Raw genomic sequence first — 112348 nt, forward strand, 5'->3', positions numbered from 1 at the left:
ATAAATGAAGCATTTGAGCAAAAAAGTTACTGCACGACTGCTTTCTTAGATGTGAGTCAAGCTTTTGATAAGGTTTGGCATAATGGACTACTATTTAAATTAAAAAAATCACTCCCCCACACACTGTACATTATTATGAATCCTACCTAAAAGAAAGATATTTTACTGTAAGGTACGGACAGACAACATCAGAAATCACATTGATAAAGGCAGGGGTACCACAGGGCAGTGTTCTTGGTCCACTTCTCTATCGTATGTACACAGCTGATCTTCCAGTAAGCAACCAAACAATCACAGCTTCCTTTGCAGATGATAAAGCGATAATGGTCAAACACAAAGACCCAGTCATAGCCGCAAGAATTCTCCAACAACATCTAGTGAAAATACAGGACTGGACAAGAAACTGGAGAATCAAAGTCAATGAAGTAAAATCAGTGCAGGTTACATTTACCAAATGCAGAGGTACAGTGCCACCTGTTACACTAAATGGACAAGATCTGCCTCAATCTGACAGCGTTAAGTATTTAGGGATGCACTTGGATAAAGGACTGACCTGGAGAAAGCACATTTTTAACAAACGAAAACAACTTGGCTTAAAACTCAGCAAATACTACTGGCTATTGGGCTTAGTTTAAAAAACAAATTATTGGTGTATAAAGTAGACTTAAAACCAATATGGACATATGGTGTACAACTATGGGGTACGGCTGCAAACTCAAACATAGAGATATTTTTTTTTTTTTTTTTTTTTTTTGGGAGGTGAGAATCTTCTAAAGACTTCTGGGAAGGTGTCCCAGGTGTGTTGGATTCAACTCTCTACGCCTAACCGTAGCAAGCCGCCTACCAACTAAACTCACCTCCTCTTTCTCCAACCGGCGGGCCAGGAACCGACCTTAGCGGGCATAGCTCTGACCCACCAGCTTTGCTCGTCACCCCATCTAGCACTCTCTGCGTGCGCTCTGTGACTGTCATGACAACCCGGTTTCGCCACCCCATCCACGCATGCAGCCAGCCAGGGTCCGTAAGGCAACCGACCTATCTGCATGATAATGGGTGAGGAGGCGCGACCACGCTATCATCCCATCCACCGTAAACTGGCAAAGAATTACTAAACAGCCAGTGAGAACAACTAAACTTTCATTCCCCACCCCCTGTAGGAGTGGCCCATTCATCTATACACTCACAACATAAGATATAAACACATGAAAAACAAAACATCTAACATTTACTAACACTAGGATTAAAAATCCTTTTATTTTAAAGGACACTGCCCCGGCAGAAGTGGGAGTTGTATATTGACTGCCCACCCCGGTCGGTGCAAAACGACACATGTTCAAAAGAAATACAAACAGATTATCTTTGTTGGAGTCTCCTCTCTCTTTCTTCCTTATGCTTCATCGTTTCAGTGACAAATCCAATGATCAAGTCAAACATTTTTTCATTCATAATGGCTTTATGCATTAATTCTTGGGGCTCACCCAGAGGGGACCCCATCCTCAGCTGCAGCGAGGTTCGCCCTGCATGATATACAGGGCATACGAATATCACGTGGTACGCGTCATCTACCACTCCACACTCGGTACACAGATCGTCCTCAGTCTTTCTTATACGATATGTATATGCCCGAAAGGATCCATGGCCCGTCAAAAATTGTGTGAAATAATAGTTAACGCGCCTGTGTCTGCATTCATACCACCTCACTACATCAGGGATAAGGGTCCTCGTCCAGGCGGCTTTGCCTGTTTCTCTTGACCACTGATCCTGCCAACTTTCCAGGCTTCTTCTTCTTTCTTCTGGTCCTGAACTTATAGCTCCGTTACCCCTTCGATGCATTCGTACCCTCTCCTCTGTCAGAATGTGCACCGGCACAGCTCCGGCCACTACCTGTAGAGCAACGGTTGATACGGTTCTGTACGCGCTGCACACTCTGATCAGGGGTTTTCTTTGTGCTCTGAGAAGCATGTCTCTGTATTTGGCTTTATTTACAACTTCATGCCATACTGGAGCCCCGTATAATATTATTGACATAATGGATTGTAGCATTACTGCCCGTTTGTGTGATCCAGGGCCTCCTATATTCGGCATTAATTTTTGTAGGACTGAGGTCCTTGCCTCCGCTTTCCGACATGCTTCATGTATATGTGGGCCGAATGACCTTCTGTCGTCGAAGATTATTCCCAAATACTTAACTGTTTTCTGGGGTTTTAGTTCGGAGCCTCTGAACCGAAAATTAATGTCTTTTCGATCCCGCCGTCCCCTCAAGATAATTATCTCAGTCTTTTCTACTGCCAATTTTAAATCGTTGTTCTCTATCCATTTCGCGGTTTTTTCTATTGCTGTGTTTACTTTATGTATGATGCCCCGATTCGTGTCGTCCTCGATTAGTAGGGCTAGGTCGTCTGCGTATGCTATTGCCCTTACTCCTAGTGTTCTATTTACCTCTAGTACCCCATTGTATAATATGTTCCATAATGTGGGTCCCAGGACTGACCCTTGGGGTACTCCAGCAGTCATATTCATCTTATTTTTCTTCGTTATGCATACGCTTCTTTCCGATAGGTAGTCCTTTATTATATTGGACATGTAATCCGGGGCCCCCAGCTCGACAATCCTGTCGATGATGAGGCCCCAGTTCGCCGAGTTGAAGGCATTTTTAATGTCCAATAGAACAAGTACCACCCACCTCTTTCTACTTATTTGTGCCGCGTCTCTAATCCAGATCGCTGCGTCTACTGCTGATCGACCTTTTCGAAATCCGAATTGTTGACTGGATAGAGCTCTCTCACTTGCCAATACCCCTTCCAGCCTCTTCTTCACAAGAATTTCATAAAACTTGCCAAGACAGTCTAGAAGGCATATCGGCCTGTAGGAGGATGCCGAGTCGGGGGGTTTCCCAGGCTTGAGTAGCAATACCAGATTTGCTTCCTTTAATTCCCTGGGAAACTCTTGATTCCGCAGTAGATTGTTAAATACTCTTCTGATCAAACCTGGTTTCTCTGTTGCTATTATCTTCAGTGCCTCGGGTGGCAGACCATCGGGGCCGGGAGCTTTACCCGATTTGATTTCCTGACCAGCGGCTTTTATTTCTTCCTCCGTAAACTCCTCCACTACCGTGGGGAAAATCTTCAAGAAAGCTTGCTCCTCCTTGGCAGGAAAGAGAAGTTCCGCGGATTCACGCCGCTGGTCTTCGTCTAGTCTGTATGGGGCGATCATTTTGAGAGACTTCATTGTTATTTTGTATGCGTCTCCCCATATGTCATTTTCTAGCGCGTCTATCAGATTCTGCCACCTTTCCTTTTTCTCTTTCTTTATTTTGTTGTTTAGATTCCTCTTCGCTGTTTTATATATCTCATTGAGCTCGGGGTTGCCCTGGCTTCTTGTGTAATTCCTCCGAGCTCGGAGGCACACTTCCCGTAGTTCTCTTATCTCATCCGTCCACCAATAGGGGGTTCTTTCGTTATTTTTTGTCTTTTCTGTGGCCAACTCAACGGCATTAGCGAGTGTCTTCCTAAGTTGGCCGAGATCTGTAATTGCATCTTCGTCGATTTTTTTAATCTCCGACAGGTACCTGTTTTTGTTTAATATTTTCTCTCTTCGACCTATCGGTTTTCTTAGAACCCTCCCTTTAACCATCACCTCGTACGTTATGTAACAGTGGTAGGTGAATAACTGTTCGTCGAGGACATCCCAATTTTTTATGCGTCTGGATAGCCTTTCGGTTGCAATGGTTACATCAATATGTGATTTGCTAGCCCCTCTTACGAATGTGGGTTTGTTGTTGTTGAGTACATGGAGGCTAGCCTGGGCTATCCATTCATTCCAGAACTCTCCCTTCTCATCATTCATGGGAGAGCCCCATGACCTAGATTTTGCGTTGATGTCCCCGACAATCATTATTTGCTTCTCTCTTGTAGCGATGCTCATTATTTCATCTACTTTTTGTTTGTAGTCTCTGATGGGTATGTTTGGAGATATGTAGCATGCCAGGAGACAAAAATCCTTCATCTTAATGAGAATATAATTTCCGCCCCTGACTATGCCACGCACGCCAAGATCTTTATTTCTGAAGAGCACCGCCACGTTTTTGTTTGTATCCTGCACCCAGCCACCGTCCGACGTTATTTTTTTGTTAGGTTCCGGGACGATGAGTAAGTCTATTTTTAGCGTGCAGGCTTTCGCGTGGACGAGATCGTGTGCCCGTTTTGCGCGGCCCACGTTCACCTGCATTATCCTTATACCAGGTTGATCCTTGAGGTTCATTTTTGGTTCAGTTCCCTAGAGAGTTGACCCGTATCCGTTTGTATATATTGAACACAATAAATATAAATAAAATAAAGGTGTAAATATAAAATGAATAAATAGGTAAATAAATAAATAAAAGATTAAAATGGTATACTGGACAATACACAACACACTAAGATTTTTAAAATTATATGTGAAATTAAATTTTATATAAATAAAATTTATATAAATAAAATGTGTATAGATAAAATTTTCAAATAAATTAAATAAATAAATAAAAATATGTATGATTAAAATCGATAAATTTACCCTATAAAAGGTGATTTCCTGTTTCACTGGTGGGCTGTATACGGACCCACCTCCGTTCATCAGGAAACCACTTCTCACCCTTTCGCTTTTGTTTCTTTTAATGTTTTATGTGTTCCCTTTCCCCTCCCCTGCCGTACACCCACGCCCTATAGGCTGGGCATGTCATGCGGTCCATTCTATGACCCTCTTCCTTACAAGTTAAGCAGTACGCAGTGCTGCTACACTGCACCGCTGTATGCCCGTTTTTAAAGCAGTTGTAGCAGCATGCTACCCTGCTCTCCCCTGTGCACTCATAGGTGCTGTGACCATAATGGAGGCACTTATAACACCTTACTGGCGTATGGCGTTCCATTATGGGGCATATAACCCAACCTATTACTATCGTTCTATACCTCCGTAGCTCTTCTGCTTTTGAGGGGCGTACGGCTATGGTCGCCACCTGTTCCCCATGCCTATTTATACGTAGCGTTTTGACATCTATTTCGTCCTCGGGGATACCGGTATATGTTGTTATCGCGCTTATTAGCTGTTCTTCTGTAAACCCAGGGTCTATTGCCGTGATGGAAAAATAATTTTCTTTCTTCCGAACAGCCATGCTCATTCCCGTTATTTTACTGTCCATCTCCTTCTTCAGTTTCTCCGCTGCTCCCTTCCCCTTTAGTTTTACGAGGATGTCTCCCCCTTCTGTTTTTTTTAGCCTATTTACTTTTAAGCCAATCTTCCCTATATCAATTTTCTGATTCATCTCTTTTAATACATCAGTGTATGATTTCCCCCCCGTTTTGATTAGGAGCGCTTCTTCCTGCTCATGCCTCTCCCCTTTATCCATCTCCTTCCCTCTGATAACTATTTCCCATACTATATTTTCTTTTCTCCCCACAAATTCGAGAGCTTTTCGCACATCTTCCTTATTTATCTCGTTGTTAACGATGACTCTAACGGTTTCCGGGGGCTTCTCCCTTTTTTTTATTATATTTATGGCCTTTACAGCCATTTCATACATTCCCTGTTCTCCCACTTTGGTTACATATGTGTACCACTGCCTCCTTTGGTTGGCCATAGAGCTTTTCTTTACATTTTCTATGTACTCTATGTCGCCCACTTTGCATTCCTCAATGATTTCTGCTACTTCTTCCCTGAGCGTTCTTATGACGCCCTCTACCCCTCCGTCTTTTATTTCGTTTTTAGTTATTATTATGCATTCTTTTTTTTCAATTGTCTCTTGCAGTCCCCCATGTTCCCACTTCGTTTTTTCAAACACCTTGTCCTCCCATTTCTTCTCGTGGATTTGACTAAAGGTGTCTATGTCTCCTCCCTTGTTTACAATTCCTATTATTTTTTCTGTTTCTTTTCTTTGTCTCTCTTGCTCGATCTTAATTTTACATTGTTCGCATCTTATATTTTTCTCCTCCCCTTGTGTTGTTTGATTTGGGCTAATTTTTCTGTTTTGCATAGAGTTAATTTCCCCTATGAGTTTTTTCATTCTTATTCTTTCGTCCTCTATTGGGCCTTCTGTATTAAGTATATCGAGTATTTGTTTCATTTTCCGTTGGACCTTTTCCCTGTCGGTTTCTTCTGGATATTTTTTGCTTTCTTCAAGTTTTTCTTTTTTGAATTTTTCATTTATCTCAAGGCTGTCCCCTTTTCTTTTTTTCATTTGCTGCATTTCTCTTCTGTCCTCTTCGTCGAACAAGAAGGCTGTTAAAACACTCTCCTCTATATCTTCCCAAGTTCCTCCCCTTTCTTCTTCCGTTTTTTCATCGTGACTTTCTGTGAAGGCTTTCGCTTCCAGGATTTTCACCGAGGGATCTTCCTCTTCTTTCTCTTCCTCCTCTTTTTCTTCTTCTTCTCTTGTATTAATTTCTTCCCCTACAAGTGTCGAGTGCTTTATGGCACCCGACCTGTTTAGTTTAGGCTGTTGATCGTGCCGTTGTAGCAATTCCCTTTCAAACTTTCTCAGCTCATCTTCATCTATTGTGCCGTCTTGCGACTGTTCTTCCCTATTCTCAATTTTACTAATTAATGCGTCGTCATTGTCCTTTTGCCTTTGGTCGTCGTTATTTTTTCCTTTAGGTTTTTTTGAGTTGGTTTTATTCATATGAATTCCCACGAGTCGGGACGTGCTACGCGTCCGACGTGGCAGTGCGCCCTTACCACGTTAAGGCTAGGTTCTTCGGGAGGTCGCCAGGTATCCCGAAGGGATCGTTTGTGATGCTCTAACCCTCGCATCTCTCATATCTTTGGCACGATGCCTTCCACCGTGATAGTGGGGATTATTTTATTGAGGTTTACTCCTCTAGGCTTTTTTATCACGGTTGCCTCCGGACGCAGTAGCAGCCTGTATTCACAGGCTACCTGGAATTTCCGCGTAACTGCTGCCTCCACTGTTACGCGGGATTGGGAGTGGATGTGTGTTGGGAAAGGTACTTTGGCGGGGTAAGACATGGCGGCTACTCGTTATGGGTATGTCGAAAAAGATTTCGAATAGAGATTTGTGATCGGAGTTCGACGGCAGAGCCCCCGCATGGTGCGTGGGGCTCCACCATCGACCCCCGGCCACAACGCTGGAGTGGGCGAGATTAACTTTAGGAATTAGAGTAGTCGCAGGGAAGTTGGAGGGTGAAATACGACTGCTGAAGGCGAAGGCGTCGCAACTGCTCGCCTCAGTTGCGCCGCCTTTTAGCGTCCAGCGGCGGTGTCCGGCGACCACCCGGTGCACAGTCGCTGGACGCTGGAACTGTTCTTGGTTTCATCGGTCGTGCTCCCCTCACAATTTTTTAGGGACCACGACCGGTTACTCGGCCCTCCCACCGTCGTCGAGGTAGAATTACAGTCCCAGGGAGAGCATAGAGATATTGGAACGCTTTCAGTCGAAGGTACTACGGACGATAACAAATGCACCTTGGTTTATACCTAACAGAGAAATCAGAGACGATCTTCAAGTAGCCACAGTAAAGGAGACAGTGAGTGAATACAGCAGCCGCTATTTGGTAAAATTAGAAAACCACCCTAATAATCTTGCACTAAACCTGCTGGATAATAGTGAGCAGACTCGGAGACTGAGGAGGCACAAACCACTGGAGCTACCACATAGGTTCTAAGCAGCAGTGAAGTGAAGTGTCGTGCAGTGCAGTGCAGTGAACTACTTACCCTTTCAGGGCACAGTTCAATAATTTAAGAGGCTAGTGGAATCTTTGTTATCATTGGATGACAAATCCAAATTTATACTTACACCCCTTTGAACAAACAACTAACATGCTTATAATTTTTTTGTTTATTGATTGCATGTAGTGAATAACCTATAATAAAAAAAAACTATATACACCGGTGTTTCGGCCTATTTGGGCTTCGTCAGTATAGTGTAGCAAGTTAAAAAAGTTGTTTGTTAACTTGTAAAAGGATTACTACAGGAGCAAGGTTACCATTTTTGGTCAGATTGTTAGAAGACCCGCAGTCGCAAGGCTACAACTAACATTGCCAAGGAGGTAAGGCTACCTGAGGAAATGAAAAGCCATAACATTATTAAATAAACTGATGTTGGATAATCGAGTACAAATATAAAATACTAAATTCACATTCACTTTACGAGTATTAGCCAATGATTTTGCTTATTTATTTTTATATTTGTACTCGATTATCCAACATCAGTTTATATATACATAGCTCGATCAAAGAACACAAAACTTTACGAAAACCTCAAAAAAATAAAGGAAGGATGAAAATTTGGGAATAGGTAGTTGAAACTGTCTATTATTATACAAGAAAAAGTTTACGATTCTACATCCCCTCCATTTTACAAAAATGGAGAGGAATACCCCTTCTCGGGGGTGAAAAATATACATTCAAAATAAGTCCGGAATGGGATAAAATGACTAATTCTAAGCAACTAAGTCAGTACTTTTCGAGTTATTTGCGAGTGAATATGTTCATTTTTAACAAAGAAAAACATGTTTTGGACGGTTTTTCGTACATAACTCAAAAAGTAAGTATTTCATCGAAAAAAATGTACTTAATAGCAAAAATATAGCTAATAAAAAAGTGAAAAAAATGCTGTATGCATGAAGTCTGTAGACCCAGTAGAAGCAGAGCTATAGCTAACGAAAGGTAGGTTCTTTTTCGTCAAATTCCAAATCGATTATTTCAACGTGAAATAACCAAAAAACGGAGCACTTTTCGGGGAAAACATTTCAACTTTTTTAAAGTGATTAAACAAAGGTTAACTTTTGTTTTTCAAAAAAACTTCTAACATTAAAAGTGAGCTACGCTCAAAATATTTGGTAAAAAGAATCGCGAAAATCTCCCCTAATTAGCATCCCAAATAAAATTAATCGTTACCGCTTCACAAGGTACTTTCCTTATGTATTCTTTATATGATCTGTAAGTTTCATTGGTTCAAAGTGCTTCTTTTTGAAAAGGCTGTAGTTAAAATGGCTTGAACCAGTCACTAATCACGAGTGTAGGGGAAGAGTGGGCATTAGGGTGGATCGAAAAATCGAAGTTTCGAAAACTGTTTTGGAATAGTGCGCAAAAGTTGAAAATTGGTATTATAAACCTAATCTTTATTTGCAATTTTTCAAAAAAATTTCATCTTCTGCCCTCTACCGGGGGTTGAAAAAATAAAAAAAGATAAAAAATACGAACTTATGATTTTAATTGAAAAGTTAAGTAATAAGTACATATTATTATAAAAATGATTTCCAACTGAAATATTTTTGAAATACCTATGTCATATTTATTCTTCCACCCACTCCATACCCTCCCCCTTAATTTTGATTATTTACTGTTTGGAGTCTTTTTTGGACTCAAATTTTTGCCTTGATAAAACTGTCTCTTTTTTGTGACCCAATAACCGATGAATATGCTTCAGTTACGAGAATCACGATTCTCTCTACAGATTGGGTGTCACAGGGAAATGCAGCGATATCAATGATTTTCAAAGGAGATCCGGAAATAATACTTTTCAAATCCTCTACTTTCAAACCTTGAGGCAATGGAGGACAAGTTATTTTATTGTTTTGCCAATCAATAAGATCAACATAGTCATCTGCGTCAAAATTAATTTGTGGAATAATAAAAGGTCGGATGTTAGATGAATCATTATTGGCCTTAGTTTTTGCATTGAGAATGCACGAAGTGCAAGCTCTCTTATATGCGGACGAGTGTTTTGCAGCATACATAGCAGAAGTTTTTCCGGATGTACAAAGTAGGCATTTATTTGAATTTCAGGGTCTATAACACTTTTCAAATTTTGCTCTAGGTATCGACTACGCTTTATTGTTTGTAAAACATGCTTTGCACCATTCAGACATGATGAATTGCATTTGATCTGAAAGCATAAACCGTGACAATAAATTTGGTCAGTTCCTTTAATTCTGATGTTGGATTTTCAGTACTAACATAAAGACGTAGAATGCGATTCGCCAACGGGAGCCATCGAGAATGACTCAACTTTACAGGCCTTCGGTTTAATAAATCGACAGAAAATTCCCCTGTAGAAATTGCGACACAAATTTGAAACAAATATCGGCACTTAAGTCAATTAAATCTGCACTATTTGATTTCCTATAGTTCCTACAAAAGCTCTTGGTCCTTGAGTTTGACCGTCAAGCTTTTGGAAAAGATGCCTTAAAGACAATTCATTAGAGTGAAGCTGTCAGTCAAATCTTTGTAAAGGGCGGCCTAACTTTAACTCTACTTGAGAAATTACACCATTTTTTCTTCCCGTATTTACCACAGTTCCGTCACATCCTACTACCACTAGTTCTTCTACATTAAACCTATAGCTCTCTAAAAAGTTCACAATACTTCGACAAATGCTTAGAGTCGATTCAGAAAGGGACTAAAAATATGGAGCCTGGCTCTTGAACTAATGAAACATGCTCTTCGATTGCGGGTTTTCTGTGGTACTTGCCTTCAATATTTTCGATAACGAAAGTTTTATCTTTCCTTCCGTCAAAATATATGGTCTTCAAAGTTCGGGGAAGTTTTGTATAAAACCTTTTCTTTATTGGTCTCTGGCTCTTCTCAGTTTGTTTCTTTCTATTATATTTTTCGTGTTAGCAATGATAACAATTCAAAGGTCTTATAGCGCTGCCGTTGCCAGAGCTACTGCAGATCTGTCCGATAGCCCAGTGGTCACAAACTTTGGCCAAGGCAGGAAGTTTAAAATAATTTTGTGAACATTGAAACGGTAGAATTAATAAACATTACTGAAAGTCCAAAGGCGCAGCACCCCCGCACCCCTAAGATTGGACTAGACTAAACAAACCAGGACCGCCAGGACCGGGCTTCTGTTAATAATGCCAATTTTTTTTTCGTTTTTCAAAAGCCTGTAGAGGGCAGAAGATGTATATTTATCCAAAAGTCCTAATAATACTTTCTTATTGTCGTTACTAAAGGTAAATTTTGGTGGGTATTCCAATTCAATTTGTCAATTTTTTTTTATTTTGTGATTATTACTCCAACATTTTTTTTTTCGATTTTCAAAGGTCGGTAGAGGGCAGAATATGTCATTTTATCAAAAAGTTGTAATAATACTTTTTTATTGTCGTTACTAAAGGTAACTTTTGGTGGGTATTCCAAATCCATGTGTCAATTTTTTAAAAATTTTGCGATAATCGATCCACCCTAGTGGGTATAGTGGCCACTACTTGTTACTGCGCAGTACGGTGTTGCTATACAGCGACGCACGCGTCAACTATTCCATTGGTTAGTCGTCTTATATGTGTTGAAGGTGGAAGCTGTTCTGATCACCTGTTTAAAAGTTATTGAAAATTTTCGTATTTTTCAACGTCCTGATATAAGGTACGTGTATTTAATTAATTAATAGGGGAACAGTGGGCAAAGTGGCCATGATAAGGAATATTTTTTTTATCTTGAAGAAAATAAATAAGAAATAAACTATATATTAACATAAGATACCCTATATACTTAGCTACATAAGGCAATTTTTATTTTGACTTTATCACAGTAAATTTTCTAGATATATATTTTTTACTCAAACCCTACCAAATGGCCACTTTGCCCTTCGGGTTAGGGCAAAGTGGCCATGAGGTGGCCACTAGTATACAAATGAATCTGTATACTACATAAAAGTGTATTTTAGAACAAAAAAGTTTCACACAGAGTTTATTTACAAACGTCACAAATAAAGTCATTGTCTTCTTCTTCACACCCGGCACAAGCCTCATGTGCCCATCGTAAACAGTCGGAACACCTTATCCATCCTTCATTTCCATTGACTTGGAATATAAGTCCTCGCAGAAAAGGCAATCAGTATCAGTATCACTCACGTCACTTTCAGAGTCATTAAATAAAGCACGCTTCACTGATTTTGATTTCATTTTCTGCTTTCCTTTACTTTTTTTCTTTGTTTCCTTCATTCCGCTTGTTAACCTGTTTTCCTTTTTTCAATTCCAGCTTTATTTTCTTAGGCCTTTCCTTTTCTTCTTTTTCTGCTTTTGTGGCTACTAGTTCCATCTTGAAAGGACTTGAGGTCAAAACTGCAGCTGTTCCTTTTTTTCGTTTATTTTCTCGTTTGAGAATATTTGCTTTAGGGATTGGAACAATTTCCTGTGGGCTTATAGCAAAAGTATAGTGCCTCTTGGCCTTGGAGATGCTGCTTATATCACATGAAGTACTGCAATGAGGCAGTGGGCTAGGCTGGAACGTTGAAGTACTTGGCTTTGGCGAATCTTGGGCTTGGGAGATTAAAACGAATGTATAATTTGGATCTCCGGATCCTACAGTGACATTTTGGGTGTGATCATTGGAAAACATAGGAACTGCAGCGTTGGATGCCGAGGTAACTGGTCGGAAATCTACCTCTTCAGAAGGCGGATTCTCTGTACTTTCAAGTGGTGTCTCTTGACGTCGAGGAATATTTTGTTGCAAATCTGCAATATCTTTTCCTGGTACCATAGTAGAAGTTTCCTCTTGGTCTTCAACAGCTAATTCTTGATTTTCAGCTTCTTGAAGAGAGGTAGAACCTTGCACGGAGATTTCTGTGGTCATAACTGCAGCCAAATACATGTCAGTAAACTTCTGTCTGTTTATATGAACTATGCCACATTTTCCAAACCCCTTTAACGCTATTGTTGGAGTAGCTGCAAGTGGAAATGCCTCTCCAAGAAGTTTAGACACCTGATACTGTGTCACTAGCCTACCAGGATTATTACGCATGAATCTTTCGATTGCTTAGATATAGTAAGTATTAAAAGGCTCCATGAAAGAAACGTCGAGTGGCTGCAGCTTATGACTACAGTGGGGAGGAATGCAAACTACAGTTGTATGATTTTCTCTAGCCCTTTCAATGAAATCTAGATTTTTTGTATGGGTCGAATGTCCATCAAGTATCAGCAAAACTGGGTCGTCTTCGGATGGCTTCGCAAACTTCAAGAAATGGTCAAACCATTGTGTGAAAATTTCAGTTTGCATCCACCCTGAAGGATGACAAACAAAAGCTGTTCCAGGTGGAGCGCCGTGTTGAAGTTCCACTTTCATCCGCTGTCTAGGGAAGATGATAAAAGGAGAAATAAAAACTCCCCCAGCTGACATTGAAATTACAAATGTGGTGAGAACACCTCTCTCTGCAGATGTAAGAGAGTCAACTTGCCGTCGCCCTTTTAGAGCAAAAACCTTTAAAGACTTTGACTGAACAGTCGTAAGTCCAGTTTCATCAACATTGTAGACCCTATAAGGAGGATACAAATGATTTTTTTGAACATCCTCCAAAATGTCAAAAAACCTATTTACATTTGTTTTGTTAAATGATTGCGCCCTTGCTGCTGAAGTCGCCTCAGGTTTTCTTAACACAAGCTCAGGATGGCGCTTTCTGAACCCAGTTACCCAATCTTTTCCTGCAAATTTCGTTTCTTTATTGAAACTGTGAGGGATGTTATTTCGTTCAGCCAGTTGGTAAGCAAGGCTGCGCAAGTCAGCTACATTGATTCCAAAAAAACGCACCTCCATCTCCAAGAGATAATTTACCAACTGCTATTCTTGCTCTTCGTTGAAAATAGCTCGAAAATTTCCTAATATTTTCTTGTTGTCAGTGGCGTCTTGATTTTTATCTAGTACTCGACGTTTTAGTGTGTTCCTAGACACATTAGGTGCGTTCGCGGGTACAGTTGACAAATTGTCGCCGACAATTTCTAACCTCACTTAATAAAAATAATACCGTTAATAGATAAATATACAAGGTATATTTACTTTTAATTAATATTAATAACTAATTATTAAATTATAATAGGTAAATATACCTTGTATATTTATCTATTAACGATATTATTTATATCATTTTAAAGTGCGCATGCGTTTTGCTGCTAATTTGTCGCCGACAGGCACCCGCGAACGCACTTATTGTAAGCTTTAGCAGCCCTTTGATAAGGCATTCCGTCATTCTTCACGGCATCGATTGCTCTTTGCATCGCTGCGGGGTCCCATGACTTACTCTTCCTCTGATATTTAGCCACCATCGCTACAACTGAAAAAAAAAACAATGCTTTAGAATTACATGTTACATAGAATTAAAATATGAAAGTATCACGGTGTTTTCACCTTAAATAAAGCTACAATAATCGGATACATTACTTGCTAAAATAGTTCTGTGGCAGGTAAAAACCCTATACCAGGCTTTAATTCGTAAGAATTCAAATAACAAACACGTTATTATGCTTTTTCAAATGCTCAATAGTTGTGTAAACAACATACAATACTATTATTTTTCAATAAAAATACATTTTACTTTATGTCGGGCATAGTGGCCACAGACGTGGCTACTTTGCCTTCTTCGTCGCAGCTAAACGAATCGAGCCAGGCGTTACACAGACACATCATTTTCTAGCCTAAACACACCTCTTTTAAGACGGTACTATCATCTGCCTGTATTATGAATGAAAGTTTACTTATACCTATGTAAAATTTGAACAGCCATAGCGTAACCAATTTTTGTCTAACAGGAAAACAAGAAATCCAAAATATTTAGAAAAGCAAAACGTACATTTTATTACTCTTTTAGATATTTGGTATTACTAATAATTTTTAAGGTATTTTGAAAAAAATTGGAATTTTTCTAAAAATTAAAAATAAAATTTATTTTCAAATCAATTTTTTCAAAAATGAGCACTTTGAACCAATGAAACTTATAACCAACGAATATAATATACTCTGATAGAAAGGTACGGCCCTGTAAGGTTTTAGCATAGGATTTTGCGTTCCAACTGAGTAGGTGCCATGGAAGTGCATAGCTGTTTCGACAGAGTGCCTTTCTCAAGTGATTTAGTTTACTATGGGTTTGCCTTTTTAAAGTCTTTAACTGAAGATGTTGAGGAGTAGGGAGCTGTTTGTCTCGAGTTGGTCATTCAGAATTATATCTGTATTTTTTAATTTATTAATTTCCATAGATTCTAATAAAGATAGCTTAAGGCCTTTATTTTGAATATGCAGAATTTGAAACCCTTCATTAAAAGAATGATTATGATCTAGAAGGTGAAGTGTGTATGTAGAAGTGTCCGTTTTCTATTGTTGAAAGCCCTTTTGTGTTCTGCTATCCGTTTGTCAAAGGTTCTGCCAGTTTGACCGATGTAAGTTTTCGGACAGTCACCACAAGTTAGTTTGTAGACACCACTCTGTAGTTGTTCTCTCTTTCGGCTCTTATTGTTCTTAATATATGTATTTGCTTAAGTTGTTTTTCTTTGTTAAAAATGAACATATTCACTAGCAAATAACTCAAAAAGTATTGACAGTGAAAAAACTCTATAGAACAAAAGTTGCTTAGAATTAGTTATTTTATCCAGTTCCGGACTTATTTTGAGTGTATATTTTTCACCCCCGAGAACGAGGTATTCCCCTCTATTTTTGTAAAATGGGGGGCTGTAGAATTGTAAACTTTTTCTTATATAATAATAGACAATTTCAACTACCTATTCCCAAATTTTCATCCTTCCTTTATTTTTTTTTGGGTCAGATTGTTCTTTGATCGAACTAATCGGCGAGTTCGACAATCAACAATTTTTTTAAATTACAATCGTAATCTTACTTAAAGCAAGAGTACCTTTTTGTACTAGAATACCTCACAATTTAATAATCAGTGTAAAAAATGCTTAAAAGTTAAAGACAAAAATATTATGCGATAAAATAACCGTTGCCCACCCAAAACGGACGCCTATGACCGGTACCAGAAATTCGATTTCCAGAAGGCGTACCAGTTTTCGATTTTCTGAATAGAAGCATTCTGGATATATTAAAAAAAACTAATTACAAGATGCCATGTTAAAAGAGCTCTCTCTATCTCCTTTAGGAAGCATTTTCGGACTGGGTGAATTGGATTAATTTGTCATAAAATTATCAGTAGTAATTGCACAAGAGCTCTAAAATTCTATATTAATTTTAGAGATCGAGTGCAATTTGTTGCGATTATTTCATGAATAAAACTGTTCAAAACCAAAATTTTATTGTAATTTATTTATGTAAGTACGAATTAGTTACAATTAAACACACAGTTGTCATAAATATTTTTGACGGTTGAAAGTCATCACTTTTATAATTTTTAAAACATTAATTGTCATTAATGTCACTGAATGTATTTTTTCGTAGCAACGAAGGGCATCTGACGTAATATACTTGACGACGGGAAATTATCAAAAATTATCAGTTTAATTTAGATTTCTGTATCTTTCTATTGGTCAGAATCTCCTATGAATGAAATAATCAAAAATTATCGGGTATAATATCACAAGAGAGTGAGAATAAATTGAAAATAATGCGACAGTTTTTCGAAAATTTGTTGTCTGGCAATAGACACGAGAGCCCGCAGGGCTCGAGTGGCTATTGCCCAATGACAACAAATTTGAGTAAAAATGAAGCATTATTTTCTTATTTATTCTTACTGTCGTGTGATATTGGTAAGATTATTTTTTAATACGTATATTATGGATATTTTCTTAAATGTGACAGTTGTCAAAACTAGGAAACTGCCATTAAACAGAAACAATCTACTTAAAAAAATTCTATCGGTAATTTTCTACAGTAGATAATTCTCAGTATAATTTTAATCTGATTGGACAGAATTAAACACGTGATCAAATATCTTACTATACGATTGGAAGTTAAAATCAGCAAAAAATAATCAGTTTAATTTTTATTTCTGTAGCTTTCTATTGGTCAGAATCTCCTATGAATGAAATAATCAGTAGTAATTGCACGAGAGTTCTAAAATCATCGAGTTGTTTCCCGAGTGACACTTTGACAGTTTTAATTTCACGAACCGAAGGGGATTGAAATTATGTCGAAATGTCACGAGGGCAACAAATCGATAATAATTTTAGAGATCGAGTGTAATTCGCTAAGATTATTTCATAAATAAAACTGTCCTTTAAATCATTTCATCAACTAATATTTTATTGATATCTCCACCTCAATATTTGCTAAACCTGTTTCTTGGTGTTCTCTGTAACAAGTTGTAAAACATTAATTGTCATTAATGTCACTGAATGTTCATTTTTGCGTAGTAACGAAGGGCATCTGACGTAATGCTTGCCGACGAGATATCAAAAAATTATCGGCATTAATATCACAAGAGAGTGAGAATAAATTGACAATAATGCAACAATTTTTCGAAAACTTGTTGCCTGGCAATAGACAGGAGAGCCCGCCCGCAGGGCTCGAGTGGCTATTGCCCAATGACAACAAGTTTGAGAAACAGTGGAGCATTATTTTCTTATTTATTCTTACTGTCGTGTGATATTCGTAAGGTTATTTTTTAATGCTTACATAAAAAATTCAAGTCTTTGTATAAAAACATTGAGTGACATTGATTCCAATTCATGTGACACACATTTTTCAACTTGTCAAAGTGAACAGCACAGTTTAGCAAATATTTAGACGAAGATATTAATAAAATATTAAAATTAAAACTATTTATAAATACAGTTTTATTCATGAAATAATCTTACCGAAGTAAATTTGAGTGCCTAAATTTGCCGATTTGTGTTCTCCTTGTGACAATTTGATATTAGATGCAGAACTAAAAGTTTATTATGGATATTTTCTTAAATGTGACAGTTGTCAAAACTATGAAACTGGTTGCAGTTAAACAGAAACAATCTACTTAAAAAATACCCACCAAAGATGTAATAATAATCTTATTGGACAGAATTAAACATGTGATGAAAAATCTGACTACACGATTGGAAAAGTTAAAATCATTAAAAAAATAATCGCTATAATTTTTATTTCTGTAGCTTTCTATTGGTCAGAATCTCCTATGAATGAAATAAGCTGAGGAATCTCTGTCTTCGTTTGTCAGGAAAGTTTCTGGACACTCTGTATAATTTAGAACAATATTCTGGCAAAGGAATAATGTAAATAAAAAACATTATTTATTTTAGTCGTATCTTTAATAAAAACTTAATTTAAAAATAAATTTTATTTTGGTTTTTGATACTTTGCTTGTATCCAAACTCTGTACATTTTTAAGAGTTTTCCTCGATTAACTTGTAGTCTTCTATCTGCCCGGTTTTCCACTTCTTGAAATCCACTGCCTTCAAACATCTGTTTAATTTCATCTACAAAAGATATCAAATCTGTACTGATATGACTGATAAGTAAAAAGGTCTAAGTCAAACATATCGACTTTGACTAAGTTTTTTAGTACGTTAAAAAATCGATAAAAAGCTAAATAAAAATAATAATTAGCTTAAATTAATAATAAGCTAATAAAAAAAGTAATAAAAATTGACTAATTTTCATCTCTATCCATCTATTCATCAAAAAATGCGTTCATCAAAAAATGAATTCAATCGCTTTTCCTAGCTTTTTATTGATTTTTTAACGTACTAAAAATCTTAAAGTCAAAATTATTGCCTTAAATTTTTTTTATCAGTACAGAAATTATAAATCGAAAGAATAAACAACACTCCTTATGGAAAAGTGGTCCAGGTCAAATTTAACGAAACTTTGGTCAATGATAGTTCTCAGTGAGTAGATTAAAAAAGTCCGTGGCACCTAGGTCTGAAAAACTATTCTTCTCGAGCTACAGCCTTCTGAAGTTCTTAAATTCAGGTACTGGCCGGGTTTACGTTAAGTGCACTAATTAACGATCAAGTGAATGAAGGGAGACTCATTTTCTTCATGCATATTTGCGTGTTGCATATGAATTCGTGGTTAAAATAGATGCATCGTATTTTAGTCTTCAAAAAACCTCCGAAAAGTACTGAGAAAGCTGAAAAAGCGCGATAGAAAATGTGTTGCTACAGCCACATAAGAATTATCATGTTTTCATGAATGGTTCAGACTTATCCAATAACAGCATATCTGCAGTCCCGCCTTATCTTTAGAAAACTACTGAACAGCGGCGATCTAGAGGGAATAGGGTAATTCACCCCGTAACACGGTCCAGAATTAAAGAAAAAATTGTTGAAATATGAAAATATATTAGCTGACCTGAAACTTACTACAGACAGACAAACTCAACCCAATTAACTCCACAGTTAGGAAAATTAAGGGAACTTATTGTAAATGTTATTATCTATGTCTTGTAGTTTGGGTTTGTCTATTTTATGTAGTAAGGGATTGGTGTTTTATTGGAAGTCGTCCTCTCTCCCAAGACAAATATTCTGCCACTGCTATTGAAGCGCCTTCAGAAAATTGAGGAACAACCACAATAAGTGCTGCTAGAGCAAAACAAGGCATCTTACGTTTTCACGCACGCAGAATAGAGTGCATCTAAAAATCATTAGATATGTCCACGAAGCAGTAGTTTTTGCAAACAGCTTAGATGATTTGCAAAGAATAATCTCTAGCATATCAGATATGAGTAAATTAAATAGACTTGATCTCAATACGAAAAGGAAAAACAGAGTACATACATGGTAGTAGGTAAACGCGAAATATTAATTACAATCTTCTATGGAAAAATCGGGTTTATGTCATCTTCGACTATCTGTATATTAAGATTTTGCTGATTTTGGTTAGATGCATCATATGTCGTGTTAACTAACGACCTATCAGGATACTTCAGTAGCACTGGCGGATCATTTGCCTTGGTGGAAGGGGGCGACTTCCAATAAAACACCAACCCCAAAATATATAAAATAGATAAACCCAAACTACATAAAAGACATAGGTATAGGTAATAACATGTGCAATAAGTTCCCTGTATTTTCCTAACTGTCGAGTTAATTGGGTTGAATTTGTCAGTCTGTAGTAAGTTGCATGTATATATATCAACGTGTAATAATCACGTTTCAACAATTTTTTCTTTAATTTTTCACTTCTTCAGTTTTCTGAAGACTTTTCGGAGGTTTTCTCAAGACTCAAATACGATGCATCTATCTTTGACCACGAATTCATATGCAGCTCGCAAATATGCATAAAGAAAATAAGTCTGTCTTTTTTCAGTAATAGATATTTTCATTCACTAGACCGTGAATTAGTGCAATTAACGTAAACAGAGTACCTGAATTTAAGAACTTCAGAAGGCTGTGGCTCAAGAAAAATAGTTTTTCAGACCTAGGTGCCATGAACTTTTTTAATCTACTCACTGAGGACTATCATTGACCAAAGTTTCGTTAAATTTGACCGGGACCACTTTTCCATAAGGAGTGTTGAGGGGTTCTTTACAGTTGAAACATTATCAAAAGAAAGTGTTTATGCTTTGGGTATAGAATAATAAATAATATACTACAATGCTTACCTTGTGTGAAAAAATACACTCTAGTACCATCACCTCTAGCATAAAAATTATCTCCTAGGCTTCTCCCGGGTTTAAATCTTAATTGTGCCATATCATATCTACCATAATCTCTAAAGAGTACTAAGCCCCCAGGTTTTAGGAATTTATAAATATTTTTTAAAACTTGCTCAAATCTAAAAAGGTGAAAAAATAAAATACCCATTTTTTGTAAACAGGCAACTGTTGCATTGTTAGATGAATCTGTTCTAATGTATTTCACGTTATTGGGGAAGATCTGTTATTCTAATAATTCCATTCTATTTTTCTTGTAAGAATAAGACCGAAAGGCATTATTCTTACAGAGGAATAAAACAGAAAGAAAATCTAACTGATTCTGATGCAAACATCATCTTCGAAAAACAGAGTAAAATAGAAAATGGAAAGAATACTGACAGAAACTGTTTGAAGGCCAAATATATGGAAGAGGAGGTGAATGATGGATCAAGAATATTGCAGCAAGTTTATTCTGCAATTACATACCGAAAGGGAGGTAAAGCAACCTTAATAAGATACAACAGAATTACTCAAACTAATGTACAACGAATCAATAGCAATAATCACAAAAAAAACTCAACAACATATACAACTCTGGGGAATCACCAACAGAATGGCTGAAGTCTGAGTTTGGCACTTAAAAAAAACTAGAAGCCAAAAAATGTGAAAAGTAAGTCCCGGCGCCAATTGATCCTAAGCGCATCCTACTATCAGTGCATCCGTTCGCAAGTCTCGCTTGGCAACGTTTGTCATCGGCGTACAGTTTTCTTGGGCCGTGGGACGCGTGACTCACCACCAGATGTTTTTTTTACTTGTTTTTGTTTGCGAGATGGACGTATCTGAAATGAATACGGATGGTACCTAAGTACAATTTATTATGATAAATAAAAATATTAGCATAGTCAACACCCCGAGTGAAAACTGCGTTGTCTTTGTCATTAAATTCTGAAACTTTTGGTAGACTAAATAAGCGGCGATACGAAATTAATAATCAAAGTTATGCCTTTACCAAAACAAATTATTAGCAAAATAAGGTGAAAAATGATTCATGTTACTTAAAACCGTGATCGATAAAAATATCGTATTACCCTCAAATTCAACTTGTCGGCATATTACATTTTTGTTTATTACATATTACATTTTTGTTTATGTTTAAAAATTAAAAACGAAATATGCAGATAGTGTTATTTTTTATGACCGATCAGTAGCGGAGGGATTATGAATTATGACTTGCAGTAATTGTAAATGATTGCGATCCTGCAGTAATTGTAAATGATTGTGATCCGAGCAGTAAATTGAGGAATAGGAGTTATGATCGGTAGGGAAGAGATTATTTTAAATATGTAGGTATTATGTGCAGAAATAAAATACTCAGTGTAAGATATCTTTTTATGCACCCGCTTATCATCAAATTCGATGTTTTCGAAAGTCATACCGCTACAACTACTAGGGACGTGTAAGATATTTTTAAAACGTTACTAGTTACAAGTACGGAAATACCGATTTTAAGTTGCCTACTCAATTCAGTACAAGGGTCAGATACCGTAAAATGAGGCTACTTTGTGACACTTTTTTAGTTTTTGTGATGATATAGTAGGTACATACATTTTCGGTTTATTATAATTTTAAAAATACCACCTGAAAGCTCAATCTCTCCTCTATGTTCAGTGAAAACTATAATGCGCTATATGTTATAGAAATCAAGACAATGTCAAAAAAGTTGTCACAAAGTCGCCCCATGGGTGGGGGTTTCTTTGTGACACGTAAATTTTTCTGCGATGTTTATATGGAATTCTAACTGTGGCACAAAGAAACACCCGCACATTATGTACAGCCATTTTAATATTAAATGGAGGTAACATATTTTGTTAAAATATAAATTTACTTTGGTAGAAATATCTTCTAAAAATTCTTCTAGGTAAGTCAAAGTTTGTGCACCAAACTAAAATCACCTGTTTTGGCATTGATCAAATCAGCTGTGGCATGACGTGCGAAGTTGCACATGAACTTTGGTTATTATTGCCCCCTAGATATCGCACATACTCTACTACTGAAATAAAACATTTTAATTATTCCAGCATTTCTAATGGCTCAGCCAAGTTATAAGTTTAACTTTAGAGGCGACTGTTACAAAGTAACCACATGTGTCACAAAGTAACCTCACTTTACGGTTCATCAGTATTTTGTAATCAATATTTGTACTCAGTACCACTGAGAACCGGTATCAAAAGTAACCGTTACATGTCCGCACTGATTTTACCCGTCTCTATTCGCCACGTCGATAGCCAACAGTTGGGTTGGGTGTGTTGGTTCAGTATGCGGCGCGCTAGAAAAATAAATGCACGGGTCACCCGTCCCGCCGGCGCAGGTTGTGTTTCGCTTGCTGTGAGAAAGTCAAACTTCCTCCAACTAGTTCGGGTTTATATAAATGCTGTTGGTACGAAAGAGGCTTTGTTCTCAGTACAAGTATTATACCAGAGATGTAAAGAAGTCAATTGTGACATAATGTATGCATGTCTGGTTAATTACAAGAATGCGTTTGATCGAGTAAGCCAAGATAATGCAAATACTGAAAGAGGAAGGAATTAACAACCAAGACCTGAAAATAATTAGAAACCTTCACTGGAATGAGACTGCAAATCTCAGAATTGAAGGTGAACATACTGAATACGATAAAATCATGCATGAAGTGAGACAAGGCTGTATTTTGTCTCCTTTAATCGTCAATCTCTATTTTGAAAGAATATTCAATAATAGTCTTTGCACGAAACTGAAACGAGCATTCTACTAAACTGGTACCGGCTAAACAACATAAAATTATGCAGATGACACTATAGTATTTGCGGATAACCTAGAAGACCTACCAGTCCTTATGAACAAAATCACACCTTACAGTTAACAACATGGACTCAATATAAACGCAAAGACAAAGATCATGATAATTAGCAAAAAAAAAAGAATCATAAAGTCAACCAAATCCCAGTAGAAAAAATGACGCACTACAACTATACCCTATTCCACGAATATACGTTTGTTTTGGATTATTTCGACAACGAATATTTTATTGTGCAAAATATGAAGAACGAAAATAAATTGCAAATTACATTGCTGTTTATTGGAATAATTATTAAAGCCATTTACTTTCGTACTTCTTATGTTGCACACTGAAATATTCGTTGTCGCGATAATCCAAAACAGACGTATGTTGGTGGAATGAACCATACCTCGGCACCATATTAAATGAAGAATGAAGCAACAACCAGGGGATCACCAAAAAGCTAGAACTCCAGTTAAAGAATCTCAGAACCTGGTTCAACACAACATCTGTGCAGCTTTTTCATTCTGCTGCAGACAAGGTAAAAATTGCCATGATGATCGCCATTATTCGTTACGGAAAGGCACATCAAGAAGTAGAAGAGGATAAAAAATTAGATTAAAAATATCTATAGATAAATTATAATTTTAAATATTTAATATGGCAATAAACAGTAAAATCGACTTACTTATCAGGATTGATAGCAGATAGTACAAATATCAGTACTATCACATCCATGCTATTTTCATCAAAAGGTACTTTCCATATTTGTTCAGTAGCATCCAATTCAAACGCAATACATCTCTCTGTATCATATTCTGGAGATTCTTTCAAAATTTGGATGGCTTTTGAAGAAAAATCTGATCCATACACCTAAAAAAACACATTTATTAATTAAATATGACAGGATCTGAATAACAAATATATTTCTCTCTATGTACATATATTATTCTTTTATATTTATGTAAGTTCTAAACTATTATGTGCCTTCTATCTAATGTTTATTAACATCAATTTCACATAAAAATATATTTATTTTGACATTTCCATTCTTCAATAAATCGTCAGTTTGTAAGAAAAAATTTTTTTTTTTATTTAGCTAATGCCTCGACAACTAATGGCCATTGGCATGGTAGGTACGGTAATTTTGAACAGTTAGGTACCTAGTGTCATGTGTAGTGTGTGTTGAGTAAGTGTCTTGTTACTTTGCAAAGTCGACGTCATTGTCTTTGCAAAGAGACGCTAATTGTATCCGAACGTCTGCGGTCCCTCCGGTGAGTACCGATCCCACAAGGACAGAAACTATATTCATTTATTAATTTATAATAAATGAAAAATTTCTGACCGTGGTGAGATTCGAACCCACAACCTTTCGGATTTTTTCGATCCAAAGGCAGGCGCTCTTACTACTAAGAAAAAATTAAACATCCCGTATTTCGGAAACAAAGCATTTGCGGACGTATGTTTATAAAGCAAATGGTCATTATTACTTCATGCAGAATTACCCCTTGTCGCACCCCAAGTTTGTCGCACTTATTTAGAAACACCCTGTAGTGATGAAGAACATGGCTAATTGTTAAAGTACCTAACTTTTGTATTATTCAACATAAGCGAATGAATCAAAAAACAGAATGTTGAGAAAACCTAAGGCTATAGTTGGGTTTTAATTTCAGTATTTTATAAATGCTAGAATATTCCACAGGGTGTTGCGAACTTTGAGAAAAAGACACAGTTTGATTCGTACACCCGGTATACAATGAAAATTTACCTTTTTAGCAACAATATTATTACTGCGATATTGTTAAAGAATATGGCTATAAGATGTTAAAAAATTACTTAAATCGGACAACAGGTTTAGGAGATATGAGACATCAAAAATGACTAATTTTTTGGGGTGCCCGTTTTCTCTGACGCGCAGTGTATTTACTAATTCTTCAAATAAATTGACAAATTAAAATCTCGCTTTAAATATCTATAACAAAGAAAGTTCGCCAGTTCAATTTTAAATTATCAAAATTGTATTGAAACACAATACAAATATAATCGACTTTTGGCTAAAATTAGCGTCTCTTTGCAAAGAAAATGACATCGACTTTGCAAAGTAACAAGACACTTACTCAACACACACACACACACACTACACATTACTCCTTTGAGTTAGTGATAAGTTATAGTCTAAAAAATCATTATGAAATTGACTGGCCAGTTGGTTGTGAAAACCAGTGCCAATAAAACAGAAAACACACACAATTAATTTTATCTGACAAATAACTATTCGTTGATTATTTGTTATTATTGAAACTGGCTCTAAATGGAGGAAAATTTTGCAATGGTTGAAAGTTCGTTAGCCGTTATATTGAGGGTTATTGCATAAAGGTTACACTGTACAATTTCTTACTTTTAAGTTTTTATTTGTAGAGTACTGTAAAATTGGGAATATAGTGTTGCCAACTCCACATCCGATTTCAAATATTTTTTTCTCCTCTGAACTATTATCATTCAATTCAGGAAATTCCGTAAATAACCAATGTCTGTCTTTGAAAAACCTATTTGTATGAATATCATAGAATGCATTCCAGTATTTATCAGCTTCACTCTCATATTTGTGAATATCGTCCTGTGTGAATTTTATAACACTATTTGCATTCACTTTATTTTGAGCTTCTTTTTCTTGATTTTCATCCCATTCAACATCATCCCTTAAAATAAAATTAGATTTTTTAGCTAAAATATATATTTCATATCACTGTGAAAAGTTGAGTAATTTAACAGTGTGAGTGTAATATATTCAAGGTTTTATTTCAGAAACAAGATGATTAAATGTCTGTAGTATAGTTGCCTCTAAATTTCTATCGCCCATTGAAAAAAGTAGTGGTATAAATGTTTAAGAAATTCAAGTAGCCGCTGCCCAGAAACGTATCACAATATTGGTTGTTTCACTGACACAAATTTATTGATATAATAATAATAATATAATGTAATAAAGGTCTTTATTTTTTCTTCAAGTACATACACTCAGTACACAAAACATACAAAATATACAGTGAGCACGTAAAGGTTGGAATAAATTCATTTTCTCGAGAATGGAGGATTTTGGAAAAAAATCCCAAAAGAGGTCAATTTTTATTTTTAAATTACGACTTTTTGGCATATATATCATACTAGTGACGTCACCCATCTGGGCGCGATGACGTCATCGATGATCTTTTTAAATGAGAGTAGGGGTCGTGTGATAGCTCATTTGAAAGGTAATTCAATTCTCTATTCAGTAATATAAACATTAACATAATATTTTATACAGGGTGTCCAAAAAAAAATTTTTTGGATTAAATTTATTGACATAAAAAGAAGAATGTATGTAATTTATTTAATTCAAAATACATTTTACTGCCCTCAGAAAGCAGAAAAAAATGTTTATTTGAAAAATAATCATGGCTTTTCGCTTAAATTAAATGTTTAAACTGTCACGGGGCTAGTGGGTGGCTGCTTTAATATTGAATTTAAGCAAAAAACAATATTTATTTGCCAAATAAAATTTTTTTCCTGTTTTCTGATAGCAGTTAAATGAATTTTGAAGTAAATAAATTACACACATTCTTCTTTTTATGTCAATAAATTTAATTCAAAAAAATTTTTTTTGGACACCCTGTATAAAATATTATGTTAATGTTTATATTACTGAATAGAGAATTGAAGTACCTTTCAAATGAGCTATCACACGACTCCTACTCTCATTTAAAAAAAAAACATCGATGGTGTCATCACGCCCAGATGGGTGACGTCACTAGTATGATATATATGCTAAAAAGTCGTAATTTAAAAATAAAAATTGACCTCTTTTGGGATTTTTTTCCAAAATCCTCCATTCTCCAGAAAATGAATTTATTCCAACCTTTACGTGCTCACTGTATATGCATAATATAATAACAAGAAAGAAAAAATGCCGAAGATCAGTTGGTACTGATTTCAAGAAATCAGCACCTCTGCTTTTCATCTTAAGCAAGAAAAAAAAATGATATTTTTTCCCATGTTCTGTAACAAATCAAAAACCGTGACTAATAGGAACATTTTGTAATTAAATATTGTCCAAAAAACTATCACATAGTCTATACATGCTACATAACAGGTCATTAACTATGGTACATATGTGTTACTCGCTTAGCAATTTAGTTTTAAGAGATTTCTTAAAAGATACAATCGACTTTAATTTTAATTCTTTAGCTAATCCATTATATATTTTTGATATTTGATATGTAAATGAGTCTTTGAATTGTTCTGTACGATGTGGTGAAGCTGTAATTGTATTTTTATATCTTGTATTGACATTATGTATGTCAGTTCTATATATAACTTTTTTAAAAAGATATGCTGGTAATAATGAGTTTTTGATGATTTTGTGGAATAGACAAGCAGCATGTAGATATCTTCTTTTTTCTATGCTCAACCATTTTACGCGTTTTAATTTGTGAGAAATAGGCTGTCTTACACCACAGATCAGACGAAGACACGAATTTTGAACTACCTGAATTCTTCTCCTGTCATCAGAACTAATACAAGGCCCGTACACAACATCACCATAGTTAAATTTAGATAAAACTAAATTTTCGCACAGTATTCTTTTTATCTTGTAAGATAGATAGCGGCGATTATGATAAATTATTATTAAACTGAGAAATGCTTTACTCACACAGGTGTTAATATGTTTTGTAAATTTTAGGTGATTATCTAAAGTTAAATGTAGATTTTTTGCACTGGGGTTGAACTGTGCAAACTGGGGTTATATTATACAAAAAATGGAAGCCGCCAATATTTCAGAATACCTAATAAACATTGTTAAAAGCTACCTCACAGATAGGTATGTAACTGTGGAGAAAAATATAGATATAAAGCTAACGGCCGGGGTACCTCAAGCCTCGGTAGTCGGACCAACTTTATGGAATATTCTATATAATGGAGTGCTAGAGATCCCATATGGCAGAGATAGTGTAGCCGTGGCCTACGCCGATGACTTGGCCATTCTTACGACTAGTGACATGTATCGGGTGCTAGTTGAGACCGTAGAGGATTGATACAAGAAAGTGAATGATTGGATGACCGACAACGACCTTGAACTTGCAGATGGCAAGACAGAGGTCGCCATCCTAAAAGCCCCGAGAAATGGGCCAGACCTGTTGTTCCGCTTAGGAAATAACAACGTCCAGGAGAGGCGCTGCGCTAAATATCTGGGTATAGACCTCGACAAAGGACTCAGATTCACTAAACACCTGAAAAGAGTGGTGAAGAAGGCGGAAGTGCAGACGACGGCCCTCCAAAAAATTACACCTAATATTGGAGGTCCGAGCAGTTCCAGGAGAAGGCTATACCTACATATAGTTCAGTCTACCCTTCTTTACGGAATCCCAGTCTGGTTCGGGGTACTAAGATACCAAAAGTACAGGGATATGATAACAATAAGGGCCCAGCGTAAACCTCTGTTGAAAGTCACTATGGTTTATTTTTTAACCAGGAGGAGTAAACTAAAAAGACAGATTCACACCCAAGAAAGTCACTAGAATAATAACCAAATACATCTTCTTTTTTCGTTGATCTAGTCGGCTCTCGACTGTAATCCATAAATATTATATTAAATTAATATGTAGCCAAAGAGTTCCAAAAACAACTGCTTTTTATATAAAAGCAGACTAAAAATCTAAAAATCAAAGGAATAACACAGAAAACACAAAAATCGCCGATATAACTTAATTAACACTATGAAATGTCACTAGTGTCCAAATTTGATAAATGTCATTAGTGTCAAAATTTAATAACAGTGGAGTAAACTTGCCTGCGGTTGGACTATTTACAAACAAGCAATACAGCGCGGTAATTTTTTTTTTATTTAGCTAATGCCTCGACAACTAATGGCCATTGGCATGGTAGGTACGGTAATTTTGAACAGTTAGGTACCTAGTGTCATGTGTAGTGTGTGTGTTGAGTAAGTGTCTTGTTACTTTGCAAAGTCGACGTCATTGTCTTTGCAAAGAGACGCTAATTGTATCCGAACGTCTCCGGTCCCTCCGGTGAGTACCGATCCCACAAGGACAGAAACTATATTCATTTATTAATTTATAATAAATGAAAAATCCCTGACCCTGGTGAGATTCGAACCCACAACCTTTCGGATTTTTTCGATCCAAAGGCAGGCGCTCTTACCACTGAGCCACGGAGGGGGTCGCGGTAAATTTGAATCACTCCTCTTGGCATTGATTAATAAACACATAGATACCTCACCTTAAGGTAAAACCGAATTCAGTGTTAAACTCCGCCCACTTACACCTCTTTGCCCCTCAAGTCTAAGTACTACCTGACTGGACGGTGGCGACATTTATTGAAATTTTTGCCAAGATTGAAAAATAAATTTGAGGTGCTTGGCTGGCGTAATAGACAACGATATAAGGGTAGTATTCAGCATTTTCACAAATAATTTTAACGCGCTTGTAATCTCTATTTTGGAATTCCTATTTTACTTCAGATAAAACGCTAAATATTGATTAATAAAAATAGTGAAGAGGTTTCCTAAAAATGATTTAATTATTAATACACTACAAAAAAAACAACAAAATAGAAAATACATAATAAAATTAGCAGTAATAATTCACATGTAAATTATTTTTTGCAATTTGTAAAAGAGATTAATTTTCAGAACTAATGCGAAATAAAATATTTGAAGTTGGTATACATAATTTCTTTCCAGATCTAACCTTTTCACTCAAATTAAAATATTGCAAAACCTCCGAATTTTAAAGAATCCATTTTATTGGCATGAAATTTGGTATACACATAGCTAAAATATCAAAGAAAAAAGTGATATTGTGCCACTGTGTGCTCTTGCACTGGGGTTAAGTATCACTCCTTCTCGGGAGTGAAAAAATATAGGGTAAAGTCGGGGAATGCCGGCCCTGAGGGTAATGCCGGCCATCAAATTTTTCGATAGTGAACAACATTTTAGCTGATGTAACATGCTGCGCCATCTACCAGAATAAGTTCAAATGTGGCCCTGGTTTGGTGTGACTGTAATCTGCTTTAGTAATGTGACAGATGCTGAAATATATTTTAACGTGTTTTCGTATAGTGTAAATGAATTCTAAAAGGTATGTTATCACTAATATTTTTAAGTACATAATTGGAATAAAATTAGTTACATGATGTACATGTTATGTAGTATACGCTAGTTTAATACATTTTGTCATAATTATTGATTATTAAGGATGCCGAGAGAAATCAAATTTTAGGTTAAGTTCGGGTAATCGCGGCCAGCGTAATGATTGTAATGGCGGCCGGCCGCCATTCCCTTCGCACTAAGAATATTTGCAATCTAGAAATCTAGACAATAGCATAGGTAATATTCGTTTTATTAAAACAAATATTTTAATTACAGATAGGTACCCACTAAATATCACAGAAAAACCACAAAAGCTATGTGGTTTTCAGACCAAATGGAAGCGGCGTTAAATGCGGTTCGTTATGGTAGAAGTACCAGGGAGGTTTCTAGGACATTTGGTATTCTTAGGGTTGGTTTCTCATACCTGCGTTAATCTATGGTTCAGTTGAACCGGGTTCACGGGTGATCTCCGGTTCTGTTTGGAATGCATTTCTCATTGCGCGTTCATGTCAGTGCTCGTTCTACAGCTTTCGAGAAATGCCAATAGATGGCAAAAGGTAAAAAACTGTCGCCATTTTGAACTAACTTTTTTATGCTGTTTTTGAATAAAGTTAAATTTAAGTATTTATAGTCAAATAGTCATTTTAATAATTATAAATAAATATTATAAAAACACAAATAATGTTATCGTTTATCGTTAGGCTTAATATAATAAAATAGGATATATTTATATTATGACAGCGTTTCGTGTTAATACAACGCATGCGTAGTCCATGAAATCATCTGAACTGAATTCTGAAATCTTTGAACGGCCGAATTCCACCGTTCAAGCATCGTTCAAGTTTAAACTGCCATCGGTTGAACGCGAATTGAGAAAGACGATTTTGACTTTAAACTGACGTTTACTAGAAGTTCAGGTTAAACTGGAGTTGAACTCGATATGAGAAATTGGCCCTTAGAAGAACTCTTCAAGACAGACTTAGAAATTAATGGTAATGCTGTTTCGGGGCCTAATATGGGACGTCATCCTGTATTCACCACAGAGGACGAAAAGCTATTGGCAAGTCAAGTTGTCAAAGTTTCAAAATTATTTTACGGTATAACACCAGTGGAGATTAAACGATGTGCATTTACTTATGCAAAAAAATGATATTAAAAATTCGTTTTCCAAAAATAATAACTCTGCTGGTAAAGCTTGGCTCAAGCTGTTGATACCAATGAACCTCTTCAAGATAAAATTGAAGTAACACCAGAAGTTCCTGAGGAGAATGAAAATCATAAATCAGCTGATGGAGTTTCATTTTCTGATTTGATACCATTACCTGGACCATCAGGAAAACAGACAGCAAAAAAGCAGCAACGCAACAGGAAACAACATGCAGAGATCTTTACATCTACTCCAATGCATTATTAGATGAAAAAATGAAAAAAAACTACAGAATATGATGAAAAAAAAAATGCAAAAAATAAAGGTACTAAACGTAAGCTAACAGATGATAATGCACCCGATCAAACACAAATCACAACTACTACAATCAGAGCAATCCCTAAACGCAACTGCAAAGAGACATGGGCGAGAACTATCATAGATATTTTTGAAGAAGAAGGTGAATCCGATGATGACTCACTGGAAAAGGTTATGAAGGTTATGAAAAGTTAATGAAGATATTTGTGTCATATGCGGCGATACGGGAAAACACCGGGAGATGTGGTTGCGTTGCGTAATGTGTGGGCACATGCGGCTTGTGTAGACACTGAACGTAAAAAGATTTATTATTATTAAATTAATAATAATAAATAAGTTTATGTGTGATTTTTGCCTTTAAATAGTAAATTATATTCTAGTAACGGGCAATGGCGGCCCAGGCCGCCATTACCTTACCGTGGAAGGTAATGACGGCCAATGGATATGTTTAAGAATTCCTTTGTATATTTTTTAGTTTTGTTCTTTCTTTATTTTGGTAATATACATTTGATTTCTTTGTTTTCTATCTTACATTTGACAATTTTTTAGAATTTTTGTGTTATCAATAAAGATGATATTCACAAAATAGCTTAGGGGGCCGGCATTCCCCGACTGTACCCTACGTTCAAGATATGTCCAGAATTGGATAAACTGATTAATACTAACAACTTTTGGTCCACAAAGTTTTTTCAATAAGTCAATACTTTTCGAGTTATTTTCGGGTAAATATGATTTTCGCAAATTACTCAAAAAGTAAGTATTTAATCGAAAAAAGGTATATGTAGCAGAAATACCTATAGTTTTTAAAAAAGTAAAAAAGTGGTATACGTATGAAGTCTGTAGATCCAGCAGAAACAGAGTAGTAGGTAATGAAAAGTGGGTCCTTATTCGTCAAATTCCAAATCGAATATTTCAACGTGAAATAACCAAAAAATGAAGAACTTTTCGGGAAAAACTACAACTTTTTTTAGTGTTTAAAAAAAAGTTTATCTTTATTTTTGTTTAAGTTTCTAGCATCGAAGTAAGCAAGATATGGTCAAAATAAATTTGGCCCCTATTTTTATTTTTGGTACAAAAGTCGTGAAAATCACCCCCTAATTAGCATCCGAAATTAAATGAATCGAAACGGCCTTACAATTTACTTAACTTGTTTATTTTTTTATATTGTCTGTAAGTTCCATCTAATCAAAGCGCCTATTTTTGAAAAAATTGGTTTTAAAGTAAAAAACAATTTTTTGAAATTCTGAAAAAAACATATAAAGGGGGGTTGTGCTTTTCTGAATATTTTATATTTTTTGCTTTTTTTAAGACAAAATAGGTTAAAATATGGCTGTTAAAATTTTTCCAAAACTTACAGATCATACAAACACTACATACGTAAAGTAATTTATCAAGCGGTGACGATTAATTTAATTTTAGACGCTAATTATGGGGTGATTTTTATGATCTTTTTTTACAAAAAAAAAAGGAACCATTTTATTCTCAGCGTAACTTACTTACTTTTGATGTTAGTAACTTAAAAAAGAAACAAAAATAAAGCTTTTTTTAAACATTTTAAAAAAGATACTGAGTTTTCTCCAAAAGTGCTTAATTTTTTAATTATTCCACGTTTAAATATTCGATTTGGAATTTGACGAATTAGAACCCACTCTTCCTGAACTACAACTCTGTTTCTACTGGGTCTACAAACTTCATACGTTTATTATATATAACTTCATACTATTCTGCACTTTTTTTATAAGATAGGTATTATTTTTGTTAACAATATTTAATTTTTCGATCAAATATTTACCTACATTTTGAGTTATTTGCGAAAATCCGTGTAAAAAGGTGTTTTTTTTTTGTTGAAAAGTGAATATGTTCACTTGCAAATTATTCGAAAATTCTTGACTTAGTGAAAAAAACTCTATAGAATAAAAGTTGCTTAGCATTACTCATTTTAATACCGGACTTACTTTGAACGTATATAAATTAGGGGCAAAACCCGTGAGTAAATGGAATAATTACTCCTACATATTTTGTGATGGCTCGAAATGTCACATAAAAGTAACGTCATCGTTCAGAAAAAGTTCAGTTATGTTATAAAACTAAACAATAATACTAGAATATGTACTAGGTATATTAGAGGTAGGTACTCAAATACCTGCATTTTTAATTTACCGGAAATAAAAATTAGCTATATATTTTTTTCTGAGAGTACCTAACATTGTATTACAAAAAATTGACAATTTGTCTAGAAATGGTAAAATAGAAGTCAATTATATTCTGTACAAAATAAGAAATAGTATAGAGGTGAAATGAAATCGATAGGATCTACTGTTCGATCGCATACTTTTTACATTTAACAGAACAGAGCTACTAGGTCTGGATTCCGCGTATGAAAAAAAAAGTTGATTAATAGCAAGCTGAAAATTTGTTAATAGCTTAAGGGTGTCTAGTCGGATAAATTTTGATATATGGGAACACTGGAACAGGGCAGTTTTAATTGTGGAACAGGTTAAAAATTTGGAACGGTCAGACAACGAAAACGGCACATTTATTTTGTCCGACAGAATAGACTTAACTCTCCGAACAGAGATTAAACTCTCATGCAAAAATCAGACTACTATTTATCACCTGTCATAATTCCTGTCATTTGACAAATTCTACATGTTCCACTCATTAAAACGCCCATTTGGTGATAAATAGCAGTCTGATTTTTGCATGAGAGTTTAATCTCTGTTCGGAGAGTTTAAGTCTGTTCTGTCGGACAAAATACATGTGCCGTTTTCGTGGTCTGACCGTTCCAAATTTTTAACCTGTTCCACAATTAAAACTTCCCTTGTTCCAGTGTTCCCATATATCAAAGATTGTCCAACTAAACACCCTTAAGCTATTAACAAATTTTCAGCTTGCTATTATTCAACTTTTTTTTCATATGTGGGATCCAGACATATAGGCTCTGAGCTTCGCTGGTGTCGCTCCTAGCGGACTACCAATTCAACTTTCACCGGTAATTTTTAAATTTATTATTTAATTGTTATCGCTTAATATTTACAACGCAAAAAAGTAATTAAATTGTAATCGATTTTTTTAAGATTTTGCTAATCATTTTGACGTTCTATTGATAAAATATGAATTTCTTACTTCGGATACTTTCACATTTATCGTGTAGATGGCGCTAAGATTAATTGATTAATTTATAATTACATATTAGGGAACATTAAAAAAACTTAAATTCAGTATTTAAAACGTAAGTATATTTAAGGTAGAAATATATACCACAGCTTTGACCAACTAATATTTGTTATAATTAATGTTTTTAACTTTAATTTTAAATTAATCACTTTGACATTTATGTCAAATTTCCGGTAAAGGTTTACAGACTTGTCACTACTGGCGCTCGCGAATTTGTAAATATCCCCTCTACGTACGAGCTCACAGCGTATACGGCCGGTGAACGGCATGATCACTGGCATCATACGCCAGAGCACGCGGGTTCAATCCCTGCAAACGACAAGCAATTTTTCATTTCTAAAAATGATAAGAGCCGTTTCACCGTACCTCGGAGAGCACGTTAAGCCGTCGGTCCCCCTGGGCTAGTGTACATCGACAATAGTTACTTGAAACAGGTTAAAGATGTAAATGGCGCCGGAACAATCCAAAAGGATCTCTCCTGCAAAAATGCCCTACGATATTACTATTATTTCATTTAACAATTTCTGAGGACTTTTCTGATGGAATTACTTCAAAGAGGTTATTAAAAGCAGATAGTGATGTGTACCAAATACAATGGATTATATTTTTCTTTGACAAAACACCACAAGTTGTCAAAGTTTAAATGAATAATATTGATAAAATGACAGGGAATTTCCAAAATATAAATAGCCGAGGACATCTAATTCTTTCATTTTGAGTTTTAAAATATGCAGGTTTTTATTAAGAATGCATTTTTTCCCTAAATTTTATAAAAAAGTCTTCAATAATCGCTCACCCGGAAGAAAAGTAACACAACTCAAAAAATGCATAATTCCAGATCTTGTTAAATTGACTATTTATTGTATTATATTCATGTTTGTTTAACTTTACTTTTATCGAAAATAAGTAATTTTCTGTTTTTTGTTTGCTTTCATTAATGTTATACCACTGACAAGTTTTTAAGAGTTTGATTTTCACCAAGAATTTTATATTTTTTCTTTTATGGTCTTTACAGTTTTCAAGCCAATTTTTAGTTAATAAAATATGCTTAGCCAAATAGGTTTCAATATTGTCAAAAAGTGCATTACCTACTTTAAATGAATTAAAGGCCCCGTGAAACTTTTTCTAACATTATTGTAGTAATAGTAACAAACAAATCTGATTATCTCTGAAGAATCTTTATTCATGTGCACCATATTCTCTAAGAAGTAAAATTAATTCGCATTTCTGTAATAGAGTTTTAGTGTCTTGCAAATCTTCATGACATTTAATCCAATTCAAATTTTTTATAATCTTATAGTAAATATAACCAGTAACATGCACATGTAACAGCACACGTTTCTAAATTTGTGGTTGTTGTCTTAAATTCCGCTTTAACTTATCACAGCACAATACGCAGCTAATAGAAGGTAATACACCTATAGGGTAAGTTCGGCTCTGACGCCACTGTTAACTACTCGCAAGTCAGACAGCGACTGAGAAATCTCGATACGGTTTTCGAGTAGCGCCATCTAGTTGCCGATACGTCTTTCGGTTACCAGGAGGTGAGCTATCTATGGGTAAGTTTATAATCAATGCTCTTGGTTAAAAAACAAACCATAGTGCATATAAAACTACTTCTACCAAGGCCCTGCAGGTGATAGCGGGCGCGCCCCCCATTCACCTATTAGCCAAGGAATGCCAATTATTATACGAAAACGGCAATGGTCACGTACCAGAAGTAAGGTCGATCGCCCTCGAGCGGATCATAGAAGACTGGTAAAGGGAATGGGAGGCAGAGCACACGAAAGCCCAGTGGACTAAGAGACTGATCCCAGATGTTGGGACGTGGTACGACTGCAAGTTTAAGCGTGTCAATTATAATTTTACACAATTTCTAACAGGACATGGATCCTTCAGATCATTCACTTTCGCAATCGGGAAATCAAACGATGACACGTGTCAAACCTGCCACGTGAGGGAGGATGCGGAAGATTGTATTTTTAGATGCAATGTTTTCGCCCGTGAGCAGGGCACCCTGCAAAATAGGCTGGGCAACATTAGACCTGACAATTTTCTGCGAATAGCGACTAGCAGCAAGAGCAACTTCGAAACCATTATTGATATTATAACAAAAATACTGAAGCGTAAGTCCCTAATGGAAAGGCTGGAGCAAAATGGCTGAGGTGGGTCACTCCAGGCAATTACAAAAGGTATAAAAATGTAAAAATATATATGTATATGTGTGTGTATGTATCTATGTATGTGTATGTATATATGTGTATATGAAATATATATATATATAAAAAATATATATAAAAAAAATTATTATGGTGGTCCAATACAGATTTACAACACCTTAATTCTCTTTTCTAAAGACAATTTTTTCTCCCTCTTGAGAGGAATCCCTGATCCAGGACCATAGATACGATAACACTTCTAGCTACGTTTCTCCGCTGCTCTGGTGTAACTTTTGAGCCAGGACCTATTCCACAAGCGTTTGCTGCTTTTAGGCAGGTGCTTTGGGTTCAGTTATTCAAACTTCCTGCCGCTTCTAGGCAAGCATAATAGGATTTTTTAACACGTAAGATATCTTCAGATATCCTTTTTAGACTGTGTGGAATATCCCCATGTTTCGTTCATCCACTGAACACGTTCAGGGATATTCCGGATCGGAAGAGGGGGTGGTTTTAGTTGGTAGGCGGCTGGTTATGGGGGCACGCGGGACGCATGGACCAGACTTTGGTCTCTGTGCCCTGGCGTGTTCTCCTCTCCTGTCCAAGTCCAACAGTACTAGGGACATCTTCCCTAAGAGCGTTCCACCTCAGTCCAAAAAAAAGAGAAAAAAAAAAAGATTTCTTGCACTAGTTACAGGTTTAATGATTTCATTATCAACAACTATTTCAATGGTGTTACTCATCTCCAGACATACCCGGCTACGACCACAAACCACCAGATTAGTTTAGAATTTATATTTAATGCATGATTTCTTGCCCAATCAACCAATGATTTAATATCCTGATTAACAGTCTCAATAGCACTTGCTCTGTCAACCGGGTAAAATGAATGGTAAACTTGTGTATCGTCTGCATATAGATGAAATTTACAGGTACATATTCAGGGAAGTCCCAATATTGGTGGTGTATAAAGTAAATAAGATTGGACCTAAGATTGAGCCCTGAGGCACCCCTGACAAAATGTTTACAAAATCAGAGCTCCTGTAGTCTACTTTGACGCTCTGTTTCCTATGTCGCAAGTAAGACTCAACCATATTCAATGCATCCATGGAAAAGCCTATTGACTTCAAAATTGCGCAAAGTAGCGAATGATTAAGAGTGTCAAATGCCTTAGAGAAATCGATCAAAACTAAAATGGTAACTTTACCCACATCCCTTTCTCTCAAAATGTCATCAGTTATTTTAAGGAGTGCTGTTTCACAGTTGTGAAATGGCCTAAACCCGGACTGAAAATCAGTTAAGATAGTATTATTAGAAATATAATCACGAAGCTGCATTTCCATAATGCGTTCTAACACTTTTGATAGAGTTGGCAAAATACTAATAGGTTGTAGATCCTTATATTTGGTTGGATTGTTACATTTAGGTATGGGTCTAATTAATTGCTTTTTTCCATTCATCTGGAAAATAGTTATTAGAGAGGCAACAGTTCATTATATGTGTTATATAAGGAATGATTAATGGGCAACATTGAAGTAACATTTTTAAGTTTAAACCGTCTGAGCCTAAAGCATTAAATTTTGTAGTATATAACAATTTTTGCAGCAAATCACAGGATACTGGAGTAAAGGAGAAAAGTTCTCGATTAGGTACAGTATTTAAGTAATTGTCAATTGTATTTTGATTAATTGGTAGATGTGGGATGCATGATGTGTAATACTGATTAATCTCATAGGGTTCTTTTAAATTTTCTGGAATTGTGTGTTCATTCTTCCCAATATTAAGGAGTTGTAAAATTTTCCAAGCATTTTTTATTCCACCCATTCTCATATGCTAATGTTGTATAATTTCTAATCATTTTGTAGTAGTTAAGGTGAGCTGGTTTCTTAGTTTTCTGCCACTTTTTTTGAGCATTATCTCTTAGTGACATAAGAAGTCTCACATTATCTTTTAGCCAAGGATTATATAAGTATTAAATCATAAAATAACAATGTGTAATCAGTGTATAGTCAAAGGGCAGAGAAATCTGATTTTGAAAAAAAAACAAAACGTTTATTTCTTTGTTTTTCAAATGTTTAATGTGAATGTCAAAAAATTATCAAATTGCCACCCTGTTAGAAAAAAAATATTAGGTAATACATCAGAATCTTCTATTAGCATTTAGGATGATGTCACACAAATAAAACTGCAGAAGAGTATTTCACATTTAAAAAACTGATATTGTTTTAAACAAAAGTTAACAATTTATACTGAAAAATTGAATACATTGTCTAAAATATTTCTTCTGCAGATGAGCTCTCATCATCTTTATTATCCAACAGATCAATAATAAATTGTCCACTGTTTGAAGTTAATTGGCCTTTCTGTATTCATTTTCTATATTAGCTAAATGGTTCACCGCTTTTTTCCAGTGGGCCCTTGTGATCTCTGAAGGTTCATATTGAATTAAAATCAGTTTTGGGTCAAATTTTAGAAAAATATTTTTCCTCCGAATCCGTTTTTTTACTTGTCCCCAAATAAGTTCTAAGGGATTGAAAATGCAAAAATACGGTGATAATCTCAAAACAGTATCACCATTTTTTGTTACAGTTGAGCACAGTATATATTATTTGTCATAAATTCTTATGCCAGCTTTTAGCTGGCACCTAAGTGAACCATCAGTCCAACCATTGCTAGTGGTATCATGCGTGTCATACGATGTCTTGTCTAAATTATAAATTGGTGTATCTACTTTCCATAATAGCCACTAACTTATCAAAGATTTTGTATTTCAATTCAAGTTTTTTCAGTTGTCTGTATAAAGGTGGTTGATATGTTATTTTATGGTAGGTTCTTTCTATCGCATCAACAAGCTTGGTTTTAATTGTTAATATTACATTCTTTTCATATTCTTCATAAACCAAATTCCTTAACCACTTAATGCACACATTAATTTCAAAGTTATTGTAAAAAAAGTTGTTTATTTAATAATTCCATTATGCATGTAAAATAATTAATTTGTCTGTACTAAAGGTGATATTTGTTTGAATTTGCCGAAGGAGGATAGATAGAGGCAAATATACCTTATTTTAGACAGTAATTGACTAATATACGTAACCCGTTCACTACCAAGGGGACATTAAAGTTTCATCCTCATAGACCATAGCCATTTAAATTGCCATTCTGTGCGACCCTCAGCTCACGGGTGAGACGCTGGTCTATTAAATAATACGATGTGGCTCCCATATGAGTCCCTTGGTAGCGAACGTGTTAATTTAAAAAATAGAAAATAACACTCCACATTGGGATTTACATACCACGCGTTGAAGCTAAAGATATCTGATTTGTCAGTTAAATAGCGTGATCCATATTTGGGTTTCTTTCGATATCTTGTAGAACAGAAACGAGAAAATGAAACTAACTTATACAGTAAACTAATTTTGTTCATACCATGCATTGTGCTCAAAAACATTCTCAGCATCAGTTAAAAAGCGATTCCCAAATTGAGGCCTCTTTTCATCATCCATCGTTCATAGATGTTAAAAAAATTATATATTTACAAGTTACGACGAATTATTCTCACGTTATTAAATATTAATTAATTCTATCCACATTTTTGAGGTTATAACTTTGTTATGAAACTTAAATGTCAATGTCATACATTTGAACTAATAACGAAACAAACACACACGAATATTTTTTTAGGACCTTTAGGTACTGTTGCCAAATTTCAATGTTCTGGGCGTGCGTTACGACTTGGGGGGCTACGGTGCTTTAAAATAATAAATAAAATTTGATCTTATTAAAACGCTTAAATTGTATCAAAATTATTTAAATGTCTCGATTGATTTGATATATATATTTTTATATAAAATGTCGATATTTTATTCACGTTACTTGTGTAAAAATTAACCAGACTATTCAACCTAATCATACAACCAAAATTAGAAGTTTAAAAATGGATTTGTGACGTAAGTCCTTTATAACTTCCTCTAATAATAATCAAGACTGAAAATCTGAATCCTGAATGTCAAAATCATAGGTTGTAAAAAGGTGTACCCAGCCCAGTGTGTTATGATATGAATTATTTTGATAAATCAAAATAATAAACACGCTTCACAACAAAACAAAGGCTAGAACAATGAATGTGGATATAGACAAAAGTAGTGTGGTTCAATGGTTCGATGGTCAAGAGAAACATCGTTGTGGATATTGTAAACACAGTGATACTAGCATTACACATGGTAAATATATTATTTGTTAAATAATTTTCCTGTAATTCTTCTCCAAACTCTTCCTATGTCTTTGCTTTTGACTGTGATATGATGTTTTTCGCTAATCGTCTCAGTCTTTTGAATTAATCTTTATCTTCTTCCAGCTCGGTTCTAATGCATTTTTTCCCTGCTATTTTCTTTTCCTACACTACTGTCTTAACTTCATTGTTCCACCACCTTGTCCTTTTATGGTGTTATGTTTTCTGATTCCACATATTTCTATTGCTGTAGACTTTATGACTACTTTAAAGGCATTCCATCTTTCCTCCAGTGTCCATGCCTCTTTTTGGTTTTCTAGTTGTCTTAATCTTCTGTTTGTTTTTTTTTGTAATGTTTTCGCACCTGTTCTAATTTGAGCTTATTTACTTTTACTCTTTCGTAATCTTTTCTTTCCCCCTCCTTTATTTTTTCATCCTCGAGTTTTGCAGTTCTTGTCCTGTTTATCTAGTCCAGGTTACTTTTCTGTTAAGACGATATGTATTTTATCTTCTAGGTTTTTCGTATAAACTATGTAATCTATCAAACTTTTCACCCTTCTCTCTTTTGCCACGAACATATATTTGTCTTCCATATTTTGATTTGTAAATGTGTTTCCTATTAGTAGATCATTTGCTTGGCACAATTCTAGCATTTTGATACCATTCCTGTTCAACCATTCCTCTCCGTATTTTCCAATGCATCCTAATATCAGATCCTTATCTGATTTTGGGTGTGTTATAGTAAAAATACATTGTAGAAATTAATTCCTAACAACAACTCCAAAGTCTATGCTAGAAATTGACAATGCTCCTTAACATAGTACATATTCAAAAAAGATAAAGCAACATAGTTGTAAAGTTGTAAATTGTAAATTGCAGTTGTAATTATGTGAATTATCATAAATAAATCCTCCTTTGGTATTCCACAGCAGTTAACAGTGATAATCCTCTACAAGTAGGTACCTGCCTAATACTACCTTCCACGACTGCTGCTGTGAAGAGCGGCAACATTGTCAAGAAAATTTTCACTTAGTGTACATTAGCCCTAGCCTTCGTACACTGAATCGCATGTCTGAAATACGCTGTAGATGCCTCTTACCTTATTAAAATGATTAAAAATATTATTATAAGCCCACTCACTAAACTAATAAATCTATGCTTTAAAGAAAATAAATTTCCATCAGTCCTTAAAAAAGCAATTGTTACACCAATTTATAAAAAAGGGGACGTTAAGAATCCAGAAAACTATAGACCTGTTTCACTGCTTGCAATAGTCTCTAAAATTGTTGAAAAAGCTATGGCAGTACAAATAACCACATTTTTTGAAAATAATAACTATTTCTCAGACTCTCAGTTCGGTTTTAGAAAGGACAAATCCACAGTACTTGGTATACTGGACTTGGTCTCACATATTGTAGACTCCTTTCATAGGTTGCAGTTTAATACTGTTCTGTTTTGTGACTTGAGCAAGGCATTTGACTGTGTAGATCATGGAATGCTCTTGCAAAAACTCAAAAAATACAACTTCTGTCCTTACAGTGTAAAACTAGTTCAATCTTACTTAGAAAACAGAACACAGGTTGTGAGGGTCTCTGGGGTGTTATCGGGAAAGAGTGTTGTTAATATTGGGGTTCCCCAGGGCTCTGTTCTGGGACCCATTCTCTTTCTAATTTATATTAATGACCTTACGAGCAATAACACAAATGCAAAGTACACACTCTTCGCCAATGACACCACAGTGTCTTTTACAACTGATACACTTGGGGAGTCGCTTGAGTGTTCTATGTCTGCACAGTCAGTGACCAATGAATGGTTTTGCGTAAACCGATTACTGCTCAATGCAGCAAAAACCAACAGAGTTGTTTTTTCTCTCAGAGACACACAGAATGTAAATGATGGTATGAGCAGTGTCAGATTTCTGGGTGTATTATTAGATCCCAAGCTTCAATGGGGTGAACATATCAACAGTCTAAGTAAAAAGCTAGCAAAAAATCTGTTTGTACTCAGGAATCTGGCATCTAATGTTTCACATAAAGTCTTAATAACAGCGTACCATGCAATTTTTCAGTCTCATCTAGCCTATGCCATTTTAGTCTGGGGTCATTCAGCAGAAATGTTGACAGTCTTTGGTTGGCAGCGTAAGGCAGTTAGAGTTCTTGCTGGTCTTTGGTATAGGGATGATTGTAGGCAAGCATATAGGTCCCTAAGAATTCTCACTGTTCCATCTCTATATATACTTGAGAACCTAATGTTTATCAAGAGGGGAGGGGCGCACGTTGAAACCCATGAGAACATACACCAACATGACACCCGATATAAACACCATCTCGTGCCAGCCTACTGGAGATTGAGGAGGTGTCAAACTGGGCCAGGATACTGGGCTATTAAATTTTTCAACAAACTTCCAGATAGTTTAAAGTGTCTCCCATTAAATCAATTTAAGAGTACAATTAAAGATATTTTGTTAGAAAATGTTTTTTATAGTAATGAGGAATTTCTTGCATTTAAATTTTAGGATTTTATGACTTTAAGCAATGTCCATTGTTAATGTAATCAAATTTAATGTGATTTTAATGTTAGTATTTAATGTTATTAATACTCTTAGTCGTATTGTGCATCTTTTTAATTTGTATTGCGTCCAAATCTTTGTGTAATTTTATTTGACATGTGTTAAACACTTGTGTTATTGACATGAATAAACGAATCTGAATCTGAATCTGAATCTCTATGTTAGGTTTATAATATCTTATCAGAGATATTCGATATAATATCAAAATATTGTTATGAGTCACAATTGTGTAATTGCCATCCTGGGATAGGAGTAATTCTAGAAGCCCTATTAGTCTGTCTATAGGATTCAATAACAGATATTTTGATATTTGAGATGTTGCACCAGCCTTTGAAGGTTTAGTTTCAATTTTAATATGATCAGCAAGGTGTTTATTTTGTAAAGGAATATACAGGGTGTCCCGAAAAGATTGGTCATAAATTATACCACAAATTCTGGGGTCAAAAATAGGTTGATTGAACCTCAATTATTTATATACAATAGTGCACACAAAAAAAGTTACAGCCCTTTGAAGTTACAAAATGAAAATCGATTTTTTTCAATACAGTAATACCCCGACTTACGCAAACCCAGAGTTACGCGATTTTCAAATCTTGTCGATTTGTTATTTGATATGCGATTTTAAAATCTTGTCGATTTGTTATTTGATATGCGATTTTAAAATCTTGTCGATTCATTATTTAAGCGCCACATAATCGTTTAGTTATCGACGAGATAGAATTACCACCCACACACTATTGTTCATCCAATGTATTATACATGTTTGGACTTTTCACACGGAATCAGCGATTTTATTTTGTATTAGGTATTTCTTATCTACAGTTTTGTCTAATGGGTGGGTGTTTGTTACTTTTATAAAGGGATTTTTTGATTTATATCTAAGAAAACTTGAAAGAGTAATAATGTCATCAAACATACATATATACGAAATTATACCCTGACTTACGCGAATTTAACTTAGGCGATTATCTCTTGGTCCCACCTATCGCAAAAGTTCGGGGTATTACTGTATGTATATCGAAAACTATTAGAGATTTTTTATTGAAAATAGACATGTGGCATTCTTATGGCAGCAGCATCTTAAAAAAAAATTAAAGTGAAATTTGAGCACCCCATAAAAATTTTATGGGGGCTTTGTTCCCTTAAACCCCCCAAAACTTTTGTGTATGTTCTAATTAAATTATTATTGTGGCACCATTAGTTAAACACAATGATTTTAAAACTTTTTTGCCTCTCAATACTTTTTCGATAAGCCAGTATTTATCGAGATATTTTGAATATTTGTTGAATCCACCACATATTTTGTATATGGTTAAGTACCATTATAGAGACCAGTTGATAATTTGAAAATTTATTTATAATTACATTTTTAGATCTTAGAAAAGAAGCCACATCTCGATAAAAGGTAACATCAAAAAAAGACTAAGAGGCTAAAAGTTTTAAGAACACCGTGTTTAACTAACGGTACCACAACAATAGTTTAATTGGAACGTACACAAACATTTGGGGGGTTTAAAGGAACAAAACCCCCATACAATTTTTATGTAAATATATTAAAAAAGAAGCTGCATCTCGATAACAACTCGCTTATCGAAAAAATACTAAGAGGCAAAAAAGTTTTAAAAATGTTGTTTTTAACTAATGGTACTGCAATAATGAATTAATTGGAACGTAGACAAAAGTTTGGGGGCTGTAAGGGAAAAAACCCCATAAAATTTTTATGGTGTGGACAAATCTCACTATAATTTTGTTTTAAAATGCTCTTGCCATAAGATGAAAAAAATCGATTTTCATTTTGTAACTTCAAAGGGCTGTAACTTTTTTATGAGCATATTTGTACTAAGGTAAGATAGGTTCAATCGAACTCTCTTTGACTCCAGAATGTGTGGTATAATTTATGACCAATCTTTTCGGGACACCCTGTATAATAATTGTTGAGATATTTGTTATTTAGTGAGTTATTGCTGTTCTGAGTTAAATAAAGTTAGTTAAACCACGTTTGGTTCACTTAATCCCTGAACCCACTGAAATCGCAACAATATATATATATTCATTTGAAAATTGTCAGTCTTCAGATTGTTTGTAATTTTTTTCCTATTAATTGTGCAACTTCTTCCACATCATCAATCCATCATGTAGATGTGGAAGAAGACTTAAAGATTCTATGGGTCAGAAGATAAAGGGAAGTTGCCAGGAGTTGACAGGAGTGGCGACTTTTTTTGCAAGCAGGCCAAGATCCACAACGGATTGTTGAGCCACTTATGATGATGAATTATGCAACTAAAAATATGTTACAAGCACCACTCACCCATTCATCATTTAAAATTATTATATAGGATATAGTCCTCTCGCCAGGCAGGGTACATCAGCCTCCTTTATTCAGATGGACTTACCCAAGTTTTTTTTATGTATTTTGACCCGTAGAACACTAATTTTTTGGGTAACGGTTGATCCGGATGTCATAAGATTATTATAAAGAAAGAACTTGAGGAATTACATAACAGCGATTTTTCTCAAAACAACACATTTTTTTGTATTTTTTGGGTCAATCGAAGCAAAAACTGTTCCTACAAGTTTTTTTGTAGGATGCATAGTTTTCGAGATAAACACAGTTGAACTTTCAAACATCCAAAAAATTGCAATTTTTGAATCCGAATAACTTTTGATTAAAAAATAAAATACCAATTCTGCTTACCGCATTTGAAAGTTCAAGTCAAATTATACCGGTTTTGATTGTTTACATTGCTAAAAATTCATTTTTTTATTTTCAAACAAAGCTATAAACAAATAGTGTTTCCCGTGCCTAATGCATGCCTTTTAATGCATGCTACGTATAAATCGCCTGTTTGTAGATGTGCCTACTCGTTCGATTTTAAATGGGAAATGCATTGAAAACATCACTCAAGCACTATGTGTTTATAGCTTTGTTTAACAATAAAAAAATTAATTTTTAGCAATGCAAATAATTAAAACCGATAGAATTTGACTTGAACCTTCAAATGCGGTAAGCAGAATTGCTATTTTATTTTTTAATCGAGAGTTAGTCAGGTTCAAAAATTGAAATTTTTCGATTTTTTGAAAGTTTAACCGCGTTTATCTCGAAAACTATGCATCCTACGAAAAAACTTGTAAGAACATTTTTTGCTTAGAATGACCCAAAAAATACAAACAATGTTTACAAAAATGTAATAACATTGTAACAATCTTATCGACATCCGGATCAACTGTTACCCAAAAAATTTATGTTTTACGGGTCAAAATACATAAAAACAACTTAGGTAAGTACCCTGCCTGGCGACAGGACTAATATAATAAGTGGAATAACATATGTTTATTTCCTTTATAGTTTCTTCAGGTCATGTGTTAGAGTGTTTTTCAGTCAGTTGGTGTCTATGGGATTAGTGTTGGAAAATTCTCGAGAATGAAAAATCAGAGAATATTCTCGAGAATATTCTCGATATGGAGAATTTTTTTAGAATGAACCCCATGACTCACTTAAGAATATTGTTGAAGAAGAAAAATAGGGTTTTAAAAATCATAATCTTATATCCGAAACAACAGTATTCTTTGTATATAAAAAATGCAAAATCAACAGAAAACACAAAATTTCTTTGATAAAAAATGAAATTTTCTTCTTAACAGCAAATAATCGATGTGGTATGACAGAAGATGAGTCTATTCAGAATCTATTTTTATCATTAGCTCATCCTAGTCATCTATAAGCATTTCAATGTACTGATGAGTTGTGGGATTTTGTTTTTCACGAGTGGCCAGCTCAGTCATGGATTGGTCTACGTCTAACAATTTTAAATTGTGAGCAATAAAAGTTACCTTACGAGCCCGTTCAGCAGTGAGTCGGTTTCTTTTAGAGGAGTGGATAAAAAAACCATAAGTACTGAAACTTCTTTCAGTCGCTGCACTGGATGAAGGCCTGCTTAATATATCAACTACTATTTTAGTTAATTTTGTTCCAAAACATGTAGGTACCTTTTCACCATATGATTAAGTCTAGTTTTTCAATTGATTTTAAACCTATGGTTTTCCAAAAAATCCCTCCTTAGACCGATAAAGTGCCAAATCTGCCATTATTTCAGCCGACTCATCACCATATTTTAAAGTTGCTAAATTATGTACAAACTCATTTTCCTCAACTTGTTCTTCTCTGCTTAAATGAACACCATTCTAAATATTTGCACGTTAATATTGCACCAAAACAATAAATATTGACACTGTAAACACCCTTGGTAGTGGTTCATGGGATTGACAAAAACAATATACCTACATATTTTTTAAATTATAATAATTTGACCCATATATAGTTTTTATTTTTGTTTCGGTTTTTGAAAATATAGAAAATTTTTGGCGAGAATATTCTCGAGAGAATTTTCTGGCCGAGAATATTCTCTTGAGAATATTCTCTTCTAACATCACTATATGGGATAGATGAATATAACAATCTGATATTAGAATTATTTTTCTTTTAATTAAGAACAAAATTCTTACTATTAATATCATCAAATATATTTAAAAGTTTAATTCTCTATACTTAACTATAATTTGCTATAAGAAACTAAGTCAAGGTAGATGGTAATCAATCTTTTTTCTTTTTCTTCTTTCTTTATGTAAGCAATTTTGCTAGTTCATTGGCAGATTGTTGCCTCTATGGAAGATTGTCACTACATCTCTTGCACAGTTGGTTGATACTTCTTCTACCACGTGTTTATACTGTATGTTACATTTTGTTCTAATCTTGTTACTTCTTATTCAGTCTCTCAGTGTGTTTCCTGTAATTATTCTTAGTTGTTTTCTGCTGTTTCTAGCATCCTCTGTATTTTGGCTATGTTGCGTCATGTTTCTGATGTATATGTTACAGTTCAAGTTGATTCTCAGTTAGAGTCGACTCCGACTAGTTGGAGTCAACTCCAACTGAAACGAGCAGTAAAAGTTGATTTTAAAAATTTAAATCAACTTGTACTAGTTGGAGTTGACTCTTCCTGGATCGATTCAGTAAATGTTGATTATACGAGAATCTCAAGTGCATTTTTGATGAGTGTGCGTTTCTTTGTCTTGACCGTTTTAACTACGTATTAGTAGAGTCTGTAACGTCGTCCCCGTTAGGTTAATTATTCTGATTCGATTTTTTGTACAAACTTACTCAAAGAAATACATCCGTATAACAATCCTTATAACAAATACACAGGGTGTCTCGCGGTACCGCGGTCGAAAAATTGTTTAACCAATTTTTGTTAAATTCACAAAAATAATTTTTATCTACTTTATCTCATATTATGTAAGTAAAGGTTTTATTGTGTGAAAATTGTAAATATAGATAGCAGTACATGAAGGGCTTAAAGTGTGTCTGAAGTAACAATGTATTTTAAATGGTTTTTAATTATTCGCACTGTTTTTTATGGATATGGATTATCAATAAACATCAAGATAACTAAATTTATGAGGATATCAAAAACCCAAAATAATGATGAAAGCCTGACAATTAAAGGTAAAACTTTAGAACAAGTAGAAAACTATAACTATCTTGGTACAATAATTAATCACACAAACGGTTACTCCAAAGAAATCAAAGTTCGAATAGAGAAAGCAAGAACAAACTTCAATAAAATGAGAAAGGTACTTTGTGCAAGAGAACTGAAATTAGACTTGAGAGTTAGGCTGACAAGGTGTTACATTTTTTCGACTCTGCTTTACGGGATAGAAGCATAGACTCTTAACGCATCGACTACTAAAAAGTTGGAAGCATTTGAACTGTGGGTGTATAGAAGAGTCCTGAAGATATCATGGACCGAGCATATAACAAACAACAAAGTCATGAAAAGAGTCAACAAAAGACTGGAAATATTGGAAACCAGCAAGACACGAAAGCTGCAGTACCTGGGGCATGTTATGCGTAATGAGAGATACAACGTACTTCAGTTGATTATACAGGGGAAAATCCAGGGCAAGAGAAGTGTAGGAAGGAGACGAATTTCGTGGTTGCGTAACTTGAGGGAATGGTACGGATGCACATCAACCGAACTGTTTAGAGCAGCAGCATCTAAGATCAGAATAGCCATGCTGATTGCCAACCTCCGTCGCGGAGATGGCACGTGAAGAAGAAGAAGAAGAAGACTGTTTTTTAGCACACTTTCATATAATTAAACATCTTTAACTTTCGCCTTAGGGAGGAAATCAGACTCGCCCTTGCAACGGCAACTGAAATGCTCACAAAACAGCGACCACGGAAGCAAAGATGGATGACAGAGGAAATATTGGATTTAATGGATAAAAGAAGAAAATTCAAACAGCACAAAGCAATGTACAAAGCATTAAATAGAACCATTAAACAAAAAAATAAAAATTGCAAAAGAAAAATGGATAACAGAACAATGTGAAGAAATCGAAAACTTATATAAAAAACATGATGACTTCCATCTGTATAAGAAACTCAGGAATTCACAGGCACGACATATTCACAAGGAATAAATAATCTAATCAACGCAGAAGGCAAACTGATTTCAAGCCCTGAAGAACAAATAAACATGTGGGAAGACTATATAAAGGAACTCTTCTATCACATCAGAGAACCTCCTACATTAAATACCGAAAACGACGAAGGTCTTCCAATACTGAAGTCCGAACTGGAATATGCTCTACGTCAACTAAAAAACAACAAATCTGTAGGAAAAGATGAAAAACCAGCTGAGCTGTTGAAGTTAATCAACGAGAAAACTTAGACCTTCTTCTTGGACTATTTAATAATGTTTACAATACAGGGACTATCCCTAAAATATGGCTTGAATCAGTCTTCATACCACTACCTACAAAGAAGAATGCCAAATTATGCCAGGACTTCCGCCTTATAAGTCTATTAAATAACATTCTAAAGCTTTTCTTGCGTATCATACAGAACAGAATATACAGTAGAGTCTCGGTTATCCGCCCTTCATTTATCCGCCGTTCCGTTTTATCCGCCGCTCCATTTAAGTAATATTTTTTTTTCAAATTTATATAACTTTGAAAATATTAAAGAATGAGTAAAAATTTTTTAATATGAGATAAAATAAGCCGAGCATTCCGAGCAACAAGAAGAAAGAGCTGTCGATATTATGATGCTACAAGATGGCGAGTATTGGCAGCAACAAAACGAGATACATCAGCAAGGCAGATGAAAATCGCTAGTTTTCTTCGTTCATCCTAAATCATTCTATCTACAATGTCCAATGTCAGTCAAAATTAAACTGAATCTCTTCTTCTTCTTGTGCCACTCCTATCGGAGACTGGAAATCATCAAGGGCTCAACTTGTGTTTCATTTAACGCTCCCTATTATCCGCCATTTTTGCTTATTCGCCCTTCCGTCGGCCTGGTTATGGCGGATAACCGAGATTCTACTGTATTATAAAAAATGTGATGAGGTCACCGGTCAAGAACAATTTGGCTTCAGGAAAGGTATGGGGACACGAGAAGCAATATTCTGTCTTCAAACTCTGGCACAAAGATACAAAGGTCAGCAAGCAGACCTTTTAATCTGTTTCATAGATTTTGAAAAAGCGTTCGATAGGGTGACGCACAAGACCTTAATAGAAAGATTGAACAACATTGGAGTCGACAAAAGAGATTCTAAAATTATAGAGGCTATTTATTGGAACCAGGCAGCAATCGTAAAGACCAATGGTAATACGTCAAAGCCAATTGAAATACAACGAGGTGTTAGACAGGGTTGTGTGCTATCACCCATACTTTTAACGTCTACTCTTAGGTAATATTTGCGAATTCTTTATCGCACTCTTCAGAAGAAATCAGGATAAACGGTCAGAGAGTAAATAACATCCGCTATGCAGATGACACAGTATTAATGACTGATTCGGACCATAGTCTGCAGATACTGTTGGATAGGGATACTGAGAGTTGTGAAAAAATGGGGATGAAGATCAATACTGCGAAAACCAAAGTTATAAAAATATCAAGGAACAAAAATGTACCTCTTCCAATAAATATGTGAAACACCAACAGCTTGAATACGTAAGCCGGTACAAATATCTTGGTTGCTGGTTCAACAATCAACTTGATTATAAACAAGAAGTCAAGAGCGAAAATACAGGTAGCCCGACAGGGGTTTATCAAAATGAAAAGCTTATTTTGTAACAGTAGCATTAATATCAGCCTTAGATGTCGTTTTCTGCATTGCTATGTGTGGTCAATACTTTTGTATGGAACGGAGGCCTGGACACAACACAATACTGATGAACAAGCCTTTGAACTCTGGCTTTATAGCAGTGACTTGAAAATACCTTTGACAACCCACACCACCAACGAATATGTTCTGAGGAGAATAGGTACAGGTAGGGAACTGCTAAAAATCATTAAAGTCAGAAAAGTTAGCTACCTGGGACACATAATGAGAAACGAAAAGTACCGCCTTACGCAACTGATCATCCAGGGTAAGATTGAAGGAAAACGGGGTCCCGGTAGGCGCCAGATTTCATGGCTTAGAAATATCAGAGACTGGACCGGCCTTGATTCAACATCTTTGTTTAGAGCCGCATTGGACAGATACAGATTTGCCAGTGTAGTCGCTAACCTCCACTAAAGGAGAAAGCACCACAAGAAGAAGAACTTTCGCCTTGTCATGGTGATGACATGTGAGCAATAAATTACAAAAAAAGTGTTTTTGTGGTTTGACAGAAATTTGAATTTTTAAATGTCAAAATGGTGCAATGGTGCATCTCACTCGCACTCACATTGATAGCTGCGTCAATACGCTCCTAGCGCTCATTGTTAATAACTAAAAATAACCGCTTAGTAATAAAATAATAACAAAAATTTCTTCAGTATCTTGTAGGGGGGTCGTTAAAATTTTATTTGGTGACTTTCGGACTTTCTCGTGACTTTCGGTGACTTTCTCGTCACTTTCGGTGACTAATATAATTTTTAACTGAGTTATTAAGCCTTGAAAATGGTCATTTTCGTATTTTGCAAATTTTAAATCGCGTATAACTCAAGAACAATAAATTTTACAGAAAAATCACAAAAGACCTCTTTTGACCTTGCTCCGAATGACCCAAATGATGTAAAGAAAATTGTCCTAAATGAATTTTTTTGTGAGTTTGTTTAAAAAAGTTGTTTAAACAATTTTTCGACCACAGTACCATCTGACACCCTGTGGATTCGTTATAGGACCTCTTTTTGAGTAAGTTTGTGCAAAAAAATCGAACCGGAATAATTTACCTATCGGAGGCGACGATATAGCCTAGAATATAAATATCACAATTTGAACATAATTATTTCCAGTAACATTTAATTTCTAGAATCGGTTGTTTGCGTGAATCAACTTTTACTAAATGGCATTGGGAAGAGTATACTTTAACTAGTTGGAGTCTACTTTTTGGTTTTGCTTAAACAATTATGAACCAAAATTTAGTAAAGATGACTCAAAATTAGTAAAATCGTATACCAATCGACGCAAAGTTAAACGAAGAATTTAAATATTGACTTCCAGTTCTACTTTAGATGACACTTTGGGTGAAAATCTAGGACTTACGAAGTCCAACTTGTTAATTAAATTTATGTCAAAAACTGAAATTCTGTAGTGTTTTTCAATTATATTCATATAAACTAAGTAAATACTTTAAAGATTTAGTAATTAGTTATTCAATATTGATAATTATCGATTAAACATCGAAACCGGCCGTCATGCAAAAGTCATCTGTCATTACTGTCACCCAAAATTTTTATTTCGTCTGAAATAAAAAGAAATCTTAAATTGCATAATGTTTTTTACGATTGGCGATAAAATTTTGTATGCACCACGTCAGTAAAGACTCTTTATCGAACTCGTCTGTTACTCGCCTCGCTCGCTTAGCTCCCTCTGCTCGTAATATCAGACTCGTTCGATAAAAAGTCACTGTACAGGGCCTCCATTTTTAACCCTTCGCTTCGTTATCGAACGTATTCGCTTCGTATCTGTTTAGTATACGAAGCGAATACGTTCGATGACGAAGCGAAGGGTCAAAAATCGAGGCCCTGACTTGTTACATAAATAACTATTTTACGAGTTATTAAGCCTTGAAAATGGTCATTTTCGCATTTTTCAAATTTTAAATCGCGTATAACTCGACAACATTCAATTTTATAGAAAAATCACAAAATACCTTTTTTTGCTCAGAATAACTCAAATGATCTAAAAGAAAATTGTTCGAAGTGAAAAAATTATTTTTGTGGATTTGTCTGAAAAAAATTGTTTAAACAATTTATCGCCTGGCACCCAGTAGATTTGTTATAAGGACCTCTTTTTGAGTAAGTTTGTGCAAAAAATTCGAATCGGAGTAATTTCACTAACGGGGACGACGATACAGCCTAGACTAATTTGAACATATTCAATAACATTAATTTAATTTCTAGAATCGGCTGTTTGTGTGAATCAGAATCAACTTTTACTAAATGGCATTGGTAAGAGTATACTTTTCCTAGTTGGAGTCTACTTTTACTAGTAAATGTTGAATATAAATCTTCATTTTATATTTATAATCAACTTTTACTGAAACCAGCCGTTAGAGTCGACTCCAACTAGTTGGAGTCAACTCCAACTGGATAATCAACTTGAACTGTAACATATATATGTCATTACTGTCAGAAAAATTTTATAACTTCTCAGGATATAATTGTTTTCGACACCCCTGATCGCCCTGATGGGTACGGAGGCACAGCAATTTTAATTAAAAATAAAATAATTACAGAAGAGATAAATTTATTGGATAATTATAATTTTACTTATAATTGCATAGCTGTTAAAATTTCGTGTATCAAGAAACCTATACATATAATATCCGTATATAAAGAACCAGATATTAGAGTAACGGTTGAAGAATGGGTCAATTTTTTTCAACACATTCCTTCTCCATTCATCATTGGTGGAGACTTCAATGCTCACAACATGGCATGGGGTTGCGAAAATAATGATACTCACGGTAAAGTTTTATTAGAGGCGATAGAACAATGTAATCTATTATACTTAAATGATGGTTCTCCAACTCTTGCACTAACTTCCAGCCCATCAGCAATCGATATAACAATATGTACCCAGGACATTGTATCTAAATTAACGTGGTCTGTTATTCAAGATCCACATGGTTCTGATCATCTACCCTTGATCATCGCCTTGGAAAACTCGGAACAAGCAATACAACCTGGTGACAGTACACACAAAAAATGTAATTTACATAAAGCAGATTGGAATTTGTATTCATCGAACTTTTATTCGGGAAAACAACCACAAACTTATGAAGAATTAGTTACCGAAATAAACCGATGCGCAACCATTTCAATTCCAAAATCATACAACAATAACAAATATCCTACAAACAAGCTACCAAAACCATGGTGGGATAATAACTGCGAATCAGCTGCAAATAACCGCAAAACAGCATATAGACGTTATAAAACAAATCCTAATCTTCACAATCTAATTGAATACAAAAAATTAGATGCCTTAGCAAAGAAAACTTTTAAAATTAGAAAAAAACAAACTTGGATAAATTACTGCGAAAGCTTAAACTCCAACACTCCAATCAGCGACGTCTGGAAGAAAGTAAATCGCTACAAAAACCGAAAGCAGTCCAATCAACTTCCGATAAACACCGAAGCTGCATGGATAGAAGAGTTCCATTTCAAGATTTCACTTCCTTGGGTTCCAAGTCAAATAAATGAAGCTACAGTTACCGTACCCAGAGAAAACTTCAATCTAGAGAAACCATTTGAATTATGGGAATTAAATCATGGACTCAAGCAAAATAATAGTTCATCTCCAGGGATGGACTGTATATCGTATTCTATGCTATATTTTCTACCTACAGAATACAAACTATTATTACTACAAATTTTTAACACTATATGGCAAAACAAAAATTAAATTCCCAAAGTATGGAAGGACTATATTGTATTACCTATAAAAAAACCAGGAAAGCCAGATAACAAAGTTGAATCTTACAGACCTATATCTTTAAGTTCCGGTATACTAAAAACTCTAGAGAGATTAATCAAAAATCGGCTTGAATACTGGCTTGAGTCCGAAGATATCCTTCCCAAATCTCAGTACGGCTTTCGAAAATCCAGGTCTACACAAGATGCTCTCACTTCCCTAGTCTCTTCTTTACAGGTCAATTTTACAAATCAGGCGTCGACAGCTGCAGCATTTATATATGTAACTTCAGCGTTTGATAACATCAATTTAGACATTCTTTATAAAAAATTAGTAGATCTTGGAATGCCAGTTAAAATTTCAAATTTGATTGTATCCTTGTACAAGAATAGATGGACTTACTTAAAAATAAACGAGAACCTTTTACCACCAAGGTTAACGAGTATAGGTATACCACAGGGTAGTATTTTAAGTCCACTTCTCTTTTCATTGTACAATATAGATTTAGAACACATAGTACCTCCACACTCTAATATTTTACAATTTGCAGATGATGTTGTGTTTTACACCTCCCATTCTTCTCTAGACATTTGTAGACGTCAACTTGAATTTACATTAGATTGTGTAAAAAATGATTACCATTCTCTAGGTTTATCCATATCAACGACAAAGACTGAAATTTGTTTTTTCTCCAAAAAACGCCAAATTAATTGCTCAAGGCACCTTCAAATTAGGTACAATAGAATTTCCGATAAAAAATTGTGTTAAATATCTTGGGACGTATTTGGATCGTAAATTGTTATGGAAGGATCAAATTCATTATATTATAAAGAAATCAGAAAATTCTATGAATATCCTTAGAGCTTTTTGTAGAACCGGTTGGGGAGCTGACCCGAATATTGCATTGCTATTCTATCGCTCAATGATTCGACCAATTTTCGACTATAGTTGTCATTTATATGGGTCTGCGTCAACAGGATATCTTAATAAAGTTGAAATCCAAAGGAATAAATGTTTGAGACTCTGTCTCGGTTACTTAAAATCTACTCCTATTACTATTATTGAGATTAAAGCTAAGGAACCACCACTTACTCTACGTAGACAGTTTTGTACAGATAAGTTTGTAGCTAGAGCTATCACAAAAAACGTCAGCTACTTAAGGACTATTCGTAACTTGAATATATTAGATTTAAGCCACAAATATTGGTGTACTAAAAAAACCCCCATATACGTTGAAAGCTATAGGAAATTGACTAATGTATGAACACCTAATGTACAAAAATAAAATACCTCCAATTTACACTAAACCTCCTGAAACTCTCTTTTCCAAGATAATACAAACAAATTACATGGATTCAAACCTTCCAGGCAGTATTATCAACAAAATAATTAAAGACAGGTGGCCTATGTTTCAATATATTTTTACTGACGGCTCCAAAATTCAAAATAAAACCGGAAGTGCAATATATCACTGGAATTCTGAATACAAAGAATCATGCCGATTGCCTAATGAAGCTTCAATATATACTGCCGAATTATCAGCTTTATTACTTGCGTTAAAATATATAGCCTCTGTTGGTATGGACAATTATATCATTTTCACCGATTGTAGAAGTATTGTGGACAAACTTACTTCTATCCAATCGACAAAAAATCTAAACCACATTGAGATAGAAATTAAGAGTCTATATTATGATATTACTTCCTCGGGCAGTTCAGTTATTATTTGTTGGGTTAGAGAACATTCTGGAATATTTGGAAATGAAGAAGTCGACAAATTAGCTAAATCTGCAGCTTTAACTAAACGAAACATAAACAACATACTTCTACCAGTAACCGATATAGATAATGTCAGTCAAAACCATTGCAAACAAAATTGGCAACGTGTATATAACCAAAGTACAACGGGAATAAATTTTAGAAATTGCCAACCACTAATTCCCAATGAGAGATGGTTTAAACAAGAATCAAAAATAGGCTATTTATAAAAACAATAAACAGAATGAGGTCAAATCACGCACTAACCCCAGCATACAAACACAGCATAGGTATCAGTGATAACCCATATTGCGCCTGTGGTGGAATGGGAGATCTACAGCACCTCATATTGGAGTGTGGACAGTACAGACAAAATATTAAAGTAATGTATGAAAAGTTAATTGATCTAAATTGTCCTTTACCTGTCAATTTAAACGAAATTCTTTTTCCAAAAAATAAGCAGACGTTACAATGTCTTTACGAATATGTAACGTCCTGTAAATTTAAATTTTAAATAGGCTTAGATAATAAAATTAAAAATTGTAAAAATATCACACAAAATTGAAAAATGTATCCATTAATATATTATAACACCCTGTAAATTTAGATAATAAGTAGGCTTAGATATTAACTTAAAATTGTTATTGTAATACCATACAAAAAAAAAACAAATAGTCTGGCTAATTGACTATGTCAAAGCCATTAATAAAAAAAAATAAAAATAAAAAAAAGTCATTACTGGCTTTATAAAATCAATTAGGTATGTATATAAAAAATTAATCTATTGATTTTGCAGGAATGTGGGCTGAAAGTCTTACTGTTGATGACTATCAAAACCTCATAGACAGAGGTTGGAGAAGATCAGGAAAGTATTGTTATAAGTCAATCATGGATCAAACTTGTTGCCCTCTATATACTATCAGGTAAATTGTTGATTGTAAATAGGGAACTTGCACTTTTTGTTTTATTACATAATAATGTTCAGTTTTGTTTAAAAATAAGATTTCCAAAATTTCACGCCCCAAAAACTCATAAGTTAGAAGTACAAATTTAAAATCTTCTGTGTATTTAAATCATTTCAAACGATCGTAAAAGCACGGGAACACTTGTAACCTCATATCATAATATTTTGTAATGCCATTTCTCCTGTCTCATACAAAACGATATACAGTTTTGTTTATATTGGAGTTTGATACAGTTTTTGAAGAGATAGTATTGAATTGTGTGTGTGTGTTGACTATGAAAAATAAAAGTAAAGACCATAAGTGTTGTTTATTTATTTATTTATTTATACTGCACATTTACAGCAATGGTGCCAATTACAAATGCACAGTTGGTCAATACAAAGAAATAAGAACATACAATAATTTATACAATACAATAAAATAAATACACTTTAAAACAATAAATAAGAGTATCACAGTTTATGTAACAGAGTACTGTTTTTCATATTATGTAGGTCAAGGTCCTCACTCACAATAAAATCTTTCATTGCCATTAAGCAGTTTGACATGGGGGAGTTTGCGTATTCTGGAATTATTTTAAATAAAGTGTGTCTACATCTAAGTCTTTGGTCTGGTAATAAATGAAAGAATTGTAGGAGAATCTATGATTTGATAAACTATATTAAATATGAAAATGATTTCGGCATTTCTACGACTTTCGCTCAATAACACCAGTGTCAAAAAGCATTCTCTGCAAATTATAGCAAACCTTAAAAGGATAAATCCCAAATTTCTTTAGATATAAAGACCTTAAAAATTTCTTCTGAATCCTCTCTATCATATCACTATGTGATATGGTGGAGGGACTCCATATGGTACAACAATAGTCGAGTTTTGACCCCACATATGCATTAAAAAGCTTAATTGTAGTGTCACAATAAAATTCTTTACTGGATCTTAGGATAAAGCCTAACTGTCTATAACAATCATTAGTTAGTTTGAGAATATGCTCATTAAAGGAGAATGTGTTAGTGAGTAACACTAGATCTCTGATTTTTGTTAACCTTTCAAGTTTTACTTCATTAATAAAATAATCTGTTCTTATTATTTCTCGCTTTCTAGAAAAAGTCAATAGTTTACATTTTGATTCATTTAAGTTCAAATCATTATTTTTACAGAATGTGGATATACCTTGAATATCTTGTTGTAAATTAATACAGTCATGTTCGTTTTTTATCGTATTTAATAATTTTAAATCGTCTGCAAATAGAAGAAACTTGGCAAATTTTACATAATCAGTGATGTCATTTATGAACATAACAAAAAGTAAAGGCCCAAGAATGGAACCTTGCGGTACACCTGACCCAGTTATAAAACTGTCTGAGTAGCAGTTCCCAAATTTGACTACATTCGTACGGTTGGTAAGGTAAGATTCAAAGAATTTTATAAGTTTGTCAGAGAGTGCATATGACCTCAGTTTTTTTAATAGTACTGAATGATTTACTCTATCAAAGGCTTTTGCTAAATCAGTAAAGATAACATCAACTTGAGAATTATTTATGGATGAAGCAGTATAGTAACTGAAAATGCACAGATTTGTTTGAGTTGATTTTTTGTTTATGAAACCATGCTGTTCTTCCATGAAAGTTTTTGAAACATGAGTATACAGTCTATTGTAGGTACATAATTTTTTCCAAGATTTTTGAAAGGGAAGGCAATACTATAGGACGATGCTTTAGTATTTCCAGATTTGTGGATATGAGTTATTCTACCTGCCTTAAGCGCATCCGGAAACGTGCTTGTCCCCAAACATTTATTAAATATCATTTGTAGGGGATGTAACAGGACTTCTGAATACGCCTTAAACAGGTAAAAACGAATCCCATCCACACCTATAGCTGCACTACTTTGTAAAGACTTAATTGCAATATTGATTTCTTCTAGAGTTATACAATCAACACATAATTGTTCAAGTCCATATTCCTTGTAGGAGTCTGTTATTATTGGATTAGTGTTGGAATTTAATCATATAATCATATGGTATAATCATATGGTCCTGGTTACTGGATAATTGTCAAGGCCATAGTCCAAAAAAAATAATAAGAAGAAAATATAAGATTTCGGTTATGTTATTAAAACGTAAACAATTGTATGTAGTAAATAAAATTAGTTATTAAAATGCAGTACTGCAAGCAAAATACAATTAATTAAATTTACCTTTATATAATAATTGCATGTCATATCAATATTGTGAAGCAATATATAATTTTTCTTCTTAAATGACAATAGGTATGAAATGTACGTCAATTTGACAATTTCAATTGACAATATGAATTATTTAAGAAAGTTGCAATATTTCTCCGCTATTCGCGCACGATCGTTTCGCGTATCCCTTCCGAGTACTTGCACACCGCGAATATGATAAAGAGTATTATAAAATTGATTGACACATATTTCTGGATTATTTGAATTTGAATTGATACGTTCTTGCCAATTAGTGTTGTATATCAAATAATGCAGTTGAATATAGTTACCTTTTTTGAAATTATAATATGTTGGTGGTGGTGCAAAGTTTGTGTCATTTACAATAGTTTGATTTGGCGTTTTGAAACTAATGTCAATTTCTAAAGGAGGATGATAACGATCAACATTCACAAGTGATGTATCTGACTCGATAACATTTGTTTCAGTTAAATTTGTTAAAATTAAATCTAACGTAGAATTCAGATGATTTTTAACATTATTAATTGAGTATAAATCATATTCATTGATTAGTGATTCAATAATTTTACCTTTGGGTGTTGCATTTAAGAAATCAAAAGTACTTCCATTTATTTTATGAAGGTTGAAATCACCAATTATGTACATATTTTCCAAGAGAAACTTATCACCTTCCTCCAGGCTTTCTAATAATGATTGAAGTACAACCATTAAAACCCCAAATAAAATATTTATTAGATTAACTACCAGTTGATAAGAAACGCCGTTTAATAAAGTGTTTACATGCATGTTGAAAGGACATTAAAGACATTTTAGTTCATTCTCAAGGTCTTCATGTATGTGAAGTTAATTTCAATGTAAGTACATATTTAATATCTGTTGTCTAATAGTTTTTTTTTTAATAAGTCAAGTGTATTTTGCGCAAATATATTTTGGTAGATGTACATTACAGATTGAATATTTATAAATATTTTTCTCGAACTGTTTTTACTATAAAATTAAAATAAACTAATCACAATAAAGTTTTATGTTCATAATGGGTAAGTTATCAGACTGCCCTTTAAAAAAACCCTCTTCCGTCATTTTCAAAAAATTGTCTTAGCAAAAACACTCAAATATTATGAAATATATAGTTCACAGCAACTATTTAAAGATTTATAAAATGATTACAAGTAAACGAATATCAAATGTAATGAATTAATGGCACGGACCTTGAACATTTTTAACTTTATGACGTCATAACCAATGAGGGTGCCTTTTGGACTGGCTGCTATAATTTGAATTTTCTTTCGATTTTAATCGTTTTTTGGGGTAAAATGAAAAACAAAACAACTTTTTTTCCTTGATGTTTTATTTTAATTGTTCTGTTCTATTTAAATGTTCTCTTGTGATTTATAGGATTTTTTTTTCGAATTTAAAATTTTATGTAAGTTCCCTATTGTTGATATATTTATGTTTGCTATATTCTTAGTATAATTCCATATTTTTTTAATCAAATATGTTTATTAAACTATATTTAAAAGTTAAAAAACCTGATATTTGGCAAATTCTTTATCATAAGAAACTCTTGATATTTGATGACAATTGTTACACATTTTACAGCAGCCGTTCTGCTGGAGTCTCTTATATGCTTCATTGTTTGTTGGTTAATAGAGATCTACATTCTTCATCGAACGAGTCTCTGTTTTTTTCTGGACTTGTTAGATTTTAAAACGTCTTCAGCTGCTGTTTGCATAGCTTCTTTACATATAGTCTAGTGCTAGTGTTCTTCTATCCTTAGATTTTCTTCGATTTTTGATAATGCTTCATTTAAAATTTGCAAGTCACTAATGGTAATAAATCAAACAAATGGATTAGAGAGAAAACAAAAGTAAAAAATGTAACTGAACATATAACAGGGTTAAAATGGAGATTTGCGGGCCACAATGCGAGACAGGAAGATAAAAGATGGAATGCTGAAATACAAAACTGGAGACCGCGGACAGGAAGAAGAGGAAGAGGAAGACCTCAGATGCGATGGAAGGACGATATTGTTAAAGCTGCAGGAACTAACTGGAAAAGCGCAGCCAAGGACAGACGGAAATGGGAAGATTTGTGGAAGGCCTATGTCCAAAGTTGGATAGAAATGTGCTAAAGAAGAATGGTAATAATGAAAACCGAAAAGATGGCAACTAGTAAAAAGAGTATTGTAATACTGCTTTAGGCCCTTGGCATATCATGCAGAGTTTATAAATAATTTATAAACAGATAATTATTTTTATTTATGTGTGTACACCAATGAATTTAAATCTATTTTTCTTTAGGTGTGATGTAGTAAATTTCAATATAAGCAAATCCCAAAAGAAAAATATTAAAAAAATTAACAAGTATTTGAAAGACGGAATAATTAACAAAGAAACTACAGAAGCAGTAGATTCCATTGAATCTGAAAGTCATTTACATATACCCAAAGATCATCCTGCCTTTGACTTGACTAACATCAATACAAATAATGTTGATAATGTACTGAGTGGCTACAGTAACGACAATCAAAAACCATCTACGTCAAAGAAAGAGGTACATAAAAAGGACAAATGCGAAAGACTGGAAAGGCCGATAGATCAATCTTGTGGTAAGTTAAATTTAGTCAGATTTTTACCCGTTTTGCAGACATACATCTTATGGCAGTTGTTTAATAGTAATTTTTTTAATGTTTCATTTTTTTAAGTTCATGCGTGACCATTGTGGGGGTACATGAAACGATACCAGCGTTGGTAGCAGCGAAATATGACAAATTTGGCGATTCTTTGTAATATCAGTGTCATTGTTGTATTGGGACCGTGCAAGTTCGGCAAAGCGACAACTATTTCTACGCTCTTCAACTTTATTCACACTTTTAATTATATTGGCCAATTATATTAGTCCTGGTTACTGGATAATTGTCAAGGCCATAGTCCAAAAAAATAATAAGAAAAAATAAGATTAAGGTTATGTTATTAAAACGTAAACAATTGTATGTAGTACTGCAAGTAAAATACAATTAATTAAATTTACCTTTATATAATAATTGCATATCATATCAATATTGTGGAGCAACATATAATTTTTCTTCTTCAATGACAGTAGATATGAACTGTACGTCAATTTGACAATTTCAATTGACAATATGAATTATTTAAGAAAGTTGCAATATTTCTCCGCTATTTGCGCACGATCGTTTCTCAATTCCCTTCCAAGTACTTGCACACCGCGAATTACAAATCTGATCAAAAATGGTAAATATGTAAATGTTACGTAAGTATTTAATGGTGCTAATAATAGCCAAAATAGTAAGTGTAATTTCTACAGATCTCCAAAATGACAAATAGATTAGAGCAGCGGTTCTCAATCTGTGGTACATGTACCACTGGTGGTACATAATAGCATTTGAGGTGGTACACAAAACGCAAAAACAGACAAAATCAGCACCACTATTGTAGCGTTGATTCAGTTGAGATATTAATTGGTTTATATGGATTATAGTTAATTAGATCAACTAGCTAGAGGGGTATTTCAGTTAGGTGGTACCAAAAATAATATTAAGTATTTGGTGGTACATGACTCAAAAAGAGAACCGCTGGATTAGAGAAAAGGTCCCTTTTTGTAATTGGTCCCACCGTAGGCATGAAATTATGAAATTATAAAATATAAATATAAAAAATCCCACTCCACTAAATTATGAAATTTTGACACTATTGACATTCATGAAATCTTGATAGTAATGTCATTTAAAATTAATAAGTTAATTAAGTTATATATATATTAAGTTAAATAATTATTTACACACTTTGACGTACTACATTTTTTACATATTACATTTTTTATTTCCTTTATAATAAATATATTTACTAAAAACACTCCTCCTTTTCACAGCTTTTCTTGCACTGATATATTTAGACATAACTAGAAAGATTTAGCAACTGAACGCCATACGGTCTGCGTGCGCATGCGCGCAGTATTATGAAATTTTACTCTCAATCGCGGCTAAAGAAGTATAACTTCAAAAACAGTTGTTTTTAGAACTCTTTAGCGACGTATTACTATATTATAATATTTACCGATTACCGTCGAAGGCCGACATGATTAACCAAAAAAGAAGATGTATTCGGTGATTTTTCTAGTGACCTTCTTGGGTGTGAATCTTTCTTTTTAGTTTACACTCCTCCTGGTATAAAAACAAAACATAAAAATCTGGTAATTAAAGGAATAATGCAGAAAACACAAAAAATCGCCGATATAGCTTAATAGGGCTTTTCAACGATTCTCATTTGTTTTGAGCTTCTGTCATATGTTGTAGGGGAGACCGGGGCAGAACGGGATACTTAAGAAAGAAAAAATCATAGAAAGAAAACTAAACTGTGTATTAAAAAATAACAAAGTCAGACAGGATCACTTGCTATTAAGCTTCATAGAAATGACTTTATTTATAATCCAAATTGCTTAGTTATTTGCTTATAAAGAACTTAACTTATCAGTGCGAAATTTCCGTTTTGCCCCGGTTACGGAAAATTTCATGCATGTCAATAGTGTCAAAATTTCATAATTTAGTGGAGTAAGCTTGCCTACGGTTGGACCAATTACAAACGGCGTGGTATTACGGCGCGGTAAATTTGAATTACTCCTCATAATTATTGGGTGTGAATCTGTCGTTTGAGTTTACCCCTTCTATTTAAAAAATGAACCATAGGAGCAGTAAACTCAAAAGACTGATTCACACCAAATAACTTCACTATAAAAATCACCATATTTATCTTCTTTTTTGGTTCACCATGTAGGCCTTCGCCGGTGATCCAGTAATCAGTATCGGACAACTTATAAGACTAATAACAATTCGCTAGAGTTCTAAAATCAACACTTTTTTTTTTATATAAAGGACCAGGCAACACTCCTTATGGAAAAGTGGTCCCGGTCAAATTTGATGAAAGTTTGGTCAATGATACTTCTTGATGTGTAGATTAAAAAAGTCCATGGCACCTGGGTCTGAATAACTACTATTTTCGAGTTACAGCCTTCTGAAGTTATTGGATTCGAGTGCTCGGTTTACGTTAAGTGCACTAATTTACGGTCAAGTGAACGAAAATATTTATTATTAGAAGAAGAGAAACTCATGTTCTTCATACATACTTGCGTGTTGTATATGAATTCGTAGTCAAAAATAGTTGGATCGTATTTTAGTGTTCAGAAAACCTCCGAAAATTCTTCAGAAAACTAAAGAAGTGCGGTATAAAAGGTGCTGCTAGATCGATATAAGCATTATCATGTTTTCATGAATGCTTCTCAGTTATGGAATACCAGCAAAACTACAGTTCCGCCTTATCTTTAGAAAACTACTGAACAGTGGCGGATTTAGGGGGATGGGGGTAATTCCACTCGTAACATGTTCCAGAATAATTAAAGAAAAAATTGTTGAAACATAAAAAAATACATTAGTTGACATGAAACTTGTGCCGCATATCAGATATAAGACAGGTAGAGAACATGGACTTGATTTCAATACAAAAAAAAATAAAGTAAGTGGTAGTTTGTAAATGCTAAATACTAATTACAATTGTCTATGGAAAAATCGGGTTTAAATCATCTTCGACTATTCGTATGTTAACATTTTGCTGATTTAGGTTAGATGCATCATACGTCGTGTTAACTAACGACCTATCAGGATACTTAACATTGGGTTGATGTCTTGCAAAGCTTAAAAACCACAACACACTGGTGATATGAGCACAAGTACCTACAGTTCTCGCACCAGATTGACAGGTACAATAGTACCCGTTAATCGGTTCTTCTACAGGCTCATCTTCATCATTATCTTCATCAACCGTATAGGAAATGAATACTTGGTGTTTTGTAGCTTGCCGAAACCTAGAAAATATTCGAACTCTTATGAATCCCGGTTCATCCATATTCTTATCAATTTGAAACTCTTCGTCATTTTTTATTATTTTATCTTGTATGTAAGATGGTGCCAGTTTAATTTGATATATCCCAATCGTAAGGTCTTTTAGGTAGTCTAAGTCGAAAACAGGAAAGTTAGCAAAATCATGATTATGAAGCCTTCTCCATTGACCATTTCTTCTATATGATTATACCTAAGTATGAATATCATAGTTGTTATAAAAATAACCCTACAAAATTTTTCTCCATAATATTTTGTATTAAAAAGCTCATCATCATTAGCTGTAGAACCCCTGGTGGACCTCGGTCTGTTCGAGAATCCGCTTCCATTCCATTCTATCCTCCGCCTTGGTATTCCAATTTCGTACTCTTAACACCCGTAACTCATCTTCTCTGGTCCTTAAATCGTACTCTGGGCCATGCGCGCCCATACCCATGGGCAGGGGGGGGGGCGTGACCTCCCTGGCTTTACGGGGGCTTTGAATTATATATGATTATTTAAAATATACAAAATATAATCTGCAACATTTTCACGTTTGCCACCCCCCTAAAAAGTTTTTTATGGGCGCCCGTGCTCTGGGCTTACGTCTTTGCGTCACACTATCCGCTATTTGGTTATAAATGTGTTTTGATGGCTCCATCTCGTTCATTTTCGTTAAATCAAGTTATTTCATTAATTCTGGAACATGTTACCGGTGGAATTACCCCTATCCCCCCTAGATCCGCCACTGTTCAGTAGTTTTGTAAAGATAAAGCCGAACTGCGGTTTTGCTGGTATTGCATAACTGAGAAACATTCATGAAAACATGATAATGCTTATATCGATCTAGCAGCACATTTTATACCGCACTTCTTTAGTTTTCTGAAGACTTTTCGGAGGTTTTCTGAAGACTAAAATACGATTCAACTATTTTTGACCACAAATTCATATACAACACGCAAGTATGTATGAAGAACATGAGTTTCTCTTCTTCTAATAATAAATATTTTCGTTCACTTGACCGTAAATTAGTGCACTTAACGTAAACCGAGCACCCGAATCCAATAACTTCAGAAGGCTGTAACTCGAGAATAGTAGTTATTCAGACCCAGGTGTCATGGACTTTTTTAATCTACACATCAAGAAGTATCATTGACCAAAATTTCATCAAATTTGACCAGGACCACTTTTCCATAAGGAGTGTTGCCTGGTCCTTTAGACTAAAAATCTAAAAATTAAAGGAATAACTCAGAAAACAAAAGAAACCGTCGATATAACTTTTTAATTAATGTATGAATTTTAAATGTCAATAGTGTCAAAATTTTATAAATGTTAATAGTGTCGAAATTTCATAATTTTTTAAACTTGCCTGCGGTTGGAACAATTAAAAACAAGCATTACATCGCGGTAAATTTGAATTACTCCTCCTAGTTTAAAAACGAAGATTTTCCCTTTCTGTTCCGTTTGGGGTTGAAGAAATAAGTTGTGATGAATTTTTAGAAACCCAGTTATTACCCAGTTACTACATCCATTTTATACTATAAATTGGGTCGATTGGACGGCCAAGTTGGCTGAGGCGCAGTCGATCGACAAGTTTAGTGGATTTGCGATCGTGGTTCGAGTCCCAGCACGGTCATTTGAAATTAATAAAAAGCCCAACGTCGTAGTATAAAATTCAATAGAATCTACGACTTGGTCTGGCATAAACTGGGGTGGGATAAGGGCTTGCGGCTTGGTGATACTTCTCCATAGATCCCTACCGAAGGGCGTTGACGCCTAATAACGGTGTATACATATACTATAAATTAGAAAAACATCGTTAAAAAACGAATTATTATTAATTTGCGACTTTACAATATGTATTTATCATAAATATGTTTAACTTCAAATTGTGGTTGCCAAAAATGTCAGGTGACGACGCTAGGTGTCGTGTCGTCAGTCATGCACGGAGCGAATTAGTGCAATCATTGAAGCGTAAAATAGGTTTTTACCTCCGAAATTTTTTACTATGAACCGATTTACATGAGATTTTGGAATTAGGCTTATCTTACCCTTAACTTCAAAAGTGATATTGACCCGAACTCCGTTTTCACCCTGGGAATGGTTGCCACCCCTTTTCGGTGTTGGAATTTTTTTTTCAAAGTAACTTAAGATATCGATAGAAGACCTAATATTAAGCAAAAAATGTTGTAGTATGGTATAACTAGACCCAAACCCAGACATCCAAAGTGAAAGTTATCCTCCAACACCAAATTGTTCTATATGGTCCACATTATGTTCAGAAAAATTACACTTTTATAAAAAGGAACTTTTTATAATAAAACCTTTTTATTATTTATAGGAAAGAATATAAAATAATTTAACGATAAACGATTTAACGATAAAATGCTTAAAAATCCAAAAATTACACTCTAATAAAAAGTACTTTTTATAATATCACGGTTTTGTTATTGTTCATGTACATATGTAGGACACAACATGTTTGGAAATAATAATTAACTTATAAAATATGAATTTTTAGTAGGTGTATTAACTGTTATTTATAACTATGATTCCAAAAACTAAACTAGTATAAAATACCACGGTTGTTTAAAATGGTATATATATAATTTTAAGTATATAAACTTTTAATTATTTATTAAAACAATTAAAAAAAGATACGCAACAGCCGGGTTCCAACTGGGGACCTCTCGATCTGCAGTCTAATGCCACTGAGGCACCATCAATTTGTAGATATCGATTTATTAACGTACTTTAAAATATCATTGCATTAGTCACATTTTTAAAATATGTAGTTTGAAATTAAAAAAAAATCGATTTATCCATACAGTGTGATTGGTCAGTGGGGTAAAGCTTTGTAGATCTGTTATAAGTAATAGGTAGTAATGAAAGTTGATTACAAAGATTGTAGTCAACTTTGATTACAGATTGATACAGTAATCGTAAATTGTAAGTTTAAGGGCCGGTTGTTCGAACGCTAATCAAAAATGATCATTATCAAATATTTAATTACTGTCACAACTGTCAATGTCAACTTTGATTGGGTTGCTGAAAACATAATTATTGATTACAATTATGAAATTAGTTAATCAATTATGTTAATAATTGTTATGTTAATTGATTAACTAACCTCATAATTATAAACAATTATGTTTTCAGCAACCCAACCAAAGTTGACATTGACAGTTGGTGACAGTAATTAAATATTTGATAGTAATTATTGTTGATTAGCGTTCGAACAACCGGCCCTTAGACAATTATTCAGCCATGGCTAACTTAAAATTTGGAAAGATTTAGACCGGTAATTATTAATAATTTTGCTCTGAAAAATGAAAATATCTCGAAAACTAATAAATTTACACATAGGGAATGTTATACAAAAATTATAGTATGGTAATGGTAATTTTCGATAATGATATAAAATACAGGGTGTTCTATTTAAAATTATTGAGAAAATAATGTACTTGCGTTTTGACTCACCCTGTATTCAATATAAAGAAAATTAGCAAAACAAACATTTACGAAAATTTTGACAATAAATAAAAAAATATGACGTCAATAAACTATTGACCTTGTGCTTGCTTTTATTTATACAGGTAGTTAAACTTGTTACGATTTTCATATAAAATTGGTTATAACTTTGTAAATACCCCGTATAACATACCAAACCTTAATATTTTTGTAATCGAAAAGTTACGAAGATTTCGAATATAAAATAAAATACAGGGTGTTCTATTTAAAAAAACATAAGTTTGGTCTGCCACTATGTTATCGAACACCCTGTAACATGCTAACTAATTTTGTAATATGAAGCTCAAAGTGCGCTACAATTTTTGTCATTAAGTTTTATCGCTATACATTACTATAACGGATCTACGGAGCTTCACCCCACTATATAATTAATCACCCTGTATAATAGCAGTTAAATATTGCATTGTCAGCTAGTTCTAAGCTATCCTGAAAATTTCAGGTGTCTAGGTAGCCTAGAACTATTTTTAAAATGGATTACAAAATTTGCGGAGTCCGTGACACCAACCAAGCCAAGTATATAAAAAGGTTTTAAAAAGTCACACCATTTTGAGCGTCGGGTTTGGGGGGAGAGGGGGGAGAAATCGGTAAATTCGTAGTTTTTTACGTTTTTCGTCAATATTTCGAAAACTATGCGGTTTAGCATATAACCTTCTATACAAAAATGTTCTACATTAAATTTGAAATAAGAAAGGTCCTCTGCATAATCCTTCTAAAATGAACGGTTCAAAAGTTACGGAGGTAGTATAGTATAATTGGTCCAAAAAAAGGCCTAACCCAGACATCCAAAGTAAAAGTTTTCTTTCAATACCAAATTGTTCTATATGGTCCACATACTGTTCAATAAAAAGTTACACCATTTTGAGCGTCCAGTTTGGGGGGGGGGGGGAAAGTCGGTAAATTAGTAGTTTTTTTTACGTTTTTCGTCAATATTTCTAAAACTATGTTTTAGCAAAAACAATGTTCTACGTGAAATTTAAAACAAAAAAGGTCCTATACATAATTGTTATAAAATCAACGGTTCCAGAGTTACGGAGGGTAAAAAGTGGAGGTTTTCGATACATTTTATATTCTTTGGGCAATTTATAGAAATTTTCTTTAACAGGATTGTGTTTTGTAAATAAAATTTGCTATTTCAGTGGCCGATGATATGTTAGTGATAAACCCCTGAAGAAACGTCAACCTCACCACCCAAAATCATCATCAATTGACCAGATAATATAAAAAGTATCGAAAACCTCCACTTTTCACCCTCCGTAACTCTGGAACCGTTGATTTTATAACAGTTATGTATAGAACCTTTTTTGTTTTAAATTTTATGTATAACATTTTTGTATACCATTGTTTGTTTGTAGACCATTGTTTACGCTAAAACATAGTTTTAGAAATATTGACGAAAAACGTAAAAAAAACTACTAATTTACCGACTTCTCCCCCATCTCCCCCCCCCCCCAAACCGGACGCTCAAAATGGTGTAACTTTTTACTGAACAATATGTGGACCATATAGAACAATTTGGTGTTGGAGGAAAACTTTTACTTTAGAATCAAGTATATTCAAATGGGAAATAAGCCACAATTTTACCTAAAAATGATTTTATTAACGTTTCGACGCCCAAGTCGGGTGTCGTTGTCAAAATACAAAATAATATTAAATAAACAAAAATGTTGTTGCTTAGTAAAAAATTCTTCTAATAATTTATTTAATCTGACTCATTTATATCGGCAATTCAGACACGTATTATACATTTTAAAGTAGACGACTTTAAAAATGATATTGCCAATATTGATGAGTTGCGTTCCTGGGACGACTTTACTAAAAGATAGTTCATTCGATTACATGAAATCAATCCCAACTCAAGAATAGCCGCCACAAAAAATCATAGCATGTGATCTGTCTTTAAAAAGACAACCAAATGCAACGGTGGTACTGAAATTCTCGCGTTAGAGATTCCATAGTAAATCACGAGGGAAAACCAGGAAAAACCTCGTGATACTATCCCGACATCGCAAGTATTTGGGTTTACATTTAGTTTACTCTCAAAACTAATACCAAATTCTGACTTGATATTTTAAATTTTAAATAATACTAAAATACTAAATATGTACTCGATATGTTACTGATATGTAAAATTGTGGCTTATTTCCCATTTGAATATACTTGATTATAAAAATGCCACAAGAAAATAGCTTCAGAACAACATTTTACTTTAGATGTCTGGGTTAGGCCTTTTTTGGACCAAGTATACTATACTACCTCCGTAACTTTGGAACCGTTCATTTTAGAAGGATTATGCATAGGACCTTTTTTATTGCAAATTTAATGTAGAACATTTTTGTATAGAAGGTTGTTCATGCTAAACCGAATAGTTTTAGAAATATTGACGAAAAACTTAAAAAACTACGAATTTACCGATTTCTCCCCTCTCTCCCCCACAAACCCAACGCTCAAAATGGTGTGACTTTTTTCTGAACATTATGTGGACCATATATAACAATTTGGTGTTGGAGGATAACTTTCACTTTGGATGTCGGGGTTATGCCATTATTTGGATCAATTATATTATACTTTTGTATAAAGTTATCAAAAACCCAATACTTTTCAAGTTATTAGCAATTGAAAATTCGGAATTTTCTCACGATTTTCAACAGTTTTTTGCAAATATCTCCAAAAATATGCATTTTAACTACAGTCGGAAAAATGAAAGAATACCCATAAATGATCACATCAATCACTTATTTTGTATTTGCTATCTTTTTCTATAAATAACAAACATTTGTTATAGAAAAAGACAGCAAATACAAAATAAGTGATTGATATGATCGTTCATGGGTATTCTTTCATTTTTCCGATTGTATAATATTATACCGAACAAAATTGTAGCAGGTAAAAAATGAGCAAATTGGTTTTTTAAAGAGTGTTCTAAGTGCAATATTAAGCGAGATATTGAAGATCAAAGCCGTTTTTTATTTTGTGTGAAATTTAATCGATGTATTCAATGCCATCTAGCGGAGAGCGAATAAATTTTATGCATGCTAATGAGAAAGGATTTTATAGTGCTTAAAATAAGCTGTAAAGTGAGCACTGTTAAAAGTCTTTTGTACGTAAAATGAGTGAGCTGTAGTGAAAAAAAAAAGAGGAACACCTAATGTTTTTTTTAAATCAATGGATTTCATAAGTGCCGTTTCCACCAAAATTAAAATTAATCGTATTTCGTCTAGAATCAACATCATTCCTACAACTTTTTTCATTATAATATGTAGTAAAAAACCTTTTATTTTGAAACGGTGAAGGGTCAAAGGGCTCGAGAGAGACTGTGGTTGCGCTACCGCGCGCTCTTTAATCAATCATATCTTTGTCAATTTTTGGGCGGTAGGAAAAACAAACAAATCAAAATTTTTGTCAAAAAACCTATTTTTTTTATTATTACACTTTTTTACGTCTCTTTCATCATTTTTGAAATATTATGAAAAGAAGGTGGTTTTTCTTAAATTCGAAATTTGTTTTTCTTAAAATCGTGATTTTTTCAAAAAATATGTGTTCTAAGGTGTAAACGGAGTTCGGGTCGATATCACTTTTGAAGTTAATGGTAGGATAAGCCTAATTCCAAAATTTCATGTAAATCGGTTTGTAAAAAATTTCTGAGCTAAAAAGCTTCAATGACTGTACTAAATATACTTTTTCACATTTTCAAAAATTAGTTTCCATCATTTTGGGGCAAGGCTCGATAAAACGATGTAAAGAAAGTAGATCTGTTTTTTTTTTCATGCTGTTACAAACATTTTAAAATATTTACTTCTTTTTTTTTAATGCCTTATCCTCCATGATCTTTACTTCATAATTCATGAACTACTCCATGCACTTTATAATTCTAATTATATACCATTTCGTAGATACAGAAAATACTTCTAGTCAAAAGTTAATTACAAAAACATTATGTAAAGAAGGACTTGGTGCAGATCCAAATAAACCTCCCTGTAAAAAAGCCAAGCTTTTAAGGATAGAAAGGAAAAAAGCAAAAGGGGCATCTGTTCAAAAAAACTCTACTCCTGTTCAACGAAAGACCCTAGAAGAGTTTTTGGAAGAAATATCAGTTGATAATAAAAATAAATTAAGGGTGAGTACTCTGTCTTAAGCAAATTAGTAATTTTTGTTCTACATAGATAATGATCCTATAAAAATGAATTGTCATATCAGCTCGAAATACATCTAGTCCAATCAACAGCCATTTTCTCGTGGAATTTTGAGAATCAAGGTCGATTTCCTTGAAAATTTGGATTTAGGTAGTATTTATAACCTTTGTCAAAATCTATCCTACGCCGAAGCGGGCTTTTGCCTTGGGATGAAAACAATCCCATCTAGGGGATGTACATTTTTTCAATCAAAATAACTATGGAAGTCGATAGATTTACCAATTCTGAGTAAATTTTGTTCTATAAATTTTTTTGCAAAGTTGATACTTTCCAAGTTATTAGCAATTGAAACAATCGAATACAAAAATAATTATTTGCTTCGACTATATGTAAGGACTCTGATGAAGGCATATAATACAGACTAAATCCCTAAAAATTTTGTAACTACCTTTCGAATAGCAACACTTTTTTTCAGTAGTCAGTTTATGGGTTTATTCATTCTTGAGTTCATTATGTACTTACTTATAGATGTTATATTTCTTCTCTATGTTTTTTTTATATTTGTTTTTATATATATTTCTCATTTTTCATTGAAAAACTCACGTTTTATAACCGTTTTTCATGAATAATTTTTTATAGAAAAAATCATTAACAAAATTGTAGCTAATAAAAAAACAAAGAGATTCGCATCGGAAAGACCTATGTTAACCCAAAAACGACTGAGTTATTGCTCTTTGAAGGATGGTTATTTTCGAAGAACCTCGAAATGGAGAACCTTCAATCTCAAATAACTCGAATGAGGTGCAATTTTTTAGGAAAACTTAAGAGACATATTTTAGAGTTCATTAAAAAACCTTTCAAATGAGCTCTTATAAAAGTTTTTTGCATAAGAACTGACTGACTTATGACGAAAATAAAGTCGCTCCCTGCTTTTTTTTTGAAATGTTACAATTAAACCCTCGTCATTACAATCCTAATAGAAATGAACTGCTTCCCACTTGAAACTAACTTTATTTAGGTATAATTGATACGATCCATGTGAGTTGACCGGTTTGGAATGCTTAGTTTAGAAAAAATAGTTGGTTAAATCGAAAATGACATTTTTATAATTAAAAGAAAGTGCATTTTTCTTAAATAAACCTAAAAGTATTCATGATACAAAAACAAAACAAAAATTTTCAGTAAAAAAATCCTACAATAATATTTGAAACATTTTTTCATATTATGAATACTTTTAGATTTATTTAAGAAAAATGCACTTTTTTAATTATAAAAATGTTATTTTCGGTTTAATCAACTATTTTTTCTAAACTAAGCATTCCAAACTGGTAAAATCACATGGATCATGGATCGTATCAATTATACCCAAATAAAGTTAATTTCAAGTGGGAAGCTATTCACTTCTATTAGGATTGTAATATTGTTTAATTGTTACAGTTCAAAAAAAAAAAACAAAAGCAGGAAGCGACCTTATTTTCGTCATAAGTCAGTGAGTTCGTATGCAAAAAACTTTTATCAGAGCTTATTTGAAAGGTTTTTTAATGAACTTTAAAATATGTCTTTTCATTTTTCCCAAAAAATTGCACCACATTTATTTCTTTGTGGTCAATGTATACAAAGAATGTACCAAACCTACTGTTACGTTTCAACCCTCTATTATTACTTCTAGTTTTAACCAAACTCCCCATTTTATTTAAACTTAATCGACTTGGGGTTTTGTTATTTCTCAAAATATTTCGATGTATATCGAACCCGGACCTTCCGCGTCATAGTCAAACATTTTTCAACTAGTTTTTCTTCGATACTTGATTAAAATGTTATAATGTGTATAACACTGTATGTTTTACAAAACCTCAAGGAATGGCAAATGTTTGTGACATGTAAATGATTGTATTTTTTTCCCTAGATGTGCCTTATACCAACAAGTGTTCCTAATGCCTCCTGGACAGAAGTGGAAGATATAGAGTTTGAATTGTATAAAAAATATCAAATGAGTATTCATAATGATCCACCTAGTAAACTATCATTGCATGGTTTTAAAAGATTTTTGGTGAAGTCTCCTTTAAAGGTAACGATTCCGGTAGATTAATTTTTAAAAAGCAGAGCAAAATATATACTACGATCAAGGAGACTTCTCTTCGGATGTGTAATTCCTTTTTGTTAAATTTTTCAAATACATGTATTAAGAGCAACTCATATAAATAAGTAACCATTATTATTACCAGGGCCGCGCCAAGACTTTCAAGCGCCCTGGGGCAAGTAATTTTAGGCGCCCTTTTCCTCCTTCTTTTGTAAGTAGTTTTTGTAGCTTAGTGAATCGTTATACGGTATACCTACAAACTATTTTTTTATGTGTTAGGAAAGTATCATTATCATCATAATCTAACCGTTATCGTCCACTGCTGAACATAGGCCTCCTCTAAGTTTCTCCATGTCTCCCAATCTTGAGCTACCAGCTATCCAGTTCCCGGCAGTTCTCTTTACATCGTCACTCCAGCGCGTTGGTGGTCGATCTCTGCTTCGTTTAACCGATTGTCCGCCGGCGGTCGCTATTCCAATAATCTTCTAGTCTAGCTGTTGTTCGGTGTTCTTGCCACATGACCTGTACATATCCATTTCTTCTTTGCTACATGTTCTACTATGTCTTTGATTTTTGTCCTTTGCCTGATATTATTTGGTATTCTGTCTCCTTGTGATTCTTAGCATGGCACTCTGGGTAACCCCTATTTTCTGCTCTTATATTTTCAGCAGCAGTAAAGTAATATTATACTGATAAGTTATTATGAATACTATAAATATTTACAAAAAACAACGATTGCATTATCAGAGAACAAATAAATATATAATTATTATTACTATAGTTCATTTGCTCTGTATATTAAAGAACCGCTTGGATTGACATGACATTTGGCATACGCATAGCTTATTTATATCAAAGAAAACAATTGATATCGGGTCGTCGGGGATGAAAAAATATACGTTAAAATTAATTCCGGAAGTGGATAAATTGACCAATTCGAAGCAACTTTAGTTCCATATATAGTTTTTTCACTAAGTCAATATTTTTCGAGTTATTTGCGAGTGAATATGTTCATTTTTCAACATAAAAACCACGGTTTTAGACGGTTTTTCGCAAATAACACAAAAAGTGTATATTTTATTGAAAAAATGTTCTTAGCAAAATATAGGTTATAAATAAATTAAAAAAACTTATGCACGCATGAACTCGGTAGATCTAGTAGAGGAAGAGTTGTAGCTCGAGAAAAGTGGGTTCTTATTCGTCAAATTCCAAATCGAACATTTCAACGTGAAATAACCAAAAAATGAAGCACTTTTCGGGCAAAACTCGTTATAATGTTTTTAAAGTCTTTAGAAAAGCTTTATTTTTGTTTTTTAAAAAAGTTTCTAGCAGCAAAAGTAAGCCAGTAACGCTGAAAATAAAGTTGGTCCTTTTTTTTGGTCAAAAACATTACAGCTTTAAAATTTACTTCACTTATGTATATTTATATGATCTGGAAGTTTCACCATTTCAGAGTGCTCATTTTTATTAAAATCGTGCTCGTTTTAAATTAAAAAAATAACTAGAAATTTTGAAGGAAATGCCTTTTTTTAAAAATTTTTTCCAAGAATATATTTTCGATAAAATACTTACTTTTTGAGATATTGTAGATGTTGACTTGGGCACGTGGTACTCGCTAAGGCAAAAGCACACGTCGATACAATAATCATTTTCTTCTTTGATATGTTGGCTATGTGTATGCCGAATTTCATGTTAATCCAAGCTGTTCTTTAAAATTCAGAGGTTTTGCAATATTTTACCGTGAGTGAATGGAGTAATAGTTCAGTTTAGTGAGAGAAATAACGGTTCGTACACTTAGGGGATCAAAGTAAATAATAACTGCTATTTTTGTATCTACCTACGATTGGTAAATTTTCAATTTTACAAGATAATAAAATATTAATATTTCTGGTAATTTCGGTATTGTCAAATTTTTTTTTCGGCAGCCTTTTTGGTCGCCGGGGGCACCGCCTCTCTCCGCCCTTATGGACGGCTCGGCCCTGATTATTGGATAGAGCACCAAAACTGTCAAACATGTTTTAAATCGAGGAGTGTAGTGCACATAGCACCGCGCAACAAATAGTTGCTAAAAATTTAGGAACTCTAACGAACAGACGAAGCCATATAGCAATAATGACAAAAGTATTCAAGATGGCGACGATGAAAAGTAACCAGTATCTTGATATCAACTAGATCAGGCTCAAGCAGACCTAATCATCAACAAACTGGAATAGGCAGTGGATGACGCTCCTATCGGAAGTCAGACTTAACTTCTATACTTAGTTGCCTAAAACTAATGTTTGCTGCAGGTGAACCTCCAACATAGTAAGGCAACTTTGGCAGAACTTACTATTGCCATGAGAAGATACGATGTAGCTTTGATACAAGAGCCCTGGGTTTACCAGAGCCAAATAAGAGGTCTATGGGACATTGGTGAAGAGTTTATTGGTATATACCGGTATATAGCCGGTATGCGAAATTTTCGAGGACTTGTATAATAGTCAAATGACATGAAGGGTACAGGGGAAGGACGGTAATAGTCTATTTGGATTTATCTGGAGCACACTGAAAATTAAGATTTATTAACTTGTTATAAAGTCAATATAATATAATATAATAATATAAAGTCAAATATAAGTCATAATATAAAGTCAAAGTAATTATTATTTTATTGTTATTCTTTAAATTTGATTTTATAAAAAGTTAATAAACCTTAACGTTCACTGTGCTCGAGAAAAATCCAAATGAACTATTGCCGTTCTTTCCCTGTACCCTTCACATGACATCCAGCTGTTGAGGAATTTCTGTCTCAGGGATTTTTTTCCTAGTTTTTGGCCTTTGCAAAACCATTTTCATTGGATCGCAGGTAGCAAGTGATTCCAAGAATATACCGTACCCATCCACAAGAGCTGTTCAGATGGTACAGACACAGGGTTCCAGAATTCTCAGTTCACAGTCATGAATGAATGAAAAAAGCTCATGACTCAGCTATTTACCCTATACCAATATTCGATATTTCGATTATGTTTTTTTTGTGCCAAAATATTTGTCAGTTTAATATTAATATTCACCCTCTACGACTCATAAACACCCATACACACACAACGTAGCGATAGTTTTTTGCAGTAAATTATTTATAGTTACAAAACTTCTTACGTTTTATTTCTACGTACCTTATCTCCTCATTTCCTCATCTCATTTGGTTTTTTGATTGTTTGATTATTTACGTGGTATTTCTTTACGTTTGAAGGAACAATTAACAATAAAAGCAATTAGTTTATAATTATTTAAATTTGATAAAGTCCAAGAACTCTACAAGTTATATAGTTCGCTAATTTAAGATAATAAAAGATCTACAATTTGATCAATCTAGACTACGTCGATTAGGAACTGGAATAACCGGTACTAGAACGCTGGCTTTCGGAAAAAGGCAAGACATTTTAGAATAGTACTATGATGAATATATTTTTCTTCTTTTGGCATCATAATCATGGATGGGTCTTTGCCTGTCTGGCTATGTCCTTCCATTCAGATCTATCTTGTGTCCTTCTCCATTGTATTATATTCATGGTTTTCTGGTCGTTTTCCACGTCGTCATTCAATCATCGCGTTCTGGCCTTCCTTTTTTTGTCTTGCTATCGACTTCTATTGTAATATATTATTTGCTGTTTATGCATCTTCTTGTCTCTGGACATGTCCCAGCCCAAGGGCGGATCCAGGACCGATTTTCGGGAGGGGCCATAAACTTCTTTTGGGGAGGAGTACCAGAGGTACGGGGGGTAATTTTTAAAAATTAGGGTTACAATGGTGAGTTTTAAGTAACTTTTCACACACTTTGAGAAGTGCCTTAAAACTCACCATTCTTGCCATAGTACCGATTCCTACACATTTCTTCGGATCCAAGTGCAGTTCTTTCAACAAGTTTAACACTATTTTTTCCAATGCTTCTCCTGCCAGGAGTTGTTGTTTCCTTCTTTCTTGATTTTCACTAATTATTTTTAGGTTCTCATAAGCGTCAATGAATTTGACAAAGTCTTCACGAATGTTGTTATTGTGTATGTATCCCAAATTTAGAGAAAGCTGTTCCACGTGGGATATTATCGTCGTTTATTAGCAGTCGTTTCGTCAAATATTATTTGTTCAATTATTTCTTCACCACAACATGTTATTAATTGATTTTGACTGCTGCTACTAATGCATGTTGCTCAGGAAGATGCTGTGGATAGGTGTTATTTAAGAGTCTCATCTCCTGATGCGATTTTAAACCTTAACACTGTGGTGCTAAGGCAAACCCCGATATGTCAAAAAACGTGATTTTGCAGCAGATGAGTTTAAAAGTTCGCGGTGTTGTTGTAATAGTGGACATATCGGAAACAATTTTGTTATCTACTGGTTACATGGATGCGTTTAGACATGTAGGGTTTTGTCATCACATTTTTCATCGCTCAATGTACATATTGGCATTAAAAACGAAAAATCGATAATTTTTGACATATCGGGTTTTGCCTTAGTACCACAGCAATTCCCCTCATTCCTAGGTCCAGCATCTTCGTCCAGAAGCATAAGGCCATCATCACGATGGTCTCTTAGAGGAATATTTTGCCGACCTAAGAACACTATAGACCCTACTATTGGTCGTAGTCTTTCTTTATTTTTTGTTTCTGTTTAGACCTCTGAGAGTCTATCTGGTTAATAACTGACTTTTGAGGGTTGCGATAACTTTTTAGAAAATCCAGCTCAACCTGAACGCACTCCTTGTGGTATGATGTTTTTTCATGGGTTTATATGACTCCGTCTTTGCTCATGAGTTTGGCGAAAGATGTTAAAGGTTTCGTGACAAGGCTTTGGGCTGTCATCCCGTTATTGTGACCATATTTTTTATTAGAAAAATGAAACGCAATATTTGTAAAACAATTCCTTTTGACTGTGCGAAAATACCAACCAACTCCTTTGTTCTAAGTGCTAGTGACCCAAGTAACGCTTCACTTCTTTTTTATTCTTTGTGTGTATAGAATATGGAAATTTATACGATTTTGATGGCTGTCAAGATCGTTCTAACAATTGGCACTCTGTAAAATTATCAACATTTTGATTTATAAAAAGCCCAAAAGTCATTCTTGAAGCTTCTCCGTTACTTCTTTTTTCAATTATAGTCCAGAAAACGTATTTATCCCCTGTTTTGTACATATATATGTGTTTAAAATTAAAAACATTTGAACTGCTTCTTCTTCTTCTTCGCGCGACTAGGATTACTCCTGTTTGTCTTCTGTTTCAGTTGTTGTTGACTGTACATTGTCTTTCCACCTTTTCGGCGGCCTTCCAACGGGTCTTCTGCTATACGGCTTGCTGTTTTTACAGATGTTCGCTAATCTATCTGGTTCCATTCGGTTTACATGTTCGTTCCAGTTTTTCTTTCTTGTTTTTATCCACCTGTTAATATTTTGAATTTTGCATCGTTCTCGTATACTTCTGTTGCTTTGTCTGTCTCATAATGATATGCCCGCTATTAATTGATCTTAATACTTTCATTTCGATATTGTTGATTTGTTGTGTCGTCTTTCTTGTATCGGTCCTTGTCTCCGCTGCATATGTTAGGATAGGTCTTACTGTTGTCTTGTATATGTACTTTTATTTTGCTTTCCGTGGTCAGATATTTGTTTCTCCATATGGTTTCTCGGGGGCAACCACTTACTCTTGCCGCTTTTATTGCTTGTGTTGTGGTCTCTATTCTTATATTCCTGCAAACTGCAGGATTTGAACTGCAAATATTTAAATTTATATTATTCTAAATTCTCGGAGGGGGCCATGGCCCCCTCCCTGGATCCGCCCTTGTCCCAGCCATGACAGTCTTTGAATTTTCACAAATCTTACAATATCAGACCCTTCATTTAGTTTATTAAGCTCGTCGATTCTCCTGATTAAGTGCCGTCTTCCTCTTGCACCGAAATTTATACTTTGCATTCAGAAATTTATACTTTTAGTTTGAACTTAGCAGATTTTGATTCTAAGCTCACATAATATTATCCTAATTCCTCATTTTGAACTGCTTTTAGGCGCAATTAATGCACTAAAAGTAGGTGTTAAACCACTTTGATAGGAAAACATACAAAATATACAAGAAAAAAGTATTTTTATTATTCATAAAACTATGAACATAGCGGGGTTTGATTATAACGTTAACATTCCAGTGGTATTTTTAAGGGGATTTAGAACGTTTTGAGCCGAAACATTATGCCTGTGCCCTGTGCCTATAGATTAATAGGTACTTGCACTTTGAAACTATGTAAAAAAAGGGGAAAACGAAAAATTTAGGATTTAGCAGGTTTTGATTCTGATGGATCGTAACAAACAAATCGGGATATTAACAAATGCAGATGGTACCACTATAACTGAAACGCAAGACAAATTACGTAGATGGAAAGAATACATTGAACACCTATTTTATGACCAAAAAGTAGAACAATTAGAAGTTGACGGAGAAACCACGGGACCAGAAATAATGAAAGAGAAAGTTATTTATGCCATAAAACACAAAAGGTAGAAAAGCTCCAGGACCCGATGAAATACCAATTGAACTATTGAAGATAATTGATGAAGATAATATTGATGTCTTGGTAGACCTTTTTAACTCCATATACAAGACGGGACACATACCCAAAGAATGGTTTCTCTCAACTTTTGTAACGATTCCAAAAATCACAAATGCTAAAGATTGCAATGACTATGGGACAATTGCATTAATGAGCCGCACATTGAAAACCTTCCTTAAAATCATACATAACAGAATCCACGTGAAATTAGAACAAGAAATAAGTGATTCACAGATGGGTTTTAGAAAGGGTCTAGGTACTAGAGAAGCATTATTCGGAGTCAATGTTCTGACACAACGATGTCTGGATATGAATCAGGATATATATTCTTGCTTCATAGATTTTAAAAAAGCTTTTGACAGAGTTCAACATGAAAAGCTTTTAAGTATTCTTAAGACCAAAAACATAGATAGTAGAGATCTACAAATTATATCGAATCTGTATCAAAATCAGAAAGCAAGAGTAAGAGTCGAAAGAGAACTGACAGAGGAAGTAAGTATACTTAGAGGAGTTCGACAAGGGTGCATACTTTCACCACTCTTATTCAACGTCTACAGTGAAGTGATATTTCAAGAAGCTTTATTGGATATTGTGGAAGGTATTTTGGTCAACGGAAATAGCATTAATAATATTATATATGCGGACGATACGGTCATATTTGCAAGTGACATGGAAGATTTACAGTACATAATACAACATGTATACAATGCATGTGAAAGGTACGGACTGCAAATGAATCTCAAGAAAACTAAATCAATGATATTCTCAAAAAAACCACAAAATGTAGATAACCTGATCATCAATAATACAACGATCGAAAGAGTAACAACATATAAATATTTAGGAACGTGGCTAACCGAAGATGGAGATCAAACAAAAGAAATCAGATCTAGAATAGAAATGGCAAGAAACACGTTCATAAAATTGAAGAACTTACTTTGCAACCGTAACCTTAATCTAGAGATCCGCACAAGAATGCTACGTTGTTACGTTTTTTCTAGTTTACTATACGGCATGGAAGCGTGGACAATAAAACAGTCTGACATCAAAAAATTAAACTCCTTTGAGATGTGGTGCTACAGGAGAATCCACAGAATATCGTGGACTGAAAAAGTAACTAATATAGAGATGTTACAAAGAATGAAGAAAGAATGTGAAGTCATAAAAACTGTTAAAATTAGAAAGATTCAATATCTGGGTCATATAATGAGGGGCGAAAAGTACATATTACTTAGGTTAATTATGCAAGGGAAGAAAAACCCAGGACGATGCAAAATATCCTGGCTAAGAAATTTGAGAGAGTGGTTCGGTTGCAGCTCCTTAGAAGTGCGGCCAATAAAATTAAAATATCGATGGTAATATGATCGGTCCATGGTATTTTTAAAATTCTCCTAAAAAGCCACAGCTCAAAAGCTTCCACTTTCGCATTAAATCAACATTAGCAGTCCAAGCTTCGGCACCATAAAAAAGAATAGAGTGGATATAACATTTTACCATCCGATATCGGATTTGCAGAATGGTTACTCAGAAATTTCCTCATCTACAAAAAGATTGCTCTTCATTGCTTTATTCTTGATCAAATTTCTGATTTAGATCGTCCGTAATCCAGACTTCTAAGTGTTTCATTTTGTCCACTTTTTATCATCATTTGATGTGATTGTTCATTTTTTATCTGGATCCTTGTTATGGCTTTACCCCTTTTACTGATAACCATAGTTTTTGTTTTAAAGCTCTTTTCTTTATGTACAAGCTGATTCAGTGAAATGGTACGATTTGACAACGCTGCTGACGATAAAATAGAGGAGCCGCGGGCTTGTGACGTAAACGTTGTAAATATTGAGAGTGGGAAGTTTAGTTATCATGAAAATGTGATGGGGTGAACAACGCGCAGTTGCTGTGAAATCCTATTACAAACATGGTGAAAGTGTTGTGCTTGTACTACGAGCACTTCGTTTACGCTCCCATTTGCCGCCCCGCGCTGCAGTTCCGTCTAACATGGCTATTAAGACTTGGGTTAGGACCTTGGAATGTGGGGTTCTACATCACAAAAAAGGTGGCAGTGCCAGAACTGCTCGAACACCACATAATATTGAAGCCGTGCGAAATTGATTACACGTGAGTCGTCGCAGGGATCTTCAAGGACTCGCGTGTAATGAATCTCGCACCGCTTCAATATTCTGTGGTGTGCGAGCAGTTCTGACACTGCCACCTCTTTTTGTGATGTAGAACCACTACTTTCAAAGTTCCTAACCCAAGTCTTAATAGCCATCTTAGACGGAACTGCAGCGCGGGGCGGCAAATGGTAGTGTAAACGAAACGCTCGTAGTACAAGCACAAAACTTTCAACATTTTTGCAATAGGCTTTCACAGCAAACGCGCGTTGTTCACTGGACGACGTCTCCATGATAACTAAACTTCCCACTCTCTAGACTTACAACGTTTACGCCGCAAACCCGCGGCTCCTTTATTTTATCGTCAGCAGAGTTGTTAAATCGTACCATTTCACTGAATCACCTTGTATAAAAGCTCTAAACTTAAAAAAATAAACATGATTATAGATCACCGTGGAGCGGATGTCAACGACCAATGATACATTTAACTTCAGTGCCAATTTGTATAGAAAATATCAAATCAAAATTCACCAAGATACTCCTGAGGAATGCGACGAAGAGCAGTTTTTTCATTTCCTGGTCGAATCACCTCTACAGGTAGATGTTATTTTGCTCTGCTTTTAATACAACTCTACACTTTACCAATTATGGTATTGTATTGTGTTTTAATAGGGCTTTTCATCGATTGTCATTTGTTTCGAGCTTCTGTCATGTGTCACATAATATTAATATATCTACGTCATACGTTTTTGGTTTGTCATCATTGGTATATACCAATAACGTATGACGTAGATATATTAATATTATGTGACACATGACAGAAGCTCGAAACAAATGACTGTGAATGAAAAGCCCAATACAGCCGTCTTAAAGCATTTATATTATGTTCCTAAAACACTTGTAACTTGATATAGCTATTTTTTGGAACAACTTAATTTTTGTGAATTGTTTAATAATTTAGAGTGTTGTCAATTTCTTGTGTGCTAACCAAACTCTAGAAAAGAATTTTTCTAGATTTTTTTTTGTAATTGACTATGTTCACCTGACAACAATCAACCTTGATCTTAACTATACCCTGTTTTTAAACTATGGTTCATTTTTTAAATAGGAGGAGTAATTCAAATTTACTGCGCCGTAATGCTTATTTGTAATTGGTCCAACCGCAGGCAAGCTTACTCCACTAAATTACGAAATTGTGACACTATTAACATTTATGAAATTTTGACACTCATTTAAAATTAATAGGTTAATTAAGTATATCGGCGATTTTTTGTGTTTTCTGTGATATTCCCTTTTCTTTTTAGATTTCTTGTCTGCGTTTATATAAAATCAATTGTTTTTAGAACTCTTTAGCGATGTATTAGTAATTTAATATTTATGGATTACTATCAAAAGCTGACATGATCAACCAAAAAAGAAAACGAATCTGGTTATTTTTCTAATGACATTAATGGGTGTGAATCTGTCTTTTGAGTTTACTAGTCCTATGGTTCATCTTTTAAATAGGAGGAGTAAACTCAAAAGGCAGATTCGCACCCAATGTCACTAGAAAAATAACAATATTCATCTTATTTTTTCGTCTATCATGGCCATCGACGGTAATCCATAAAAATATATGATACTCATACGTCGCTAAACAGTTCTAAAAACAACTGTTTTTTATATACAGTGATGAGCACTCGAATAACCGGCAAAATAGCACAAAAGATGGAATACCTATTAAGTTGTGAGATAAAAAGAAATGAAAGTAGTCGAGCTGGGAAATTTAGCGATATTAACCTTTAAAATTACATTATATTGATTGTTTTCCACCTTTACACGTATCAGAGGAGTATGTCAACTAAAACTGTCAATGTGACAGTGGTAGTTACCAAACTCGTGCGGTACGTCTAAAGGTGGGAAACAATCAATATAATGTAAATTAATAGGTTAATATCGCTAAATTTCCCAGCTCGACTAGTTTAATTTCTTTTTATCTCACAACTTAATACGTTTTCCATCTTTTGTGCTATTTTGCCGGTTATTAGCGCGCTCATCACTGTAAATGCAGAAAAAATATAAAGTGAAAAAAAACCTATTAACCTATGAATTTTAAATGCCAATAATGTCAAAATTTCATAAATGTCAATAGTGTCCAAATTTCATAATTTAGTGGAGTAAACTTGCCTGCGGCTGGACCAATTACAAAGAAGCATTACAGTCGTAGGCATAATAAAAATAGGTCAAACCGACAAACAGGTGTATGTTCTCAAAGAAATTGAAAGTGTGTAAAAAAATTTTAATAATCAGCTAAGTACTTTCAACACATAACGTGACATCATCAGAGCTTCCTAAAAGGACATTTAAGATAAGAGATTTTTTATATAAACAAAAGATTGAAAAAACTTACGTCCTCTTATAAATCCTTCATAGAAGAGCAATTGTTAAAATTCACATGATAAATCATGGATACTGGGCAAAAGCCACAGATATCGGGTATAAAACCCTTAAAATTAAAAGTTTATCACATCTAAATTCTATTTTAGTTTAAAATTACAACATGGCTGCGTCAAACCATTGTGAGTTCACGTGAACAGCTGAGCACTGTCATTCATTAAAATGATAAAGAAGGAACCACTATCTTATGTGCCCTCTATATTGGTAGGTAAATAATAATTAAAAATTAATTAAATTGAAAATGGCTAAAAAGCCATGTGTTGGTTAAATGAATTCTAAATGAAGATACTAAATTTTAAAGTTAAATTTTCAAAATTAGAATTATTGATATTGAAGTGAAATGTTAACGTGTATGTAAGTTATCAAAATTCTTTTAAAAACAAACCATTATGGTTTGACCAAGTGTGAAAGTAGATGAAAACAAACCAAGGAGAAGTCTCATTTGTCAGGTTCAGAGTTCGAAAGCTGTTATTTTATAAAATTAACAATTTTACCAATAGATTAAGTCAAATCTCAAATATTTTACTTATATGCAATCAATGAAAGAAAACTCAAGAATACCGAAAAAGTAATGTTCAAAAAACCTACAGCAATTGTTGGGTATACTGTATACTAAACCAAAATTATTAAAAAATTATTAAAGAAATTTCTTAAAGATAGGATCAAATTTACAATTTAATTGAATCTGAGTGTTAACACAGTTTTGAGGATTTCTTTTCATTTCTCTACTTATTTCTAGATCTTCTAGTAGATTCATTTTAGTATAGTTATTATTGGGTATGCTATGTAGGATCCTACTATCTCTTTGGGGACTAAAGCTGTGTTTCGATGCATGCAAATGATGACCAAAGCTAGATTTATCGATCTTTGAACGATGTTCTTTAATACGTGTATCGATACGATGCGACCGTTGGATACACGTATTAAAGAACATCGTTCAAAGATCGATAAATCTAGCTTTGGTCATCATTTGCATGCATCGAAACACAGCTTTAGTCCCCAAAGAGATAGTAGGATCCTACATAGCATACCCAATAATAACTATACTAAAATGAATCTACTAGAAGATCTAGAAATAAGTAGAGAAATGAAAAGAAATCCTCAAAACTGTGTTAACACTCAGATTCAATTAAATTGTAAATTTGATCCTATCTTTAAGAAATTTCTTTAATAATTTTTTAATAATTTTGGTTTAGTATACAGTATACCCAACAATTGCTGTAGGTTTTTTGAACATTACTTTTTCGGTATTCTTGAGTTTTCTTTCATTGATTACATATAAGTAAAATATTTGAGATTTGACTTAATCTATTGGTAAAATTGTTAATTTTATAAAATAACAGCTTTCGAACTCTGAACCTGACAAATGAGACTTCTCCTTGGTTTGTTTTCATCTAACTTCTTTCACACTTGGTCAAACCATAACGGTTTGTTTTTAAAAGAATTTTGATAACTTACATACACGTTAACATTTCACTTCAATATCAATAATTGTAATTTTGAAAATTTAACTTTAAAATTTAGTATCTTCATTTAGAATTCATTTAACCAACACATGGCCTTTTAGCCATTTTCAATTTAATTAATTTTTAATTATTATTTACCTACCAATATAGAGGGCGGATAAGATAGTGGTTCCTTCTTTATAATTTTAATGAATGACAGTGCTCAGCTGTTCACGTGAACTCACAATGGTTTGACGCAGCCATGTTGTAATTTTAAACTAAAATAGAATTTAGATGTGATAAACTTTTAATTTTAAGGGTTTTATACACGATATCTGTGGATTTTGCCCAGTATCCATGATTTATCATGTGAATTTTAACAATTGCTCTTCTATGAAGGATTTATAAGAGGACGTAAGTTTTTTCAATCTTTTGTTTATATAAAAATCTCTTATCTTAAATGTCCTTTTAGGAAGCTCTGATGATGGCACGTTATGTGTTGAAAGTACTTAGCTGATTATTAAATTTTTTTTACACACTTTCAATTTCTTTGAGAACATACACCTGTTTGCCGGTTTGACCTATTTAGAAGTGTGTACAAGTCATACAGTCTGTTTCAATATATAATAAAAATAGACTAGGTAAGGTATGGGCCGCCCTGTGCATCGAGGTGTAACGCCGATATCAAGGACGTCATTGGTCAATATTCATTTTGAGTGCTCTAGCCATCTTTGTCACATGCGCGGGATCGCTTGGTTAAAAGAGATAGATTGACCACCGACCGACTGCCCGCGCGTTACGCTATTTTGCTTAGTATGCCTTGTATATCCTTAGTGTCCTTATTATGTCTATGATTACAGCGCGGTAAATTTGAATTACTCCTAGTTTAAAAACGAGGATATGTCTATTCTACTTTCATTTTGATAGCGTTTTCATTTTCAATCTATATTTGGAAATCTTTTAATATTTTAAAATTGTATTACCGGCATTTATATACAAATGCCACGTAGTACGTTCTTTAACGGTAAAATATTGCAAAACCTCTAAATTTTAAAGAACCGCTTGGATTGACATGAAATTTGCCATACACATAGCTAATAAGTTAAAAAAAAGTGATATTGTGCCGATGTGTGCTTTTGCCCTAGGGGTGAGTTTCACCCCCCTGTTGGGGGTGAAAAAATATATGTCCAAAATAATTCCGGAAATGGATAAACTGACTAATTCTAAGCAACTTTTGTTCTATAAAGTTTTTTCACCAAGTCAATACTTTTCGAGTTATTTGCGAGTGAACATGTTCATTTTTCAACAAAATAACCACGTTTTTAGACGGTTTTTCGCAAATAACTCAAAAAGTAAGTATTTTGTCGAAAAAAACATTTTTAGCAAAAATATAGCCTGTAAAAAAATGAAACAGATGGTGTGTATATGAGGTCTCTATACGTACCAGAAGCAGAGTTACTAGCTAATGAAAATATGTTCATATTCGTCAAATTCCAAATCGAATATTTTAACGTGATATAACCAAAAAATGAAGAACTTTTTTAAAGTGTTTAAAAAAAGCTTTATTTGTGTTTTATAAAAAAATTATAGCATCAAAAGCAAACAAGTTACGCTCAAAATAAAGTTGGTCCCTTTTCTTTGGTAAAAAATCAGGAAAATCACCCCCTAATTAGCATCTCAAATGAACTTATTCGTTACCATTTCACAAGTTTCTTTACTCGTGGATGTATTGTTTATATGATCTGTAAGTTTCACCGGTTCAAAGTCCTTATTTTTGAAAGGGCTGTAGTTAAAAGGGCTTGAACGATTCACCAATCACGAGTGTATGCAAATTTAGAAACACCAAATCTTAACCAATTTTTGTCTTTCAGAAAAACAAAAAAATACAAAGAATTTTTAAGCTATTTTGAAAAAAACATTTTTTTCAAAATTAAATTTTTTAAAAAGTTTACTTTAAAACCAATTTTTTTCAACAAAAAGCACTTTGAATTAATAAAACTTACAGATCATATAAACACAACATAAGTAAAGCAACTTGTGAAGCGGTAACGATTAATTTCATTTAAGTTGCTAATTAGGGGGTGATCTTTACGCTTTTTTTGGCAAAACAAAAGGGACCAACTTTATTTTGAGCGTAACTTGCTTACATTTGATGCTTGAAACTTTTTTATAAAAACAAAAATAAAGCTTTTTTAAACACTTTAAAAAAGTTGTAATGAGTTTTTCCCAAAAAGTGCTTAATTTTTTGTATATTTCACGTTGAAATACTCTATTTGGAATTTGGTGAACATGAACCTATTTTTCATTAGCTATAACTCTGGTTCTGCTAGGTGTAGAGACCTCGTGCATAAACCATTTTTTTTATTTTTTTACAGGCTATATTTTTACTCATAACATTTTTTTCGATAAAATACTTACTTTTTGAATTATTTGCGAAAAACCGTCTGAAAACGTGATAATTTTGTTGAAAAATAAACATATTCACTCGCAAATAACTAAAAAAGTATTGACTTTGTGAAAAAAGTTTATAGAAAAAAAGTTCCTCAGAATTAGTCAGTTTATCCATTTCCCGACTTATTTTGGAGATATATTTTTTCAACCCTGAGAGGTGGTGAAACTCATCCCCAGGACAGAAGCACACACCGGCACAATATCATTTTTTTCTTTGACCTGTTAGCTATGCGTTTGCCAAATTTCATGACAATCCAAGCGGTTCTTTAAAATTTACAGCAAAAACCGTGAAAGAATGTACTAACGATTGTGTGAGCAATAATTACGTGTGATATGCATAGACATAATAAGAATAGACAAGGTAAGGTATGGGCCGCTCTGTGCATCAGGAGGTGACGTCAATATCAAGGACGGTATTGGTCAATATTCACTTTGAGTGGTCTAGCCATCTTTGTCTGTCACATGCGCGGGATCGCTTGCTAAAAAGAGATAGATAGACCACCGATCGACTGCCTGCGCGTTACGCTATATTGATCAGTATGCCTTGTCTATCCTTATTATGTCTATGGTGATATGTATAATAACATTTTCTGACCAAATATTGTTTTAGCCTAAAAGCTTCCCGAACAATGAAGAAGGTCCCGGATATGGATCATTTCACCAACAGTATTGGTTGAATGAAAAATTAATTGCAGTTGGAGTTATAGATATATTACCCAAAGGAGTTAGTTCCGTTTATTTTTTCTACGATCCTGATTACGCTTGCTTAACGTTAGGAACATATGGCTCTCTAAGGTAAATAAAAGTAATTTTCTAATTTATAGGAAAAAGTCAAATTTTTCTTTAGTAATAATAGTCTTCCTTTTATACCGCTAACGCTTGGGATTATAGCAGGGTAGTCTGCTATCTTTAGGGCTTACGGTATACAAGGAAGGTAACAGGGCTAAGGGCCAGTGCTACGCTTCAATCACTTACGCGAGTTTTACCCACGGTACCAATTTAATTCATGCTGAGTAGACCTGGGGCGTGTAGACCTTTTTAAAGTTGTCTAGATTTTTTTGCCGGGGATTTGATCCCCGGCCTTCTGTGTGGAAGTCAGACAACCTATCGCTTGAGTTATCCGGCCCGCCAACAAGTTTTCCTTTAACCATTGTATAATGGTTTTACAATGATTTTAATTATTTAGCAAAGGTCGTTTATTTATTATTTCGCTATGATAGGGGCATCAACAAAGAGGGTTCCTTTAAATTAAGAAGTAAGGGGGTATTTAAAAAAGTTTTTGTGCTACTGAGTGAAGGGTCTTTCCAGACCATTCAGGTCTGGAGGTATTAAATTTAAAAAAATTACTTTTGACTAGTTTACGGAATATGGCACACATCAATGCTTAACCTTCACTCATGAACATGAAAACATTTTTTACAAGATCAGACCTTAGTCTAGAGCTCAGAATCCGAATGATCAATTTCTGTCTTGCTGTATGGCTATAAAAGTTTTACTAATGAACTTTGAAACAAAAAAAAAAGAATAGATGCCTTTGAGATGTATATACAGACGGATGCTGAGTATTTCATGGCTACAAAAAGTTACTAATAATGAGTTACTTCGGCGCATGAGTAAACAAAAAGAATTACTAAGAATAATCAAAGAAAGGAAAATACATAGTACATGTGGTGAGACTGCTCCCGTCTGAAAAATTTGTGATTGGGTTTCTTTGTGGATTTCTATTCAAAAATGTCCCCTTTAACCTTTAACTACCCGCGCATCAAGATGTAACATAACTACACGCGTGGCGTACTTTATAAGCCACAAGAAAATACACTTAAAAACAGCGGATTTTTTTATTTTTTTTTTTGAAAAAAAAAAGTTGTTTGTTATAAACCTTATTCGGCATCAGCGAATACTTGGAGTTCCTTCTCAGGAATCGATGGAAAAATTTTTCTTTTTGCTGATGATACCAGTATCACTTGGAGCAACTCAACTATTGCAACTCTTCATGCAACTATAACTTCTGATCTTCTTACGATAATAACCTAGTCTGACTCTAATTTACTCTCCTTTAACGTGGATAAAACGGTAGCATTATCATATAAAAGTGCTCTTCAACCCCTGCTTGTGAATAGCAGCCAGATCTATACCGTTGATTCTGTAAAATTTCTTGGTATTCTTTTAGACAGCAACCTCAAATGGTCCCTTCATATCGATTTGTTAAGTAAGAAACTCGCCTCAGCCTGCTATTTAGCATCTTCTAAAACAACATATTTTTCTTTATTCGAGTCTCATCTTCGATATGGTCTTCCTTTTTGGGGGTCTAGTACAGCTGCCCAATTTGATGTTATTTTCAAATTACAAAAAAGAGCAATAAGATATCTGTTTGGCCTCAGAAGAACAACCCATTGCAGAAGTTACTTTAAAGATCACGAAATTTTAACCCTTCCATCTTTGTATATTTTAGAAACTGTTTGCTTAATTCGTAAACACATGCATGTCTTTCCAGAAAGGCCTCATGACTACTCCACCAGAAATTCAACTTTTGATGTCTATTTACCGATCCCGTCTTCTGAGTTAGTAAAGAAATCTATACTATATTCCGCCTAAAAACTATACAACCATCTCCCTTTACAACTCAAATCTGCAACATCCTTTCTCAAGTTCCGTAAAATGACAAAAGCTCATTTATCTAAAAGACCATATTATCAGTAGAAGAGTTTCTTAATGACAAACTAAGAAATCACAGTAATGTACAAGTAACTAAAGTGTATTTATCTATATTTGGGTGTCACATACAGCAGCTTAAACTTATTAGTTCCTTTGTTTGTGTTTTATTATATTAGGTTGTATGTTCAATTTTGCAATTTATAGTAATTTTGCAATATATTGGTTTTTGTTTTTTTACTTCACTTTTTTAACTTGTTTATATTTTTTTTTATTGACGATTTATCTAATTTTATAAAATTGTATTGTTATTGTTATGTATATCTTTTTCGTGACTCTATGTTAAGCTTTGTCCATAAAATTGTATAATTTTCAGTGACAATAAAGCATATTTCTATTCTATTCTATTCAGTAAGCCAATTGGGATTTATAACTGGAATCTGATTCGATGATAAATAAAATTACTAATAAAAATTTTTTTGAAATGTGATTTTTTACATGAGAAAAGTATTGTTTATAAAGAAAAATATATTTTGTGCCATAACGACTAAAAAACAATTAAAAGATGTAAATATATTACTATAATCTTAACGTATATTGTCCACCACCGGAAACAAATAATAAACTGTAAATTACGATCTTCCCATAACGCCGATTATAACGAAACTAAAACCAATTTGAAAGCACATTTCAGTGATAGGTTAGATTGTAGGTAGATAAACAAAGTCAAAAATTAAATTTTTAAATATATTTGCAGTAGAATACTTATATCTGGCGTACAAAATACGCCAGCGCGTGTAGTTAACGGCTAAACAAATCTGAAGGGTGCCGTTCGGTATTTTTGGGCAGAATTTGTTTAAACAATTTTTTTAAACAAATACAAAATATCACCTTTTTTTTATTCGAAAAATATTTTTTATGTTTTTTGGGTCAATTTTTTATGTTTTTTGGGTTTTTGAGTTATAGGCGATTTAAAATCTGAAAAATGCGAAAATAAGCATTTTCAAGGCTTAAAAACTCATATTTAGGTTAGTATTTTTGAGGTTGCCAAGTACTTAAATTGTAGTTTTAAACATTCATTTTTAAGATTCTGATGAGTGATCGGGTCTAACCTTAATTTGGACCGTCGCGTCGTTTTTTAATTGTTAAATATGCGTGTCTATCCGATTTTTTGCCGATGCGGCACGCTCTATATCAATAATCTCCTATTTTCCTCCGAAAAATATTTTTTCAGATTCTCTGGGACATTCTAAATAAAATAGGTTTCTTGTATAAAATACGAATTTTCGGATTTTAAATCGCTTATAACTTTATAGTCCAAGTAATGAAGCTTAAAATAGGACAAAACCTCGAAATTTTTACAGAATGGATCGATTTGCTTGAAAATTTGAGAATAAGTAGTGGATAGTCCAAGGATCAAAATCTATATCATGCCGAAAGGCGCTTTTACCATGGGGATGGTTACCACTCCATCTCGGGGGTGGAAATTTTTTATTTTATTTTGACCGCAAATGTTGGTAAAGACGTTCATTCTAAGCAAAAAACTTTCTATACATTTTTTCGATAAAATTAATAGTTTTCGATTTATTCGCTATCGAAAGTGTTAGTTTTATATCGAAAAAATCAATATTTTTAATCAGTTTTCTGCTAATAACTTAAAAAGTTTTCGTTTTATCAAAACAAATTTACTTAACAAAAATGCACCTTTTGAAAAAATAAACAAAACCGTTTTTTTTTACTTTTCTTTAAGACCAATAGTAATTGAGCTATACTTTATTATATGTTAGCTATTCTTCGTCAAATGCTATATATTGTAGTTTCAAAGTCAAAAGACGGGAAAACTATGCATTTTCGAGGATAACTTGTTGAAACTAATTTAAAGTATTTAAACATGTCTATCTCCAGGAATAAAAAAAGTCTCTGGCTCAAACATTAAGTGACTTATAATAAAAAGAATGTCAGTCCCTATTTTTTTTAGCGAAAAAAAACGAAACTTTTCCCTTCTTACCACCCTAATTAAAATTAGTCATTGACCTTATTTCTCTTCTTTATTTAGGTATTATTAATAGGTTCTTAACGGTTTGACCGGTTTAGAATGATTAGTTTTTAAAAAAATAGAGTTAAAAACGAATAACGAATTTTTGTAGTTTGGTAAAAAATGCCCTTTTCTTCAGAATACAAAGATTAGCATCAGAGATACGAAAAAATATTTAAATATTAAATCGTAGCTTATTTAATTCCTAAGACGATTGTTTGCAAAAATTTTTTCTACGTCAAAAATTGAGTAAGCTATTGACAATTGAAACTTGTAATAACATGCAAAAACCACCTTTGCCAACCCTTTCAAAGTCACCTCTTTTTGCGACTGAGGATTTTAAAAGGATTTCATATTAATAGCCTTATAGATCTTGTAAAAACCTACAAAATTATTTTTTAACAAACTTTCTAGGATAAAAAATAAAAAAAGTTACGTTTAAAAAATCAATATTTTTTTTTGAAAAAAAGGAAGAAATCCAATTTGAAGCATAGTAATGTAATTTAGCGGTGTTTTTAGTCATTGGCCTTATTTATGCTTCTTTATTTATGTATTATTAATAGATTACAGAAGTTTGACTGGCTTATAATGATTAGTTTTTAAAAAACTGGAGTTAAAAGCGAATAAGGAATTTTTGTAGTTTGGTAAAAAATGCCATTTTCTTCAGAATACAAAATTAGCATCAGAGATACGAAAAAAAGTTCAAATATGAAATTGTAGGTTATCCCAAGAACTCGGTTTGTAAAAATTTTTTCTACGGCAAAAATTGAGTGAATCGTAAATGAGTATAATATCGAAAAACATTGATATTTTCGAATAAAAACTAACACTTTCGATAGCGAATAAATCGAAAACTATTAATTTTATCAAAAAAATGTATAGAACATTTTTTGCTTAACATGAACGTTTTTATCAACTTTTGTCGTCAAAATATAATAAAAAATTTCCACCCCCGAGATGGGATGGCAACAGTGGCGTGCGCTGACATTTTCGGAAGAGGAAGCGATTAAATAAGGGTTTAACAAATATTTTCTTACGAGGGTCGAGATCAAAATATATACCTACTTAATAGGTGTATACCTAATGTATTACATGTTAACTTATATCGACTAAAAACAAGAACTACAAAAAATTAGGTATAGTGTTTAACCCAGTCTGAGAGACATGCACACGCCTTGAGAATGAGATTCGGGTGATACAAATTCATTGAGGCAAGGAGGATTTACTCTTATCAGCGGGCGTCACTCCATCCCGCCCCAATGCTTCATACTATCCACTTCCCCTCCGATAGCACTCTGATGCGCTATATGGGCTCTCTATCAGCAAAGTGCTTATTATGTGGGAGGCCTGGATACAAGGACTCACAAACGAAATCCTACCCCGATCAATGAAGGTTAGTGACTCTAGTGACTTAGTATATCGTATATCTAGTGACTTATCATCGATCTGTACTGCTTGCTCAGGGTCGAGTCCCTGTTACAGGCTTGGTTTCTTTAAACTTAAAAAGAAGAGTTCTATTCAAAATTGTTTTTATATTCCGATTTCGAATCACCTTCCATAACACACGACTTTCAACAATATGACACTTATTTACTTATACTTGCGTCCTATTCTCTTATCAACCAATGCAAATTTTTTGTCGATAACATCGTCGTAAAATTTTGGATTTTCTGATAATTGTTTAATAAATGCACTCTTTTTCAATGGATAATAGGGCTAACTTGAAAGTCTGTCTTCACTTGTAAAATTTATTGTAAAACTTTTGATGCGTTTTAATACTGAAAACTTCGTTCAACTGATGCACTTGTAGCTAGGATAGTTAGTACCTACTACTTAATTCACACAACTTGCCCACTTCACACAGAGACTGATTTAAACCAGTAGTATTCAAAAAATTCAACCGATTCCTAAGTATTTCTTTATCACTAATTTCAGGTGTTTTATAAATGACATTTAACTGAGAATGCAAAGCTAGATTATCAAAAAAAAATCATAATTTAATCGTACTGAATTAAATAGGTACATACCTCTGTGGGAGATTTTAATGAATTATAATTAGACATATTAAAATTACATAATTCTACATATTTTATTTCTTTAAAATTTTCAAAGTGATAATTCATTTGTTGTAGAATATTATCAAAAATTTCGAAGTATAATCGTCGATAGGTCTCTCTTTCGCCGACAATATCAATCATCATTATTTTTCTTTTAGGTTCGAAGCCCATATTTTCAGCTTTATCCCAAATATTTTTGAACAGTTCATTTTTTTAATCATCATAAGTCATCAAATTGTCTTATACAAAATGCAATGTCACTTGACTTCGTCTGTAAAATGTCGTAGGTACTATAAAATATCAGTAAAAGGAAAAATCTCAAAATGTCAAATAAAATATTAGTAAAAATTTTAAGCAAAAAATTGAAATCGAGCCATTTGTACCTAAATACCTACCCCTTATAGCAGCAGTAACAGACTCCGCATCTCGTTTTCGGAATCGGAAGCGGTCGGACGAGCGCTTCTAGGCGTATCAAAATTCGCGTGAAAGGAACACGACTAGCGGGTGAGGTTATTAAACCCTGACCAATTTTTGAACGGGACAAATGCATGACAAGCAGCGATTTTGAGATGCGCTCCCGTCAGGACCGGACTGAATCGTTGAATTGTGTGCTTATTTGAGACCGTTCGTATGCGATCAATTTTTAATAATGTTTCAATGCCTATTAGTTACATAATAGATTACTTAGATTAGGGAAACATTGTTGATAATTAAATACTAATTAATACTATATGTATTTTCTTATATGGAAGAATAGGGAAGCGGTGCTTCCCCCGCTTTCATGGACCGCACGCCTCTGGGTGGCAACCACCCCCATGGTAAAAGCGCCTTTCTGAATCATATAGATTTTGATCCTTGGACTATCCACTACTTATTCTCAAATTTTCAAGCAAATCGATCCATTCTGTAAAAATTGCGAGGTGAAAAGCTTCGGTTCCTGGACTATTAGAACCATTAACGTTTGAGAAAAATGACAAGAAACCTATTTTATTTAGAATGTCCCAAAGAATCTGAAAAAAATATTTTTCGGAGAAAAATAGGAGATTGTTGAAATAGAGCGCGCCGCACCGGCAAAAAAATCGGATAGACACGCATATTTAACAATTAAAAAACGACGGGCTAAATTAAGGTTAGACCCGATCACTCTTCAGAATCTTGAAAATAAATGTGTAAACTACAATTTAAGTACTTGGCAACCTCAAAAATACTAATCTAAATATGAGTTTTTAAGCCTTGAAAATGCTTATTTTCGCATTTTTCAGATTTTAAATCGCCTATAACTCGAGAACTATCAATTTTGGAGAAAAATCACAAGATACCTTTCTTGTTTAGAATGACCCAAAAAAATATTTTTCGGGTCAACAAAAGGCAATCTTTTGTATTTATTTAAAAAAATTGGTTAAACAATTTCTGCCCAAAAATTCCGCCCGGCACCCTTCAGATTTGTTTAAAGGGGGTATTTTTGAATAGGAATGCACAAAGAATTCGAATCAGAAATTTTTTCAGACGGGAGCGGTCTCACCACATTGACTAACACTACGTGGGTCATGTGTTGAGAGGTGAGAGATATGAATTACTCCCAATTATATTTCAAGATAACGTACAGGGCAAAAGATCAGTAGGAAGACGCCAGAACTCATGGATGAAAGACCTGAGAAGAGGTTTGATCGCTCGTCTGCAGAAATCTTTCGTGCACTGTTTTGGAGTTTTGGCAGTACAATTGCCATTTGGATCGCCAACCTTCGAAAGCAGACGACGCAATAAGAAGAAGAATTCTTAATCTATTGGATTGCGACTAAAATAATTAAATAGTTTTTGTAAATTAACGATAAAATAAAATTTTACTCTCAATGTGTAATTTGAACATCCGGTAAACTATTAGTTTTCAGTAAATTATTAGTTGTTAAAACAACGGTTTGTGTAATAAAAAAATTTAAAAGCCAAAAATAACACAATATATCGAGGGGTTCGAGCGAAAACCCGATAAATACCAAAATTATGAAATCCGGTATTTTTATTTCTGCTGTAGTAAAAACACGTCTCCTACCACTGGTAAATGTTATTATTTGATATTAACATTTTTAAGCACAATAACTAATAAAGACCAAACATGGTAAAAACCGTTAACTCATATTTTTAAATAACACCAACCCGATATATAACTTTACTGATAAAAATACTTTGACAAAATATATTCATGCGAAAATCCGATAAAGAATTTTAGACCATGATAGTTTATTAAATTTCAGCACACTTTTTTCCTGCGAGAACCTGCGAGTAAAAGATGGCGTAAATTGACAATTGAATATTACGAAAACAAAAAAAGCGGTTAGAATGGGGCCAATATTTATAATGAAAAACAAACTCACAGCTTCCAAGGTACCACAGTAAATCAAAATTGCAGTAAATTTAAATTTCAGTGTACTGAAAAGTTGTCTGAAGACTATTGAAACTCTGTAGAAATTACTGGAGTCTAGTAGTAGTCGTCTAGTCTAGAAAAAAAATTTATTTTGTACAATATAACTGTCAAACTAATTAGGTTAGACTTTTCTAAAATTTTATTATTATTTATAATCAGACTTGTCCCTAAAACTTCCCAAAGAAAGGAACGAACATTTCGTAAGAAATGTTTCTTTCCACTAGCTTACCATGAATGAATTCCAGTGTGTCAAAAGTTTTTTAAAAAACGCTGTGTATATGCTCAGATGATATAATAAATGCTGTAGCTAACAGTGATTCTACTGGATGATACTCTAAAGAAGACAATAGCGAAAAACGGTAACCAATTAATAAATATATCAGAAGATATTGGTTTGAATTAAAAAAAACTCCTACTCTACGCCCTAAAAGGCTAAAACAAATTTCATCCCAAAAAGCAACCATAGACTTACCAACTCCGGGCAATTTATCAAAGTTATATAAAAGTACCTTTCCAATAAGTAAAGCAAAGAAAACTGGTTTGATAAAGATGTGCCAAGAAAATCTTTTCCAGAAGAGTGCATGCTTGAATAACAAATTTAAAAACCGGTAATTATATTGTAGATCGAATTCCAGACGTAATGATGTGAGAAGAATTGGAAGAAGACACAATTTACCTTTTAGTTTTCTAAAAAGAATGCAGATTAATTTATTTTTGTTGGAATAATATACAATTAACTTTTATTTTATAATTAAAAAAATTCAAAATAAAAACCAATAAAGTCAAATGTTATACTCATTCAACGAGGTAAAACCCGATAAATATCACGTTTTTTTTTGTAAATAGGTTTTTATAAATTAAACTTAAAATAAATTATTCTAACTAAATATTAAATTCTCTGCCATTTGGCTATAACAAATATTTGATAAAACTTCCTATGACGATTTTAAATCTTCTTCAAACTTCCTAAAATCTTTAATCGCGATTATCTCTAAACAATGGTTTTGTTAGTTATCAGGTTTTCGCTCGAACTCCTCGATATACTCCTTCGCGGTTTTGTATGGTTTGCAAGCAATGGAAACCAAGGAGAACCAGAAACTGATTAAAAGTTTTAAATCTCTTTAAAAGTTCTCATTAAAAGTTTTATTTTCTTCGGAAATAAAACATTGAATTGAAGGGCTTAATGTGAAACAATGATAAGCCACACATGAGTTCAAAAAGAGTTAGTGTTATTCTTGGTTAAAGTAATAGTATAACAAGCCACTAACAAATTATCTCAGCCCTTCGTTAATAGCGATAAATCTATGGTCACACTATTGCATGGGCCTAGTTTGTTCTAGTATCTACTGGACATATTGACAAGCCACATCAAAATGGCGAACATGGGCGGAAGTGTTTCGGATAATTATTGAGTTCTGACGATTCTAGAAAGAAAAATAGCAAAGTTGACTTGACATTCGATGACAGTGACCGTGACCCTGATTATGTACAATCTAGAAGTGACACAAGTAGTGAAAATCCAGCGATATGTAATTTTTTCCTAAATGTGGCTTGTCACATTATTACCATTCAAGATTAATGTAGTGGCTTATGACGTGGTTTGTTATATTATTGCATTTGGTTGTAGGATATAGTCTAAGAGCTAGTGAACCCTCCGACTAACGGTCGTCCTGTAAGGCTAGAAATTTGTCTAGTGATAATTCATAGCACACCAAGGCTAAAAACCATGACCTGGCAGGCATCAGCGGTGCACGTGTATCTACCAGGTGAATCGAAAAGTGCAAATTTAGGGGATAAAATAAACTTTCTCCTGTAAGGTTTAAATTTAAGTACAATGACAGGCGATTCTCAAGAGCATAAGACCTTGCCAGGCGAGGGGAAAGATTAGGGGTTTTTCCTAAAATTATTTTTTTTTGCATCGAACAAATTTTTTTTAGGTTTTTTGAATCATTCCAAACAGAAAAGGCCTTTAGTGATTTTTCTTAAGTTAATAGTTTTTGTTATATAAGCGATTGAAAATTTTGAAAATTGCGAAATCGGCGTTTTTAACCCTAACTCGGACATTTCTCTAAAAATTTCAAAGTTGCCAAGGTAGGTAGATATTCTTTAAACATTGCTTGATGAAATCTCAAAGAGTTTTTTGCAATACAATATCGGAAACCCCTTTGTTTTTTAATTGCTGATCAAGCGGGCGCGACACTGTAGTATAAGTGAGGACGTTTGAGTTGGCGTAAATTCATTATCTCGAGAATGGGCAAATTTCAAGAGAAATCCTCAGACAGGTCGATTTTTATTTTTAAATTAGGACTTTTTGGCATATATATAACACTAGTGACGTCATCCATCTGAGCGTTATGACGTAATCGATGATTTTTGTAAATGAGAGTAGGGATTGTGTGATAGCTCATTTCAAAGGTTATTTAATTCTCTATTCAGTAATATAAACATAATACATAACATACATACATAACATAATAACATAATTATTTATACAGGGTGTACAAAAAAATTTTTTTTAGTAAATTAACTTTGATTAAATTTGACAAATAGAAGAAAACATTTTTTTGTACACCCTATATAAATAATTATGTTAATGTTTATATTACTGAATAGAGAATTAAATACCCTTTCAAATGAGCTATCACACAACCCATACTCTCATTTAAAAAAATCATCGATTACGTCATCACTCTCAGATGGATGACGTCACTAGTATTATATATACAGGGTGAGTCATGAGGAACTGTACATACTCCTACCTCGTATAGAGGCCCCTATGGGGAATAACAAATTACCATTAAAAAGTGTCTGCTTCCATTGTTTAATAATATACAGGGCGAGTTTCGCATTTTGACAGAAATTTATATTCGTCATAATTTTTGAACGGTCAGATCGATGTGTCTCTTATTTTGGTCAATCGTTACACTATTACCACCTAATCAACTGATTTATTCAAACTAGAAAAAAATCAGGTCCGGCTTCAAAAAATTAGTTGGTTTTGGTCTTAGAAAAAATTTCACCCTGTATACGCTTTTTGAAAACTCTAATATTAATTTTACAAATTAGACAAATAGGCAATTAAAATGACTTATTTATTTTTTCCCCACACAATTACTTAATTTTTTATAAAAAAATCAAATTTGACTATGAATTAAAAATTTGGTAAAGTGAACCATTAATTTAAAAAAAATTAACTTTTATTACAAAAATTAATTTTTTTAAACAAATATTCGATTTATGTTACCTCCCAATCAACTGATTTATTCAAACTAGAAAAAAATCAGGTCCGGCTTTAAAAAATTAGTTCGTTTGGGTATTAGAAAAAAATTCACCCTATATACGCTTTTTGAAAACTCTAATTTGAATTTTACAAATTAAACAAAAAGGCAATTAAAATGGCATATTCATTTTTCCCCACACGATTACTTAATTTTTTATTAAAAAATTAAATTTGTCAAAATCGGAATTTTAATCTAAAAATGAAAAAAAAAAGATGAAATCACGGTTTAACTCGCTACAACGTTCCATTTTAAATTTTTTTTCTGAAATTTTTACAGCACATATCTCTTACCATTGTGAAGGCTATGTATGACAATTATTGTTGTAGACTTTCAGTCTTCTTCTCGTAAAAGTTATGAATTTCTAAAAATAAAAGGTGCAGCTTCGTGAATTGCAAAGTTAAATCGCAAAAATTAAGTGAAAACATTTAAAAGTTATCTATTTGATCACATCTATGTTAAACTATAGAGTCCAAAGAGAAATGTTGTGGGGAGTTTTAGATCTAGACATGTTATAAAAAAAATGGTGAAACTTTTAATTCTAAGAAAAACGTTGTTGTAAAAAACTTTTTTAAATCTGTGGTTCATTTTACTAAACTTTTAATTATTATTCATAGTCAAATTTGATTTTTTTATAAAAAATTAAATAATCATGTGAGGAAAAAATAAATATGCCATTTTAATTGCCTATGTGTCTAATTTGTAAAATTCATATTAGAGTTTTCAAAAAGCGTATACAGGGTGAAATTTTTTCTAAGACCAAAACGAACTAATTTTTTAAAGCCGGACCTGATTTTTTTCTAGTTTGAATAAATCAGTTGATTAGGTGGTAATAGTGTAACGATTGACCAAATTAAGAGACACATCGATCTGACCGTTCAAAAATTATGACGAATATAAATTTCTGTCAAAATGCGAAACTCGCCCTGTATATTATTAAACAAGGGGAGCAGACACTTTTTAATGGTCATTTGTTATTCCCCATACGAGCCTCTATACGAGGTAGGAGTATGTACAGTTCCTCATGACTCACCCTGTATGCCAAAAAGTCCCAATTTAAAAATAAAAATCGACCTGTCAGAGGATTTCTCTTGAAATTTGCCCATCCTCGAGATAATGAATTTATGCCAACTCAAACGTCCTCACTTATACTACGGTGTCGCGCCCGCTTGATCAGCAATTAAAAAACAAAGGGGTTTCCGATATTGTATTGCAAAAAACTCTTCAAGATTTCATCAATCAATGTTTAAAGAATATCTACCTACCTTGGCAACTTTGAAATTTTTAGATAAATGTCCGATTTAGGGTTAAAAATGGCCGATTTCGCAATTTTCAAAATTTTCAATCGCTTATATAACAAAAACTATTAACTTAAGAGAAAAATCACTAAATACCTTTTCTGTTTGGAATGATTCAGAAAACCTAAAAAAAATTTGTTCAATGCAAAAAAATAATTTTAGGAAAAACCTCTAATCTTTCCCCTCGCCTGGCAAGGTCTTATGCTCTTCAGAATCGCCTGTCATTGTACACATTTCCTCTAAATGACTTACTCAAACACATACTTAAATTTAAACCTTACAGGAGAAAGTTTATTTTACCCCTTAAATTTGCACTTTTCGATTCACCTGGTAGATACACGTGCACCGCTGATGCCTGCCAGGTCATAGTTTTTAGCGTTGGTGTGCTATGAATTATCACTAGACAAATTTCTAGCCTTACAGGACGAACGTTAGCCGGAGGGTTCACTAGCTCTTAGACTAATAATGAACATAGTCCGTCAATAAAAACCAAACACCCGTCAAAAATTCCAACAAGTAGATGGAGACATAGAAATAAACACTGTTTAACACCTATAGGGTTGAAACCACCCCGAAATCAGTCAATAATAGAAAATTCTGAATCTACATAATATATCTAAAATTTGGGTATTTATTATTAATGGAATAATGTAACAAGCCACATTTTTTTTAAATAAAGGCTGTTTTTTCTCGAGTTTCAAGTAATTTGATTAATATTGTTGTCAACTATAGTCCCATAGGGCATGATGCATCGAAATATCTAAACTAAAACAATAAAAGTTGTTACTGGATTTTTTAATATTATCTTTAACATTCAAAGTCAAATATGTATCTCACTTTTACCTTTTTGAGGCTTGTCATTGTTTCACATTAAGCCCTTCAATTGTTTTAGGCAGATGTCGCTACGGCATCCATATCTTGTTATTTTGTCGTGATTCGATACTAGTATTCTCGGTTTATTTCAGTTTGTTCAGAAATATCTATATACCGTAAGTGCCACGCTACTAGATACATGGGTAGGTACCTAATTGCTATGCTTATGGGCTAGTCCGGTCCGTTCTGAGATGTGACTTTCATCTGTCATGTTACTGTAAGAAACTATTCAAAATAATTGTTTTTACATACAAAAAATGCCCAGTTGCACCAACAGACTGTAAATCAACTGATTTGCTAACCGTCAATTCGACGATTTAAATCAATGATATAGTCTGGGCTGATTATCGGAGAATAGGCCATTTTTGGGAAAAGTTATTTACCAGCAATTTTATTGCTGAAATCGAATTATAAGATCCTATATATTAATAATATAGGTATGCAAAGTCCTCAGATAGTGTGCTACTTTTTTTATAAACAAAATGGCGCACGAAAATCGTGTTTTTTTCAATTATTGCTCTATAACTCCAAAGATTTTAACTTTACAACAAAAACACTCAAATAAAAATTCACTGTGATTAAATTCTGCATAGAGACGTGTTTTTCCCGATCTGCTCCGACAAAAATTTTCCTCGGAAAATGCGGGTTTTCCCAACAAAATCTTTAATTTTCAAATAAAGTTTTAGATAAGTAATTATCTACCAATAATTAAATAATTTGGTGACTTAAAAGCTTTCTTGGTTTAGATTATAGTTCCAGAAGCTGGTGAAAATTAAACGAATATTTTAGCCACAATTCAATTGTTAATTAATAATTTATGGTCGCAATACTAACCAAAATAATTATGATACACTGATTAAACTTTGAAATCTTATAAAGATGAGATGCCTATTTAACATTTTGTCGACAAAATATAAATTTTTTATTTTTTTGCATAATCCTTAAATGTTTAAAAAACAAATAGTTATAAACAAATTAACGTTTCTCAGAAAGTTTTTATTATATTATAATTTAAAAAAATAGCTAAAATGCGCATTTCAAATATCTTGAAAATGAATGCTTTAAAACTTTTTTGCAACCATTTGCAAAAAAGTTATGAAACAGCAAAATAAACATACGATTACTACGGTGTTTATAATTTTTTTTAATTCTTTCAAAGCGTAGAAGTGAGTTTAAAGTACAAGCTAATTATTTACAAAAAAATATCGATTATAAGTTTAATGGTTATATTTTAATTAAAGATTATAAATATATTTTTTTGTAATTTACACGCGCGAAAGTAGAATAATACAGTACTGTAGCTAAAATTTTCACTCGGAGCGACGACCGGCGGCCGCGCGACGTACACTTTTAATAAATAATGTATGCTGCGTGTCAGTCGCTTCGAGTGAGCATTTTAGCTCCGACTCTGTATCAGGCCTACTTTTGCGCTAAAAATTACAAAAAAAGTATTTTTAATCTTTGATTAAAATATAACCATTGCACTAATTTTTGACATTCTTTTTGAGTAATTAGATTGTACCATAGACTCACTTTTAAGCTTTGAAACAATTAAAACAAATTATAAACAACGGAGAAATCGTATATTTACTTTGCTGTTTCATAACTTTTTGCAAATGGTTGGAAAAATTTTTTAAAGCATTCATTTTCAAGAAATATGAAATACGCATTTTAAGTATTTTTAAAATTAGAATATAATAAACAATTTCTGAGAAATGTTAATTTGTTTATAACAATTTTTTTAAACCTTTATAATCTTTCTAAGTTTGATCAATGTCTCATGATTATTTTGGTTGTTATTGCGACTGTAAATTGTTAATTAACAATTGAATTGTTTGCTAAAGTATTCGTTTTATTTTCACCGGCTTCTGAATTTATAATCTATACCAAGAAATCTTTTATTTCACCAAGCTATATAATTATTGATAAATAATTACTGGTACAAAAAAATTATTTGAAAATTCGAGATTTTGTTAAAAAAACCCACATTTTCCGAGGAAAATTTTCGTCGGAGCAAATCGGGAAAAACATGCCTCTATGTAGAATTAAATTGGGGTGAATTTTTATTTGAGTGTTTTTGGTGTAAAGTTAAAATCTTCGGAGTTATAGAGCAATAATTGAAAAAAATACGATTTGTCGGCGCCGTTTTGTTTATAAAAAAAGTAGCACACTATCTGCGGACTTTGCATACCTATATTAATAATATATAGGATCTTATAATTCGATTCCAGCAATAAAATTGCTGGTAAATAACCTTTCTTTGTACTTTACTAATTAGACTAATTTAAAAAAAAATTATATTTTGTCGATAAAATATTAAATAAGCATCTCATCTTTATAATCTTTATAAGTTTGATCAATGTATCATGATTATTTTGGTTATTATTGCGATCATAAATTGTTAATTAACAATTGAATTGTTAATTAACAATTGAATTGTTAATTAACAATTGAATTGTTAATTAACAATTGAATTGTTGCTAAAATATTCGTTTAATTTTCACCGGCTTCTGGAATTACAATCTATACCAAGAAAGCTTTGATGTCACTAAGTTATTTAATTATTGATTAATAATTACTTACCTAAAACTTGATTTGAAAATTAAAGTTTTTGTTAGGAAAACCCGCATTTTCCGAGGAAAATTTTCGTCGGAGCAAATCGTGAAAAACATATCTATGCAGAATTTAATTGCGGTGAATTTTTATTTGGGTGTTTTTGTTGTAAAGTTAAAATCTTCGGAGTTATAGAGCAATAATTGAAAAAAATACGATTTGTCGGCGCCATTTTGTTTATAAAAAAAGTAGCACACTATCTGCGGACTTTGCATACCTATATTATTAATATATAGGATCTTATAATTTGATTCCAGCAATAAAATTGCTGGTAAATAACTTTTCCATGAATTTTGCTAATTAGCCCAGAGTAATAATGGTTATTTTTCAAACGGGTTGCACCATTCAAAAAAACTGTTGGTTTACAAACCGACAATATATTAGTGGCAACATCGTACTTCATTCGATTATTTCATTCGAATCCGAGTGTCGTCTGTCAAGCAAGATTGTCAAAGAAAGTTTTGTAAGGTTATGTCAATTGAATTGAACTACATTGTTTTCTTGCAATTTTGTTTGTATTATACTTATCATACTTACGATGGAAAATAAAGGAAGCCACTTCTCTAGTTTAGAGAAAGATATAATTTTAGATTTAGCTATTAAATGTAAATTTATAATAGAAAATAAACAAACAGATGGTGTGACAAATTAACAAAAAACCATTGTATGGGAAAATATTAGCTTGTTATATGGGAAAATATTATACCTTGCTTTAAACTCATCTTCATTATACTTATTATACAAATCATTGCGATCTCTTACAGATCTTATATTTGGTAGCATATGCATTATATCTTCCAAATCGTCAGAAGATGAACTCGACGACGACTATGATGATAAATCCATTTTTATAAATTATAATCTATGGTGATACTATGATACTTTATTAGATAATAATTATAAAATAAGAACACTTTAACAACATAAACAGAATAAACGTCAAACGTCAGGTAAAAAACAGTCGATTTTTTAAATAACCGCAGAAAATCGGGTGGTTAATTTTGACAGATCAAAAACTGTCGGTTTTAATCGAGTAATGGTCGGTGCAACGCATTTTAAAATAAACGGGCAATCCAAATAAAAAAATAATCGTTTATTTGTTGGTGCAACTGGCTATGATTAATAGTATTGTTACATTGTTACTCTGCTTTAAAATAACTTTATTCATACACCAAGAATATTACAATACTTTAAAACTTTTACAACTTTAACAAAATGACAACTATAAGCATAGATTTATAATACTCTAGATTGCGCCTTACGATCTTAAAATGGGTGACGGTTGCGACAGAGATAAATGAGCCTATTTGGTCGGTAGTCTCTTTCTAATTCAAGGGGAGTATCGACGACGTCACTATCCTACTCTGTCGTCGAGTATTTTAGATGGTTTGACAGTTCGAGCGGATGGCGACGAGAACTGGTCGTTTGTCTTCGGACGTGGATAATCCTGGTTCGAATCCCATACCAATCTTTACTTTTTTTATTTTTTATTTAATCAATATTGCGTTTATTAGATATTATTACATCTCTAAAGTAAATCTAATCAAAGAAATATATAACAAATAAGAAAAACTGTGTAGGTACCTATAGATTTTTAAAAATATAAAAGCCAATGTTATTTTTTTTAATAGGTAGAATAGTATAAAGTAATTAAAAATATTCGTAAAAAATTACCAATAATTAATATCAACATAATGTACCATCGATTTATTAATTGAATCGGTCATTTCAAAAACAACACGAGTCACATATTCCTAATTTTACAGAAGAGCAAAGAACTTAACTATAGGATGAAATGGATGACATCAAAATTCAGAGTTATATATTGTAGTTTTGTTCCTAATGTTTTTACTGGACTGGTGTCGTTTTTCCACACAACGTTTATCTTAAAGGAGTCTATTATTCTCAAAAAGTTAGTTTCTCAAAATTGTGGACTATGCTGTTTTTGAAATGACCGATTCAATTATAAGTAATTACACATTATTTTTATTTATGAAACTATTGTTACAATTTTTAAAAAAAGTAGAAGCAAAACAAATATTATTCACATCATTCGAATAAGGACGAATTTATATTAATAACGAATGACTTTTATTTTACTATGCAGTTCACAAATTATGTATTCCAATATTAACTTACTATACATAGGTACATTTATTATCTGCTAGATTTACTTAGGTCCATTTTTCAGATGTAAAAATATCTAATAAACGCAATATTGATTAAATAAAAATAAAAAAGGTAATGTTGGTATGGGATTCGAACCACGATTATCCACGTCCGAAGACCAAAGACCATTTCTCGTCACCACCAGCTCCAACTGTCAACACATATTACTCGATAAAGTGGGATAGTCACGTCGTCGATATTCCCCTTAAATTAAAAAGAGACTACCGACCAAATAGGCTCATTTATCTCTGTCGCAACCGTCACCCACTTTAAGATCGCAGGGCGCAATCTAGAGTATTATATATCTATGACTATAAGCGTCAAATAGGGCTTTTCATCGATTGTCATTTGTTTCGAGCTTCTGTCATGTGTCACATAATATTAATATATATACGACATACGTCTTTGGTTTGTATCATTGGTATTACCAATAACGTATGGCGTAGATATATTAATATTATGTGACACATGACAGAAGCTCGAAACAAATGACTGTGAATGAAAAGCCCTATACAGCAGATCTATTAATTGTCAACTTTCTATGTTAATATTCAGTTTCTATACATTTTCTGACGTTTTAAACGTCACTAGACATAAAAATAAACATTGCAACAGGTGAAGGGTCCAGGACTGTAATAGCTCAATGTTTCTATGTGTCTGTGTCTAGTAGGGTGGCGGTTACTGTATACACTCTCTGATTATTTCCAAAAGAATGAAACTAGTTAGGGTGTTTATGGCACTCTCTGAATGAACTGAAATATAATACGTATTTTGTTTTCCTTTCACGGCGAAAACCTTTTTTTATTTTTTAATTAGGTACTAAATTTATTATATTGAAATTTTCAGAGAAGTAGAATTAACCCGGAAAATTCAGAAAAGTCTACCCGAGTTCTCCTACTACTACATGGGTTTTTACATTCATTCTTGTCCGAAGATGAGGTACAAAGGAAAATTGACGCCATCTTATTTAGGCTGCCCTGAAACCTACACTTGGATACCTATAGAGAAATGTTTAAATTTATTAGAAGCTAACAAATATTCTAGGTTAAATGAAGACATTGATGCATTAGATACTAATATTCCCAGTGAGGAGGATATTTTACATATTAAGATCATTTACAAGAGAACTTTATTATATTTTAGCGATTTTAAAAATTTCGTGGAGGACCCAGAAAGGTTTAGAAAAATTGGCGATTTGATTGGAAAAAAGTGTTGTAATACATTAATATTTTATGAAAATTCTTGGTAATGTTTTCCAATATCGACAAAAATCTTCCGCTGCCTTTCCAAATATGTAGACGACTTTAAGAAAAAAGGTTGCCCTACTCACCAGATTGTTTAAGTTTTATAGAATAAAATAACCGCCAACAAATAAAGCTTGTTTTAAGAGACTGAGTGTTTTATTCCAATTTTTTCATGCATTTTGGGTGTACAGTCCGAATTTTCGATGCTGAATCTAATGCTTTCATGGAGTTTGAGAATACAGAGTATATGCATGGAACACCTGAATTATCTCGAAACGGCTTGCACGATTTTTATAGATTTTTGTGGGTAAGGGTCTTATAATGCGGCCGAGATTATAGTGATATTTACATTGGTGTCAGATGTTCCGGTTTTCTGGAAGTCTAATGAACTTTCTTATTTC

The 112348-nt window shown here is 33.5% G+C and overlaps 3 protein-coding genes across 8 annotated transcripts; 1 reads left to right on the forward strand and 2 right to left on the reverse strand.

The window, feature by feature from the left end:
* Positions 1–4648: 4648 nt before the first annotated feature.
* Positions 4649–6649, reverse strand: LOC126882558 (neurofilament medium polypeptide-like). Its single transcript, XM_050647527.1, has one exon. It carries the CDS (start codon positions 6647–6649, stop codon positions 4649–4651), a length of 2001 nt encoding a protein of 666 aa, XP_050503484.1.
* An 11277-nt stretch (positions 6650–17926) lies between these two features.
* On the reverse strand, positions 17927–40663 carry LOC126881259 (methyltransferase-like protein). 3 transcript variants are annotated; one of them, XM_050645429.1, is made up of 5 exons: positions 40462–40663; positions 25492–25792; positions 23782–23966; positions 20246–20418; positions 17927–18116 (listed from the first exon to the last, which is right to left on the reverse strand). In XM_050645429.1, the coding sequence occupies exons 1-5, from the start codon at positions 40536–40538 to the stop codon at positions 17977–17979; spliced, it is 876 nt and encodes a 291-aa protein (XP_050501386.1). In that variant the 5' UTR covers positions 40539–40663; the 3' UTR covers positions 17927–17976. The 3 variants fall into 3 exon arrangements, with proteins under 3 accessions (XP_050501386.1, XP_050501385.1, XP_050501387.1); XM_050645428.1 differs by having other exon boundaries at positions 40329–40638; XM_050645430.1 differs by lacking the exon at positions 40462–40663 and adding an exon at positions 27616–27708.
* Positions 40664–40882: 219 nt separating this feature from the next.
* On the forward strand, positions 40883–112094 carry LOC126881258 (arginyl-tRNA--protein transferase 1). 4 transcript variants are annotated; one of them, XM_050645423.1, is made up of 8 exons: positions 40883–41255; positions 58299–58425; positions 62970–63277; positions 73978–74201; positions 76124–76285; positions 85425–85574; positions 91920–92104; positions 111550–112094. In XM_050645423.1, the coding sequence occupies exons 1-8, from the start codon at positions 41153–41155 to the stop codon at positions 111950–111952; spliced, it is 1662 nt and encodes a 553-aa protein (XP_050501380.1). In that variant the 5' UTR covers positions 40883–41152; the 3' UTR covers positions 111953–112094. The 4 variants fall into 4 exon arrangements, with proteins under 4 accessions (XP_050501380.1, XP_050501381.1, XP_050501382.1 ...); XM_050645424.1 differs by lacking the exon at positions 85425–85574; XM_050645425.1 differs by lacking the exon at positions 76124–76285.
* Positions 112095–112348: the final 254 nt, after the last annotated feature.

Source organism: Diabrotica virgifera, chromosome 3, assembly GCF_917563875.1.
Source record: "Diabrotica virgifera virgifera chromosome 3, PGI_DIABVI_V3a".
Lineage (NCBI taxonomy): Eukaryota > Metazoa > Arthropoda > Insecta > Coleoptera > Chrysomelidae > Diabrotica > Diabrotica virgifera.

Excerpts from the sequence above, each read along its gene's own strand:
- LOC126882558 (XM_050647527.1), bottom strand. The coding sequence starts at position 6,649 with ATGAATAAAACCAACTCAAAAAAACCTAAAGGAAAAAATAACGACGAC.
- LOC126881259 (XM_050645428.1), bottom strand. The coding sequence starts at position 40,492 with ATGCTGAGAATGTTTTTGAGCACAATGCATGGTATGAACAAAATTAGT. Across the intron at positions 25,793-40,328 it reads ATCTTTAGCTTCAACGCGTG|GGATGATGTTGAATGGGATG; the intron begins GTATGTAAATCC and ends TTTTATTTTAAG. Across the intron at positions 23,967-25,491 it reads CTACAAATAAAAACTTAAAA|GTGTATGGATCAGATTTTTC; the intron begins GTAAGAAATTGT and ends GTGTTTTTTTAG.
- LOC126881258 (XM_050645423.1), top strand. The coding sequence starts at position 41,153 with ATGAATGTGGATATAGACAAAAGTAGTGTGGTTCAATGGTTCGATGGT. Across the intron at positions 63,278-73,977 it reads GCCGATAGATCAATCTTGTG|ATACAGAAAATACTTCTAGT; the intron begins GTAAGTTAAATT and ends ACCATTTCGTAG. Across the intron at positions 76,286-85,424 it reads TGGTGAAGTCTCCTTTAAAG|ATCACCGTGGAGCGGATGTC; the intron begins GTAACGATTCCG and ends ACATGATTATAG.